The 144,179-nt window shown below is 40.1% G+C and overlaps 9 protein-coding genes across 16 annotated transcripts; 4 read left to right on the top strand and 5 right to left on the bottom strand.

Annotated features, from left to right (window-relative positions):
* Nucleotides 1-2,867: 2,867 nt before the first annotated feature.
* Nucleotides 2,868-6,177, bottom strand: LOC146390275 (tripartite motif-containing protein 16-like). The gene has a single exon (XM_084923335.1). It carries the CDS (start codon nt 5,956-5,958, stop codon nt 4,297-4,299), a length of 1,662 nt encoding a protein of 553 aa, XP_084779461.1. The 5' UTR covers nt 5,959-6,177; the 3' UTR covers nt 2,868-4,296.
* Nucleotides 6,178-27,536: 21,359 nt separating this feature from the next.
* Nucleotides 27,537-29,952, top strand: LOC146390274 (tripartite motif-containing protein 16-like). Its single transcript, XM_084923334.1, has one exon. It carries the CDS (start codon nt 27,779-27,781, stop codon nt 29,456-29,458), a length of 1,680 nt encoding a protein of 559 aa, XP_084779460.1. The 5' UTR covers nt 27,537-27,778; the 3' UTR covers nt 29,459-29,952.
* A 6,796-nt stretch (nt 29,953-36,748) lies between these two features.
* Nucleotides 36,749-70,942, bottom strand: LOC146390272 (uncharacterized). Of its 3 annotated transcripts, none has more exons than XM_084923328.1 (14): nt 70,758-70,942; nt 55,249-55,715; nt 54,888-55,058; nt 54,698-54,759; nt 49,632-49,734; nt 49,455-49,540; nt 48,548-48,648; nt 47,117-47,187; nt 43,167-43,274; nt 41,737-41,807; nt 41,372-41,489; nt 41,093-41,257; nt 40,487-40,579; nt 36,749-40,405 (listed from the first exon to the last, which is right to left on the bottom strand). In XM_084923328.1, the coding sequence occupies exons 2-14, from the start codon at nt 55,537-55,539 to the stop codon at nt 38,012-38,014; spliced, it is 3,834 nt and encodes a 1,277-aa protein (XP_084779454.1). In that variant the 5' UTR covers nt 55,540-55,715; nt 70,758-70,942; the 3' UTR covers nt 36,749-38,011. The 3 variants fall into 3 exon arrangements, with proteins under 3 accessions (XP_084779454.1, XP_084779452.1, XP_084779453.1); XM_084923326.1 differs by having other exon boundaries at nt 40,487-40,582; nt 70,758-70,941; XM_084923327.1 differs by lacking the exon at nt 70,758-70,942 and adding an exon at nt 63,254-67,539 and having other exon boundaries at nt 40,487-40,582.
* Nucleotides 43,868-47,543, top strand: LOC146390273 (tripartite motif-containing protein 16-like). Its single transcript, XM_084923329.1, has one exon. The coding sequence runs from the start codon at nt 43,911-43,913 to the stop codon at nt 45,582-45,584; it is 1,674 nt and encodes a 557-aa protein (XP_084779455.1). The 5' UTR covers nt 43,868-43,910; the 3' UTR covers nt 45,585-47,543.
* Nucleotides 70,943-73,693: 2,751 nt separating the features above from the next.
* On the bottom strand, nt 73,694-88,450 carry LOC146390271 (arfaptin-1-like). Its single transcript, XM_084923325.1, has 8 exons — nt 88,018-88,450; nt 85,996-86,096; nt 81,645-81,741; nt 80,699-80,811; nt 80,394-80,615; nt 79,030-79,187; nt 78,637-78,811; nt 73,694-78,150 (listed from the first exon to the last, which is right to left on the bottom strand). The coding sequence occupies exons 2-8, from the start codon at nt 86,065-86,067 to the stop codon at nt 77,995-77,997; spliced, it is 993 nt and encodes a 330-aa protein (XP_084779451.1). The 5' UTR covers nt 86,068-86,096; nt 88,018-88,450; the 3' UTR covers nt 73,694-77,994.
* A 28-nt stretch (nt 88,451-88,478) lies between these two features.
* LOC146390269 (type II inositol 3,4-bisphosphate 4-phosphatase-like) lies at nt 88,479-120,230 on the top strand. 6 transcript variants are annotated; one of them, XM_084923318.1, is made up of 26 exons: nt 88,479-88,584; nt 88,917-89,119; nt 89,733-89,791; nt 89,879-89,960; nt 90,049-90,246; nt 90,536-90,583; nt 90,703-90,809; nt 90,992-91,102; nt 96,075-96,154; nt 98,616-98,709; nt 98,954-99,023; nt 99,119-99,266; nt 100,323-100,453; nt 100,546-100,653; nt 102,593-102,701; nt 104,603-104,768; nt 104,859-105,047; nt 105,131-105,272; nt 106,094-106,305; nt 106,425-106,548; nt 107,856-107,982; nt 108,066-108,206; nt 108,866-108,963; nt 109,110-109,207; nt 109,543-109,697; nt 119,937-120,230. In XM_084923318.1, the coding sequence occupies exons 2-26, from the start codon at nt 88,999-89,001 to the stop codon at nt 120,055-120,057; spliced, it is 3,039 nt and encodes a 1,012-aa protein (XP_084779444.1). In that variant the 5' UTR covers nt 88,479-88,584; nt 88,917-88,998; the 3' UTR covers nt 120,058-120,230. The 6 variants fall into 6 exon arrangements, with proteins under 6 accessions (XP_084779444.1, XP_084779443.1, XP_084779442.1 ...); XM_084923317.1 differs by lacking the exon at nt 119,937-120,230 and adding an exon at nt 109,970-119,323 and having other exon boundaries at nt 105,131-105,266; XM_084923316.1 differs by lacking the exon at nt 119,937-120,230 and adding an exon at nt 109,970-119,323.
* On the bottom strand, nt 112,673-114,355 carry LOC146390270 (tripartite motif-containing protein 16-like). The gene has a single exon (XM_084923323.1). The coding sequence runs from the start codon at nt 114,344-114,346 to the stop codon at nt 112,673-112,675; it is 1,674 nt and encodes a 557-aa protein (XP_084779449.1). The 5' UTR covers nt 114,347-114,355.
* Nucleotides 120,231-120,332: 102 nt separating the features above from the next.
* Nucleotides 120,333-125,387, top strand: LOC146390268 (tripartite motif-containing protein 16-like). Its single transcript, XM_084923322.1, has one exon. It carries the CDS (start codon nt 122,803-122,805, stop codon nt 124,462-124,464), a length of 1,662 nt encoding a protein of 553 aa, XP_084779448.1. The 5' UTR covers nt 120,333-122,802; the 3' UTR covers nt 124,465-125,387.
* A 2,569-nt stretch (nt 125,388-127,956) lies between these two features.
* On the bottom strand, nt 127,957-129,319 carry LOC146390267 (E3 ubiquitin-protein ligase TRIM38-like). Its single transcript, XM_084921104.1, has one exon. The coding sequence runs from the start codon at nt 129,317-129,319 to the stop codon at nt 128,153-128,155; it is 1,167 nt and encodes a 388-aa protein (XP_084777230.1). The 3' UTR covers nt 127,957-128,152.
* Nucleotides 129,320-144,179: the final 14,860 nt, after the last annotated feature.

The following is a 144,179-nucleotide window of genomic DNA, read 5'->3' as shown; positions in this document are numbered from 1 at the left end:
GTACTTCCTGAGACAACTGAGGAAATACAGTCTTCCACAGAAGCTGCTGATCCAGTTCTACACTGCAGTCATTTACTGTCCTGTGCTCCTCCATCACAGTCTGGTATGGAGCAGCCACCAAACAGGACAGGCGCAGACTGCAGCAGACTGTACGGGCAGCAGAAAGGTCATCGGCACCCCCTAGCCCTCCATCCAGGACCTGTACCTCTCAAGAACCAGGAAACGGGCAGGGAAAATCATCACAGACCCCTCACACCCTGGACACAGACTGGGGGGCAGGGGGGTATTGTGTTGCTCTTACATTGTTGAGATTTATTTACACTGCTGTGCTTGACAGTCACCATCTACTGGAACCAAATTCCTTGTATGTGTGTGTGCATATACATAGCCAGTGAACGCGATTCTGATTCTGATCAAAAAGCCAACATTAATATAGATTGTTTACTGTGGTATTCAAATACAAGAAAAAACTTAAGTAGGGAGTCACCAATTGTGTAATTGTTTTTTTTTCTTTGTCATTGCTCGTGTTGGAACTGTTAATATTGTTCTGTTGAAAAATTAATTTTAAAAGGGAGAAAATGTACTCAGGATGCTGTAGTAATAAAATGTCATTTTAATGACAGGCTGCATGTAAAAGATGGACGTTACTTGGAGTTCTACGAAGTGAATGCCGTAGACCTGCTTTGTTTTTAATGGCCAACAGGGGGAGACTTGGGTGGACGTCCACGAGAAAATAAAACAAAGATTTATGAAAACTCATTATGAACACTCTATTATGAACACCTTTTTCTGTCTTGTTGGCCATATGAGTGTTTTACAATATTTTACAGTATTTTAGATTAAACAAAACACTTTCTTTAAACTACACTTCCCAAATGTTTCATTTGAGGACATAGAACATTGTTACTGCTAAATGAGTGAGAACTGTGCATGGTTAACATGTGTACAGAGGTTTGGTTTGCAAGCTAAACTTTGACCCTTTGTACAGGGTGGGCCATTTATATGGATACACTGTAATAACATGGGAATGGTTGGTGATATTAAAGTCCTGTTTGTGGCACATTAGTATATGTGAGGGGGCAAACTCCTCAAGATGGGTGGTGACCATGGTGGCCATTTAGAAGTCGGCCATCTTGGATACAACTTTTGTTTTCTCAATAGGAAGAGGGCCACGTGACACATCAAACTTATTGGTAATGTCACAAGAAAAACAATGGTGTGCTTGGTTTCAACGTAACTTTACACTTTTTTTGTAACAGTCACATACAAGAATATCAGCAGAGCAGGGAGCATCAATCAATTTTTATTTGGATCTAATGACAAATCTTGGGCATTATATTGGTACATAAATAATTTTGAATTTTTTCACAACAATATCCAAACTGTCCTCTCAGGTCCTCGGTCCTCCAGAGTAGGAGTGTACCTGGATCACAGAGCAGGTATTCTGTCTTTCTACAACGTCTCTGAAACCATGACTCTCCTCCACAGAGTCCAGACCACATTCACTATGCTGGACTTTTTCTTTATGGAGATGGAGTCACTGCAGAGTTGATTAAAGTCAAATAGAGAAGACAGGTTCATGTTGATCCCTGACCATTATATGTACTTGTGTAGTTTCTAAATGAGGCTTTACATTTTAGAAGCTGAGAAGTTCAGTGGTCCATTGATGTGTGAAAATAATATTGCACTGATTCAAACTGTACTTACATTTATATACCTTACATCAATATAAATCTGAGTTTGTTCTTATGGCTGATAATCATGTGAGTTTAAATGATACTACTCTTCATATTCAGCATGTTTGAAATCTGTCATCAGTCTGGTTAGTGGTTTTATTCTGTAGTTGCTGTAGTGGGTTGTCAAATGCAAAAATATATTGGAGCTGCAGTGATTCATCAGTTAGTCAATGATTAGAGAATTGATTGTTTCGTAATTATTTTAGTCATATTTAAAGCTGGTTCCAGTTTCTGAAATGTGAAGATTGTTGATTTTCTTCATCATATATGATCCTAAACTTAATGCCTTCGAATAATTGAGGTTTTTTGATATTATATTTGGTGGAAGGCGATTGTAGTTCCTATTAACAGAGTATTGCCAACTATCCCGCTAATTGCCGAGTTTACTTTTGTCTGTATGTAATATTTACAATTAAAAATAAAAAAAGAATTTAATAAAGTTAGAATTTATTAAATTCTTTAAATTAGAATTTAATAAAGTTTAATCAAATTAGATATTAATATTTTCCATATGAGAATTGAACCTGCAACATGAAACTCTGGCATTGGAAGTATCGATATTTCAGGATCGCTCTGCACATCAGTACCCCACGGTCAGAGAGTGTGATGGTAGACAGCGTTGAGGAGAGTGCGACTGTGTCACAAAAAACACATACAGTAAATAAGACTGACACCCATAAATGAAGCAGCATCTGACTGCAGTTTATAGAAGGAGAAGCTAACTAAGAGGAGAAACCTCATCGGCCCATCCAAGCTCAGGCATTTGATTTTTCTGAATGTCAACCTGCACTGAGGACATACTGTTTGGCTACTGAGTTTGGTTCTATTTCTCTTCTGTGGATTTGTTTGCAGTGTTTTGTTTTTGTGTTAAATTATAAAAGTATATATTAAACAAAAGTAAGAATGCCTGCTTTTGTAACAGAACAAACACACAAAATTAGGCAATTATAAGGCTTTTCATAAAAGCACTACATGCAAAAGGGTTTAACAACACACAAAGCATTTATATTTGCCAAGTAAAGCTAAAATATGAGGCTACAGATAATAATAAATTAAGAGCCATTTGGGAGTCAAAAGAGCCAGCTCTCTGAAAAGAGCCAAACATCCCATCACTAGAAGAAAGAAGGTAGAAGAAACAAGCTTTATTGGTCACATACACAATCATACAGAGTACAACATGCAGTGAAATGTGTCGTGTCTGAGCTGCGGACACTACTGTTTGTTTTAGTGGCTGCTCTTTGCGGGTTCTGCAGCATGTTCTGACTTGCTCACTATCAGCAACATAGCCAACACATGGACCCAGTGTACCAGTATTCCATTCACTTAAAGTTAACAGCGCTAAAAAACTGCAACCGAATAAGCTTTACACCCACTCCAAAGTCAAAATATTTCTCGTTATATAAGCAAACTTGACCATCAATACCGTATTGTAGTTGCAATTTCAAAACCAATTTAATATTTATGATGGTGACTAAAATAAACAAGCATTAGTAATCTGGATATTTGAATTGTTTGTGATAATTTGGTGGAGGAAAACCGTAACTAAATTCTGAATAAATGGAGTTATTTAACTGGAACCAGTGGGTGGTCAAAATATCACATCTTATAACCATGACTCAGTAATAAAATAAAATTTCAAAACCATGGAATTTTAAATTTAATATTGTAATAACATAAGAAATTAAATCCACAATGATGATGAGTGAGTTCAGCAAGCGATATTACAGCGTCTACATGGACAAATACAATCAAACATCACCATCTAGTGACCACACAGGTTAACAGCAGAGCAAACGTGGTTGCAATTTTTGCAGTCGTGGCTAATTTAACCTTAACTCTACATCAGTGATTCCCAAAGTGTAAGCCCACGTCATGCAAGTAATGCAATTTTATTTTCTACAATAATTACACATTTTTAAAATTTGTCATTTGTATTTTATAAACTTTTACAACATTTGATGAAGTAAAAACTTTCATAAAATTGAAATAAGCATCATTTTTCAAAATAAAAATCCCAGACAGTGTGTTTATTGAACTACTTTTACATGTAAAAAATGCTGACTGTCTAGGGCTGTCCACATTAATGTGTTATTGCGGACTAATCCGTCATCACAAGTAATACGATTAAAATTTTTAACACACCAAACACATTTGAAGTGCAAAATGACTCAAAATCCCTGAAATGTCACTGTTAATGATTTTCGGGCAGTTTGTCAAAAGTTTGTTGATTCTGTGCTCCAGATGGGTTAATTGTGTTAAAAAAAATTTTAATCAGGTTAATCGTGATGACGCGTTAATGCGTTAATGTTGACAGCCCTAGTTAAAACTTATCTATAGCCAAATAATTTTTCTCATGTGCAGTCAGAGCCTCAATGCCTAGAAAAAAAAGAAAGAAAGGAGCACGACCAATACAGATAAGACGTCAAAGTAGCGCCCATAGAGTGTGACTGACAGATGAGAATACACAGCACAACAGTGAGCTCTCAGTAACAATGATGAGACCAAAGAAACTGGAAACTAAGACACGCAGGTTTACCAACTGTCCCTCAATTAGTTTTTTCTACTTCAGTTTAATGAACTCTGCAGAGATTCCAGAATCAAACAGCAGAAGTCCAGCATAGAGCGGCTGAGTGAATGTGGTCTGGACTCTGTGGAGGAGAGTCATGGTTTCAGAGACGCTGTAGAAAGACAGAATACCTGCTCTATGATCCAGGTACACTCCTACTCTGGAGGAATGAGGACCTGAGACGTCTGTTTGGACTTTGTTATAGAAAAATCTATAACTATCTGTGTTGCAACGTAATGCCCAAGATTTGTCGTTGTATCCAAATGAGTTCCCTGCTCTGTTTATATTTTTATATGTGACTGCTACGTCAATGTCTCCCCCTCTCCACACCACCTCCCAGTAAGAACGTCCTGTCAGACTCTCTCTACTCAGGACCTGATACCATCCAGTGAATCTGTCTGGATGATCAGAATAGGACTGTTCTTTTTTCATTACTGTTGCTTTTCTGCTTCTCTTAGATAATGACATTTGTGTGTGTGCTGTATTTGGATCCAGTGTGATTTCACATGAATATTTTAAGAATCCAGCTCTGGTCTTTGGCTCTGTTGGTGACAGTAAAACATCCACTTCAGTGACTGTCAGTGAGATGTTTGTCCATTCCTCTCTCAGAATGTCCTGTAGTTTATCTCTGGTCTCTGACACAGCTGCTGTCACATCCTCAAAGTATCTCAGAGGATGAATATTGATGCTGGATGAGTGTGTAGACTCACTGAGTGCTGACAGTGAGGGGTAGTTGTGTAGAAACTGGCTGTGATCCTCTGTGTGTGAGAGCTGCTCCAGCTCGCCATCTTTCCTCTTCAGCTCAGCGATCTCCTGCTCCAGCTTCTCCTGAAGCTCTTTGACTCGACTCACTTCAGTTTCCTGCTGGGATCTGACCTGCTGCTTTACATCAGAGCTTCTTTTCTGGAGGAGACGGATCAGCTCACTGAACATCTTCTCACTGTCCTCCACTGCTTTATCAGCAGAGCCATTGATGGCCTCCACCTCCTGTTGAAGCAGCTTCACATCTTTCTCTCGCTCCTGGATTCTCTGCTGGATGTTTAGTCGTCTCACCTCGAGCTCCTTCTGCTTCTCAGTCCTTTCTGCTGCAGCTGGGACTGTTTCATGGCCTTTATGTTTATCCATTGTGCAGAGATAACAGATACTCTGCTGATCAGTACGACAGAAAATCTTCATCACCTCATCATGACGAGAGCAGATGTTCTCCTGGAGCTTCTTGGAGGGGGCCACCAGCTTGTGTTTCTTTAATGGAGCTGCATCATTGTGAGGTTGGAGGTGTTCCTCACAGTAAGAGGCCAGACAAAATAAACAGGACTTGATGGCTTTCAGCTTCCTCCCAGTGCAGACATCACAGGCCACATCTTCAGGTCCAGCATAGCAGTGATCAGCTGGAGCAGCTTGGAGTCCAGTCTTCTTCAGCTGCTCCAGTAAAGCTGCTAAAATGATGTTTTTCTCCAGGACAGGCCTCGGTGTGAACGTCTTCCTGCACTGAGGGCAGCTGTGGATTCCCTTCCTGTCCTCTTCATCCCAGAAACCTTTAATACAGTTCATGCAGTAGCTGTGTCCACAGGTTGTAGTCACCGGATCCTTCAGTAGATCCAAACAGATGGAACAAGAGAAGGTTTCTCGGTCCAGCTGAACTCCTTTCTGCGCCATTTCTCCTCTCAGTGTCAGTGACTGTTTGAGTTTCTCTTCCTTATAACTGAAACTAGTCTGAGCGCTGATCTCAACAGGATGTGTTTCTGCAGTGAATGGAGCCTGTCAGCTCTTACACGTCACCACATGTTGGTTACACCCATCTTCAAAGTGCAGATCTGAAGGGGAGGGAACGAGGAAACACGTGGACAGAGAGGAGGTGCTGTGTTTAAGAGCAGGAAGAAGGGGGAGGTGAAAGTGTTAAATCAACACGTTTTTTTTTTTTTTGTTTTTTTTTAAACTTTATTTAACAAACAATGAGTATACAACATACGAACAGATGAAGTATACAAAACAACAGAACATGAACACAAAAAGCCAAGGGTAAAAGAAAAAGGTAACAATTATAAAAATACACGCAAAAATTCACATACATATATTGTTTTGAGAGCCTTTTTGTTGGTGGAGTCTGATATTGATTGTATGTACATTTCCACATCCTTAAAATAATAACAGAAATATGGTGTTTTGTTAGTAAACTTACATTTATGGATAAAAAATTTAGCTAAAAGTATTAACAAATTTATCATAAAAAAACATTTATCATACTTCTCGGGGAACTTAAAAAAACAGAATAAAACATTTTCCCATCGTAAAGAAAACTCCCTTAAAATATGGACAATAACAAACCTGCTAAATTCCTTCCAAAATCTCTGTGTAAAAGAACAGTACCAAAAAAGATGTGTCACAGTTTCTGGATGATCCCCACAGAAAGTACAATTAGTATTTATGTCCCTTTTAAATTTTACCATGTGACTGGCTGGATAACATTTACGTAGAATTTTAAATGAGACTTCCTTCACCTTATTTACAATCAAATATTTATGGGGGACCATCCAGACTGTCTTCCACTTGATATCTGGAACAAATCGGTTCCAATAAGATATTATATATGGGAGAGAGACGATATCTTCTTGGAATAAACTACGTATTCTCTTATTGCTGTTACCAAGTTCCTGTGAAAAGCAGATTTTTCCTATTGGTGATTCAGCCGGATCAGGGAGAGTGACTGAGGTAGATATTGAGCTGTCAGTGTTTTTATATAACATTAAAGTCCCTGAGGGTATGGCACCAAGCACCATTGAGAATTCCTGAACACTGATTGGAAAATTATATAGTGCAATAAAGTCGTCGTAAGTAAGTAGTTGTCCCTCTTTACTAACCAGCTGAGCCACCAATAGGATCCCATTTTGGATCCAAGTTTCCAGGAAAAGTGATTTATTTTTATATAAAATATCTCTGTTGTTCCAGATAAGGTATTTGTGAGGTGAGAAGTTGTGTTTATAAATGAGGGTCCACGCTAAGAGGACCTGCTTATGGAAGGATGAAAGCTTTACAGGGAGTTTCTCAACATTGTAATTACAATTTAAAATAAAATTAAAGCCACCAAAACGAGAGAAAATATAATATGGTATAAAGTTCCAGATAGAGGTAGGGTTTTTAAGAAAATGTTTAGCCCAATTAATTTTGAAAGTGTTATTTAAAGTAGAAAAGTCTAGGACGTTAAGCCCACCTGATTCGTACTTATTCATCACAACAGTTTTTCTAATATAATGCGTACGATTTTTCCATATAAAATAATCAACACGTTCTCACTGTCACTACCCGATCTGTACCGGAAACCCGATCGGTACCCCACATGCGCAAATCTTACGTCACTTCCTCTCTTTGCCAACATTGCGACATTCAATATATTTGAATGATACGGTTAGCGCCCAGTTAGCTCCTAGCATTTCTCAACAGCTCTGCCTCCTTTTCGACTACCGGGACATTTAAACAATGGATAATCCATATCCGCAACAAATTTTTGCTTTTCTCCTCAACAGAGAGCGTTACCCGATTGAACAACAGCGCCGTAAAATAAGAAGAATGGTGCCTAATGACAGAGTTAATAATACAGACTTTATACTATGTCACGTGAAGATTCAGCAGCCAGATGAAGTGTTTACTGGCAATTGACAGTGATAGCGGACATTATCATCACTTTTCCAACAATCCTCTCCACACAGACAAGCATAAACACACTCGATTATCACTAAATCAAATTTAACACACGTTTGTAATGACGCTAATTCAGTTTACAATAGGGTTCATTCGCTCAGTCAGCAGGTGGCGGTATTCTCGTACACTGGGGGGGGGGGGGGGGGGGGGTACACTGCCATTAACGAACAGAAGAAGAAGAAAACCCCTGCACATGCGCGGTACAGATCGGGTAGACCTGATTTGTACGGTCCGACTTTGCACATGCGCAGTAAGGATCGGGAGTCCCGATCTGTCACTATCTTTTTATTTTTTTGTTTTTGTCTACATTACATTAAATGTTTCATTAACGGAAACATTTTAAGAGATACTTGTTATTCTTAACATCTTAATAGATACTCTGACCTGTAACTATCGTAAAATGCTTCGACCGGAAGTAGACCCCTTTCGCGCATGCGGGGTACCGATCGGGTTTCTGGTACGGATCGGGTAGTGACACTCCCAACTCGTCAAATGTTTTTTTTTTTGTTTGTTTTTTTAACCTTTATTTAAACATCAGTACAATACAAAATGGAATTAAACAGTACTACAATAATGGTGTCGTACTCACAAAAGAATTGTATGCATAGATAAACAAATACAAGAACAGTATTCAGAAACAACAATATAAATATGCTAGGGGGAAAGTAACTGATCAAGCCAAAGAATAAAGTGATTGAAAGATCTTGATTTTTTCATAAACACCAATAGTTTTTATAGCTTTTGGGTTAGTGGAGTTCTTAATTGAGTTAAGATACTGTACAAGTTCAAAGGAGAATACATAAAAAGAGGGATGTCTTCCTAAACATTTGGACTTGTGAATATGAAATTTAGCCATTAAAAGTAACTAGTTAATCATATATCTGTTATCAAAGTTGAATTGTTTTTGGTTTTTGTGCAGACCAAACAAAACATATTTCCAAAACAGTACAAATCCTTTAAATATATTTTCTGAAATAAAAACACATAAACTCTGCCAAAAATCTTGTACAAGGTTACAAAACCAAAAAAGATGTATAGTAGATTCCTTGGAAGTTTTACAAAAGCTACAGCTTGTATCAATGTCTAATTTGAATTTGCTTTGAAGATAATCTTTAGAAGGATAAATTCTGTGTATTAATTTATAAGAAATATCTTTAATTTTGTTGGTAATTAAAAACTGATTAGGGAGTTTCCAAACTTCGTTCCACATAATACCATCTGACAGCCGGTTCCATAAAAAAATGACATATGGTAGCGTGGTTATGGTACTCTGAAATAAAGCTCTAATCGATTTATTGTTGTTTTTAGATTGCTTAGAAAAGCAAATCTTGCCAACAAAGGTTTGTATGGGAGATGCCAACGGCCTGTGGAATGAAGCGATATTAGGTTGATTCTTAAACAGCATACAAACCCCTGATGGTATTGAGCCAAATACTTTGGTATAATCATGACGATTTATAGCTAAATTGAAGTGTAAACAAAATTCTTCATAGGACAAAAGCGTACCATTTGAATCAAATAATTGGTTGACTAAAACAATGTCATTCCTAAACCAACTATCTAAGAAGAGAGATTTTCTTTTAAATAAAACATCCTTGTTATTCCAGATATAATAATTGTGTGGACTAAAGTTATGCTTGTAAATAAGAGTCCATGCTAAAAAAGCTTGACGATGAAAAGCAGAGATTTTTAAAGGGATTTTATCAATATCAAAATTACAAGTAAGGAAAAATTCAGTGCCACCTAACTTAGAAAACATGAACACAGGTATAGTATTCCAAATGGAAGTAGGATTAGTAATTAGATTCTTCAACCAATTTATTTTGAATGTGTTATTTAAAGTGTTAAAATCTAACACATTAAGTCCTCCATTGACATAGGAGTTCATAAGAACTGTTTTTTTAATGTAGTGTGTCCTATTTTTCCAGATAAAGTTGAAAAGTAACTTATCAACCTCTTTTATAAGTTTTTTATCAAGGTGCAATGCCAATGCAGCATATGTAAGACCCAACTCGTCAAATGTGTGACGCATGGTCAGGCTCCCTCTGCTTCACTTATCGACGCGCAGGGTACCCCCCTCGCGTCGAGAATTGACGTGCAGGGTCCTCTCATTGAATACTATAGAGCTCCCTAAACGTCGCTTATTGACGACAAGAGATTGCCGCGGAAGAACCTGTTGTCCGTATATTTATTTATTTATTTTTATTTATTTATTTATTTTATTTTATTTTATTTATTTTTTTTTTTTTTTAAACTTTATTTATCACATTTTAGACATACAGTCAAGTAAAACAGGAATCACATAAAAGATAACATTGTGGTAGTACAATGAGGAACAGAGAGAGTGACAAGGACAGTGAGACAAAAGTGAGTACAAAAAATAAAATAAATTAAGGGGAACATAAATAAACAAAAGTTTGCAAGAGCCAAAATCAAGTTAGTAGTTTCAATCGGTTACAGATGTTAACAGTCTTGAGAGCCTTAGTGTTTTTTGATGAGGAGATTGTCCTTATATATTGTGCAAGTTCCATTTTTAATACAAGAAGTTCAGGCTTTCTGCCGAGGACTTTGCTTTTGTGTATATGAAATTTTGCCAAAAATAAAACCAAATTTATAAAGAAGAAAGCATCATTGTCCTTGTCTTTAAAATTATAATAGCCAAAGATAACATCCTTGTAGTATAGTTGAAGATTAGGGAGAACAGAGTCAGTAATAAACTTGTGGAAATCCTTCCAGAATTTACACGTAAATTTACATGACCAAAACAGATGAGAAACTGTTTCAGGTTGCTCTTGACAGAAGGTACAATTTACATTTATTTCAGCCATAAATTTGGACAAATATTGTTTGGTAGGGTAAAAATTATGAATCAACTTAAAGGAAATCTCTTTAATTTTGTTTGTTAAGAAAAACCTTTGTGGTAAAGTCCAAACTTTTTTCCATTCAATATCTGTTACAAAATTGGCCCAATAAAATATGGCTGATGGAACAGAGACCATAGCATCCCGAAAGAGAGATCTTATTTTGGTATTTATAGACTTATGAGAGGAAAAGCAAACATTGCCAAGAGAAGAATGTAACACATCCGGGGGAGTGACCCGTAGTGGAGCACTGTGGGAGCATCTGTGTAACATGGACAGACCAGATGGGATGGCATCGAACACTATTGAGAATTCTTTAGGCGTTATCGGTACATTGTATCTCCTGAGGAACTCAGAGTAGTTATATAAGAGTCCATCTTCTCTATATAACTGACTAACCCAGATTATTCCATTATTAAACCAGTTATTTAAGAAAAGAGTTTTATTTTTATAAATAATATTGCAGTTATTCCAAATAAAACAGTTTTGTGGAGAGAAATTGTGTTTGTAAATCAGCGCCCATGCCAAAAGAATTTGTTGATGAAAGTGAGAAAGTTTCAGTGGTATTTTTGGAATACTATAATTGCAGAGCAGTAGGAAGTTAAGGCCGCCTAAATTAGAGAACACATGATGTGAGATAAAGTTCCAGATAGAAGTGGGATTTTTTAAATACTTTTTAATCCAGTTTATTTTAAAGGTGTTGTTAAGAGCACCGAAATCAATAAAATTTATACCTCCTTTATCATATGAATTTAAAGCTACTGATTTACGCAAGTAGTGAGTTTTATTTTTCCATAAAAAATTGTATAATAATTTGTTAATTGACTTACAGGTTGTATTATCAACATGTAGTGACTGGGCAGCATAGGTTAGACGGGAGATACCCTCAGCCTTCGATAGCAGAACTCTACCCTTCAACGACAGGTCTCGCTGTAGCCAATGATTAAAGATTTTTTGGGATTTATCTATAATAGGAATGAAGTTTGTGGAGCATCTGGATTGCTCATTTTTTATTATTTGAATTCCAAGGTATCTTACAGAGTTTCTTACAGGTATTCCATGAATTGAAGTTGCTAAACAACTTTTAACTGGTAAAAGTTCACATTTATGCAGGTTGAGTGAAAGTCCGGAGGCTTTAGAGAATGGCTGTATATTGTTAATGGCCATTGAAACTTGCGAGGCGTCTCTGAGGAAGAGAGCTGTATCGTCTGCCAGCTGACTTATGAGTATTTCTCTGTTAGCAATGACCAGGCCTTTTAAAGAACTGAGTTTAATGTGTGAATTAAGGAGTTGCACAGAAAGAAGGAATAAATATACGGATAGGGGGCAACCCTGCCTCACTCCACGCTTTAGAGAGAATCTTGGGGAAATACCAGTGGCAAGCTTTATGGAGCTGTTACTATTGGAATACAGTGTCCGAACGGCATTACAGAAGGACTGACCAAACCCAAATTTATTTAAAGCAGTAAAAATAAACTCATGCTCTAAGGAGTCGAACACCTTGTAGAAATCTAAAAAAAGAATAAGACTATCATCCTGTACAAGTTCTGGGTAATCTATTATGTCTAAAATGAGTCTTATGTTGTTTGAGATATGACGATTCTGCATGAAACCAGACTGACTCTCATCAATAACTTTATCTAATACAGGTTTCATTCTATTAGCCAGAACTTGTGCCAATATCTTATAATCATTATTCAGTAAAGAGATTGGTCGCCAATTGTCTAAGAGCAAAGGATCCTTTCCTGGTTTTGGAATGAGGGTGATCAAACCTTGACATAAAGTGGGAGGGAGTGCACCTCTATCCATACTTTCCTTAAAAACTTCTAAAAGAAACGGGGCTAAACTGTCAGCGAACTGTTTGTAAAACTCGGCAGTAAGGCCGTCAGTTCCAGGTGATTTGTTAATCTTTAGATGTTTTATAGCATCTGCAACCTCGATCAAAGAAATTGATCTGTCGCAAAGCTGACTATCCTCCTCATTCAGCTGAGTAATTTTGTCTAAAGAATTAAAAAAAGTCAGACAAGCTTCAGGGCAATAACTAGAAGAATAAAGTTTGCAATAAAAGTTTGAACAATATTTTGCTATGGTATCCTTATCATTAGAAATCGTCCCATTAATATTTAGTTGTAGGATGGAGTTGGTGTTAGATTGATGCTTTTCAAGTCTGAAAAAATAGGCTGAATTCTGCTCTCCTTCTTCGAGCTTGTCCGTATATTTATATATTTCCGAAACAGACATTGTAGTGACGTATACTGAACACAATAAATTATATAATGTAAACAACTACCTGAGAAACAGCAGATACAGCAGATAAATTAATTATAGTTATTACTTTTGTATCGTTTATTGCATTTATGGAGGGAGTGATGTATGCTGGGTAATGGCACAGCTAGCGACTGGGTGACTTTATTCACCCGCTTCGGCTGTTATCAGTCCATACAATGGGCGTTATTAGCACAAATCAGTCCCATAGATATGGGCCATCTCCTGCTAGATTGTTCAGAAGGTTGTTCTCATCCATCCAGATGGAGGATCACTAACAGGAGCGTGGAAGACTCCAGAATCCACTCTGGCTGGAATCCGGTGAGTACAGCAGTGTGTACAGGTAAGACCATTTAAACGGACAGCATTTACAGAATGACTATTAAAAGTTCAGCGAGTGTCAATAATGTTAATGTGGTTATGTTAGTAATACACAGAGTGCAAATATAACAGCTTTAAGATGCATTTGTAGATATTATTACGTGTTTTACCGTCTTTATGGTGCTAGCTTAAAGTTACGTTGTAAACGTTAGCTTATATTGGAGGAAAGCTGTTACTGGTTAAACGATGTTAGCACAGAAATATTAGCTTCTGTCATGACTGATGAAGTTACTAGTTAATAAAGTTTCCAGTAAAGTGTTTAATCGCAGCCACAGATTAACAGCAAAGATCTCGATTAGCTTCAGTGCATCTGTAATAAATATGTGCAAGTTTCAGTGCTTCGTTTAAACTGTATGATACTTATACTGACCCAGGGTCAGTGTAAAATACAATCCTAGCTGTATGAACAAAGCCTGGCTCCTTTAATCCTGCATGAAAAACCTCAGGATGCAGGTTATTATTACTCTTTCCTGCTGGCACACCTGTCACACCTGAGAGTCAGCTAGAAACTTACAGTGACGTGGACATCATGCAAAGACTGCCAGACTCTGTAATACTGCAAATGATCAGTGACTCAGGTTAACACTAAACTTTAAACGGCACCTCTGTTTCTCTGTGTGTGTGCTGAACATTTAGGATTGAGTCAGGCTGCATCAGCTGAAGCTGTTATTTGTATATATCAGTGTTTTTTTAATTCAGGTGTGGGGAAAATACGTAAGACTGCAGTGAAGCGATGCACCAGATTAATCCCTGGCCAAAGGTATCGTACTTAAATCAGACTACTGATCCAGCCACATCAGCCTATTGTGAGTTTTTTTTAAAGTAGACTAAAAGTGAACTGCAGGTTCCTGAGAGGTGGACTGTGAGCACAGAAACACATGTTCATACATACAGCTGCAGCAAACTTACATTAATTTTAAATAGATTTGTTACTCTGATGTCTGTCTCTGTGTTAGTCCTCTGACAGACTGGTGACCTGTCCAGGTGTGCTCTACCTATGACTACTGGGACAGGCTCTAGCCTCTGTAATATAAATTTTCTGTTATTCTCATTTAAAGTATTTAAGTGCTTATGCATATGCTTAGTTGTGACAGTGTTATAGACTGTTCAGTGAAAGTTTCTAAAACTAGATGAACTTACTTCTCCAGAGAGTGATCCGTACAGCAGAACGCTGCTGCAGGATTGCTCTCTCCCCGCTTCAGGACACCTACACCAGGAGATGCCGGACTAGAGCAGCGCAGATACTGAAGGACCCGTCCCATCCTGGCAACAAACTGTTCCAACTTCTGCAATCTGGTAGAAGGTTCCGCATCATCCGGGCAAGGACAGAGAGACTCAAGAGGAGCTTCTATCCCCAAACCATCCGGGCCCTAAACACACACACACCCGCCCTCTCACATCATCTATAATTGACTGAGACAGGACTCTCTTCCAGACACTCTAAACCCAGGCACAATGTACATTCCAAATTCCTTTAATTTTAAATATGTTTATATTGTCTATCCTGTAAAATAGTCAGATGTCTATTCATATTAATGTACAGAATTCACCTGCTTGCTGCTACTACTGCACATTCACCCAATGTATATACTATATATATATATATATAATGTTCTTCCCCTATCCCCCCCCCCATTTTTGCACATGTCGAGGAGCGTGTCAGGCTACATTTCACTGTGTGTTATACTTGTATAACTATGCATGTGACAAATAAAGAACCTTGAACCTTGAACCTTCAGCAGTTTGAGAAAACAACTCCCTTTACAGGTGCTGATAAGGCCAAGGGCACAAAACAGCATAACCATTGATCCGTTAGGTTTCATAGCGAGACACGTGAAGTGTGGTAGGATCAGTTTGTAACTTCCTCCCTCTTCCTTGGAATGCATAAAGGAGTAGGAGCACAACTTCTGTGGCAGCGCTGACATGACAACTGTGATGTTTGATGTGTGCTGGCTCTCCTGTGCGCAGTAATAAATAGCTTGATCACAGCTCTTTCTGTGTTGCAGACTTTATTTAAAAAATTCCACGACACCCCCCACCCTCCCACTGTGAACCTGAATTGAATATTCAGAAGACATTTGTTTAAATAGTTCTACAAATCTGAGCTGCTGGTGTGTCCTTGGATTGTGTGGTAATAATATTAAAGCTGGCAATCTTTCTTACTGAATCTCTACTATGAGTCATGTTACCTGAGATTAATTCTATGTTTACCTGTCAGCTTGGACGAATGTGCTGTGTGAAGGAAATTAAATTAAATCAGATCTGAACTGCGTACATTTAAGGAACCTGTTCATATTTAATTGAAATATGAACCAGTGATTTTTTTGATTGCTGATTCCAAGAGAGTCTTTGTGGAAATCCTGTTTGGCTTTTTGTTATTTTAATTCTCTTCTCTGTTTTCCAGAACAGTTCTCCACAGTCACTGTCCACATGGGTCAGTGGGACCAAGAAGCACACTGCTAATGTGGGACTCTGACCAGAAACATCCAGCAAGACCCAGACAGCGTTTTCTATCTCCCAGCTGGAGTTTTTTGTTTGTCTGTGACTGGAGAGTCAGATTTTTGTTGAGCTTCACACTTGCAGAGGTAAGTCAGTTTGCAGAGCTCCCTCCCACCCTGGCTTTTATGTGCTAGATTTCATATCTGAAACAGTAATATTTCAGTGACTGCTGCTTATACCACAGGTTAATACACGCTACTGATCCCTGATGGGAGAATCATCAATTTTGCTAACAAAGAAGCCTGGTGGATGTTTGTTTACAGTCTGATGATGGGACATCATGCTCTGCATCTTCAAAGTTTACCTCCTCATTATTATTCATACCCAGTAATGTGAAGTATGCTTATATCTACTATAACTGAACCAACCTGGTGCTCTTCATTTATGGAGGCTGTTGAGTCTGAATGTTGGATGTTGTGTATCTCGTGTTCTCTGGGCTTTGTTGTCCTCGGTCTTTTTGCAGGATCAGAAAACAAAACCAGGAGGCGTGTAAATGTTTCTTCTCCATGATGTTTCTTCAAATGTTTCTTCTTGATGATGATAAGACTGTGACACAGGATGCCACCTTTAGTCTTGTGATGAAGCAAAGCTCAGGAAAAAGTGTGATTAAATGGTACCCACATGTGTGCTGCTGAGAAGGATGTACAGGGGCACCTGCAGCCAAATCCAAGCCTCAGGTTAGTTGTAGTTGCAGAACGCTATAGGACTGAGACAGCTGAGGCATCAAATGTTTGATTAAACGGATGAAAAATAAAATTATCACTTCTTAAAATCTGTAGCAACTTCAAGTCTGTCAGCGTGCTGAGCATGCTCAGAATGTGACAATATATTTTTGTTCAATATTTAATTTCTTTCAGTTACAATTGTTAAATGAAAAAAAAATATATATATATTCTTATAATTTAGCAAACTAATTTATCAAAAAAATATATATACATATATCTGTATTAGTTTTAATAAATTAATTTGACACCTGTATTGAAAATACCATATTGTATTCATACAGAATCAGTTTGGTATCATTGTTTGTCTGCTCACTGATTGTTGAAACTAAGAGCTAGTTTGATCTGTTTAGATCTAAAGTGTCCAAAGTTGAGCTCTAATGTTTCTTCACCCTTGTGTGTGTGATATGTGATTTCCTACATGCTGGCAGAGCAGAGCGGCAGTTTGTGCTCACAGATGGTGACGGTGTGGAGAGACGGTGGTGTTTCCTCAGAAGAACCAGCAGAGTCACAAAGGACACCAGTCCATCTCACCACCTTGAGTTGCTGACTGATGCTCGTCTGCACTGCACAGAGGAAATCAACTGACCGAGGTTTGTCCAGTGACGTGTTATGAAATGTATATTTGTTTTATGCTTACAGATGTGTTTTTCTTGACAGGGGCTCTGCAGAGGTTAGACAAAGAAAATATGTGCTTTACATTTTACTGTGATTTATTGAGATATTTGTTGCCTGATGTTCAGCAGGAATGGAGAAATAGAATCAAAGGGAGATGTTTTTGCTGTTTTTGTAATGATGTAAGTAAATCTTCAATATTATTTATTTGCTTGGTTATATTAGGAGTGTTTCTGAGTGAGGGAGAGAGGAGTCATCATCCAGGTAAAGTGACGTAGATCAGTGGATACACTTGTCTCCCCTTTAAAGGAGACGATCCAAGTCATCCTTAAATGTTAGTGCTTTCAAATACACAAACATTTTTAAAGGACAAAAATGAACATCCAACTTTGACTGTAATACAAAATAAATCTTTGCATGTGTGTTTTCAAACTCTCAGATGGGCAGGATATCAGTCTTGGACTGTCTAACCTGCAGCACTGAATGACCACCACACATGAGCATGTTCCTGCAACATTCAGCAGCTTTGTTCATCTGTGTGCTTCTGCTTTTGGTAAGTAGAGTTACCCAACTACAGTAACTCTAAACACATGCCATCCATTTCTAACGGCCTGGTTACTTCCTGTCAGTTACTTTAGAAACCGTGTGGTCACCTGACCTAACACTGTTTCTTCTTCTTCCCCTTAATGTTGAAGTGTCGAATGTCAAACAGCTGGAGAGGAAACTACACCAGTGTACTGGGATGTTTCAGCAACACGTGCCAGATGCTGTTCCTTCTTGGTGACATCACCAGAGACAGCCCCGCCCACCTCAGGATCTTGCCATTGATCATGATGATTATAATGATAATGATGACAGTCCAGGGCATTGTGGTCTGTTGAGCTAGGGTTAGGGTTAGCAATTCAGACATATGTAATCAATATTAAACGTCACTGACGTGGGCCACTGTCCGCAGTGTTGGGAAATCCATACCAGGCTGGAACGAGTCAAGGTAGGTGAGCATCCACGAGAAGACACAGCAGATGCATCCTACTAATACTGACAGGACCAGGAGACTCCAGAAACCGAGCATCTTCTCTTCAGTGCCATCCTCTCCTGTCACCCTCTCTGCCCGCAGCTCTTTGAGTATGGGGTAGATAAGGGCGCAGAGAAACCCTTATTACTAATTTGTATTATAATTCAATTTTCATGAAATATTCATATTCAGTATCGGTCCTTTTATATTATAACCACGTATCCACCCAGGCTCATGGTGGGGCAGGGCTCTGTCCTGGGATGCTTGAGTACAAGGTAATGTACACCCTGACCAGGTATCCAGTCTGTCAGAATTGTTTTCAATATTTGGTTCAAAAATATGAGTGAAAACAAAAATCCAACTAGGATTCTTGCATATGATGAATGAAGTCTGTCTTTGACTGTATTGTCCAGCTGATCCATAAAACCCCCAGCAGGTGAACCTTATTCATGACATAACACGGCAACAATGTAAAAAATTAAACAGCAACAGTCTAAATGTAAAGTGCATTCTAAACTCCTCTTCAATAAATTATATGCAAAGAGTCATTCAGGACTGTAAAACGTGAACTACAGAACCCAGAGTCTTCATCATTAAATCTCTGGTTGCTTCATTTTTCTATCCTATATCAGATACTTTAAAGGTTAGGTTAGGTAAAGTTGCACTGTCATTGTGAGGCAAAGTGCTTTATGTGTGTGCGTGCGTGTCATGAACGGCTATAAAAGGCCTATAATTAAAGAACAAAGCGGGGTTTGAGTTCGAGTTGCGGCAGACTGTCACTACTTGTAAATGGAACGCAGCCTTCCTACGGCGGACAGCTAATAACAGGAATCGGACGCGGTCCACCCAAGTCCACAGCAACCACCATAGCAACCGCCTAGCATGACCTTAAAAACATATTCTGTCTTCATAACTATCAAAAACGTGAAATGATTTGCAAAGTGTGAAAGTGTTACAGCTGCAGAGAGCTATGGCGGCATCTTTGGAAGCTGTTTACATAGCTAATAATATACGATGTAACTATTGAGACAGTCAGTCACGTGAGCTAGCGGTGCATGTTTACTACAGTGAATAAGGTGATTGCGTGCACAGCGTCCACACGCTGCAGAGGGTAAAGACATTACTTCAATATTGTTTTATATTGATATATATTTGCCTTCTGTTGACCATCACCTCAGGTTCACCATTACAGTTTCAGCATACAGATGCACACTGTCTAAATATGAACACATTCAAAAACTCATGTCTCAGAAATAAGCACAGCTGTTCATGTTTGTCATTATAGTTTTATTTGTAAGAAAATTATGAACTTCATATTGTGTATCAAATAAAAGAACATTTCACAACTCTGAGTCAACAGAAACAGGTAACAGAAATGTCTCTAATGTAGACATGTACAGTGTAGTGTAAGCATTAAAAGATCATAAAGGAAAAACTAACATTTATGTGAAACTAATTGTAATAAAAAATGAACAGGTGCTTTATAGATTTAAAAGAAAGAATCTGAAAACAACACTTTTTTGGTCTAAGTGGTTGTGATGAACCGAGTTGAAAAACAGGAGGAGTCCCAGGAATTATTAGAAAAATATAGTTTCCATTTATTTAACCCCCAAAAATTATATTTACAAGAGTAATAAATGTTGAGCTCATAAAAGAGGTCAAAGAAACAAAACTGAACTCAGGCAAAGACTGCAAACTTAACAAACCAAATGCCTGCTACAAACAAACATAACTGACCTAAACATGAAATGACATACAAGGGTATATATAATGGCTGATCAGACCATTGTGACACATGAGGGGTAACAAACAAAACAAAATCATAAATCACAAACGATGCAGTACAATCTAGTTTGTTAATAAACTAAACACCAAAGAAGAAAATCAAAAACCCCATTAAACCCTAAACTCAAATATTTAATTAAATACAAATACTTTGTTTTTAAAGTAAAGAAAACACACATTCCCCCCTTCAGCAGGAAGTGGTGGTGTGGTCCAATTATCTTCCTTTGCATTTAATGGTTTCAAACCCTGGCTACCATCTTTTGTCCAGCAACTCCCAGGGATGATGGCAGGTAAGAAATAAAAAGACAAAGGTTAGTCAGAAAGCAAAGAAATGAAGTAGTATGAATACATAAGTAAACTAAATGTGCGCGCTTACAAATAGAACAAATGTATCCAAACCAATCAATAAAGTTATTGGCAACTAAAATGTATTACTATGTTCAAATGAAGAATGAAAATACAAAAGTTACCGACTTTAGAGTGTGGCCACGGGTTTGGCCATCACAGTGGTCAAAGTAGAAAACAGAACTGATGGTCAACAACAAGCCGTAGCTGCACTAATATTACACATCTCGATTGTTGTGGTGAACAGACATGTTGCTTTTAAAACCACATGCAGTGTATGACCATGACTGTTCACTGAGACCATGAACGCCACTTCGCTGAAGCAGTCTTCTTCTTCTTCTTCTTGCCATTAAAATGGAAGCAGAAGGAGCATGAGCTGCTTTGATCTACTGAAAGGAAAAAGCAGAACATCTGAGCTGAAACCAGTCAGCTGAAATCTTTAAGACAGGAACAATCATTCAATGCAGTGTCTCAGGTGGCTTAGCCTGTTACAACTGTTGATATAAGCTAAATACGGTTAACACACAGTGTCAGGGAGCTCCAGTGTGGGAACTAGTGGCTTTAGGTTTGTAGTCATTTAACTTTCATCCATTCATTCATTTAATTCAGGAGGAAGAAATGTCAGGTTGATGCAGGCTGGTTACATGCATTTGGTCCCATGCTGTCTTTAACTAAATGACTTGGTTCATTTTATGGCTGGGCTGTATGTGGGGTTATATCATGTTATTTGGGCAGGATTACCTGTCCTCTGTTAGACTTAGAAAGTTTCTCCATAAGTAGAGTTTCTAACTCTTCTAGCACATCTGTTGCTGACAGCTTTTTGGTGGCTCTTTTTACCCCACACTGGTTGTGAGTGTGTAAATAGCCCCACTAGTTCTTTTGGGTTGCAGCTAACTTGGGAGGAAGGGGTGGGTCTGCCATGACTAGATGAATAACAATTATCTGGGATACATAAATTTCATAATGCATGCATATATCTCTATAAACCTGGCCTGAGGGCTGCCATTTTTACATTCAGTTATTTCTCTTAGAAATGTTGAATCTAAATAATGAATGTTTTACAGTTAAAGTGAAACACTGGTCAGTGTAAATGGCTCATTGGGACACAGAAACCTTTAAATTAAACCCTATCACCTGATATCGAGTGTCAAACAATATCAAAGCTGTAAAAGCTGTTTACAGTCAGAATTTATAAAACTATGATTGTAAATAAATTCAAACAAGTGAGCTTTTCTCTTTGTGCTGAATAGCAACACTGTGATTTCTTAGACTGTAAGCTTTACTTTAGCACAACCAGTTGTAGAAGCTGCCACTCCAAATGTCTTTTGATAACAAGAAAAAAATACCTTTTCAGTCCACGGCCTGAAGTTCTTCTCCGACATCTTCTGCCATCGGCTTTGTCTGCTGGTTTGAAGACAATAAACCACAAAAAGATGCTTTAGTCACTTTGTCTGCGTCATGCAGCTTGAATGTGTCGTGTAACGATGTTGAATAGCCGTCGTTATCCCTCTGCTGTGTCAGTAGGATTGTACTGTACAGCATCTCATTGATATGTGAGGAATGCTAATGTAACACGATAACAGACTTACATCATTAAAATATAAAGGGCAGGAGATATTTAGATATTTTTATATTTATATTACATTTTATAGCTGACGGATATTACTAAATAGATAGAATTTACTAAATAGCTGGATGAACATGAAATTATGTCCATAATCACAAATGACCATGAGAGCCAGTAGAATTAATTCAACTGGACACTCAAAAGACGTCCTTAAATGTCCTTTAAGTGGCAGAACAGATGAACAAACAGTTAATCGCTTACTTGAGAAGAAATCTGCTCAGCTACTTTGAAAACAGCTTCTAACTGGTTCCTCCTTTAACAGGATGACTGCTCAGGGGTAAGGCCATCATGCAGTCCAGCAACCTTTATGGTTCTGCTTTGATTCACCAGGAACTATTAGGGAAACCTTCCAGCGCCTCCTGTGAAAGACACAGGCATAAACACAAACATTTATTAACATGTTCCACAGTCTTCCAGCTTGATTTTCTCATCCTGTGGACAACAACGTACATGGATGCAGGTTTATTGTTGACTTTTGTAAGGTTTATTTAGTGAACATATCCAGCTGCAGCTCCACTGTGATCCTGAACTGGATAAGCACTTAAGAAAATGTGTCAATAAATGGACGTACATCAACTTACTATATTTATCCAAACAGACGGGACCAATAATGCTTCACTGAGTTAGAGACTTTAACGTCTCTTCTATGTAAGAATGTCTCGTGCTGATATACCTGCAAACTTGACAACAAATGTTTTTCAGACTACATGTAGCTGTCCTCTATGTCAGCTCACACATTTACATTCATGTCACACTTATTTCTGCTTTCCCATTTTATAATTATTACTTACATTTTGATTAGATACCTTGAGTTTGTAAATGATCAGATTACATAATTGGAATACAATGTATCCAATTCAGGGTTGCGGGAGGATGAAGCCTATCCCAGCTGATACAGGACAAAGACAGGCTGCCAGTTTATTGCAGGGCTAACACAATATGTGTAACAGAAAATCCACTTAAATGTTTGATATTTCTTATAATAATCATAATTATGACTATTATTTAAAGGTTTCTTTATAAATACATTTTGATTTTTTATAACACCTAAAATATAAACCTGAGCTTTTTCAGATTTTGACCTCTGACCTCAGTGACCTGGCTGTGTCCTCACTGCAGCTCCTTCTTGGAAGTACGTCTGCTTCTTGTCTTCCCCCAGTGTTGACCGCCTGCCCTTAATATCACGTACTGTACCTGAGGAACAAAAAAGGACAAACACTTGCCTTCATTTAAGAAGTACATTCATACAGAGGTAATCTATGGAAACACACTAGTTCACCCTTTGGGAGAAATCAGTTCCTGTGAAACATTTCTGTAAATGAACATCATGTGGAGAATGAATGAAATGAGTTCTTCAGGTGACTCAGCAGACCCACACTGACAAATGAAATCTAGTTAAACTATTAAGCATATTTGCTCTTCTGAAATCTGTGTTAAACAACAACAAACATAAATTAGTAACAAAAATACAGCTGAGTAGAGGCTTTACAAACCACCAGCAGCCATAATGCTAAATTTTAATCTTCAAATGTTTCTGAGCCGTCTTCAACCTTCTTTTAACACATTAAAGTCCCACAGTCAATGCAGCCTGACTCAATCCTAGATGTTCAGCACACAGAGGTACCGTTTAAAGTTTAGTGTTAACTTGAGTCACTGATCATTTGCAGCAACCTGATCATCAGTCTGACAGAGTTACATGTCAGCCCACCAGCAGTTTGCCAAAAGAAACCTTAAGGACTCTCAGATCGTAGAAAAAGAATTCTGGTCTGATGAAACAAAATTCAACTCTTTGGCTTGAATGTCAAGAGTCATGTAGAGAGGAAACGAGGCACAGCTCATCACTTGGCCAATACCATCTCTACAGTGAAGCAAGCAGTGGTAGAAGTGGTTCATCTTCCATAATGAAGATGACCTTAAGTATACAGCCAGGATGACAAAGGAGTGGCTTCGGGACCACTCTATGAACGCCCTTGAGTGGCCCTGCCAGACCCCAGACTTGAACTCAATGAAACATTTCTGGAGAGATCCAGGTTGTGTCTGATGCTTCCCATCCAACCTGACGGAGCTTGAGAGGCTCTGCAAAGAATGGGAGAAAATAGATGTGTCACACTTGTACTCATACTAGTTTTTCAGCTACAAATGTTGATACTTGTTTATGATGTAGATCAGGGGTGTCAAACTCAAAGCACACTTTAGGTTGTGGGACAACAGGATAAACATTTATTGAACACACTAAAAAAAATGTTTTTTTGAACATAAATATGAATAAAACAGGAATATTATTTCAGAATAAATAAACTTAGAATAAAGAATAACTTTAAATATTTTGCTGCCCAAAAAACCTATATCCTGTCAAAATTATACAAAAAAGTGATTTTAAGTAAATTCTAAAATAACATGAAATCAAAACAATTAGATTTGTTGCTATTATACCATTTTATAAAAAAAAAAAAAAAAAAAAAAAAAAAATACACTTAAAATATTTTGCTCTCCATAAAAATATAACCTGGTTCAACATTACTTGGCAAGAGGGGAAGTGAGGCAAGTCGCACTGGTGCATTTGTGTCTTCCATAAGAGCAGATTCCCTTGAAATGCCTTCACCCCATCATACATGTCAGTAAACATGTGGTCACGTCCCTGGAGCTGAAGGTTTAAGACGCTGAGATGACCTCTTGTCTCGGATAAAATTTACGGTTTGCGTTACGGTGATCATTACATGCTCGATTTTTAGGACTTTACCACACAGCCTTTCCTGGTGTATGATGCAGTGATATGCTGTTAACACACTGGTACAGTTCTCCTCCTGCATCTTTACTTGAATACTTTACTAGCCCACTTTTTCCAATGCACATTGCCGGTGCTTCATCTGTTGTAAGTTTGTCCCAGGACAATTTCATGTTGGTTACACTTTGTCATACGTTTTCAAAAATGTCTTTTCCTGTCGTTGTCCCGTGCATCAATTTAATGTCCAATAGTTCCTCTGTAATGGGCAAATTGGTGTCCACTTCATGAATGAAGATGGCCAGCTGTGCAATGTCCATCATGTTTGTACTTTTATCCACAGCAAGAGAGTATGCAATAAAGTTTTTGCTTCTTTCACTCAATTGTGTTCTTAAATCAGTGGCCATCTCACAAACCTGATCAACCAACAAACCGTATTTCTACTCAAGCTCACATTTGCCAATATCTGCATTTTGTCTGGACACAAGACGTCGCACACCTTCATTATGCAGCTCTTCAGAAACTCTCCCTCAGTAAATGGCCGGGCTGATTTGACTATCTCCTCTGCTTCCACAACAGCTTCACTTTGTGATTTTGCTCTGGTGAAAAAACATCTGCTGAAATGTCAGATTCTTCTGTAGCTCTTCTACTTTCTGTATGAGAACTGTGAATACATGGAAGGAGGTAACACAGACGATCGGGTAAAGACTGAAAGAAGGCACACAGACTAAATACACACAAAGGAGATTAGGGAAAGTGGAAACACATGAGGAAACAACTGACACAAATTAGCATAATGACACCGCAGGGGAAGTGAAACTAAAACACGCACACACACGGCAAGCTTGTCAACATATAGGAAACACGGACAAGATGATTCTACAAGAGTGACTTAAACAAATACTGAAAGTAAAAGACAGAACGTATAATACTGTGAACAAGAACAGACACAAGGGAGGAAAGAGAAAAATATATATTGATTACAGAAATAATACAGAATGGCCTCCTCATGATTTAAGGCAATTTTACATTTCTACAGCAGATGTTTTTTACATTGTCTTATTGTATAAAAGTTATTACATAATAAACAGAAATCACCATGTCTAACAAGTCTCGATCAAAGCAGTGAGAATAAGACGAGACTTTGTTAAGTGGGGTTTTTGTAAAGCAGGTTTAATGACAGAGAAGATTTTGAGCTTAAAGTTCAATCACTTTAAAAATAATGACGGGAACTTTGCTGCTTCACACTCAGTTTCTACTTGATATCTTTTGATTGTCTGAGCACTAAAGTTACTGAGATTCAAGTGAACATCTCATGATGTGTTTTCAGTGCTCTAGTCTGACAGTAAAAGTATATTTCAAACACATGAAGTCAATCACTTATGTAACAGATTGATCCACTAGTCCTAACAGCATCATTTAAAACATTTCAATAGAAAATGTTTTAAAAACTGTATTTTCAACACAGACCAGAATACAGGAGGGATATGCACTATAAGCCCAACCCAGTGTGAGGGTCCATGTTTCCACAGTGAGTAAATAAATACAGTACTATATGCTGCTCAGCTAATAGAAACTGAATTTAGTTTAAAATACACTTAATGACAAAAGATACTTGACTGTTGATTTGGTTTAGCATTAATAATCTTGGAGGTTAGACAACCTCTGGAAGATGGACTAGCTTTAGATGAAAACCGTTTTCGTGTCTCTCTTCTTCTGCTTCTTTTTAACAGCGGACGTCCTTCGGGATCTCTCTCCACCCAACCAACATGGAATCTACTGCCTTTAGCAGATGCTGCTCTGCACTTAGTTTCCTTTGACTTTCATGATAAAAAGTGACCACTGCATGAGAACCATGAAATACTCTTCAGACTATTACACGAATTTCACTCTGGAATTCACAATTTTTAGTTTCACAAGTATTATATGTCTAAACAGATATTCACTTTTTCTTGAGCCACAAGCATGTCTGCAAGAAAAATGTCATCTTCTGCTCTCCCTTTGTCTCACTGAGCAGCCATTTCAACTCTACTACATTAGGAAGATAAACAAAAAGACCAAACAATAGATGTGGGGCTGGCAAAGGCACTTCCATGCTCACAAACAATTAGAGTGTTTTTGACAGTGAGAGACAGTAAGGTGAAGATAATAATTACCTGAAATCAGCAAGACTTCCAGAAGAGCTTTGGAAAGAAAGACGAGAGAGAAAGTGTGTGTTTGTTAGTGTATAAGTGTTGGTGAAAGAGAAGTGCAGAGATAAGAATGGTTTGTGTTTGTATGAAGAAGGAACATGTGGTGGTAAAGGGGACAAAGTGCTGCTCGCAACAGGTGGAAAAAGAGGAAAAAACTTGTATTCTTATATAAAAAGCATGGTTATTTCTGTTGCGGCAGTGATTATAAATGCAAAAACAAAACAAAATGCAAGATTTTTTTTTGAGATATTTATTTTTTGCAGGAACACTGCTTTATATATGCTTTAATTAATGCAGCAGCCTCTGCTGTTCTGACAGTTACAAGTTTAGAATCTGGTCGTGTGACTACAACCATGAGACATTTATGTCCAGAGTTCACTAATGTTGGACTTTTCATTTATTTATATAGAAGAAAGGGTTAACAAGTTTAAATGTTGAGGTGAGCAGTAAATAAAATGGTTAAACACACATTATGGGTCTCAAACTGCTCCTCTTCCTGGAGTGAAGCACAGCCTGATAACCCTCCCTCTTCTTCCTGCTCTTAAACACAGCACCTCCTCTCTGTCCACGTGTTTCCTCGTTCCCTCCCCTTCAGATCTGCACTTTGAAGATGGATGTAACCAACATGTGGTGACGTGTAAGAGCTGACAGGCTCCATTCACTGCAGAAACATGTTGTTGAGATCAGAGCTCAGACTAGTTTCAGTTATAAGGAAGAGAAACTCACACAGTCACTGACACTGAGAGGAGAAATGGCGCAGAAAGGAGTTCAGCTGGACCGAGAAACCTTCTCTTGTTCGATCTGTTTGGATCTACTGAAGGATCCGGTGACTACAGCCTGTGGACACAGCTACTGCAGGAACTGTATTAAAAGTTTCTGGGATGAAGAGGACAGGAAGGGAATCCACAGCTGCCCTCAGTGCAGGAAGACTTTCACACCGAGGCCTGTCCTGGAGAAAAACACCATGTTAGCAGCTTTACTGGAGCAGCTGAAGAAGACTGGACTCCAAGCTGCTCCAGCTGATCACTGCTATGCTGGACCTGAAGATGTGGCCTGTGATGTCTGCACTGGGAGGAAGCTGAAAGCCATCAAGTCCTGTTTAGTCTGCCTGGCCTCTTACTGTGAGAAACACCTCCAACCTCACTATGAATCTCAAACTTTTAAAAAGCATACGCTGGTTAAAACTTCTGTGAAGCTCCAGGAGAACGTCTGCTCTCGTCATGATGAGGTGATGAAGATTTTCTGTCATACTGATCAGCAGAGTATCTGTTATCTCTGCACAATGGATGAACATAAAGGCCATGAAACAGTCCCAGCTGCAGCAGAAAGGACTGAGAAGCAGAAGGAGCTCGAGGTGAGACGACTAAACATCCAGCAGAGAATCCAGGAGCGAGAGAAAGATGTGAAGCTGCTTCAACAGGAGGTGGAGGCCATCAATGGCTCTGCTGATAAAGCAGTGGAGGACAGTGAGAAGATGTTCAGTGAGCTGATCCGTCTCATCCAGAAAAGAAGCTCTGATGTGAAGCAGCAGGTCAGATCCCAGCAGGAAACTGAAGTGAGTCGAGTCAAAGAGCTTCAGGAGAAGCTGGAGCAGGAGATCGCTGAGCTGAAGAGGAAAGACGGCGAGCTGGAGCAGCTCTCACACACAGAGGATCACAACCACTTTCTACACAACTACCCCTCACTGTCAGCACTCAGTGAGTCTACACACTCATCCAGCATCAATATTCGTCCTCTGAGCTACTTTGAGGATGTGACAGCAGCTGTGTCAGAGACCAGAGATAAACTACAGGACATTCTGAGAGAGGAATGGACAAACATCTCACTGACAGTCACTGAAGTGGATGTTTTACTGTCACCAGCAGAGCCAAAGACCAGAGCTGGATTCTTAAAATATTCACATGAAATCACACTGGATCCAAACACAGCACACACACATCTGTTATTATCTGAGGGGAACAGAAAAGCAACATTTATGGAACAACAACAGTCTTATTCTGATCATCCAGACAGATTCACTGGATGGTGTCAGGTCCTGAGTAGAGAGAGTCTGACTGGACGTTGTTACTGGGAGGTGGAGTGGAGAGGGGGAATAGTTTTATTAGCAGTCGCATACAAGAATATCAGCAGAGCAGGAAGCTCAGATAAATGTGGATTTGGATATAATGACAAATCTTGGGCATTATATTGTGACACAAGCAGTTTTCAATTTTGGCACAACAAAGTCCGAACTGTCCTCTCAGGTCCTCGGTCCTCCAGAGTAGGAGTGTACCTGGATCACAGAGCAGGTATTCTGTCTTTCTACAGCGTCTCTGAAACCATGACTCTCCTCCACAGAGTCCAGACCACATTCACTCAGCCGCTCTATGCTGGACTTTATCCTGTAATTTATGGACCTGGAGTCACTGCAGAGTTGATTAAAGTCAAATAGAGAAGACAGGTTCATGTTGATCCCTGACCATTATATGTACTTGTGTAGTTTCTAAATGAGGCTTTACATTTTAGAAGCTGAGAAGTTCAGTGGTCCATTGATGTGTGAAAATAATATTGTACTGATTCAAACTGTACTTACATTTATATACCTTACATCAATATAAATCTGAATTTGTTCTTATGGCTGATAATCATGTGAGTTTAAATGATACTACTCTTCATATTCAGCATGTTTGAAATCTGTCATCAGTCTGGTTAGTGCTTTTATTCTGTAGTTGCTGTAGTGGGTTGTCAAATGCAACAATATATTGGAACTGCAGTGATTCATCAGTTAGTCAATGATTAGAGAATTGATTGTTTTATCATTATTTTAGTCACATTTAAAGCTGGTTCCAGTTTCTGAAATGTGAAGATTGTTGATTTTTCTTTTCGATCATATATGACTGTAAACTTAATGTCTTTGAGGTCTGAACTTTTAAAATGCAACGAAAAATCCTTGAGGTTTTTGATATTATATTATCATTATTATTATTATTATTATTATTATTATTATTGTTGTTGTATCTACAGTGATGACATTTAATGTCTTTTTGAGATGAAAAGCTTGATCACACTCAGTTATTTATACATTTAAATATAAAAAACCAAATCAGTGTTCCCCAACCCCCGGGCCCCAGACAGACCAGGCAGCAAGAGAAGAAAACATTTTTTTGTACCGATACCGGTTTTATTTTGTTGTATTTATCCACAACACCTTAATAGCCGGTCGGTGACACACAAAAGGTTGGGGACTGTTGAACTAAATGATACAGGCCTGTATATTGTGGAGTATTGACATGTGTCTTTGCCCTGAGCTGTGTCTGGCAGGCAGAGCGTCTCCACAAATCTGATGCTTCTGATTTGGAGAAAATGAGCTGAGGGAGACACCTGGTGGACAAACACAGACATGACAGGAAGAAAGACTAAAGTGCAGAGTGGAGACAAACAGCTGGAAATACTTGTTGGAAAGGATTGTCATGCTTCAGAAAAACACACAGCACACACTCTAACAGTCCTTTATTTGCACTGAAGGAGATACGTGAAGAAACCAAATCACACAATAATGAAGTGAACACATTTATAGTCAGTGTTGGATAGAAAAGATGATGGATAGAAATTAAAATCATGGAGCATTTATGCATTTTTAGGTCTGTGTCTTACAGCAGAAGCAGCATTTACATGAACTCACTGGCCTTTTTCCACTGAACACTCTCTTCTTCATCACTTCATCTTCCTCTTCTGACTGCTGCTGAGCTCCAACCCTTTTTACCTCCTGGAGATGATTCATATTCACTGAAATTTTACTCATGACTCAGAAACTGTTCAGTTATTCTTCATTTATTAGTCTATTTATTAGGAACCTCTGTTGATTTTACATGTAAAGGATTTTCCTTCTATCATTGAACCTTTTAAGGGTTTTCTCATAGTAGTTTTGGGGAGTTTTTAATTAGATTTACAGCTTCAGAATAACTTTGTGATGTCAGATTAGAAAGTCTGTGTCCAACCCTGGTGTTTGATCAGATGTTTGATCCTTGCAGGATTGGAGTTTTTTATATGAATGTTGAATTTGTTGTTTTGGAACTGAGTTAGATTTTTATTGATGGATGATTCGTTGTAAAAAGTGGATCTACCAACAGTTTATTTCTTTGTTATTAACCAGCAAGAAGACTTTTTCCCAGAAATAGAGTTTTGATTAGTGGAATTGACAAACAGTTTCAGGCTGATTTGGCTGATATGGGTGAATATTGTGCAGATAATGATAATGTGAGACACTTACTGACATGTACAGATGCGAGGAGTTTAATAATAAACATTTCCATCAGCTGATGGTTCAGTTTAATATCACACATTGATTAAACCAAGTTTTGTGGAACGTTTTAACAGAAGCTTTAAGGACCGTATGTGAAAATACTTCACATCTGTTAACTTATGAAGACATGTAAACGTGGTCCAGGACCTTGCGCTGTCAAGGCCAAGCAGCTGGTTGGAGCCAAAAGCTGACTCAGTACACGTTTGTTTGATTTGAAGAAAACTTTATTTATAGCAGGGATCATGAAGGTCGAGGCGAGACATGGAGGGAATGACATGGGAGCAGGACTCACTGTCTTCTTTGTATTAAATGCTGAAGCAAAGCTACAGAGAGGGGCGTTTCTCCAGGATTGCGGTGGAGTGAGGAAAAGAACAATATGTCTGAGGTGAGTTTCTGGACTTACACTAGGAAAATAAAAAAATGGCTCTATTTTTTGTTGCCTACATTGTAGAAGGTGACTTTTCCTCTAAACAGGAAAATGGGCAGTCAGGGGTTAAAGTGGATTCAGCAGGTGGAGGAACCCTAAAATCAGTTGCAATGGCTCAGTGTGGGGAAAACATGCACGACTCAGTATAATTACTGCTGAGAGCTTCAGTAGATTTTCTGAATGTACAGGCTGTGATCAGCTGACCTGCTGCTCTTTGTGGATTTACACAAGTGAATTCAACCAGATGTCAGCAGATGTTTCATTAGTTGAACTGATTTCCATCCTCTACACTGACAGTAAACTGTTTATGCTCTTTTTATTAGACACTATTCAGCTGGTATGAAGGTAAAATTCAGTGAATCTAAGCATCATCAGCTTAACTTCAAATTCATCTCTGCTACACTTGATGTAACCAAACTCTGAGCATGAAACCACAGCCACTGTGCAGCAGTCACACACTGTTCTTTACTTTAAATCCATCACAGTGCAGCAAACTAACCTGTTTATCCTGCACTAACCTGCAACCTTTAAATAAACCAGTTAGTCTGCCTCAGTTTGTTTAGCTGCACGTTTCACAATATGAAAAAACACAATGTCACATGTACAGAACCAATATCTGATTTAAAAACACGAGGACTTACATGTGAGCTTTACAATCAGTCGTTGGGCCAAAAACAAGAAAAAGGAAACACTTTAAGCCCTGACTATGACACATAGTTTTGCCACTTTTATTTCTTTTTCTGTGATATTCCTGGTGATTAATACACCAACAGGAATGAATTTAATGTGTTACTGTTTAATCTCAAAGCAGTTTGATTTGAGGCTCGCAGTGACAAAATAATAACTCCCCTTAAAGGTGTTAAACCTAAAGAAATGAAGGTCTCCTAAAGGTATCTTAGTATTAGACTCTTGCTATTTCTGTGCCTTCATTCTAATGTGTACACTCTGTGTTTAGTTTCCCTGGACGTGGCCCTGTTTTCCCGGAGCAGCTCCTTAGTTGTGAATGATTGGAGAGTGGCTATAGCGAGCAGTGAGCGAGCGAAGAGAAGCTTTCCCTGTCCTCCCCACCTTGGATTTCCTGGAGCCTGGACCCCGTCACACTTGTATATAGCACAATTCCCTGCACTGTCTGTACATATACCTGGTGTAATAAACCCCACTATTTCTCCTCAAAGTGAAGAGTCCTGCGTGTGAGTCCTCAGTGAACGGTGACATCATTAGTACAGTAACAAAGTATTTGTACTTCATTACTTCCTTCCTCATGCTGTAACCCTTGATTTCATTTGGTGTGTTTTTCCATTTGATGAGATGCAGCTTTCCGCACCATCTTTTCAAGGCCCTATTGCTGATCACCACACTGTGTTTATGTGCTAAAAGAGAAATCATTTCCTGCATCGAGACTAAACGGATTCTGAAGCACAATTACATTAACTCAGAGGGTATAGCAACTGTTGCAGTTTGTCTTGAAACAACTGTAATCTCCACATTTGGACTTTTTTCTCAATTGAATTACGATTTTAATCTCAAAATTGAAACTTTATTTTCAATGTTATCTATAATAGTTTTTCTTAATGTGGCCGTAATACTCATTCGTACAGCAACATTGCCAGCAAACTGAAATTGGAAAAAAAGATGTGAGCAAAAAAAACACAAAGATGTAGGTTTCAAAACTTAGTTAATAATAGAAAAGAAAATATTCGCACATTTACGGTTTCATTTTTTCCCCTTTCGATACAACATTTTCGTGTTAATTATTTTCAGTTTCATTTTAAGGTGGCATAATTTTAACCCCATACACACACAGAGGGTCCATAACACTCACATTTCCAGAGTGTAACAACCAACCACCTGTGTGAAATCTGAAATGCCCATGGTGTTGATTCTATAATATATATTTAGCTAAAATCTACACATTTATTTGGGGAAAAAATTGTTATCTGGCTGTGGTTCTAAAGATCTGTGATCGTTAAGTGTTCACTGACACCCGATTTATGCATACACAGTTATTGTGGTTCATTTCATTATGTCTTGGATTTGTCTGAATGTTGTGCCTGCTCTTTTATCAGCCTTTGCTTCCTGCATGTACAGCTTATGTGATTATTGACCAGGAGGGTTTGCAATTTCATCAAAACATGAGTTGTTTGTTGCTTTGATTATGACTTGGCTGACTATGGCTGCTTATACATTGCAGAGTCAGACTATTACATTAATACACTATTATTGAGCCTGGATAGCTCAGTCACTAGAGCATCAGACTTTTAATCTAAGGGTCCAGGGTTCAAGTCCCTGTTTGGGCGTCAGTCTTTACAGAATTTTGCAGAGGAACCCACCGGAGGGATTAATAAAGTCTTATCTTATCTTGTGTAATGTAGGGGGGAAATTCTTATAGTGACAAATATTTGACATGATTGCCAAGTTGTCAAATGTCAGGTCTTTGGAAACTGTAATGCCCTTTCAGCTTCCTGCTGGACTAAACATGCCTTGTTGTTTCTTTCAAATCTGTCTAAACACATGCATGTTGTATTAGTTGATGAATTAAAATGGAAAATGGTGCTTTTGCCACTGAAGTCTGAATATGTGCCACTGGCAATGCAGTACTAGCTGACTTCTTTTTGCTTTCCCCCCAGTATGCTATGATTTGCAGTTGTTGATTTTCTGGTGGAGGTGTATCCAAAATTATTTGCAATTGGTTTACAGGACTGGTGAAGGACTCTTGTTTCTGGTCACCAGGGAGAGTCAGTATCACAAAGGCTGTGAAGGATGGAGCTGCTCTAGATCAGAGGTGTCAAACTTAATTGTACAGGGGGCCAAAACTCAAAGCACACTTTAGGTTGAGGGCCAAACAGGGTAAGCATTTATTGAAAACACTAAAACAATGTTTTTTGAACATAAATATGAATAAAAACAGACAGGAATATTGTTTCAGAATAAATACACTTAGAATAAAGAATAACTTCTAATAACTGTCATAAGTTTTCAAACATGTCTTTTCCTATTGTTGTACCGTGCATCGATTTAATGTCCAATATTTCCTCTGAAACGGGCATATTGGAGTTCACTTCACGGATGAAGATGGCCAGCTGTGTAATGTCCATCATGTCTGTACTTTTATCCACAGCAAGACAGTATGTTATGAATTATTTGCTTCTTTCACTCATCTCTGTTCTTAAATCAGTGGTCATCTCACAAACCCGATCAGCAACCGTATTTCTACTCAAGCTCACATTTGCCAATATCTGGGTTACCGTTAGAGTTAACCCTAACACTAGCTCTTCTACTTTCTGTATGAGAACTGTGACTACATGGAAGGAGGTAACACAGACGATCCGACAAAGAGTGAAAGAAGGCACACAGAGTAAATACAAAGGAGATTAGGGAAAGTGGAAACACATGAGGAAACAGCTGACACCACAGGGAAAGTGAAACTAAAACACGCGCATACACACAGCAAGCTTGTCAACATAGGAAACACGGACATGACGAACCAACAAGGGAGACTTAAACACAAGCATACTGAAAGTAAAAGACAGACCGCATAATACTGTGAACAAGAACAGACACAAGGGCATAGAAGAAAATCTAAACCATAATGAAACTCCGCTAAAACCTAAATGATGATCAACACCAGAACGTAACATATGTTCATTATCATGGGAGAGAAGAAAAAACTATAAAAACAAATTGAAAAGATGGGTCGCAGACCCAGACCCTGACACAGAACAGAAACTTGACTTGATTGACACTCTGAATTATTGAATCTGTAGATTTTATCTTATTAGCGCTTCATTTTGCCGGGCCATGAATAACAATAATAATGAATCTATATAAAAAGGATCTTGCAGGCATATGTATGCTGGGCTGGATGTGGCCCACGGGCCTCGAGTTTGACACATATGCTCTAGATACTGAACAACTACAGAAAACTACATTTCTCCTGTGGTCTGCAGTTTCTGCATCTCACTGTCTGAAATACACAACGTAAACATCACTTTAATACTTTTTGCTTGTTAGAATAATGAACTACAGAAAGACGTCATCTTACCTAATAACTGCTGAGCACTGTTTGACTGGGACACAATGGGCACCTCTGCAGTCGACTCTGAATGTATATAGAAATGATCTCGCGGGCCGGATATAAATATACGTTGGGCCAGATGTGGCCCGCAGGCCTCGAGTTTGACACATACGATGTAGATTGATGGGTTTGTAAACGAGATAATTAAAGATTATATTAGGTAAACCTGTACAACTGCTCACCAATGCAAATATTTAATTAGCCAATCACATAGCAGTAGCTCCACGCATTTATGGACGTAGATATGGAAAAGAAGTTTAACAGGTTTGGTTGTTGGTATTACACAGGCTGGTCTGAGTATTTCAGAAACTACTGGGATTTTTTACACACAGCCATCTGTAGGGGTTTACAGAGAAGGTTTTAGACTTGACAAATATTCAGAGAACAGCAGTAACGCCTGAAAGCACAATTCTTATTACAGTGTTTAAAGAAATCAAAGATACTTGTAAAAGTTTTTTTTTTTTTTAACTCTAATAAAACATTCAAGATGAACACGTTGGTAGTGATGTTACCACAGAGACGTTTTCCTCTACACAAATCACTACAGTTACTTTAGCTTCAGCGTTCTGTTACATCACTACAGAAAACCTAGAAGCAAAAACACATTTGTGCTTGTTTCTTGAACTCTAAGAACTATAAAAATGGATGATTTTGAGATTGATGATGGTCTCGATTGCTTTAGTTTCTCTGTTTTAAATATGATACAAGACCAGAATTAATGAGAGGTGCAGACACACAGACGTTCTGCTCAAGATTAGATACAAAATGCAGCTGTAAGAATAGGAAATGTGGATATAGTTTCAAATGTGCTTGGTTTTAAAGTGAATGTTTCCAGACATTCATCCACTTGAAGCAAGATATTTCAGTCTATTTTAATTAAAACATTGTCTTCTGGCAGGAAAAAGTGCAATACAGTCTTTGAATGAAGTGCGCAGAGTGACAGAGGAACAATGCTTTATTAATTAGTAGGGAAACATTACATACATACATAAATAAAGACAGATAAACATAAAAATGTCCTCATATGAAAACACAACTTGAATTTTCCAAGGAAGTCAGAAAGTGTCTGTTTTTAATCATAGTTATAAATATCTCCTTGTTTAAACTGATCGTGTTTTTCAAAAAGACACCACCGCTCTCAAAGATTAGTTATGTCAGGCTTTATAAAAACACAATTAGTATTGTAGTAATATTATTATTTCTATATAAGTCCAGCCTGGATTAAAGAGATTCTGCAGCACGGTTCGTGCAGTTAAAGGTGCTTGTGAATCGAAAAGGCATTCAGTCATATGACCTTTAAAAACTGCAGAATTTTCAGGATACTCCAAAGATGTACATCTTTATAGCTGCAGATATTTCTCTTTCAAAAAGGAAAAAAAGTACCACAGGAATAAATCAAAGGGAGTATAAATAAAATGAAAATAGATTTTATTCACTCTGTTTGCCTCTTTTAGCTCCCCTCTTTTCAATTCAGTGTTTAAATTTGCAGTTTGTATGTTGGTTGTAATAGTTTCTTTCATACAATACGGCGTACCCCTTACTCTCATAGTAGGAGCCTTTAGTCTGTGGATTAACGGACAGACTGACTCAAGTGTCTGTAGGCCTAATAGGAGAGATCAAGTCATGGCTACGGCCACCAAATTATTCAGAACTGCTAGTGTTAGTGTGGTTTTGACTGAAAGCTTGTTAGCAATCACGTCACAGGCTGTAGTCATTTCCCGACTCATCCAGAGATCTCAGAGCTTCACTCTGACCAAAACAAAAAGGTCTGTGATTTCTGATAAGACATCGCCTTTCCTGAGGTCGTGAGGAGAGGTCATTATTGTCATTAATCTTGGAATGTACTCTCAATTAATAGATTTAGAAAGAATACAAATATACCTTGAAAACGAGTTGTTTTTTCCCCTCTGTGGTTGTTTAAAGTATATTACAAGGACAATATAGTACAAAGAAAACGTAGTGAACTTTTCAGCTCCGATGCACTTAAACCTTATAATAACAAACAAACAAGGTAACAAACAAGATTTAAATCCATACGAGACAATCTCATTGTTTCACATTGGATTGTATCTTCCTTTGTTACTCAAATTAAACTTGAACATTTTAAAAGGTATCTACATTTCATAATGGAGTGTATCTCCTGACTTTCCTGAAGGAGGAATGATTAGGAAAAAATCCTCAAAACAAAACAACCAAGAGCTTATCTCCAGCGCGGCCTTGTGGGCAAGACCGAGTCCTGAGAATGAGCGGACTTGTCACTGTCACTGTCATTCCGTCTGTGGCCTTTAGGGGGAGCCAGCAAGTCGTGGCGCGATGCACGAGGAGATGATTTGACGCTCTGAGACTTCCTCTGTGAGGAGGGGGAGAGTTTTTGAACATCTGAGGATCTTGCTGACGCATGGACTCTTAGTGATCTTGATCGCGTAATAGGCAAGGAGGTGCTGGATGGGGTAACAGAGGAGGTGGTCTTGGAAGAAGGTTTGGGGGAGGGGTCTGACCCAATGTTGGGGGAGTGGGAAGCAGCAGGAACAGCAAGGTTGGTGTGAGTACGTCTGAAAGAAGAAGAGGCTGTGCTCCGTGCAAAACCCGGAAACACGGATGATGAAGAGCTAGTGGCTTTGCGCAAAGGAGTGGCAGGAGCACTGACGCTGCCTCCTCCTCCACTTCTTCCGCCCTGAGAGAGTGCCCGCAGTGTGGAGCGACAGATCTTCTCCTCCTGCTGGGCTTTAGGTTTCATTAAGGGCTTTTGGCTGGACATCTTTCCTTGAAAGTCCTTGTTCTGTTCTCGGGCAGATGGCTGAGTACCTGAAACATTCTGGTTCTTTGAGTCCTTTGGATCCAAGGTCTTGGGGATCCCAGATTGTCGGGATGAAGGAGCATTTGCAGGCCTCGCTACTCGTCGAGGGGAAGCACTGCTTCGTTTTGAGGGAGTCAGACTGGTGGGCACTGCGGTGCTGGAGGAGCCTCGATTCTTCTCTGTATGTTTGATTCTGGATGGACTTCTGTTGGTCCTGGATATTGGCACAACCCTCCTGATGTCCTTGTTCTCTGAGGTTGTGAGGGTCCGGATAGATTTGGATTTGCCAGATGCAGAGATAGTGTGTGGGGTAGGTTTCTTCCCATTAGTTTGGACTTTAGACGTAGGAAGGCTCTTGCTGGGTAGTTTAGATGGAGTTGCTGGTTCTGCTTTTACTTTGGTGGAAGAAGCTGCTTTTTCAGTTTTACTGGTTGAGTCTTTAGATGCCATGTTGTTTTTGCTTTTCTCTTCTGTTGATTGTTTTGAGACGGTCACTCCATCACTGTTCCTGTTGGTGGACACTTCTGCTTCTTCCTCCAGTTCTTTATCTTTCTCAGAAGCATCTGCTGTGAGAGCAGGCACTACATTAGGTGTTGGAGGTTCTTTCGGGCGCCACACAGAGGAAGAAACAAGCAGTGATGTGTCATCACAGCGGGAGACAGGCACTGGTTGGCTGCTGATGGGTACAGGCACTGGTTTTTCATTGGCCGGTTGAGGTTCTGAAGGCATGTCATTGGCTAAAGCAGAGGAAGTTTGTTTGTTTCCTCCTTGGTTATCACCCTTATGCTGATCTTTTTCAGTTTCTGCATAGGTGCTTTGTGTGTCACTTGTAGCCTCGCACACACCTGTCACACACCATACAACCACCTTATCCTCTTGCCCCTCATCGCCCTCTCTTGGTGTTGAAGAAGAGCTGAGCTCACCGACTTGCTCATCAGATTGTTTTGGATTTACAATCAGTTGGCCATTATTATGCACCTTATCAACTTGCAATTCATCCCCTTTCTCTTCTTCCAAATCTGTGATTGTCACATCATCTTGATGAAGACCAACATGTCTGTTTTCACTATGACTTGTGAGGGTGTCGCCACTGCCAAACAGTTTTAGTTCAGGAACCAACGTGCATTTCTCTAAAACCACCACCATGTTTCCTGTAGCAGTGGTGCTCTGTTGAAACCTCTTATCAGTGCAGTCAGTCTGCTGAGTTAAAACCAGTTCAACATCTTTTGGTTTGCTTGTTGTAAGTGTTGCATGGCTGCTTAAACCCATGCCAGGTTGATCACTGCTGCTTTTGTTGTTGTGTTCAGATTGCTGGTTTGAGTCAGAGGTAGGTTTGACTGCAAGTTCATTTGCAGGATTAGTGGCATTTGCACAAGTCTGGGTAGCATTTTGGCTGAGGTAAGTGGCAGTTGCATGGTTTTTGTTTTTTGGACTCCTTTTGGAAGGTGATGAGGAGTTTTGTGGTGCCATCTGGGTGGACACTGGGAATCCTGGACTTGAGGGAGATGGAAAACTGCTCCCTTTGCCTCTTTGCTGAATGTTTTTGCGATCAGTCGCCTTTTCCAGGAAAGTGCTTAGTTCCTGCTCAGCAGCAATAGATGGTGAGCAGGATGGAGACTTCCGGGAACGACGTAAGCTCACAGCACGTCCCAGAGGACTGTGGGAGTTGTTCACTGGTGAGCGAGGGTGGGACCTAGGGGTCAGGAGTTCCATCAACAGTCCGGCCTCGTCATGCCGCGACAAAGCAGTGGACATGTCAAGCTCACTGTGGCAGCGCAGCCCAAAGACTCCATCCACCTATAACGGGAACAGAGAGTGGATGATCATTAGACATCTTTGATTGACTTTGTTTTACAGTGTGTGCGTACGTCATCCTACCTTTTCTCCTCCTGCCCAGGAGTGCCTCTTCTTCTCCTCCAGCTCTTGTATCCGCTGACGACGAGCTGCCTCCTTCGCCTCCCTCTCCATGTTCTCCTTCAAAAAGAGAAAGAGAAGTTATTTTCCTGATGCGCGTGACTCTTCTGGTCCTCCATAGCCTACAGATATTATGCATGTTGAAAAAAAATTCCTGTGTGCATCAGATCCTGATGCACAAATCAAAGCAAACAAAACAAAACAAAAAATAAAACAAACTGTGAACCCTTGGGCCTTAAATACAACTTCTCCTCTTATGCCTGATTTATGGTCTGGTATTTGTGTCTCTGTCAACAGCTCATCGTGAGAGAGGGGTTTGGGAATTCAAACTACTCAGAGGCAATAGAGACACACTTGAGCCAAAAAGCCAACAATGGTGACATTGTTGGCAATCACACAAAACGGAAGGTTTAGAAAATAATATGTTAAACTGTAAATCAGAAGCGTTATGAAATATGGGATGAAGACTAATATATCAGTTGAAGTATACCAACAGTTTTAACCACATCTACTGGATCTTGTGTGGATTGTTGTACATCTCGTGTAATGGATTTGCATTTATAGTTGTACCTTGACAGCATTTGTGAACCTGGAGCAGAAGGTGTGGAAGATGCTGAAACAGTCGTCCAGCCTGAAAGTGTCTCTGTCCTCGCAGAAAAAGTCGATCAGCTCGCTGCCTTCCCTCTTTAGCTGTTGCCGACTGCCGCGGAGTGAGCAGAGAGATGATGTGGCATGCTGAGACAAACATAAAAAAAAAAAAAAACACACATGAATAGGCACAAAATTACTTTTTAAATTACACACTTATTTAAAGATTATATAAAACTAAAATACTGCTATGTGTGTTACCTGCAGAAAGCTGTCCAGTTGCTGCAGCAGCTCTGTGTCTCTCTGGATGCTCTCCTCCACTGAGTGTGTGCGAGATGTCAGCAAATGCAGCTCAGCATCCAATGTTTCCAATGAGATCCTACCAAAGGAAGGAAAACACAAATCCATGTAGCCTCATTTCTGCTTTGGTTTCATTCATTTTGTGTCTGGTGTAATTTAAGTATCAAATGAAGGACTGAAAAGAAACCAGCAGGGGGCGGTGTTCACTCAGATTCTGTAGAGATGTAATAAAATGATGGAAAGAAGGAGTATAATAAATAAATCCCCACCAAACAGGTTGATGGAGAAATGTATAAATATGTGAATAATATGAAGTGATGTCTGACCTGGCTGCAGCCTGGATGTGACTCAGCTTGAGAGGAAACTCCAAGAGCTTCTCATCTTTTTTATGGGCTTCCTATAGAAAAACAAAACAACAAAACATGAGAAGAAATCTAATGTTCATTTGTTTTTGAGCTCCCAAAGGTCTAACATTTAGGTTTTAGAGACATTAAACTCAACATTCATACAACTCTCACATATCACTCTGTTTAAAGAGCTAAACTAACTGATCCACACAGACAGTGAAACACCAAACGCACACAGATGGATGAGGAGCCAAGAGGGCAGAGGTCAGAATCACCCCATAACTTTAATGAAGAAATGGAAACAATCTGCAACATCAAAAAATAACCACAAAGACAGAAATGGTGCAAAGGGGCAAAAAATATCAAAGATGCTCCATCCATCCAATCATGAGACCCCCCAACTACCTCCTCTTGCTCATTTTGGTGGTACAGAGGTGCTCTCAATCCACATAAAGAGACCCACTCTCTGCCCCAGGGTCCCCTTCTGGTAGACATTGCATCCTTAAAGACATAATCTCACCAGCATGTTTAGGCCTTCTACCAGTAGGACTTGCCTGGAGCTCTATTCTGAGCCCCTCCTGAACTTCTGAGCATCTCACTCTCTGAAGCTGAACCAACAACCTGTCAGAATAAACTAATTTCCACCTGTTGTATCTGCAATTTTATTCTGAGGGTTCGAATTTATATCGACTAGTTACTCAACAGCTTCCCCTTCAGCTTCAGGTCTCTCTTCACCAGTCAAACCGTTTTCTGGTGTACCACGGCCCAAGACGTGGATCTGCTAATTTTCATTGTAACCACTTCACACTGTGCTTCAAACTCCTACTGTCTCAAGAGCTGATTTCATTAATAGATTAATCAAAAAAAGGATTGTATCATCTGCAAAAAGGAGAGACGTGTTTCTGAGACCACCAGATCTGAAATAGTTGGTACAAAACCAGCAGTGGCAGAGTCCACCACTCTCCAGGAATAAGTATGACTTATTGACTGTAATGTGAACCAAGCTCTGGTTGCAGTTGTCCAGGTACCAAGTAGCCTGTAACAATGGCAAACACCCAAAGCAACACCAGGATGACAACCACATCATAGCATAGGTCTTCCCTGGAAACTCTAAAGGTGTGATTCCCCATAAAAATAGGGTCTTTAGGGTCTTCCTCCCTACAAAAAAAAAAAAAAAAGAAAAAAAGAAAGAGACCACATCTCCAGCCTACCCATTTGGAAGTAGTGTCCCTGACCTCCTGCCAATGAGTGCCAACCAGCACAGCCGACTACATCCAGAACCTTGATCAAATTCAGATGAATCTCATTCACCAATGGTGCCTGACAACCAAAGAGCATTTTAACTGTTTGTGTGTCTTCAGCCACACTGGCGTATGTGCAAAAATGAATTGAACAATGATGTTACTCACCAGAGCGACAAAGTGAAGCAGGTTCATGCCAGGTTTGTTAGCTTTGGTGTCAGCCAGAGACAGGAGGGACGACAGCTTGAAGCCTACTGCGTTTCCTGCATAACCTCCCTGCAACGCACATAGAACAGAAATTAAACTCATAGTGGTGAACATTCAAACACTTGAACAACAGAATCTGAAGCTATAAAACTACATTTCCCACAAAGCAGTTGGTCTACATAGTCTACCTGATAAGAGAGAGTAGAGACGGCAAGTCTCCAGTTTGACTGTACACCTAACATGTATCGCCCAATTATCAGCTCATTCTGTTAAACATTTATCAATTAAATGAACATAAATACACTTTTTCTGCAATCATTGTGTCATGACAGTCAAATGAGCTCATGCATTCAGACCCTGAGATTTTAAATGACAGCTTATTTACACAATCTTAGTATCTAACACTAAAATACAACTTCTGCTCAAACTAGCAATCTAAACCGTCAGAAATAAAAGTAGTACCTCAAAAGCAGAGTTGTTGAGGTACTATCAACCTCCGAACAATTTAACACAGACAAACATTTTTAAATGTGCTCTGCTGTGTAAAAAATGACCACACGCCATCTGCTTGAAACCGCTTCTCCTCTTGGAATAAGTCAAGGCCTCATAACCACTCCCACTTCCTGTTTCTGAAAAACACCCAAATCTTTTCCTGTATTGCATCAGTATTAGAGAAACTCACAGTCACTGACACTGAGAGGAGAAATGGCGCAGAAAGGAGTTCAGCTGGACCAAGAAATCTTCTCTTGTTCCATCTGTTTGGATCTACTGAAGGATCCGGTGACTACAACCTGTGGACACAGCTACTGCAGGAACTGTATTAACACTTTGTGGGACAAAGAGGAAGAGAAGAAGAAAATCCACAGCTGTCCTCAGTGCAGGAAGACTTTCACACCGAGGCCTTTCCTGGTTAAAAACACCATGTTAGCAGCTTTAGTGGAGCAGCTGAAGAAGACTGGACTCCAAGCTGCTCCAGCTGATCACTGCTATGCTGGACCTGAAGATGTGGCCTGTGATGTCTGCACTGGGAGGAAGCTGAAAGCCATCAAGTCCTGTTTAGTCTGCCTGGCCTCCTACTGTGAGAAACACCTCCAACCTCACTATGACTCACAAACTTTTAGAAAGCATAAGCTTGTTAAAACTTCTGTGAAGCTCCAGGAGAACATCTGCTCTCGTCATGATGAGGTGATGAAGATTTTCTGTCGTACTGATCAGCAGAGTATCTGTTATCTCTGCACAATGGATAAACATAAAGGCCATGAAACAGTCCCAGCTGCAGCAGAAAGGACTGAGAAGCAGAAGGAGCTCGAGGTGAGACGACTAAACATCCAGCAGAGAATCCAGGAGCGAGAGAAAGATGTGAAGCTGCTTCAACAGGAGGTGGAGGCCATCAATGGCTCTGCTGATAAAGCAGTGGAGGACAGTGAGAAGATGTTCACTGAGCTGATCCGTCTCATGCAGAAAAGAAGCTCTGATGTGAAGCAGCAGGTCAGATCCCAGCAGGAAACTGAAGTGAGTCGAGTCAAAGAGCTTCAGGAGAAGCTGGAGCAGGAGATCGCTGAGCTGAAGAGGAAAGACGGCGAGCTGGAGCAGCTCTCACACACAGAGGATCACAACCAGTTTCTACACAACTACCCCTCACTGTCAGCACTCAGTGAGTCTACACACTCATCCAGCATCAATATTCGTCCTCTGAGCTACTTTGAGGATGTGACAGCAGCTGTGTCAGAGACCAGAGATAAACTACAGGACATTCTGAGAGAGGAATGGACAAACATCTCACTGACAGTCACTGAAGAGGATGTTTTACTGTCACCAGCAGAGCCAAAGACCAGAGCTGGATTCTTAAAATATTTACATGAAAACACACTGGATCCAAACACAGCATTTAGATATCTGTTATTATCTAAGGGGAACAGAAAAGCAACATTTATGAAACAACAACAGTCTTATTCTGATCATCCAGACAGATTCACTGTATGGCCTCAGGTCCTGAGTAGAGAGAGTCTGACTGGACGTTGTTACTGGGAGGTGGAGTGGAGAGGAGAAGCAGTTTTTATAGCAGTCACATACAAGAATATCAGCAGAGAGGGAGAGTCAACTGAATGTGCTATTGGAGCAAATAATAAATCTTGGGGATTACGTTGCGACAACAACAGTTATATATTTCTGCACAACAATGTCCAAACTGTCCTCTCAGGTCCTCGGTCCTCCAGAGTAGGAGTGTACCTGGATCACAGAGCAGGTATTCTGTCTTTCTACAGCATCTCTGAAACCATGACTCTCCTCCACAGAGTCCAGACCACATTCACTCAGCCGCTCTATGCTGGACTTTTATTTTTTGAGGGCGTCTCTGCAGAATTCATTAAACTGAAATAAATGTCACTGAGGGCCAGTTGATTAAAATGTGATTTAGTTTTGACTTTCCTTTGGTCTCCATCATTGTTGCTCAGACCACATTGTCACTAATGCCCACTTTGTTGCCTCTGACATGGGATCCATCTCTACACTAGTCCATTTACATGTACATACTTCCCTTAGGCAGTATTATTAGAGTGGATAGCATGTGGGCATATTCTCATTATTATGCAGTGAAATGTTGATTTACTTACAAAACAATGTTGGTTAAAATGTCTGTTTTAGTTTGCAGTTTCTTTGGTCTCCACATTTTTGCAGTGCACTCATCGTTGTGCAATTGCCTGTCAGTCACACTTTACAGATACTATTTTGATATCTTATCATTTAACGGCACAAATCCAATATTTTCAAATCCGATCTGGGTCACTTTCGTATGTGGTACTGAAACCGATACATATCTGATGTTTTAGAAAGCGACTGCTGTTTGAACGGTCATGTCGCATTAAATCCGTCTTTTACGTCACCAACACAAGACAGATGCCAATTATCAGCGCCGGACAAGATTTCGTGAACGCTTCCTGGCCATCCAGCGAAACTGTTGGGAAGACAGCGTTGGAGAAACGTGAACATTTTATTTGTACTGTATAATCTTCAGATTCTGAGAGAAATCTGCAACTATCCTTTGAAGCACCGCTCCTCCCTAAAACAGCAATAAGGATCATTATTATGCCATATGTAAATAACACAATAACTTTATAATTTAAAGCAAAATTGGGAAACGTAAAGTCTGAAGTCTTTATATTAAGGGCCATCAGTCAAACAATACTGTTTGCTCTGGGTCTAAACAGAGCGCGTTGTATGTGACGTCTTCTTTTGCGCATGCGGGCTGCTTTGAGGGTTCACACTAGAGCGCGTTTGCTGTCACATTTTATCTGTAGTGTGAACAAGCAGACAAAAAAGTCAGATTTGATCAAAAAAATCGGAATTGAGCATTAAGACCTGCAGTGTGAACGTAGCCAAAGTTACAGTTAATCTCATGGTTAAAACTGTACATATGAATCTAAATCTATTTGTAGCACACAGTAAACATGTTTAATTCTGATCTAAAGTTGAACATTTAAACATGAGTTTTTTTGGGACTGACTCAATTTTGGAGCCAGCCTCCAGTGACCACTTGACACTCATACTAATATATGTGAGTGTTTTTAAAAAGAGTATATTACGTCTGATAAGGAAGAGAAGTTCTATGAAAACATTGTTTTGTTTTAATGTCGTCTTAGCATTTCTTTTTTAATTTGCACCTCACCTTTTCATCTTGACTCACTCTAAAAAAAAAGTTTCCATGCAAAGTTTTAGGTTATGTACAGAAACAGGAAATAAACCAGAATTCTAATATTAAATTACTGTCACGGAAATAAAGGGTGGAAACTAAAAAGCCTTTTGTTGCCTCTTCTTCCTTCTTGTATTTCTTTTTCTTCTTCCACCATCTATCCACTTTTTTCTCCCTCATCTAATTATTCATTGATGCTGTACAATGTTTTTTTCCTACTCACAGCATTAAGGAGGTTTCCGGCCTGCAGCACCAGGTGGAGAACAGCATGGAGCTCCTCGCAGCACATTAATTCTGGAGGACGGAGACAAAGTAAAAGAAATGATGTCTTCATTTGTGTCAGTACATAAAGGATAAACCAATGCAAAAGCATCACCTGCTGGAAATAACTGTGTAAAAAGAGAGTAGAGAGGGGAAAAAAAAAAACACAGGGGAAAGGAGGTGAATGTAAAACACAAAACCTGTGCAGTAAAGATACAGATAACATAAGCTTATGATGCTAAAATCCCACTGGGTTTGCTGTATTATCACATGCAGTGTTAGCATGTGGAAGGTTAGTTAACAGTTCAGGCAGTTATCAAGTTCACACACACACTGCTAAAAATACTGAAGGTGTTAGTCTGTATTGGGTGGAGGGTGTAAACGAGGAGGAGAAGGCTTTACTGCAGGTATTTCTGCACCAACGACAGTGACTTTCAGTCCAGATTTATTGCGTTTTATTTCTTTTCATCTTTTTTTTTATTTTTATTTTATTTTTGTTAAAAAATATTCCAGAGTTTCATACACAGATCTCTTTTCTTTCTTTATTTTTTTTACAACTTCTGAATCAAACGGCTCACTCCTTCACATAAAGGTGAAAGTACTGATTCTGAGACATTGTAACACAATCTGTGTAACAGAATCTGCTAAATCTGTGAAAGTGTTTCTAGAAGCTTCTTGGTTATACCTCTGCGTGGTGATTCTGAAGCTAAATTAATCCTCTGAGATCGATGTCATCACTGATGACGACCCCAAACCGAACCTTATGTTTGGAGTCAAGAAAAATAACTTTTCTGGAGGTTTTTAATGTTTTTGATGGATGTGAGTCGGTGTGATTTCTTTGTTGTTTGTTCATTGCAGAGACACAGAGATAGGGTTCATCAGCAGTAATGAGCTGCATCTCAGAGTGTAACTATAAACATGCTCTATGCAACTTTTAACACGTATTATTTATTGTATATTTGACCAAACTCCACTTTACCTCAGTGCCCTGATCCCAGTGTCAGGAGTCAAACGTTACTTTTTTTTTTTTTTTTTTTTTTAAATGTAAAATGAATTTTAAAAAGTTGATGAGTTTGCTCTAAAAAATTTTTACAGCTCCACCACCATCGTTGGTGTTCATGCCATTCTCTCAGTAATTTCAGTTCATACAACAGAGATAGAAGCAGTCTGGCCACATAATCTCTACCTGCCTCCTGTAGCACATTTGCTTGTGGTAAGGAATAAAACATTGTAACACACTCAGTGTTGGTTCTGGTCCTTCTCTGCTCTGCGTTGACACTGAGACAATAAGTAAGAGAAGAGAAACCAGAGCTGTGGCCTGTGTGAGCTCCCAACAGCGGCTGCATGCAGAGAGCAGCTCATCCGTGTGCCGATGATGCTGCGAGCGTGTTACCTTTGATGGCGGCACGAAGGATCTTAATGTCCCGTTTCATGGCCTCGCACGCTGCCGGAAAATCCTCCTTTAAGAGCATGGATTCAATGCGGACTGTGTAACTGCAGACCGAGAGAGAGAGGTGAAAATGAATTGATTAATACATTTTTATTTTGCGTCCAAGCTGGTACACATCACTAAATACAGCTAATGCTACTACTTTACATACTCTCGTAGTAACTGTATACCAGCAGCTGGCAATTAGTTTGAACTGTGGGACTATTTTTAGCGTATCTCATTAAGGAGATGTTGTTATTGGTGTGTGGGGGAGCTGCAGGCATGTAATTGATTCAGCTTGATGTTTTTGAAATGATCTGAAGGCAGATGTCACATTACCAGCGCTCCAGCAGCAGCTACTTACTAACATTTGTTTGTTTTGTTGAGCACAAATTGATGCATTAACGGTTATGATTCCTGAGTCACTGTGAGTCAGCTCTGTTAACTGTCACAAGGTCCTGTTTAGTGATACAAAAACATTTTCCCCCACTTAGAGCTAGAGCTGGTACACAGACCACTTTTACCCAACACTGTTTCACACCAGTGCATCATGTTTTCAATGTAAAAATTCAAAGTAACCACTGTACAGCCAGTAAAAGTATTTATGTTTAATGTTGTAAGTATACAAGTAAAGTACTACAAAAATGTACTTTTTTGGTGCAGTATTTCAGTGAATGCAACGGTGAAACTGTACAGACAGTGGAAGTATTTTCAGTGTAAAACTGTTTCACCACATTGACATGGATCTTGCATGAATATCGGAAATGTTGAAAAAAAAGATCATAAAAGGTTTAATTCTAATTTCTGAAACTTGCAGTGAAAGTTGAACGCAGCATAAAACTGAATAACTAAGTAAAAGTTCAGCGCTCACCTGGGCACCTGAATCAGCCGGTACATGAAGGAATCGGCCAATGAGAGCTGAGAGACTTCACCACGGTGTGCCTTCAGTTTCTTCACCTTCATGAGTGCAAAAAGATGGATCAGATAAAAAAAACACATCAGTGTGTGCGTGCGCGTGTGTGTGTGTGTGTGTGTGTGTGTGTCTCACCTCTTCAGACTCTGGCAGCAGTTTCAGCATTTCTCTCAGACGCTCCACCCCAAAAGCCTCACTGTTGCCATGGCGGATTTCATCTACTATAGTCTCATTGGACCTGGAGGAAGAAGATGTTTAAATTTAGTGTGAGCAGCGATATAAAAAACAAACAAACACAACACTCATTGTGCTGAAATTAAGAATTAAAATGGCATCAAAATAACATTACACTAAGCTGATCTGGGTTTTCCCCCCCACAGAGATTTAATTACCATCTGCACACGTACAAGGTACACTCAGTTCACTCTGTCAGGTTAAAATTAAAACAAGAAAATAAATAATTTAAGACACAGTTTTATCACTTTGTGAACTCCAACCTTTTGCTTTTAAATGATAATTTCATTTTCAACATTGAAACAATGTTATATATTCATTCAGGAATTAGCCTGAGACGACATTTATAGTTATTTTTCTGTTGACTGGAAGCACCTTCCCTGTTACTTAAAGTAAAATAAAATGGACAAAATAACTTCTTTAAGTAATTAACTTCAGTGCCGATACACATCCAGTTTATTTTAACCTGCACAGTGGATGAAGAGAAACTCCATAAATAAATACTGTAATGCAAATTTTGTAACTTATTGTACTGTTGTTAGGAGATAGAAACTTTCTTGCACAGAGTTATTGTGCAAAGCTGCTTTCAAGGTCATGAGGAATTCCATAAACTTAAGATTTTCCTATTTGATATCCAGTTTTTGTATTTTTCGCTGAAACCTTCAATTTGTTCAATGAGTACAGAACACACTTTCACAGTTAGGCCAAGTACAAAAAGACTGAAATTCTGATGTCAGAGTTCATGAAAACCGTTTCTCGACTGAATGCCCTGAATAAACTGGACAGGCATGTTCTGTCAGATCATTCCACCAAGTAGAACATCCTTGTACATATTTTTACACTCTGTTATAAATGCAACATGATGTCACAGAGTTTGCAGATGTATTAACAACAGTTTTAGTAACATGCTCTGGACAAAATTTTAAAATGGGATTTTCTAAGCAACAAGCCCTAAAACGAGAAAAGCAAAAATCCCACATTTGAAATTTTGTTTCCTTAATTTTATGACAAAGAAAATTAGTGTTTTTGTAACAGTGTTTTCTGAATACTGTCTGTCAGTGCTGTTTACATCTGTCTAAATCTCAGCAAGGATATCTGACAGTGGATTTGTGGGTTTAGAAGTTATTGGCCTTCTGTGTGTGTGTGTGTGTGTGTGGGGGGGGGGGGGGGGGGTTGTTGGTCGGAGAGCTGTTTGTCACACATTAAGTGATCGTTCAATGGAATCCGCTGTGATGCTAATGATTGTCTCCGCTGCTCTCTTACCTGCCTGAGAAATGTTGGCTTTAAATTTACGGCAGTAATTTATCAAAGATGTGCAGAGCATGGAAGGAGAGCGTGAGAAATAGAGACAGGTGGTTAACAGTGAGTCTTTACAGTTGTCTGTACAACCTGGTGGAGTCTTTCATGTTTTAAGGCTGCATTTCAGTAAATGGTGTTGAAGATCTTGTTAAAATGGAAGAACTATGAACAAAGAAAAGTCAGATTTTGACACACTGCACAAGTCTGGAAGGCATTTGATTGGTAAAGACTTCATTTTTCAACATCAGAATAATCCCAAACACATTGTCAATTACAGTAAAAGAACACCTTGACAATACCTGGACCTGCACAATAAAATGGTATCAGTCATGGACTGGCCTCCCCTGAACCCAAATCTTAACATTACTGAAGCAGTGTGAGAACAGAACAAACAAAGCAAACCCCCCCCCCCAAAAAAAAAAAAAACACATCCAAAGAAGAGTTTTGAATGTCCTTCAAGAAGCCTGGAGAACTATTCCTGAAGACTGTTTAAAGAAAGTACAAGCATGCTGTTTAAGAAAGTTCAGGCTGTGCTGAAGAACAAAGGTGATCCTGCTAAATATAGATTTTCAAGCTCATCTGAACTGTACAAACTCTGATTTGTCTTATATACTGGTTTTCCATGTATGTTTTCTCACATTGTAATAAATCGCTGCACCTTTTTTTTTTTAACCATTTCCTTAGAAAAGTATAAAGAAGTGCAGGGCAACTCGAACATTTTGCACAGTTATCCCAAAGTATATTTCCTGGAGCAGATGGCTGTGTCTTTTACTTCCCACTTCTCGAAATTGTTACTTTGTTGTTGGAAAAGTTAAAAGTACTTATACCCAAGTCTTGATGCATGCTTAATCATCCAGGTAAGGAAATCCTGATGAGTGACGGAACTTTTCTCCACCTGGAAACGTTACGTCCGGATGAACAGAACTAACTTTTTGGGTACTTTTAGCTCGGTGTTAAAGCAGCTGCAAAACCTTCAGCTTAATTTGAAACTGAATGACAGAGTTTTTGTGGATATTGTACATCGTGAACATAAAATGATGCAATACAACTCAGATTCTTCTCTAATTGATTTCAGGTATAGTTGCTGTACATTCCTGCTCTCTGTCTCCCACATGCCTGTATGTCCCTCAGTGTGTTTGGTAAGCACTAAGTCTCAACATGGTGACCTGAATGATTCAGCACATTCATTCAATACATCCTCTAAGCTTAGCCAACTTACTCACCTTGTGGACACTTTTTACATGACTTCCTATCTCTATATTAAGCTGTGGTGAAGATGTAAAATCCTCAGTGAGGTATAAATGTAAAAAAGGTGAAGGAAGGTTTAGATAAAGCAAGTTTTTTCATTCTTTGAACTACATTAAAGCTTCATGAATACGTATCTATGAACAATATAAATGCAGTAATCCTGTCAAGCAACATTGCAGTGACCTTACCATGAATGGGTTACAAGACAGCAGGCCCCTGGGGAAAGAGATGCACAAGACCACCAACCCTCCTACAGAGGATTAAGACATCAGGCTCAAGGACACACAAACCACAACCCTCGGTGTAGCCGAGCTGTTTTGTGTCTCTTTGGAGCAGCGCTGTGCTTTGATTTGAATGTAGGATATCACTTTCTTGCTGTTTTGTCCCATTTTGTATGCTTTTTTTGTTCATTTTATGTCCCTTTGTAGCCACTTTATGCCTGTTTGTTACCATTTTGTATCTCTTTATTTCTATTTAATCGCTCTTGTAGAGATTTTCATCTTTTTGTCATCAAATTATGTATGCTTGTAACAATTTCGCATTTCCTCGTATTCTCATTTCATTTCACTGTGTTTTTTCTCTTCGTGATCAATTTTAGTTTCTCAGTCTTCATTTTGTATCCTTTCATGGCTAACATAAGTTGCCTTGTACCTATTTTGCATCTTTTTAACCATTTTACACCCCTTTATTGCCACTTTGCACCTCGTCATGCAAGTTAAGTTCACTTTCAGCCATTTGGCCTCCTTGTGACCATATTGTATCTCACAGCCATTTTATGCCCCTTTGTCACAAGGTTACACCTTTCTCATTTTTCTTCTTTTCTCCTCAAGTGGTTTAATTCTTCTTATTGCTATTTTGCATCTCTCAGACATTTCTGTCCAATTATTGCCATTTCGGAACTCTTTGTTGTCAGTTTAAATCTTTTTGTTAATAATAGTCAATAATCAATGACATTGTAGTTATTTTCTGTCACTTCTGTAGCTCTTCATTATGAATTTAAATCTTTGTTTAGACAGTTTGTCATTTGTCAATTTAAGATCATTTTATATCCATTAAGTTATTCTAAGAAGTTTGGAAAGCAAAGCATCTGGACTTCTTTAAGTTTCCTTGAAGACGTTTCACCTCTCATCCGAGAAGCTTCTTCAGTTCTAAGAGCAATTGGTGGAGGGTCCCGGATTTTAAGCCCTATGGGAGTATCCCCCCAAGAGGGATAATGGACCCCCTAATGATCCTCTACCTAATCACATGAGCCAAGGTGTGAAAATGGGTGTGGGTCACAATCAGCCAGGGTTTCAGGTGAGCTCATTGTGAAAACTAATCCCACCCTATCATGTGATTTCCTGAGGTCAGATGGCCCAGGATGTGAGTGGGCATTAAGGTGTCTGGGGAGGGAACTCAAAACTGGATTATAGATGGCAGACAGTTGGTGTCGTAAACCATCGCCTCTGTTCAAAGATGGTCGCTCACAGTGGACATAGATGAATTCTTTCACTCCTCTTTCAAACAGTCTTCTCTGTCCAAAATGTGAACATTGATATCCTCGAAAGAGTGTCCTTTGTCCTTTAGATACAGATGGACAGACAATAGAAGCTTCTCGGATGAAAGGTAAAAAAAAAAAGAAAAAAAAAGAAAAAAAAAAAAAAAAAAAGGTCTTCAACTAAGCTTAAGTCCAGACACTTTTTTTAAGCTCCTTAGACTACGATGACCCAGATGACTGAGAACCTTCACATTCCATTAAGTTATTGTTTTACATCTCTTTTTTTCGTCAACTTGAATTTGATTGTTGTCATTTTGCTCGCTTCATCTCTTGCGTCCCTTGTTGTATTATCTCCGTATACGTCAGTCTTTTCCTCTAATCTGACATATGGTCACATGTCTGTTGTGTATTCAATCAAGTATAACCTGCCCACATCATCACATTTGTTTATTCAACACTTCAGGATGATGGTGAGGAAACACACTACAATACAGCATTGCTTTGTGACACGCCATCAGCTAATAAAATTCCCATCTCCGTCTGACAGTCATTTTGTCATAGTCATGCTGTGTCATACCCACATTATTCTCAACATACACCGACATGACAACACTGTCTGGATTTAGCATTCCTGTTCATGACTTTCCTTTTCTTCGTTTCTCTGGGAATCAAATCCGTGACCTTTAAAGCGAAAGCTTGCCTATCATAATTTAATCCACTTGACATAACTTTCAGTCAGAAATTATCAGTTCGATGCTCTGATGCTTCTTATTATGGAATTCAAACAGAGGCAGCAATGAACAACCAAATACATAAAAACATATTTTGTCTTTGTCTCTATGTTTTCGTGTTGGGTTAAAGAACTCTGTGTGTGTGTGTGTGTGTGTGTGTGTGTGTGTGTGTGTGTGAGTGATCATGCTCAAGATCAAGTGAGATTATTTACCTCTTGAACTGTTTGAGAAAAATTGCAATGTTCATCCCTCGCTTAGCATCTAGGATGGAAACCTGAGTGTGAGAGAGAGAGAGGGTCAATCTGAGGTCAAAGCCCTGGTGGAAACTGTCACACACACTTCACTCCATCTCCCATGCCTTCAACAAACAGCAGCACACGCAGCCCTGCATCAAAAACACACCTCCTGTTTGGTCTCTCTAAATGAGCTGCTGGTTTTCCCTCCCCTAGCGGGCGTTGCCAGGGTTTTTGATTGACCGTCATGTTGGCCGAACAGCTCTTCGACAGTCTGAGCGTCAATCTCGTATTTCTGTTTCACTTGGCCTTGAGTCCATAGGTTGAGTCGTCCCTTTACCTGAGACACAGATTTTAGTAATGTAATAGCCGTTTTATGAAAGTGCCCGATTTCTCTTTGGACTCAAGCGTTTTCAGAGAGGTGCTTGAGTCATCATTTACGTTTGCCAGTAAGCAAAACAATGTAATATATATTAAAAATATATATGTTAAAACAATGTGCTAAGACAAATGTAAAGCAGGAACTCTACCTGCTCCTCTGGAATCGTTTTCCAGAAAAAACTCCTCACCCTCCTTTTCTTCTTCAGCCCACCAGCGGGGTGTCCAAGCTCTGGTGGCAGAGGCAGTAGGGGAGGAGGAGGTGGGGGAGGTGGTGGAGGAATGTCAGGTGATTTCATCTGGTTATCTTCTATGTCAGCATACCTCGATGGAGGACGAGGAGGAGAAGGGAGAGACATTGTCACGGTAACAGCTACATCCTCTTGTTGGACAGAGAAATCTTGGCTCCCATTGGCCTGCGAGACGCTGCCCATCACATGCATCCCTGCTGCTGATGGGGCAGTCGAGGACAGGGGAGATGGTGGGTTTGGAGGCAGACTGTAAGATCAGTGGGCCGATTAACTGACCATTGTGAAGGGTATAGTTACGAGGATGAAGATGGGTCATCGCATTTGCAACATCGGATGACACCAAGGTCAGGTTACGAGACCTAAAGATGCTGGTAAGCAAAAGAAAGGAGAAAATTAATGTTAGCTTTAAGTGAGAGAATTAGAATTTAATAAGCTTGTTATTAAATCTAAATATACAAAATCTTTTTGACCCATAGGGAGAACCAGAAACAAATTTTGAGTTTACAGTAGAAAACACATTTTACAGACGCAGCAGTTACAGTTCCAGGTTTGTTAGAGAAATGCAGTTCATTGCCCATCCACCAACGGCCATTTGAGGATGGTTCCAAGAGGGAGTCAAGCCACACAAACTCCCACATTACATTTTCAACCTTACAGTACCAATAGACATGTCCACTTCTGGCTCCAACTAAATCTCATGGTAGCAGCCGACGTGCTAACAACTGGTGAGACTTCAAAACTGAGAGTCCAAAGCCAGGTGGGGATATCAAATTATTATATTTATTCTATGGGAAAAACTTCAATAACTAATCAAGTTATTGCAAAAGAACAAAGTAAAGAGACCGGCCAATAACCCTCTGGCAAAAATATGTATTCCCCAGCTGTTTGGCTAATGGTTGCTGAAAGGTGCTTTCGACTCGACTCTCAGAGGATTGCTGCAGTGGCATTTTTTATGCATTGGAAGACAATGACTTGTCTGGAATTACTCACCAACTATTCACCAAACAGCAAAAAAAAATAAATAAAACAGAAACAGAGTGGTTTTCAAAGTAGAAGTTGGCAAGCATTTGCAGACAAGTTAGCAACTTGTATTGGCTTTTGACTAAAGCAATGACAGGTATGTTTTTGGTGCTTTACGACTGAATGAAACAAGTGACAACCAGCAAGCTCTAACAACCACTCGCTACCATTGAAGGAGACACTAGCCGTTCTCTGGGTCTGTGTTTCTGAAGCTACCGTTTTTTGATCCTTTTTTTTGCACTTCTTCCTTTTTACAATAATCTCAGCTGATGTTCTCTTTTCTGTTCATGATAACTTTTCAAATAAACCAGTGTTTGACCTCCACGTAATGCCAATGTGATAGAGCTATGCCTGTTATTTTATATTTTCAAGGTCTGCCTGTAGCTGAATTTCTATAATCTCTATAATTTCTATAATCTTTCTCTTTACATAGCCAAAGAGCTAAGCAAAAAGATACACACAGATTACCCACATTACGTGCATTACACAATCAACTCCAAGTCCAATATAAGGTTTTTTAACTCTCCACCAACTGTTGAAGGAAATATCTGGAATTTTAGGATGCATGTCGACTATAAGAAAATTACTTTTTTCTTTGTATTGGGTAATTAAGACAGAAAACCTCAAGTAAGCTGAGAGCATTTTTTATATTTGGTATGACAATAATCAACAAACAGTGTCACTGTGATAGGACTAATAGGAATCATAGGAGAAATCGTGTTCACTGGAATGCAAAATGTAAAAAGCTGCTGCAGAGAGAAAAATGACTTTGGCACGTAAGCATGTTGGTCTCGTGCTGACATTCATCTGTATTATTCATACTGTGGGTGTGTGAGTGTAATTACATGAAAAGCAATTAAACATTTCTAAAGTTAAACATTTGCTTTTGAGTCGTGTATGTGTTTCTACCGTTTTTGTGCAAGCCTTTTTCCTCCATTGAAACCTGTTGTGTTTGTTTTTCAAACAATTAAACACCTCCAGCAGTTCTCCGACCTCCTTCTCTTCTTAACCCTCTCAGGCTCAAATTAAACTTTTTGTTGCTAATGCACAACCAAGTCCTGCAGTGGTACTTCTGAGTAAAAAAAACCTCATAAAATATGTATGTGGGGTAATCAGGTTGTTAGTTTTTAACTGTTGCAAATCGGCAACGCCTGCCTTGAGAGGGTTAACACATATTTCATTCCCTCTTCAAACATCACCAGCCTCACCTGGATGTCAAAGCATCTGCTGTACAAAGGTACGCTTAGAAAATGAATATTGAATGTATTGTGACCTATCTAATAAATGGATTTTCGTAGAGTCTGGTTCAGACATTGAAGTCCCCCAGAGGATGAATCCTGCTGGCTTTTGGGGTTTGAGTGACATAACTAAGATTTGATGCTATATAAATAAAATTTAATTGAATGCGCTTTAGATATACACGCTCCTCAGAGGATGAATCTTCTTGACTTTTTTTCCCTCCCACTGCCTTTTATTCCTAGGACCACCATGAACAGCTTTATTGTTGTTTCAGCTGAACTAATGCTGTAGATGGATTGCTGTACAATCTGGCTTAGACATTCATGTTCCCCAGAGGGTGAATCCTAATGACTGAGTTGATCTCTGATCTTTCCTCCAGCAGTATCTCCCCCCTGGATTAACATATGTGGTTTTGAGTGGAATATCTCTACAACTGTTAAATGGATTGCACTGAATATGGATGAGACATTCACATTCTCCAGCATATCAATCCTACTGATTTTATTAATTCTCTTTGTTTTTCTGTAGCACCACCATAATGTTGTCATGTGCTGCTTAACTATTAAACTTTGGTCCTCAACATGTCTACCATCATCGTGGGATTTATTGCAATCAAAACCACCAAAGTATCTCAGGATATGTTACTGGAAACTGATTGCTGTAAAATCGAGTTCCTCTAAGGAGGATGAATCCTATGGTTTAGATGATTGTCTAACTTTCCTAGCAATAAAATAAGATTGAAATTTTTGATTTTGAGTAAAATATCACAATTACTGAGTGGACCTCTCTCCAAAGCAGGAATCCCGCTAACTGTTTTGTTCACCTGATTATCATCATGGCACTGGACCTTTGTTGTTCTATTACTGTAGAAGGATTGATGCAAAGCCTAGGTTTAGCATTCATTTAGACACTAAGGATCAAGCCCACTTTTTCTTTTTAAATCCTCTATTGACATTTGTGGTTTTGAGTGAAATAACAGTTATTGAATAAACTACGGTGAATTCTGGTTTAGATGTTTATTCCTCTCAGGACGGAGCAGAAAACTTCATGGTTAATGTAACTCTTACTCACCATGATGAAGAACATTGTTAATTGCATTTTCTAATAACAACTCCTTTGGCATTTTTGACAGCCACCGGCAGGAAGCCCACAAATGAATTATTTAATACATACAAGATTCCCCAGTGTGAAGTTCTGGATACATGTCGACAGAGATACACACTTCCTGCTGTTGAATTAGAGATGAGTGTGTTACGTAAGTTAATCTCACAACATTGTTTTTCAGCCAAATTTCTTCAGTCATTTATGTTGATTGTGTGCAAATGTTTACAATTAGTCAAAAATGAGAAAAATATTTTCTTTAATCTCTCGGGATATTAAGTTAGTTGTTTGTTTGTTTTATTTGTTTTCTTAGAGCATATCTTGTATTTTAAAACATTTATATTTCGATTATTATTTTATTAAAAATTTAACAAATGAAAATGTATTTATTAATTTCAATAAATTAAATCTAATAACATTTTATAAATGTAATAAAATCAAATAAATAAATAAATGAAACCCACAAATGAACAAAAATTATTAAGAAACTAACGTTTCTGTGAGCAGCAAACTTTCCAGTAAAAACGTGATGTGCTGGCTTTGCTTTACTTATTTGGTGTCGTTAGTGTTTTTCAGTTGAGGGTTTGGGTCGGCATGCACGGCTGTGGCAACTAGTCATAGTATTGCTGATTGTCATGGTAACACAAACAATGACAGTTTGTATACTTGGCAGAGAACACATTTAGGTCACAATGTGCACGTGTGTTAAAACTACACATACATTATCCTTTTCTCCTGAACACCCTGAGATCTGTTTTTTTTCTCTCGCATCTCTTCATCCTCAAAGGACCACAAACAAAACATTTTGATAACTTTCTCTCTTTAAACAGTTTCAGGCAGTTGATTTAAAATGTTAGTGATGATGATGTCCAATCACGTAACTCAAAATGCAAAAATGCCAAACTGTTGACCTGGTTCTCATGAAGGTTTCTAATTGGACAATGGGGTTGTGCGGTAGAGGAGGAGCCACAAAAGTACAAACAAGAATGGCCACACTCACACAAATCAACAAAAATAAGAGCAGAACAGCTCCGGAGATAAAGAAAGCGCGGAAAAAACGCAAAATGTAAATGGATGACAACGAAACAAAAACATGACTTTAACGTGGCATTAAAAAGCCATAAAGACCAACTACAGTAACAAGAACAGGAAACTACCAACAGGAAATGTAGCAACATGCAAAGAACTACAACAGTCCACAAAAAAAGCTACAAACAGATGCAAAATTACCAAAAAACCCAAAATGTTTAACAATGATACAGAAAACATTAACAAATAGACACAAAAACACAAACTACCCAAAAGGTTGCAGAAAATATTCACAAAAAAATAAAAATCACAGAAACAAAGTGACTTAAAGACCACAAAGCGTTAGCATAGCCCAACAAATAGTATAATACCTCAAAGACAGACACAAAAACAGCAATGCACAAAAACAAGAAGAAGAAGATTCAGACAAATGGATAAAAAACAGCCACAAGACGATTTAAAAAAAAAAAAAAATGAAAACAATTAAAACAAAAACAAATGCACATAAAGAAAAAGGACCCACAGCTGATCAAAACAACCACAAAGAGACACAAAATCACCCATAAAAAGTAAAATGTCACAAATAAACACAAACATAGGTCACCATGGCAGGTACCAATAGGTGACTGTGATAGTAAAACATGCAGAAAAACAGCAACAACAATCCTCAAACAGCTACAAGAAGAAAAACTAAATGTACAGAGACAAAGACATGGAAAAAGGCTGCTAAGAAACAAAAAAGACAAAACAGCCACAAAGAGACACAAATTATCCACAGATATATTTTAAAAAACAAATAAACAAAAGAGACATAAAATCAAGGTGACAATATAACTGAAAATAAACAAAAACAGCAACATAGTAATCAAATAAATCCCCCAAAAAGTAAAACAAAATATTATTAACAACAATAAAAGAGTCATAAATATAAAATGCAAACAGAGAAACAAATCACTCACAAAATGAAACAGAAACTGAAAAATGTAAATTTAAAAGAACACAAAACGAGCCAAAAATAAATCCAGGAACAAAAAAAATAAATAAACAAGAAGATTAAAAAGTTGTGCAGGAGGTGATCTGAGTGATGAAAGCATCCCCCGATTTACATTTAGTGTCTAAATGTTTTATACACAAATTTATTTGACTAAAAATCACAAGTGTGAACCCCATCGTGGCACTGGAGAAAGGTCAGTATGGGGCTCATCCTCTGGGGAACATGAACCTGAGTCAGCCTGTTTAATGGTTATTTAATAATGGCTATAAAAAGCCTTACTTTAAATCCACACCAATGGCCCCAGGTGCTATCGAAAGCTGGGAGATCCACTGCGTGAGTGAAGCGCACTCATTCAGAAAACCCTTCTAGTGGCTGCACGCTCCTTCTTAGTTTGCCATTCTCGGCTGACCCACTTATGATCTTTCCATACATCCAGCTCTAGCATTTGCTCCAGATTCCAGTAGAGTCGGCTTGACCTCAATACCGAAGCAGAGAGAGAGAGCTCGGCTCAGACAAAGTGTGAATGAGTAACTGACAGAGACTCTGATCCACCATGAAAAATCTCTCCTCCTCCTTTTTTTCTTCATCTAATGATTTCCCAACGAGTAACTCACTGCTTTGGTCACATCAGAGTACAGAGACGACGTCTGAGTGAATAATAAGCAGAGAGCTGGTGGAACAGAGCGGTCTGGATGTGGGTAACAATTAACCTCACTGGTCACCAGTGTTGGGACTAACGCGTTATTAAGTAACGCGTTACAGTAACTACGTTATTATTGTGGTAACGAGCACGGTAACTAGTTATTATGCCAAAACCGGGAACGCGTTACTCGTTACTGGGATTTAGATAGGCTCGTTATTCGTTACTTCGTGTGGTGGCTATCGCGGAGCTTCCACAGATTCAATAACATTAGCAAGTGGTGGAAGCCAGCAGGTGGACGAAGGAAAAGGGAGGCAAGAGGAGAGACCCGAAGCGGCCGCTGGTCCGAGAGTGTCAGGTGAACTGAACTTCAGGTAAGAAGTAATGGCCTGCAGTCCATCTGGGTCAGATATAAATCAAGTTTAGGTGGAATTTATTTTCGTTATGCTGACTTTTTCGTACTGCGTGCTAGCTAGCATGACGGAGTTTCTATACAGCTGGGTGGGTGCTATGTTACTGATGTTGAACTTTATTTTGTTCATAAGGTTAATTATTAGAGTTGCCAACCGTCCCGTAAAAAACAGAATCGTCTCGTATTCAGAGAAACTATTACGCGTTTCGTATTGAGGTGAAAAGGAACATTTTGTCCCGGACTTCAGCTACAATGAAAAAGACACAAAGCTGGATTTATTCTGTGTTTACGCTGCACAGCTGCCTCTTCTTCTCTCATTCTCTCCCCCCCCCTCTCCTGTTGCTACTTCAATCATGAAACTGATCAATGATCAGCTGATCGGCTTTTCTCTCTTGTTTGTTTATCGCCCACTTTGCGCCAGAAAGAGGAAACCAGCGGATGTCGCGGTAAACAACAGCAGCACTTTTAAGCTTGATCAGCTGTTGTTAGAATTTATTTAATATTAATTTCTAGTATCAGCTGATGTTTGCTGGAGCCACAGCTGTAAAGCTGCTGGTCATGATATCGGTTTGGATATGTGGTGAGAGGGAAACATGCAGATGAAACCAGGAGATGTCCTTACTGAATCATCAGAGCTGTGATGGAGAAACAGGTTTACCTTTTAGTTAACATGAATGAGTTGAAGGGAAGTGATGAACTGTTTCTGAGAAATAACACCAGGATCCTTTTCTAAGTAGCTGACAGCTGGTAACTGTGCAGGGGCGGGTCTAGTAAAGTGTTGCCAGGGGTCCATGTAGGGCATTAAAAGGGAAAGGGGGGCACAAGGAAATACTTTCTTATTCTCATTTAAAATGTCTCACTTTTAAAAAAATAATTATCTGAGTCTTACAACAAACAATTGATAGATTGATACATATATACCATCAGAACAGTGTACATCACTGTCACAACAGTGTTTGTTTTCATTCAAAGGCTTTATGATTTTTCCTATAATGGTGGGCTGGTCTCTAGTCAAAATGCCCGGGACGATTTTTTTGTCCCAGTCCAGCTGTGTATGCAGCTCATCTTCAGTCTGGTGTTACCTACATCTTCCTATTCAGAAGGCAGAATTTCCGAGTTCTGAGTACAATCGAAAGCACCACGACTGCAGTTTTTGTGTTGGATGTAAAAAGCAGGCTAGGATAGAATCAGGCGTGGGATTTCTCTCGTGGAAATGTGCACATTATTTTTTCCTTTCTATTGGTAGGTGGCACAGTGCACTTGTGGCAAGTAAGCAAGCTAGAAGACTGGCAATCTTGCTGGGTATCCAGTTACAGAAGCAACACATTAACAAGAGAATTCTGAGTAAAACCAAAGTTACTTTCCCTAGTAACTAGTTACTCTGAAAGTAACGAGTAACTTGAAGTAACTGAGTTACTTTTGATAGAAGTAACTAGTAATGTAACTAAGTTACTAATTTAAAGTAACTTACCCAACACTGCTGGTCACACACTGGAAACTTAAACTCATCATTTAAGCAGCAAAAGTCTTCCAGCTGGACTTTGTCTCAACTCGGAGTGTCAAATGTCTCCTGAAACAGCACAAGACTTCATTCACAATTTTGACAATTTTAGATTCAAGTACAATTTAAGAGTACTTGCGTCTGTATTTAAAGAGTCTAGTGTGGTCATGTTAGTGCCCGTGAGGCAAACATAGAGTACTGTGTTTGCAATCTTGTGTGTACTATGAAGCTCGACACGGCCGGGCACAGCTGAGCACCACAACAGAGCTTCTCGCTAACCCAGGCTTCCTGCACCAGGCTCTGAGCATGCTCACAAAAGACGGGCCTGCCTTTCATGTGATGCATTATTTCTTCTTCTGGTCTAAATGGACTGATGAGCCCCGCCTACTCCAGTCAAAGAAATCATCAGAGGGGAGGTGAAAGAGATCCACAAAGAACTACAGATAAAGTATATTGTATATGTTGTAGTACGTCTTTAAGCTCGTGAGTTTGTGTTTGTTCTTCCACTCTCAGAACTGCTGTTTAATTCTGGCGTGGCAGCTGCATGAGAGCAGTGAAACTTTAAAGGCTGCTCAGTGTCACAGTCAAACAAAGGAGACGCAGAAATCTCTCTGGGAGCAAACTCCCGGGAGTTTCATTGTTATGCTCTATGATCTGCTGAGGTATCCCTGCTGTCCCTTTCTGTGATCCAACAGACTTTGATTAAACAACACCAGACCTCATTCATAATTTGGGTGGTTTTAGAACATTTAAGGATTTGAGGATCTTTTCTCCAATCGTAGAACTGAGTTTGTGCTAAGCCCTTAGATAGATGCATCTATTTATTTATTTAATAAAGGCTGCTTAAAACGCAATAGTGCAAGTTGCCATGAAGAAAATATTCAACATGTGTAGAATCAGGAAGAAGAGCAGCATAAATGTGTTTGCGTTTACTCGTTAGACCACTAAACACTTGTTGAGTACAGTGGTGTTGGAGCTGACATTAAAGGCACCTCAACTTGTTCTTCTTGTTTTAAAGTCTGGGATCTGAAAGTGGATTTGCTGACAGCTGTTGGCCTGCCGCTGTGCCTACCCATGGGGCGTCTTTGAGAATATTAAAAGACTGCAGTTTATACTTGAAGGGAGGTAATAAAACACTAAATGACTTCTGTAATAACTCATCATCATAACAGTTCCCACTATGACTTCTGAATGAGAGTCACTGATTTACATTGGAAAAGATATGCAGCCAAGCTGGGAGGCCTAAACGGCAGTGCAAGTCTACGGTAAAACACGGATACACAAAGACACACAAAAGTTCCCACAAACCTGTCTGCAAAATAATCCAGTGACAAATATTTACACAAATTCATCTGACCTCCCCTCTGTCACAGAACAGATGAACAAAAGAAGGAGAGCATGCAAACATTTAACTGAACAAATAACATGAACTAAAATGCTCAGACACACACACGCACAGTGCTGGTGGTGACTAATTCACAGTGACTCACGCCATTTAACAAGTTATTAATAACCAGCAGATGATGACACCGAGATCATCAGGATGGACGCCAGAGCGTCACTGTCTCCAACATCCTTAGATTAAAATATCAAATTAAACTTTGTTGTCTGTCAGGTTCATGCAGCTGCGTTCAGATAACAGCCACACGCTGCACACTGAGCTGTTTAACTCACTGCAGCGACTGTAAACTTTATGAACATGTGAAACAAGCTCCACACCTTAAGTGTGTCTCTTATAAAGGTAGCTCTCAAAACCACTGCTAGCTGGATACAGTCAGCAGTCATGTTAATCCATCCATTCATTCGTTCTCTTCCACTTATTCAATCCTAGATTTTAGCTTTTCCACAGATACTAACTGGAAGTACAGTTGTACTGATATATTGTTTACTTTTTTTAAGGTTAGCCTAACTTTAATGAACATTTCGGTGTTGATACATATAATTGCATTTGTAGAAAATTCCTTTGTTTTCCATCCATGCATTCACCCGCTTATCCTTATCAGAGCCTATCCCAGCTACCATAGGGCAAGAGGCAGGGTACACTCTGGACAGGTGGCTATTCTGTTGCAGGGCTAACACAGAGAGACACAACCATCCACACTCACATTCACACCTATGGGTAAATTAGAATCACCAATTAACCTAACTTGACTAACGACATGTCTTTGGAGTGTGGGAGGAAGCCGGCGTACTCTGAGAGAACCCATGCTAACACGGTGAAAACCTGTAAACTCCACACAGAAAGAGCCCAGGACCTTCTTTCTGTGGGGTGCTGACCACAGAGCAAGCAGTGCTAACCACTGCTCCACCGTGCTGTCCCAGTCATACTAGCTTGGGGAACAGTGGTTAGCACTGTTGCTGTAACAGTGTTAGCTTAACACAGTCATGCTAAGCCCTTATGTTTCACCATGAAGTAGTGAAAACATCCTCTAGTTGTTCTAATAAACAGCAGAGAAGCAAACCAACTAAGTGTCCTGTGTGGTTATAGGGGGAGGAAGTCGATCTGGATCGATGGACACAAACAAACAAATTAATAACCTTAAACATGGCGAATGTGTGTGACTGATGAAGGACAGAACATTTCCAACTCTGTCAAACTGGATAAGAGTTTAAGGCCAGTAAATGTGCAGGGATGTAGTTCCAGTCTGACACAGATCTCAGAAAAAAGGCAGGCGAGACTTTAATATCAGGGCCGAGGCTTTCCTTCAGCTCAGTGCCGTCAGCGTTGTCATGTTGAGGGTTATTTTGTTCCAAAACGCAAAAGTTTTTTTTGTTTTTTCAGCTATTCTGTGGAAAAAAAATATCTCACTGACATCTTAATGTGAAGTGTTTGTGAGAATGGACAAAATAAGTGCTGGTTTGCTGAAGGAACCGTGACAAATGAGGCGCTCTAATCCCCCGGTGGTTTGACACCGAGGCTGAGCTCAGCGAGTTTCCAATAAAGCCGAATGTCTGCACATGAAAATCTGCACGTCTGCCTGAGTTTCTGCAGGTGATGCATTTATAGAGGCCATCTCTTCTGGTTTCACTCCATGTTTTGCTCGAAGAGTGGATCATAGCACCATCACGGATGACTTTCCCCCCACATTTTCACCTTCGTGCAATTGTTCAATAATGCAATTTACTGTACACCTGCCTGTTTATGTTATGCTAACCACGTTTGCTTGGTGCTAATTCTGAATCCAGCAAGATCGTCTGATTTAACGTGATTTTATTGATATTTTTAATTAGACTATTGCATTATTTGTTATTTGTGCACAAACTGACAGCTTATGTATGCGTTTATTTATTTTTATTTTATTAGTAATTGATGTTAAATTTTTTTAAATCACTAGCAAAAAATGTTTGATCATCTCTGCTGTTGTGTCATTTTCAGGTGATTTAAAGACATAATGTTACAGTTTTGTTTACCTACAAAACTCCTGATTTTACTGACAAATGATTAAAAAGCAGTTTTCACAATTATAGCCTTTCTAATTATAACATCTATAAAAAGTTAGCCTATATAATAGGCTGTCTTTAATTGTCTTTGTCCAGCTGCTGTTCACCATTTCAGATTTATACTGATTAACTAAATTCTTCCTCAGAGAAACTTTTATTGATGCCTCTGCAATTATTTTTATTTTTTTTTTTTAAACACACCTTTAATGTGCAAATCGAACAAATTGACTTGCTAAAAAACGCAATATAAATAGGTTTAATTTGTAGGCACAGACTTGTTTCTGATTATTAAAGGAAGCCAAATTCCTCTCGGCTCTGCGTGCCTGTGGACTGAAACAGCCGATGTAATGACAATCACAGAGATAAAAAAAGAAAAACATATTGAGATAATTACAGGCTGTTGGTACAGTGTGATGAGCAAGCTGACAGCATCATTGTGAAGCTGTTGCCACAGCTCTGAGGGCTAAATTAAACAGAAAATGGAGGGGAAACTGCTCCAGACTGCAACATGTGAGTCACAGCAGGCTTTAAATACATACGTATTTGTCCTCCCTCCTGTGATTTCTGTAGGTTTACAGGATGGCTGGTTGTTGCTCAGCAGTCTGACAGATTAGCTCCCACACTTTCTCCAGCACTGACAGATCTAACGCCTCAGTTTGAGGATTACAGCAGCAGGTCGGCGGACTGCGCTGTCACACTAAATATATGAGGTTCAGGGTGGAAGAAGAGAATTTGAAGCCCTCCCGAAACCACCGAGTCCAACAGTATCGAGGAAGTGTTTCAGAAGTAGGAGAACAAACTGTCCAAGAATGTACTCGTAAAAATGAGCCATCATTTTTCACTGAAACCACTTTTAAATACTTGGACACTCTAACCATAAATCTATAATGATGCATGTATATATACACTTATATGATAGGAAATTATAAATATAAATTCCCTTGATTTCCTTATATGTTGCGTTCCCGTCATCGTCGCCCTGCAAACACAATGCTACTCTCTCTTTAGAAATAAAGTCCTCAAACATCACAGACACATCGCTGCTAACATCCAATAAATAACCAAAAATTTAACTGAAAAAGCATCCATAAATATGTAAACCATTCAAGAATCTGCAAAAGAATTACCAGTACATAAAACACAGAAACCACCAACATATTTTTAGAAATGATCCCCCTTACTTGTCCAACATCCAATTAACAAGCTAATGGCATTACAACTGGAGAAGTGATCAGTTACTATAAAACAGGACACAAATGATTTCAGAGCACGCAGCAGACCCGCCACAAAGACTCACTCTTAGTCACCGTGGAAACCCCAGTAAAACCTGCTGATGAGCAGAAGGCCTCTGTCTCATTGAGCCGGGAAACAACAGTAAACACATGTGTTTGTCTGTATGGCTGTGAGGGGGGGTAAAGAAGGACCCCCCACACTGATGAGTCTCAGAAAGGAATCTGAGCTGCTTTTAAAGAGCATTAGCATGAAAAACGCTCCACTTCTGGCTGTGGGTTTGAGCTCCGTTGTGCCAAAAACAAAAACAAAGCAATAGGAAAAAAATGCTTTAACAAAAGAGAATCTCTTTCACGGCTCTGCTGATGGGCTGATGGTTGCTTTCTTTATCTGAGGAAGAGCTTTACCGCTGTGTTTTACAGTCGGGGAGGGTCAAGCAAAGCAAAGAGCTGGCTGAGCATCCCTCGTCTCTGGGGTTACCACGGCGACGGGGACATACGGTGACAAACAGAAACCCGTTTGTTAAATGTCACCCGGTGGTGTCGTCACCGGAGCTCCGGGCAGGTCAGGGGGTCAGGCGGAACGCATAACCCGCAGAGAGAGCAACGAGGCCTGGCCACAGTCTGTGGGGAGGCTCGGTCAGAGAACCAGCTGTTTGTCTGCTGGACACAAATTATCCAGATAAAAGGACAAGACAGGATGTAATGCACAGTGCTGTAAATTAAATCTATTGATTTGTTATGTTTGTGCATATTTTTTTACTTAAATATTTTAGATCATCACCTACCATCAGGTAGGTTTGGATCATTTTTCCCCCAATAAAGGAAATCATCATTTGTATTTACTACTCATTTTGTTTAATATTAAAAAATGTTCAAGGTGTATCAAATGTGCAAAAAGCCAAGAAATGAGAAGCTAACAAATCCTTTTTCACAGCCCTGCACCTTCACATTAATCATGTGTTTACAGTAATCACACAGAGGTTGGACAGGTTCTTAGAAATTCAAAGAAACTTTCTGACACATTTTAAAACTGCTTGGTGGTTTCAAGGGTGCACATCTGACCATGAGACTGTGCTGAATCCAAAATAAATCAAAGCTGTAATCTGTGTGCACCGCTAAGCAGCAAATTAAACGGAAGCATATTGAAACATATCTCCTAAAAAGACGAGGCTCGTTTATTAGAAGTGGTACCATTTAATTCAGACCACAATAAATACCAAAAGAAAAACAGACAATCTTACAAAATAAAAATAAAAATAAACCTTCTATTTTGAATATTATTAGAAGACTCCGTTTAGTGTAAAGCAAGGTCAAAAATCAGGTGGCACAAGTTGTTATATAACAAAAGATTAAATTCACAGATTTCTGAATGTAGTCTGGTTTACTGGAATCTTATAAAAAGTAGATAAACTAAAAGTAACATAGTCGTTTAAAAAAATTAAAGAAAACTAAAGATATCAACCAAAGACTTAAAAACTGATTTTTCTGTTTCATTTTTTGTATTAATATATAAATTGAAGAGGTTTTCTTTATATACCAGTGCTTGGTAGATGTATTGATGTGATAGGCAATGAAGCAGCTATAAAAATGAACATTTCTGATATTTATTTAAAACATGCGCTGCTGAGTTTGTCTATTTCCTCAGAGAAAACCATCGAATGAAGGACAAAAAAGGATCTGAAGGCATGTTCTAGACAATTAATCACACAAAAAACAGTTTAATGATTAATGAAAGCAGCCAGAGCCACAGCAGACTGCATTTCACTGTATTAAAGTGTGACAGCACTCATGGAAAAGCACCAACAAGCACCAATCTGTCACAGCAGCTATGACTGCAACAATGACTGTTTTGGATCTACTAGAAGTGCTGAAGTAGGGCTAAAGTATTCTTGTATCCGAGCATATTTATCCTAAGAAACAGCAGCACTTTAACCTCACTGTCACTAAAGTACCATTATAGAAATATTATGGGACATAAGCACCACAAGTACACTGCAGAAAACACTCTAAATACTGCACCAATACCACAGCAGAGGCAGTATCTCTGTACAGTAGACCAACAATCAACTTATCAAGGATACTAAAAGCACAAACATAATGAATATTCCAGAAATCTCACTGCACAGCAGAATACCGGGAAACCCCAATAAAAGCTCAGTCCAAAGAATCTCACCAGCCACCGGTATACCTCGAAACCGGGGGTCGTTTTAGTTTAAGGTCACAAGCAGCCCAGTTTAATGCTAAGGTGGGAGGATTACATTTAATGAACCCTGCATTTAAAACACAGGATGAACAGCCTGAGGGGGGAAAGATCCGTTTCAATAACAGGTCTGCATTTTTCCACATTTCATCAGCTGACTGAACAATGTCTCTGTGTCGGCACAGGACACCGTAACTGTGCAGGACTTTGACTTCCCTGTGAGGTAACATGCATTTTAATGGAAAGCTGCTATTCACACAGTTTTACACCTGCTCCAAATGACTGGTGTGAAGGTGTGAATATATCAGATTAAAAACATTAATGTCAGTGTGAGTATCACATGAACCATGCCGGAACACTGTCAAGTTTGAACACCACTTAATTAATCATTATAGGAATATTACGCCGCTGGCTGTTTGTGTTGATCCAAGAATTTACAGAAATTTGCATGTAGTCTGGTTAGCGCAAAGCGCCCCCCTATTAAACAGCCCGTTAGTCTGTCAGATAACTTATATTCAGCTCTGAAGTTACATTTCTGGCAAACTAAAATCAATTTAGTTAGTTATAAACCAGCGGTTAGTTTTCTGTTAATATAACTCACCCCACTGCGCGTACTCAGCGGCGCTGCGGCTCCTATGCAAAAGTCCCGTTTAAAAAAATGTCCAAATATACAGCAAAGCGATGTCAACTGATCCCGGTCGCATCCACATGAAGCGTGCTGCTTGCAGCCAAGTTCTGGACTGACAGAGGCAGGCAGAGAGGAAAAAGGAGGTAGGAATCCCGAACGCTGCGCATGCGTGTTTACTCAGGTGAAAGGAAAAGCGCTGTCTCTGGTGCGCGTGTGTGTGCAGCTCTGATAAGCTCAAACAGCCCCTCCCTTGGCAAACAGTCAGGCTTCCCTTCTCATGGTTATGTTTATTTATGAAAAATAAATAAAAACACATCATATCAGTGTTAAGCAGCACACTGGGTGACAGCTTTTTTCAGTGAGTTTACCTTTGGTAGTTCATTGAGGCTCATTTATAGTAACATATGACTGGATTTTCTGAATTTACCTGCTTTTACAGGGGGAGACTCTTTAGGTTACAAAACGTGTACAGAGGTCTGTGGATAAATTAGAGTACTTCAGACTGTCATTTATTTGAAGAGTTTATGGATTAAATCACTGCATTAAAGTCTCATTTAATAGGACATGACAATTATGAGAAAAATCCTCAGTTTCTTACAACCTTTGGATTTCTAGTTTCTTGGGGGCGTTTTGGGGGTAAGGGATTGTTTCCTGACAATTTTCATCATGTTTTTATATAGAAGGTGTTATGACAGTAACATTTCTTATAATTTCAAATGTGTAGAAATAAACTTCTGTGAGGGCTGATGAGGTCCTACCTCCACAAGCCACTCCGAACACAGCATCCACCCTTTTGCACCTCCTCGTAGCAGTCAGGAGCTATAATGATTATGCTTTATTGTGCCTTTTGACCCTAATAGTGACCATCATTTCCAAAGTAAACCCCATGTTAGATTCAACAACACTACAAATTAGTGACTGAGACCGTAAACTCCCTAAGAAAGTGTTTACTGAGGCGCCAAAGCAAAGAAGCCGAAGGCCCGCTCCCCCACAGACTTCTATACAATCAGACTTCTTTCTGCAACTGCCCCTAGTGGTCAGCAGAAAAAATACAGCTTTAAAGCTATAATGTATTTAATAACAGATTGGGTCTCGATCAGTGGTATCCTGCACTGTCATTGGCCATCGCTTAAAACGCTCACCTTACTGTTGAGAAAAGTTTATCTCGGGTTCCACAGAGAGCATCGCCTGTGTTCAGTTAGCCAATCAACTACATACACTACTAGCTTTCCACTTCTCACTTGGTACATTGTCTCCTTACTTTCCAGATGCTTTCTTTAGTACTTTGTGTTCTTTTTGTTTAATTTTTTCCTCATGTATGACCTTTCCCTGTTTTTGGATTTTTGCCCTTTGCCAGCCTCTTGTAGGAAGTGTTTCCTTGTGAGCACTTTGGATTTAGGGTTTTGCTCTCTCTGTTTCTGGCATACTGCATTTGTGTCTTCTGCTCCTCCTGTAAACACTTACAGTGATTTGTTAAGAGATTTCAACAGTGACCACCAGATGGACACCCTCCCTACAACAATGTGACAAATTCATCACTAAACGAATATTAAATTGATACAAACGCATGTTGAAAGACACACCTATGTTAGAAAGACACACCTTCAAACATATACGAGTAAAGCAAAGCTGAAGCTACTCAGTGCGTGCTTCAGTCTTGACAAGTTAATCATTGAGTTTGTGGACGAACCTCTTTAAAAAAAACAAAAAAACAAAACTGGAGCTGAGACAAGGGAGGTGGGAGTCTTTGTGAGAAACTCTATCCCGCTGGTGAAATGTTTGGGAAAATGAGCCTGGATGCAGGAACACACATTCACAGACTCGCTCAGACAAATAGCAGAATCAGTTTTGTGTGCTGGTGTTGCCAGGTGAGTAATTGCCTCTCTTTAAAGCAATCAGAGCAACAGAACCACAAACAGACCAGGGTCTTATTCTAAAATCGTTTCACTGATCCCCTCCATTTAAAGCAAGAATCACAACACTGCATACTAATACACCCTGCTTCAAGTCTAGTCCTTTTATTCTTGGAAAACAATTATAATAACACTGTGGACACTTAGATTTGATGTTTTAAGGTTTCTTGTTGCTGGTGTTAAGTTGAGCTTGAAGGAAAGTCAAGGTTAGGCCAGCATCTGTCATCATTAAAGAGTCTGCTGAGTGAAGGACATATTTTTCTTGCATAATATACACATTTTTTTCTGGAATTCAGTATATTAAATATTAAAATGATGGATGGTCAAAGTTTTAATGGTCAAAATTTTAAATACTTTGATACAAATACATAAATGTGAGTCTTTGTGAGTCTATAGCTGATGTTTTATCTGCACATCCAGAAAGTAGTTTAACACTTTACAAGTGCTGGATGCTGCCCCTCGGCAAGCTTCCAGATGCTGGTCAATGAGATGAAAGTGAGCTTTTAGTGCAGGGATTAAAAAAAAAAAGGGAACTAAATTGGAGTGTCTCAGACAGCGGTTGTATGAAGAGCCAAGCTAAATCATGTGAAGCTACTCAAGTAAAGCCACAGACTAAAAATGTAGCAGAGAATGAGCTGCTTGTATAGCTAAACATTTCTTAAACTCAAAGATTAAGAAAAAACACCCATGTCTATTTTTTATGCTTCAAATAATTATTTGAAGCATAAAAATCAGTAACTTTAAATAAATATAAAAATACATAACCATAAATAAAGATAAAAATAGATGACCTTATTTATGACTTTCTTCTATCCACAAAGGAGGCAGGCTTAGTCTCGATTCCACAACAGGTGCAGATCTTGGAAAGCATCTAAAAATCATTCAGTTAATTTAATAAACTGAATATTTTTATTGAGTCTCTCAGATATTAAACCTAAGTTCAATAACAATTTTCAATTTTTTAAAAGAGGTTTGCATACATAATTATACTTCGAGTTACAAGATAAAAATGCTCAAAACGACAAGTAACTTGCTGATGTTTACTATGGTCACCATCTCAGTCCCCATATAGGCCTGTGCATCTTGGATGATCTGATATCGTCGTGTTGGTGTCGTTCCTGGAACAACATAGTAAACGTTGTTCTAGGATCAACATTGCAAGTGACCAATCACATTGTTGTGACGTTATTCTTTGGCGCGCCAAGCCATTCGTGCATTTATGAAATTCCAATGTTGCAAGGACAATATCAATTCTGCTTAGCGTTTATTAAAGGGTTAGGGTCAGGGTCCGTCGCAGCTTAAGTACAGTTTTTTGTTTTACGGCAGTTTTTCCCGAAGTCGCAAAAGTATGACGTCACAACATTCTGATTGGTCACTTGCAATGTTGATCCTCGAACAACATTTACTATGTTGATCTGGGAACAGCACCAACACGACGATATCAGATCGTGCATTGATCTTTCAGCGACCCTCTGGCAACTTCTGGCTGTGAAGGAAAACAAATGTGTATTCTCCAACCGGTTGGTGAATGGTTGCTGGAGGTTGCTTGCAGTCAATAGGTGTTGGTTACTGCAACAAAAACCTGCTTGTGATTGCTTTAGGAGCTAGCAGGTTGCCAAAGTCAACAGCAGTTTGCATGGAAGCTGCTGACTTGTCTGCAAACACTTGCAAACTGCTTGCCAAAGCGTAGTAACAATGGTGAAGAGCATGATGTAAATTGTGCTACTTCAAAGTTAACTTTGAAACTTTTAATATGTGCTAGTCGTAGCAGTATTGCGTTGCACTTTTTCAAGTTTGACTACAGCTCAGAGAGTAAAGGGGCAGGGTTTGTACAGTAGTCTAGCTGGTATCTTCCATAAAACTACAGCTGGCTGCAGAAATTTACTAGAAATCAAGTCACTCTTTGTAACTGATTTCACCTGATGATAGCCAGCCACCGAAAATACTTGTCAGTCGGTGAGGATAAAATAAAATAAAAAAACAACAACAAAAAAACAAACAGACTTTGGCAAAGGAAAGAAAAACCAAAGCACCTGGCAGTGGAAAACACCCAAAATCTGACCGGGAATTTGTGAAACTGAAATTAAAAGATTTGATGAATCTGAGTAAAATCTGAAATGATAACAGAGTCAAACTGTCAAAATCAAGCCGTAATCAGAAATTCATGAACAAAATCTATCATATTTGTACACTCATCTATTTTATTTCAAAGGTTTATTAACATATACAGAGTAAAATAATTTAGCCTTGTGTCTACATACATTTTGGTCCTTTTTCTTCAAGTCTAATAAAAAGCAAAATTTATATTTTCACTTTCAGTTTTACTTTAGCCCTGTGGGTAAAATCCTGAGAAAAAGCTGACTGATAATCAAACTGCTGAAACAAAGCCAGTTGACAACAAACTGTGGTGGTGTTGGGGGAAAAATCCCCAAACTTTCATTTGCCTGGTGAAAACCCCAAACTCTTTCTGCTTCAATAAAAAACAAGCAGACAAAGTCAACTCAATTCAGTCAATTCAAGGCAATTCAAAGACTGTGGCTTATCTTTTCTAGACATATTAGATTTGGCAAGATGGGTGTAACCACCCTCAAATACAAACCCACAAAAACAAATTCAAGGTCATCTTATTAGATTTTCTCCTTAGCTTTCAACTTTGTCTTGCAGATTTCCTACAACTGATGACTGCGCAATCCCAGAAACCTCTCTTTAAGCTAATATTACCAGGTGTTCTCCCAAATGCAACTGAAAGCTCAAGAAAAATAATCTAGTAAATGGACCTTGAGATAAGATTACTTTTCAAACTACTCTTTTTTTAATTGTCAAAAAATAAATTAGCAGTCAATCAATATATTCACCGCACACAAACAAGAAGTAATGAGCTTGGATCAAAAGTGTGGATTCAAGCTCAAAATATAATTTAAAACAATCAGAATGTTGCAAGGTTTCCTCTAACAATCTAAAGTCAAACCAAACCATTTCTTAAAGATGTCGAGCCTGAAAGTAATTTTGGTCACCAAACACATTACAGGAGTATCAGTTTACACCCAGTGGAAATTCCCTTTAAAGTCACAGATACATTAGGAAAGGGGAACTCAAGTCACTGGCAGTTTACACATTTACATGCAAGAAGGTCGTTGGGACATTATTGCACTGCATCTTACAGTCATTGCATATTTGGTCTTGTTGAGGTATACAGACACAAACATAAGAGTATTCATTCATGCCAACATAACATAAGGGAGTCATTCAATGAAGATTACCTAAATATTATGAGTAATGCATATGGCAGACTATGGTTTGGATAGAGTGCAAAGTGTGCAAGAAAATATGGTAGATGGACAATATAACAGGAACAGGCACGAGCAAATCAAACCCCCCCAATATTATTTCAACACAATTTTAGCATTTCATCTGCTTTTTTGTCCATCAATGGAAGAGTCCCCAAATTTTTGGTTTCATTTGGGAAAATACAAAAACAACAAGGTAGCAAATGTGTTCATCATCCTCAAATAATGCATAGCTACGAATATAAAAGTAGTGCATTGGCTCTCGAGTCGCCCCCGAAAATGCTAACTTCAGCTGACCTTTCCTCACCAAAAAAAATTTCTTGAGCTCAGAAAGTAAAAAGCCTAAACCTGGAACTTAACTGGTTTCACTAGTCTTTATTTGGTTGTGTAGCTTACAGATGAAAATAATAAAACAGAAGTGTGCAGGAACCTGTGCATTAATAGGAGTGTTAGTTAAACTCTAATATTTGGCTGATAGTTAAATATTGCTGGAAAGTTGTTTTTAGCCAACATTTCTATACTTATAAGGCACCATCGTCGACATATAGTAAAACTTTTTTTTACAGCTTTACCCATTAAACACTTTGCTCAAATGTTCCCTAAAAGGCTGTCTTTCTCTAAAAAACAAACAATGTATTATTACACAGCAAGATAAATCCTACTGAAAAAAACAGTGCCTGTGTGGTTATTTATTTAAAAAATCTACAACTTTTATTAATGTGCAACTCTTAATGTGAACGTCCAAAATAAAAAGGAAAACCTTTTTACTGATGAAATATAGCCTGAAAGACTGGTATTAAACAACAAGCAGTGCTAACATACTAAATAAACACCAACATTTTTGGCTATTAGCAAACCATTGGATCAACAAGTTTTTGCACCGTGAACAAGCGAAGAACATGACCAACAGCCAATCAGACCAGGGGTTTAAAACAAAATCTCTGGCATACTGACAACCAACGCTCACTATCGACATCACGATCAGTGTTTTGTTGTGACTGACCTTTAGAGGTGACAGAGTTGCTTGTGATGTAAACCATAGAAGAAAGTGGCAACCAGCCAAGAACAGTGATACTGTGATAGATAGCTACATTTGGATGTGGCCATTCTTCAGCAGTCAAAAAAAATAAAATAAATAAAACACAAAATCTGAATCATACGTAACCAGTTGCTGGATTTGAGTTTGGCATTTTGGTTTTTATCAATATACAAATACGCACATCAAATCCAAAGGTTACTGAATTGTTTTAGGTTTAGGTTTCAGCATCAAGAGAAGTTTAAAATGACAAAAAACCCAAAACAATTAGCTGATATTTTCACACCAGTTAGATTCTGCTGATATCTTCAGATATTTGACACTCAGATTTAATTTGCTTAATGTTGCTGGTAGAGACGAGAACTGTAGCAGCCTTTTTTGACTATGAAACTGTTTTCCAGCAGTGGTGTTGAGGCACTTTCGGGAGCTGTGAGCTTGCGACTGCAGTGGCTGAGGATTTTGGAAGTTCAAAGAAAGGCTTACTGACTCCTGGAAGATTAGATGGATTTACTCCCCAACACATTGAAACAGAGGTAAGAAACCCAGGAGAGTGCAAATGTTTGTATGTCTATGAATAAATGCATTTTACTGAATGAATGAGAGATGATATTTCTCTTAAATCAGAATTATTTTTAAGACTTATTACAGACTCACATTTTGAGACCTTTTCAAGGCCTTTCCAGACCTCCATGAGTTACACCAGAACCCATGAAACCGTTTCTACGTCCCAAATAAATTATTTTTGCTAACTCCCTATTTTCTGTAGCGAACACTCAACTTTGTTTCCAGAGCTCTTTGTGAGGCTGGAAATTCATCCCAAATCTAACAAATTAAATTTCACTCTGGTATAAATGAATAAATGAATTAATCACATTAAACATTTCTAGCTGAGTACTCCCAAACTTGAATGCCAAATGTTCCTCTGACTCCCTCTGATTCTGCCTTACAGCACTATTGGCTGTTGCTTTGCTGTGTCAACTTTCTTCCAGGAAGGAGGGGACATCGGTGCTGACGTTGTTGAGATGTTCTCCGGCCTCTTGGATGTTTTTCTCCAGGAAATTCTGACACGACAAGCTGTGAGCTGCAAAGGCGCCGTGGAGCATCCACAACTGATTACGGAGGACTTTGACCTGCATAGGAAAGAAAAAATAACACTTTTTTATTAACTGTGTTAGATGACACTACAATAATTTTACTCAATTCATATGTGGTTATTTATGTTATTGTTATTCCAACTTAGAAACACTGCAGATTAGAAAGTTAGCTAAAACCCTAAACTATAACAGTGACACTGGATTGGGAATTTATTGTAAAAACTGATAAACTTTTTTTATTATATAAACATTATTATTATCATCATCATCATCATCATCATCATCATCATCATCATCTCCTAATAAAAAGTAGTCATATCAACAAAATATGGCTTAATGTGACAGAATATTTTATAGTCGAATAATTTGGGGAAAAAAATGCATGGAAACGATGAGAAACCTTAAAAGATGCTAAAAACTATTTCACTTGTCACATGGTTTCACTCATACGTCGTCACCTCCATCTTTATTCCCTAACTTCAGATGCACAAGGTAAAGAAAGATCAATCCAATACTTGTCACCTTGTTCCCCTCCAGCAGCTTGACTTTGACTGACAGGTCGTCTCGGATCTTCTCGTACTTCTCCCTCTGAGTCTGGAAGTCTTTCTGGGCCTGCTCCAGTTTGGGCACGGTGACAGCATCACGGGGGCCCATGTTCAGCTCCTCCAGATCGACTCGGAACGCATCATACTCGATCCTGGAAGACAGGAAATTGACACGGATGTGTACACTGAAGCTCCCTGTTGTATTGTAGTGGTTAGGTATCTCTCATTTGATCTCAATTTCCTGCTGCGTGGGTGCAGAGATTAACCTCCCTGCTTCTTTCTGGTTGGATGTTAGTTTGATTGCAGAGTCACTGTCACAGCACATGAATTTATTGAGAAAGGGAAAAAAGAAGTGTGTTTTTTAACCCACCTGACAGTCTCATACTGCTTAGCATTGATCATTGTGTCTTCAATGGTTTTGTTCACCAGTGTGGTCATGTCAGATGTGAAGGCGTTGATGGCTTCCGTCAGCGTTTCGCCGCTCTTGGAGAGAAACCTCTGAGCGTCTGCATTTATGCCAAACTCCAGCTGGTATTTATATTACAAAGAAAATGCAAGGTAAGCATGACGCATAGAGACATAATAGCCACATCAATGGGAACTATAGCTGGTTAAATAAACCTGAATCATCTGTTAGGTTAGTTTACAACCAGAAAAATGGCAAATCATTTGAACCCGAGATCTTTAATGGCGATATCGTCCTCTGGATTCCAGTTTATGACTGGACAAGATATCAAAACATTTCTTAAAGATTTCTTAAGTTTTACATGGACTCTGTGTAGCTTTTTCCATATATTAAAGCCTTTTTATCGCCAATTTCTTAAAATGCTGTAAGCTTGTCTGACTCTCCCTGTAACAGCTTGAGGGATTTCAGTGTGAAGGACTCTGAAAATCTAATTTATGTGACGTTTGTGCTTCTTCCAAGTGCCCACAGTGAACACTAGCTCACGCTAGTTATGTAGCCAGTGAATATTTGGAAGTCACAGCTCTCTCATTACATTTGGTTTCAAGATACCAAGATATTTAATGACGAAAGCTCTCAGATCTGGGCTTCACAGGATTTCACTATTTAATTATTATTATCATTAATATTATTTAACCTATCCCTTGTGGGGATAGGTTAATTGGATAATCCAAATTGTCACTAGGTGTGAATGTGCGAGTGAATGTGAGTGCGAATGGTTGTCTGTCCCTGTGTGTTGGCCCTGCGACAAACTGGCGACCTGTCCAGGGTGTACCCCGCCTCTCGCCCTATGACAGCTGGGATAGGCTCCAGCGCCCCCCGCGACCCTGAAAAGGATAAGCGGAAGTGAATGGATGGATGGATGGATTATTTAATTAGTGAGGTCTTCCATACTGTCTATGGTGGGGAACCAAACAATCTGTCTGCACTAGCAGGTAAACTCTGACGTCTTTACTTGTGATTTCGACTTTTACTCCTTTATTGGCACTAATGTGGAAGTTATACCTGAGTGTTGACATCTATCATTCGGGAAAATATTTCAGCAAGTCACAATCAATATGATGACCAAAAACAGTAAACAATCAGGAGATTGTGTTTTTACAGCATAACTTGGGGATTTTTATATATAATTTTTGGACAAAGAAACTTAGAGTTCAGCATGTCATCAGCACTGGATCTAGTAATTCTAAATACATCAAAGGTTACTGTATGTAATCCTGTTAGCATTAGCAGGTAGACTTAAAGTAGCAGCTTGTGTCCCCAATACTTACATGCAGAGTTGGGGTTTTGACGCTGAGTTCTGTGAAGGCATCCCCGAGGTTCTTCTGGGTAACTGTGAGCTGAGAGAGCTGACTGGCAAGCGTCTGAGCCAGACTGGTCACATTTTCATAGCGCTGTCGGTCGTCTTTGAGCAGCTCGAGGCGGGGCTCCAGGTCCAGATCCACGGTACGAGACCCACGGCCAAGTTTCTCCGAAAGAGCCTGCCTGGTATACTGTGGGGAGACCAGATCGATAGTAAATGATTATATCTGGCACCAAAGTACAGTAACAGGAAGTCTAGTCAAAATCCTCCAACCTTATATTTGGTGATGCTCCAGTTGCGAACTCTTCTGAACTTCTCGCTGGCAGGGTTGCTGTTGTTACCTTGAATCACCACACCTTTGGGTATCTCAGGTGTGAGTGAGAAACCTGGAGTTGGGGTCAAAAATTTATATAATCATTATAAAGTGATATTCACTTGCAATGAAAATACAATGGAGTTCATCTGATGTTTTTAATGTTAATTATATTTAATGAACCTACCATTTACACAACACATGACAAAGAAAAAGAAGTAATCATAATATTTCAATAATCTCTTTCAACTATTAAAATTTATGGATCAGACTGGATCTACAAAAGCTGTTAAAGTTATTAAAATGTTAACTTTTTGGAAAGACACATAAATAATATTGCACTTCTCTATGAAAACACTTCAAATGTGCATACAGTTACACTTCAGTATAGTGATGCTTGTATCAGCAGCAATAACAGTGCATTTGATTGGATACAACAGGAGTCTAATGACTTTGCTGCAGTTTTCACACTCTGGAGCGCCCTCTAGTGGACAAGGCTGAGCATCAAAATATCCTTAAAATACCTCAAGTAAAAATATTCTGTACGTGGAATCATATACATTACATTACTGGATGATTATTATTATTGACTAGGCATGTGTATATCACTTGAATATTGCAGCTAGAGAGGATTTGAATTACCTGTACTGTGCTGGGTACATTTATGTCCAATAATATTTCTTCCCAATTTATTGGGAGAGTTGTATTTAAAAAACACTAAATAATAGTAACTAAAGATTTAAAATACGTGAGATGGAGTACAAAGCACAATAAAAGTACATTAAAACTTTATGCAAGGTACTTGAATAAACGGGCCAAATTATAGTCTACCAATGGACTGGAATATCCCACACCACTGGCATTAGAGGTGGGTGGTGTTCAGCTGTAAGTCCTTCACTTCTTTACCTTTGCTCTGCTTCTGTTCCTCTGGAACATCTGGAGTGGTCTCAGCTGTGGGGGCAGTAACATCGTTGCTGGCGTGGCTGCCATTACTGTTTGCTTCCTGTAAAAAACATCACTGTTTAATTAATGGCTTCTATCATTATACGGTCTACTGAGGACATGATGTGCCCAAGCAGCTTGTTGTATCTAAAAGTTACTTGCAGATCTCTTTGACCTTCTCAAAATTCAAATTTTGACTGGTCTGTGGGGTTAGACTGGTCTCAGTTATACTCGCAAATGAATCAAATGCAAATCAAGCAGTTTCAAACAATTGTTTTTGCTAGCAATCGATCACCTCCTTGATGCAAGGTTTTGGCATGTCTATGAATAACATGCACCTTACCCCATAGACTAGCTTAAGCCAAAGGCCCAGTGTTGTCACTTCTAACAATCTCCATTAACCAGTAGCACCCAACAGCAACGAAAAGAAATGACACAGCTCATAATTAGCTACGAAAAATCAATTAATTGAAACTTTTCAGTAGGTTTGCTATAAACTGCACGATTAAATAATTATCCAGTGAGCTACAGACATGCCACCCCTGGAAAGTAAAGCATTTCTTTTGACTAATTTCACACTGGTCACCCTTATCTGCCAAAACAGAGGCAACTGATTAACATACAAGGGGCAGTTCGTTTAGTGTGGTCTCCTAATTTTGACAAAGTGCCAGGGTGTAGATTCTAAGTGTCCAACAGCAGTAAGCTGTTACTGTACCCAGTAAGCATATCTTACATATGTTTTCTAATGGAATAATGACTCACTTTCCCAAAACTCCGCACACACACACACACACACACACCTGGAAGGCTCACTGTGCTGCAGGAAATTAGCTCAAAGGTTTCGTGCCACATTGAAGTGACAGCGAGGCACACAGTGACGCAAATCAAGCCTCTCAGTGCCCACCTTGGATTTTTCCAAAGGTTAGAGGAGCTTATATGTGACTGTAAGGGTCCGGATTTCTGTGGCGAGTTATTAAAGGTCCAATAACAGAGGTTTATCGAGAAATTGTTTCTCCACTTATCAGTCCACTATAGATATCCTCTCTATCTATTAACTATAGGCCAGACATGCTGTTATTTTTTGTGATTTAAGCTGTGAAGAGATCTGGGTTCAATGGTTCATACCTTTTCTTCAATACTTTCCTTCTTTTACTAATGGAGTCTTTAGTAGTTTCTACCAATGTTTGGTAAATAAAGTTAACACATGACACTGAATTGGATAAGTGAAGATGGATGGATGGATGGATGGGGGCATTTCATTTATTCTTTTCACCATGTTTAATGTTTATTCCTGAAGAACTCTAGTGCTACCAATGGTCTCCATTTATGTGAATAACTTTTGAATCAAACAGCAGATTTTCAAATCTGAGGTTTCACAGGTGGCTTGAATCAAGCCATCAAAGTTTCCATGACTGGTGACCCACCAGATTCTATGTTGTTTTTAGACAACAACTCAAACCATCAATCTAGTTAATACATTTTACAGTGTTGTCATCAAATTAATCTAACTCATTTATACATGAAAAGAAAAATGAGAGATTAAAGAGACAGTTTAATGTGGAATGAATAGGATTAACCAGCACAACAACACAAAATGTTCACTTGAGGTTGGCTCCCCTGTGCTCCCCAAGTTTATATCCAAAATAAACATGTTTGCAAATAAAAAGCTGTTTTGGCCTCTATGGATGGTTCCCTCCATCATAACTGCACAAAGACTCATGTTTTTATAAATCATCCATTTGGAAACCTCTAAGGCATAAAGTTAGGAGTGTAGTCACTTTGACAAGTTTCCAGATACAGAGCTGTGGTAATCCATCATCTCTTAGGCCTCCAGTAACTCAGGTCACTGAACTGGACCTCCTGACCATGTTAATGGTGGGTTTTTTGTGGAGAATGGATTTATGTGATGCATGGATTGTTGTATGGTACAGACAATCCAACAAGTTTGTATTCCAGGTTTGAGTGAAATGGAGGATCCACCATTTTTGGGACTTCTGTGTTCTTTTCATTTATTTAGCTCTGGCGGTGGCAATAGAAGAAACGTTTGTGTTTGGCCCTCATAACATCTCAAATGAGGTAACATCACATCAGCCCCCCTCACCAACAACATCAGATCATCTGCTAAGAACCTCACTGTTTTCTTTAAATCAGCATTCCAATTTAAAATCCAACATAAAAATAAATAAAATCAAACCTTTACTGTCATCCAATAATATGCAACTTTCAGTAAACGCTTTAATTTTCTTCCACCTTGATTATTCTAACTAATTCACGTGCATCTCTCAGCCCTCTGGCTCACATATCACACCTATTCTTGCTTTCCTTCACCGGCTTCCAGTGAAATTCAGAATTCATTTAAAACTTTGTTAAAAAGATATAAAGCCCCACATGTCGGGTTCTTACCGATATAGCAGATGTACGGATACCTTATAACATCAGTCACTTTCTCTGATAATCTGACCACAGTCTGCGAGGTGATCACGCTTCATAGATGAATCTTTCTCCCATTATTCTTGTGTTTGTGTGTATGCAGGAGAGAATGTAAGACCGTATGTTTGAACACTTATGTGTAATGTAAGCTTTTATTCAGACGCTTTGCAAAATTGTATTTTTTAATTGTGCTATACAAATGAAGTTGTAGAGAAGAAGAAATTATATCCAATTGAATCTTCTAAAAGTTAGATAAAATTAGGGTCATCAGCACATGTTGTTAGAAGACTTCGTTATTACTGTCATTTCTTCCTGTGAAGAAGCCTACATTTTCTCCACACATGCATAAACCCTGAGGTCTGTCTAGCAAAGGTTCATTTTTAGTGGAATGTAAAGAGTGTATGAAAAGAAAAGGTTTCACAAATTTACTCGTATTAAAGTGTAACGTGTGTGGCGTCAACCTTCTCATGTGACCACTGAAAGCATGAAAAAAAGAACCATTGTTTTATTTCAGTCAAGTGTCACCGGTTGTGAAAACAAAAAAGCAAAACAACAACCTGCTGGATATTCACGAGCAGCACCTGACACGTTTCAGTTTACAAAAAGCAACTACATGTAGATGCAAGGAGCACCACTCCTGCCTCCCGCTGTCACACACTTAATATTAACCACAACAACGGTCTTCGAATCAGACACTGATTCATCTGCTCACTGTGAATGTTCATCGCGCCAGTTTGCCTTTGTTGTCATGGCAGCAGCTAATAAGATTACAGAATCTGCCCCCTTTTGTTTTTACCTGCCAGGTTGCATAGCCACATGCATTACATGTAAAAACAAGTGCACTAACCACAGGTCTGTTTTAAATCTACACATCGCTCTGATGCTTTGCTGCTGAGCGGCGGCAGGAGTAATGGCATGTAGTTTGTTGCCCTTCACATGAAACTTTTACTGGTTGTTTAAGATTTTCCAGTATTTTAATTGAGGGCTTTAAAGTAGAACGTGCTAGTTTGTACACTGGACATTTTTTAGTTCCAATGAAAAGCGTCCACAGTGCTGTTTGTGGATTATACAAATGAGCTGATGTTTACTCTACTGGAAACCAGCAGCATTGGGGTGTGGTCTTTAAACCACAGCCTGCCCTGTTAAAGACGAGTACAATCAGTTATTCAGGATGGCTACAGCTTACATGAGTTGATGGGTTGGTTGATAAACTGAACACTTTTTTCCAATGATTATGAAACACTTATAATTTTCTACTTTTTTCCTTTCATTTTCAGCACAAAGCTCTTGTTTGTTATGGGTTATAAATCAAGCACAGACCTTCTGTTAACAGCAGCGTATTTTCTGTACTTTTTAAAAGCCCTGACTCACTCACTATTTAGTTCAGCTCAATACAAAAAGGAAAAATTGGTCAACAAGATCCAGCTAGTACAAGTAAGAGTCTGAAAATGCCTCTTTGGGGGAACCTGAAGAAGGCTTGTAAACATCAATCTTCTTAACACTTTTTTTGATAGTGATGTGATATGTTAGTGCCACTTCAAATTGCCATCGCTCTCCCGTGGGCTACATTACAGGTCCAGGGCCTCTCCCTGCCTCTGTCTGCCACAACAGATGTCACACAGAGGCTGCAGGCTGACAGGGACCAACCAGACCTCACAATACACCCTTTACACTCACTCATCCAGCCCAATGTACTGAATGGATAAGCCATTGTCCTACACCATCTTAACCAATTTTGTCTCTAAACTTGTCTTTTTTTCTATTTTAATTATATTACAGCCAGTCAGCCAGACAGATACTATCTAACGCCGATATTCCCCCCCTTCTTCACAAAAAGCAGGTCCTACTAAACTCTGTTATTGCTCATGCCATCGAACAAGCTCACCTTTGGAGGAATTTCTTCCTCTGTGACAGCGGACGCCACGGTGACACTTCCTCTCTGCTCCACCACGGCCATCCTCCTCTTCCTCCCTCGCTCCTCTTTTACTAGACAAACAGAAAACAATCATCTGTGCTGTAAAAAAAACTTGTTCATGTGATTGTTATGAAAAGTTTTTCAGAGTGGTGTTTCTACCTAATCATTTCACCACCTGTTTTTATTAGAATGAGCTCTTTAATAGAAGCTAAGCTACACCTGACTATTACTTGATTATTGATTAATTATTATTATCAGTAATAATACTGTTATTCATCTTGTGTTCCATAAAATAAACAAAAAAAAAGTAAGTGAACTCTTTTAAAGTCAAACTATCTTTGGATGTTTAACCAGGACAACACTGACGTGATGCAACTGTACACCTTTTGTTTAAGCCAGTGTGAATATGAATATGACTGGTGATCCCATAGATGTGGTTTTTATGCCTGGGTGGCCTCTTAAACAAAATTTGTGTATGTATTGCTTATATATTCAATATTGCTTTAAAATAACGGTCAAAATAAATGCCATGCAGTGTGAGACTTGCTTCTAAGATTACTTTAGTTAAAGGAAAACATGGTAGAATAAAAGCACAAACAGGATCAGCATCTCTTTCAGTCTGGAATCTAATGCCACCTATTGGTCACAGAAGTGCACAGCTCTAAAAAAATGAAAGTCCACAAATGAAGGCTTATCTGACTTCCAAATGCTTTAAACACACCCTGCATCCTGCAAAACAAACCTCGTGCCATCTTAAAACAGACTGACAACATTAAAGAGGGAGTTTAAACACACGCTGACTGAACAACTTTACCCAAAAGCTGCATGAATCACTCACGAGCTGGGACGTGTTTGCCATTTACGGGGCCTGTGAGTCAGTGAAGCACTCTTATGACATGGACAAGTAATAGCCACTGTAACACGGGTAATAAAGTTTAATCTTCTAAAACTTAACTTAACTTTACTGAAAGTACAAACCTCTTATTATAAGTGTGCGATAAGACAGATCAGCAGGTAAACGGTGAACTTTGACCTCACGTGTAACATCACAAGGCAGAAATGATCCAGACAAAGTTATTATGCAAACGTGATATAAAAGGCTGTATTTAAAAAATAAACAATGCAACAGGAAAAATTAAGCTAATCTAAACTTCTGCTTATTAAAAGGGAAATATGCTTTACTTCCACCAACAAGTCGGTGAACACAAAATTATCATTTTTGTTGCTCAGAGTAGAGCCAAATAAAAGCCAGAAATTTAAAACCTTTTTGTTTAAACTACTGTTACGCATATACATTATTTTTAAATTCATTTTAAGTTTTACAAAACCCTGAAAAAGAAATTCATGAAACAATTAGAGTTAATTAAAAATTAGAATGAATAAAATGTAGTCAAATTTACCCATTTACCGCACAACTTCATATGCTTTATTTAAAAATGTTTACATTTTTAATAATGAAATGAAAACACACACACACACACACACCAAATGCCTAGGTGCTTTGTTTACATCTTTTTTAGTTCTTCGTAATTTTTATTATTTAATTCTAAAGATTTTCTGCAGCTGGATTAGTGAGAAGTTTGCAGGTTAAAAATGGAGAGGAAACCTAAACTAACAATGATTAGGTAAAAAGCAAACAAACAAAAAAACAGAACAAGATAATGAATTTCTGCATCATTTTACGACATTAATCTTAGTAATAGCCTGTATGTATAGTAATAGTTTCCTGTTGTATTCTTATTCACTCAGTTTCCAGTTTATTGCTACATCGAGCTGGAAGTTAAAAGCCTCATACAAGTAGAGGTTTTTTTTAAGTTTTGCAAGAAACTTCTTAAGTATTTTCACACATGACAAAGTAACTAAATCCAGTTTTTACATCAGTTTATACGCGTTAAAGGCGGATTAAAGAGTGTTTAAGTCCCTCTTGGTGACATCAAATAAGTTAAACAGAAACAGACAGCGCCCATTCGAGACACTGCAGACAGTTTTTACCTTCACAGCTTTAAAAGAAACTCTGCTTTTTCTTCTTCCGGGCTTCTGCTTTTTTCCTGCCGTCAGCTCCGCATATTTAAACGTTACAAGCTGAAAACTGGACTAATTAAAAAGTTGTGAAGCAAAATCAAGAAGGAGGAAAAAAAGTCACACACACCCGGAAGTTTTTTCGTTTTTCTGTAGGGGATGCTTGCGTTAACCTCCTGTCCTCACCTGGAGGGGCGGTGATAGCAATATGAGGTATTAGAGAATTTCTAAATGGTCCTCAACATCCTAGAGCACATCGTCTACAGCCATATTAGCACAGCCAGTGTTAACGCTCTAACGTTTAGAAGCACAAGCTTTCACATTTTTAACAGTAAATCGATGGGAAATAATTCAACTAATGATGTTTTTCTCGCGACATATTTCAGTTCCACGTTAGTAGCGCATCTGGGAAGACAGACAACTCTCGCGATACTCGATTAGATCAAACGTTATTTCGCTGTGGTGTTGCCTAAGTCTATCCAAACACACCGCGGCTGGTAAAGTTGGCCATTACCCCTCCAAAACCCACTTTTTGTGCCGGTAAGAGACACGGAAAAAGCGGAAAACACTTGTGAATCACTTTATTTCACGTGCGGATATTTAGTCGAGTTTTCGGTTGTTTTTATAAACATTTTCCCGTCATGTCAACAACTGATGTTAAGCATTAACTTGGTGTGGCACCGTGCAGGTGCACTTGTTCCGCTTTATGTTCATGTATTTGTTTTGACAAGCCTTAGCTTAAGGATGTAAGTATGTAAACCGTGTGCAGTACTATTACTACTTAAATAATATAGCCACAGTACTCAGAATATTCCAGGTTTTTTTTCGTAGTGCAAACTTTAAACATTCGTTCGTTCTGTGTTTCTGTTTAGAAAGCAGTGACGCTCACGGAACCCTGATGATGCTGAGGATAGTGATGAAGAAGAAGATCATAATGGCGGGGTCAGCAGGCAGATGATGAGGAGGAGGATGAAGCTGAGGGTGAACCGCAGCCAGCTGCTGTCTCTGTCCAAAGAAGAAACATCTGGGAGCTTCCAGAAAGAAGGGACGCTGCAGGTCGGACGGCAGGAGGCAGGTAAGAGATTCTGATCAGTTCTATTCTCCTTTATCATAACCTCTATTAGACTAATGGAGATAATCTTTTTTTTTTTTTCATTTGTTCTCTTTTTTATTTATTTAACTTCACTTTCACTGCAGTGTTTTGCTCTCCTTTGTCGTCTTCTTTGCTATTTTTTTCTCGCCTATTTGTCCTAATTTTTTATGCTTCTTGTTATCTTCTGTTCTATTTTGTTCTCTTTTATCTTTTGCCTCTCATCTTCATTTTCTTATTTTTTCTCTTTAATTATCGTCTTTATTTTTTTACTAGTTCTCTTTTTTGATCTTTAGTTCTGTTTTTTGTATGTTCGCTCCTGCTCTCTCATGTTTCTGTTGTTTTCTTCTCCTTTGTTTTGTATCTCTTTTCTCTTCTGCTCTGCAGTCATCTTCGTCTGTTTCCATCTCCTGCCTGAGTCACTCTAACTTTACTTCCTGGAACCTCTGAGTCTCCACCGGTAGAACAGTTTCCTGACTCACAATCTAAAGGTCATGAAAGAAAACGCTGTTATTTAACACGCTCTGCAGAGCTCCCTTTAGACAGATTTTTCCATCTTAGTGTTCAGAAATCTGTGAGCCGTTCTGTGCTTTCACAGGTCTCACAGAGCGGTTCTGCCGTCTGAGAGGAAACCTGCTGTTCATCCTGAAGAAGCAGGTGAGAGTCAACATAAAGACACCAAAAAAAACAGGAAACGTGTCTTTTTGTTCTTTATTAAAGAGAAAACGTGAAACTTTAACACAGGCTGGTGAGCTGGAGGAGGTGTTGCTGCTGGAGAGATGTAATGTCATGAAGCTTCCACACAATAGCAGACGGCTTGCTGTCAGTACGTAACACGCACACAAACACACATTAACGAACCTTTTCGCATACTATGTGAGCACAGTAAAATGTGTTAGTGTGTGTGTGTTGAGGCTTTGAGAGCGGCGACCCTCCCGTGTTCCTGCAGTCGAGCAGCTCTGCAGAGTGCACGTCATGGCTCATCAGCCTGAGAGACGCCAACATCGAGGAGCTGAGGAGACGCATCACACACCTGCGCACGCTCATTAACACACACACACAGGAACACACACAAACCACCACGGATAGCCCTGACAATGATGGAGGTGCAGGTGAGAATGTCGGTCAAAGAAGTTTTTGTTGTTTTAATTCAGTGTCAAAGAGACATTATACTTTTTTATTTTATTTATTTTATTTACTGCTGCCCAGATGACCTGAACCCAGATAAGCAGTGGACAAATCCATCCATCCATTCTCTTCCACTAATCCTTATCAGGGTTGCGGTTGGGCTGGAGCCTATCCCAGCTGCCACTGGGTTTATAAAAATAGCACATGGATGTGTGTTAAACTAACAGGTTTGAATAGTTCACAGCTGATGTAATGCTGTTCTGTGGCCACCAGGTGGAGCAGAAACTGCTACTACAGTATCTCCGCTGCACCTGACAGTGGGTATGTCCACACACACACACACACACCGTTAAAGCTTTCATTTATAACACTGCTGATTTTCTGTGTCATACCGTGTGTTTTTGTTCCTTACGTCTTTCCCACGGCCCTTCTTCTCTCAGAGTGTCACGGTTTGGATATCATCAGAGACAAAATCCAGATTCACATCTCTGTCATCGACACACACACTCACACAGTCAGGAAGCACTGCAGCGCAGAGATAGCAGAGGTACACACAGACACACACACAGGCTGCCAAGTCCTGTTCTTCGCTTTTATTACTATTTTTGTGAGAACATCTTTCACACACCATTTATGGCACATGAGCTGCGTTATATTAAGGCTAGGTTCAAGTTAGGCTTATTATTTCCCTCTGAATTGATCAAACTGCATTCTGTGTGTGTGGTTCAGGGATCAGATGATGGTGTGTTTCTGACATCAGTGTGCTTTTGTGATGACTTCCCGCTATACCGACACTGCAGGATCAAAGTCACCATTTACCATGGCGACGACTCCACAACAGTGAGTGTGTGTATATATGTGAGTGTGTGTTTCCAGGTGTGTGTTTTTTCTGTGTGTCTGAAAAATTGTGTGTTTAAGAGGATTAGTGGTGTGGTTATGTGCATGTGCAATACCAGCAGTGGTAGCTTTTCAGCACACGCACACTCATTTTCTCTTTTGGGTCACTTAATCTGTCTCACACACACACACACACACACACACACACACACACAGAGCTGGATGAAAGAGTAACACTCGAACAGCCACAGATGCTGAGAGAGAAAGTGAGATTACAGAAAAGCAAATATTTCCGTTTTCAGCTCTTTTCCCTCCGTCCTCTTTGCCAAGCTCCAAGCTGCCAGCCAGTTCAATTGTTTCCCATGATGCTCAGGGGCGTGTGTTTTTAATCCAGTCGGCCATGACGAAATAGGAGCGGGAGGATACTCGGCCGGTGTGTGTTGGTCTTTTCAGCTGGAGACGGATCAGAAGGGACAACCAAAGGCGACACTGAGTTTATTTTTTGTGTTCGATGTTTTCTGAGACGCTTAGTTCCTGGACCAATGGATGAACCCGCTCTCCTTCTGCTTCACGTTTCTCTTGTTTTATCCACAGTTTTGTTGAACGGCTGCTTGGAAATGCATCACGAGCAGGAGAAATCTGCTCGTACAGCTGCTGCCAAAGTCAGCGTTAAAATATCAAATAGGCTTTAACATCGAGGATGCGTTCAGGTGCAGATGAGTGTTGCAGGTGCTGTAGCTGGGCTGTATTTCTGATTGTCCAGCAGTGTCTGTGCAGCAGCTTCAGTTTAGATTTGTAAAACTTATCTGCTTTTGTTTTGGGTTCAAATTCATTTCAAATATATTTGTTAATAATGAGCGTACAGTTTTGAGATTGCAACCAAATCGCAGCATTGTACTGGCAGTAGGACCTGGGTATATCTAAATGCATGAAACTGCAGTAAAAGCTGCCTGCATGAAGTGAGCACCTGGCAATATGGAATCATTACATTAGAAAAGTGACATTAAACTATTAATAAATGTCCTTAAAGACTGATGAGCAGACACAGGTGAGGTGGCAGCAGCTTACAGAAGCTTATTTAAAAAGTCAGTTGGATATTAAGAATAAAGAAAAGTTTGATTGTTTTAAAAGTTCGCATGCTTAATGTATTGGGATGTGTACCTGTGACTCACTTCCTTTGTGTGTCATTGTATAGATTCAGCTGGTTAATCAAATCTTCAGCTGATGTTAGAAAGCAGGAAATCCTAGAAAGAAATATAGACTGAAATAGTGAGAGTCAGAGCAGAAACAGGAAGTCACTTTTTAAAAAAACAACTTTCTGAGGATGCAGAGGGCCATGAAGGCATGCACCGACTGTCTCCGACCGCCAGGAGACGGCCACAGCATCTCTGCTGGACAGGTAGGGAAAGTCCACATGTATCAAACCCCGTAGATTCCCATGTTAAAAACTCCTTACTAGCAGCAGAAATAAGCCTGCTTACAGCCCTACAAAAATCTGTTTCAGTCTCTGTGGATAGTTTCAACTATAAGGGATTAAATATAACTTTATTTATTTTGGTATTTGTTAAGGTTTAAGTTTAGAGATGTGTCTGCTTTGATAGATAGCCGTCCATCCCTAAGCTACAGTCAGCTACTTTAGCCACAGACCTGACCGGCCAGGCATCAAATACTGGACGATTCTTATTGTTTTGAACCACAAACAAAATAGAAGCAAATATACAGTTTATCGCAGGTTTCCGACGATGGTCTTTGAGGCAGAGATCAAAGCCTTCTACGAGCCTTCAGCTGAGTTTAGAGACCGGAAATTTTCAAAAGTAGCCCTCAGCACTCTTACATAGTGACTAAGACCACGCTAAGTGAATGGAAACATGCTCTGTATGTGTAGAGGAAGGTTGACAGTCTTGAGTGGCTTTTTAACTTTAAGGGATATTCCAGAGGAAATTAGTTTTAGACAGGGGACTTTTTTTGATAAAACACTGATACATGTTTGGTCTCGCAGCTGATGCTTATTCAGGTTTAAATGTGAACCTTAACTTCCTCGTCTTTCACACTCTGCAATATAGGGTTTTGCTTCGGCCCTGTTTGTGATCGCTGCATAACCCTGATGCTGTTTCCTGATAAGCTGGTGGTGCAGATGATGCATCAGTTCAATGTCATTATTGTGGAAATAACACAACAGATTGTTTTATTGTCGTGTGTGTGTCAAGGTTTGATGGTGATTTGCATTTAATCTTAAAAGCCTCTTGCTTTTCCCAAGAACTGAGTGAGACAGATTAGCTCGGTGTGTGTTTGCATGTTTGCGTGTTGTAACCCTAACCTTGAGCTGCAAACGAGGAAATGAGGCAACCGTTTGCATGACTGAAGTTAACCCATCAATATCCGGTTTCCTTCTGTCTGTCTTCTAGTGGTTTTCTCTTTTCAGCGTCCTACAAGGGTCTCTGACAAAGATGAATTTCTACTTATTTGAAGAACGTTTTAAGGCTTTCGGAAAAGTTTGTTTGCAGGCTGGCTCTGCTCTTGGGAAGCAATGAGAACACGTCATAGCGTGTCTGCTGTAATATGTCCTGCATTGTGATAATCTAAATATAGTAATCACACAAATAAGTGTTGTTGTTTTTTTTCTAAAAAATTAACATTCAGAACTTGTAAAAAATGACTGCCTTATTCTGACCGACCAGTTTTCACTGCACAAACTCACAGACTAATTCATTTGATCCAGAACTAACCAGCAAATAAAAGGAAGGCAAGAACTGAGTAAGAAACTTAAAAAGCAATTCAGCATGTTTAAAAAATGAAAAGGTTAAACCTCCTTTTCGGTTTCTCAAAGAAAGCCGTTATGTCTCTCGGCTAGGCGGCCAAAATTGCTGCAAGTTGATGCATCAGTACGCCTACACTGCTGCTTGCAGTGGACCAGATGCAGGATGAATCTGAAACTATCGGCCTTATATTACACACAGAAATTAAAACCTGTCACAAAATGTTTGGCCAGATATCCAAATTCATTAGATGTTTGTACAAACATTACTCAGATGAATGAATCCTCACATGGGAGCTACTTTCTGTGTGGGTTGGTCTCTTTTTATGTCTGCTGTTTTTATTTATTTGTGTATTTTTTTTATTTTTATTTTTTTGATGGTTGCCTCTGTTGAATATCAGCCTAAAAAAGTCTCAGACTCAGTGAAATGAATGCATGTTTGATGTGATAAAAGATATCAGACAACTGAAGTAAATGCAGCTTACTTCATTCACTTTGTCTTCAGTGTGGTGTGTGTGTTTGTGTGTGTTTGTGTGTGTTTTGGGTGATTTGAGTGCTTTTCACTCGTCAAGGTAATCCTCTGAGTTTCCGATTATCGTCATGGCAGCCGAATGATTTCAGTGTCGTTGCCGTGGGGATTTTTGATAACAGGGCCGTGACCTTGTGGAGATGATGAGTTTGGATGTGTATTTGGTCCTTTATTAATTGGTATTCCAGTGTGTGACAGCTCTGTACATACCTTGGAGTGGAATACGTCTTCCCTGTGAGGGCTGTTTGCCTAAGAGTTATATAGTTTTCACCGTCACTGTGGTTTGTGCTCACAGCAGAGCCTTTACTCTGTGGCTCTGTTACGTCGGGTTCAGACTGCATGATATCAGCCTGATTATAGCCTGGCTCTGACATCGTAGGGCACGTGTTGTACAGCTTTAATCTGGCCTGAACATCGCTTTAAGTTCTTAATAAACTTTGGCCTGTGCAGTTGCAGCTGTGGTTTGTGTAGTGACGGGCACAAGCTGCCTAACACAGAATTCAATTAAAAGGAAAGATGCTGTACGCACATAGTCTCAGCTGAGAAGACTGAGTACCTCACATCTTTATCGAGTGTAGAGGAAGGCCTGTTTATCCATTCACCGTTAGACAGCTTTTGTTTTCCAAAATCATTACGATCTTGATTTTGGTGTTTGAATCCACCCAGCAGTAAGAGTATGGAGTCGCAGAGGAAAGAGAGGCTTTCAATAAGTACTTTGGAAAGTTCAAGAGCTAAAATAGGCCAAATATGATGGTGCTGTACAGGTCTTTCATTTTTAGGTGCAGAAGAAATGCACAATGAAACCATAGCACTGGTGTTACTCTCTGGCTCTGTCAGTGTGTGGCTCCATAGTGTAGTGGTTTACAACCCAGATCCCTTTGGGGCCATTCTGTGTAAAAATCTGCCCAGTCAAACACAAGGAGATGCATGCTGCAGTAGGTGACCCCTCGTGAAAGACGGGGCAGCTGAAACCAGTTTGTGAAATTCCCCGTGTGCTCTGGCTTCTTCCCATGGTTACGTGCTGATTCCAAACTGACCTGTGAAGGCTTTCTAGGGCGTAAGAGTTCTGAAACTGAGATCGTGACCGCACTACAAAGGTCCTCTTTGTGGTATTACTGTAGCTTTTAATGCCTAGTAAAGGCCTGCTGGTCTGTTAGAAGCTGTGAAGTCAGCGTGTCAAACCAAAACTGTGCCTAAAAGTCGAGTTTTGAACCAAACTGTGGGTATTTTTACTCCTCTGGTTCACGCTGGCTTTCACCCAGTGTTTGCCAGGATAAGCTTCAATCTCCAGTGACTTGAGATATATTAGTAGTGCTGCTTCTTATTTGTTATTAAGGAAAACCATCAGGCCTCTAAAAGAAGAAGGTTTTGTCCTTGAGTCTCTCAGTCTGCAGCCACATTGTCAGATGAGGCTATTAGAGTTCACGTTATGGTTAAGTGTTAATGTTATACATGGTTTGAAATGTGAAACTGTGTAGTCGATGTTTTTGACCTGATTCTAAAAAACACAAGTTGAAACACGTCTTATCATCATAATCTGCTTTAAAGCTGATGTTTTCACATAGAGCTTGTTGTCAGCGGAAATTGGATATATTTATATAGCTATGATGTGAGTCACAAAGAGAATTTAAACAATGAAAAAGCAGTTTGATGTGAGATGAAACAACTGTCTTGCTCTGTTTCTGTCTCAGAGGAGCTTCCTGGGTTTTACCTCGTTCTCTATCAGAGATCTGCTCAGGGTCAAGGAGCCTCACGTCTCTCTTAGCCTCAGGTAAACACACTTAAATCTTCCCCTTTTAACCATATTCATCAAATCTTCTCTCAAAATAAAGTTTATAATTACTCTGTGTCCCCCTTATCCAGTTTTACTAACCTTTCATCACTATTCTGCATGGTTTAACTCATCAACAACTTTCCCTAACCTAAGCTCCTCCCCCGCCCACCAGAGAAATCACCAGAAATCCACCCTGCAGGCATCCACAGTTCATTTTAAGTTTACCTGCTCTGCACACACTCTTTTCCTCACCATGCATGCTCTCTCCCAGTTTTACCCCATTTCCTATCATAGAAATGTTTTGAAGTCAACGAATTGCACGTCATAAAAAGCTTCCAGGATTGTCCGTTGCTTAGATACTGTAGACCGCAAGAGGAAGTGAGGAGAGAGCGTGGGGCTCCACCTCTGTAGAAAGTAGAAAAAGGCAGCTCCTTCCTGTTTTGTCACCACAGCATCTTTAGAGAGACAGACGAGCAGCCGTAAAGACTAGATTAGATGAAAAAGCAAATTCCGAGAGATCGAAGGAGGACAGGAAGAATGAAGACGAGGAGAGAGAGGCATAGATCCAGAGCGCGGTCCAGGCATGAGCAGGCGGAGTGCAGTAGGTGTGTCTGTGCTGGCATGTTGTATCCAGGTGTGCCTCACTACTAACACATACCTCATGCAGGCTGGCAGAACTGCAAATTTTTGTGACTTCATAAAGAAGCATTTCAAATAAACTTACAAAAGCAAGGCATCTTTATCCAGAAATATTTGTTACCACCTTAATGGAATTTCTTAGCTAGTCTTTCAGATGTGTGTTTTGTTGGTTCTTCTATCATTTAGAGGTGCTATTTTGTCTTTAGTTAACTTTTCCTGGTGCTTATTGTGTAATTGGCAGCCTTTACTTCATATTTATGTTGGTTCCTGATTACCTTAATGGTGATTTGTTTCTTAGTACCTTTTTTTTTCTCTTTCTAGGTATGTTGTTAATATTTAGCTTTATTGTTAGGGTTATCAGGGGGTCAGGAGGTCCCTGACTGGTCCCTAGTCCTGTGTAGCTGAAGCTTAAGGAAGAATGTATATTGGCAAGCGGTTGCTGGTGAATACGGGTTATCTAGAAAAGAATAGTCCGTTATTGTCTTTGCACATGTACCACGAAATTGTCTAATTGAAACTGGTCGCAAAGAGCTTGCAATGACCTACTTGTCATTGCTTTGGTTGTTCTAGTTTGCATTGAAGATGGCAACTTGTTTGCAAACACTCTCAAACACTCAGCTTGAAAAACTGTGATGCAACCCTGCAAAAAGCTAATCCTGGTGCAGCACCGTGCGCCTTACTGTGACAAGTGTCATGTGAATGACCTCAACCAGTAAGGGAATACACATTTTTCCCCCTCATGTTGCTTGTTGCCAGATGTTATCCAATCAGTCTCTGGGTTCATTCAATGCTTAAAACTCTTTAAATAAGAATTTTCTGAAACATCAGTGGGAAAAAACAACAGGAAAATTAACGCCTGGAGGCCATAAAAGTGTGCAGTATCTATTTCTACTCCAGTTCTCTTGCTCTTTAGCATTGCCTCGTTGTTCTGTTTAGCCGTGTATTGCTTGTAATTGTTTCTAGTGAGCTTCAGTTCTCTAGTTAATAATTAGTTTTTACCTCCATCTGTATTTTCATTTATTGTTTCTGTTTTTACCATCTAGTTAGTTATTTTGTTTAAGTAACTTTTCATTTCCAGCTAATTGTTACTTTATCGTCTTAAACATGTTCCCTCCTGAACTTTTCTTATGTTTCTAGTATGTTTGTTTTTTTCACTAGCTTCTTTTTGTTAGTTACAGTTTGTTTATGGTTAGTGTTGGATTGTTGGTTCTCTGGTTTCTGACCACCTTAAGTTGTCTAGTAATCTTGTTTTGAGTAACTTTTGTCTTCTCTGTAGTTGCTTCATCTTTCTCGTTAGCTGATTGTGGCTCAGGTTAGCTTTGTATACCTAACTTTCTATTTTTTTCTTCCCGTTTGTTTCATTGGTGAATCAGGTAGCAGGTGATTGAAGCTTTGTCTTGCTAGTCGTTGTATTTTTTTTAGTTAGCTTTTCATTCAGTCTCTCTAGCTTTTCCCACTAGTCGCTCTGCTGTCTTCTTTCTCAGAAGGCTTGGTTTGAAATATTTTAATATGTCCCCCTGTGTTCACTGGTCCGTTCCAAATTATGAATTTGAACTATGAAGAGGAACTGAAAAGTGAATCAGGTTTTCTTGGCTCACAGTGGGCCTCTCAGGAGTGACTGTCCATGTGAGCAAATCCACATACGAGGCAGAGTCTGTGTTCCCACAGCGCTGTACTTCCCATATTTCTGATATGTTCATGAATTCTGTTGAATTAATTAGCATCAAATGCCCTACTCATGGTACCCTTACCGCTCAGTCTTTACATTTTTGTGATTTTTTTTTCTTTGAATATGAAGTGTCCACTCTTTCTTCATCAGGACGATGGATGGCGTGAACGAGGTGGGGGAGGTGCGGGTGTCCCGCGTGCAGATGGAGGGAGACAGCGAGAGTCAAACTCCTTCTGAACATAAGGTAGCACAAAGTTGTCTTTCTCTTTCAGTGGTGCTTGTTTGATGCACCGTGGACTCGTCTCAAGTCGACAATTGGCTCTGTGGTTTTCTTTCTGGCACATTTGAGGTCTAGGTTGGTAGATGAGTCACAGTGAAGCTGCTTTATCACTGTCCAGTCTAGCTTTCATTTTAAAGTGCAAGAAAAGAGATAAATAATAACAAATTATGTTTGACCTACTTTCCCTCTTTCCGTTTTCCTGCCCCAGTGTTCCACGCTGTGCGACAGTATTCACGGCTCTGTCCACGACAAAGACAACAGTCCAATGATGAGAGCATGTGAGGCACACAGTTTACAGGATATGTTTTTCTGCTTTTATATCAGTTTTCCTTCCTTAACCTGTGTGTGTGTGTGTGTGTGTGTGTGTGTGCAGTGCTGTGTGCTCAGGTCTCTAAGGTGAACAGGTTTAAGACAGAAGATCAGAGGTGGCTGCTGGTCAGGGAACAGATGTCAGAGACGCCGCTTTCTTTCTCTTTACCCAAACAGTTACTGAGCTTGCTCATACAGGAACATACAAACAGGTATGCAGGGCTTGTTCTTTGCTCAGACTGGGCCTTCAGGGGGTGATTACTAACATTTGAGTCTTGTTTTATTTGACAGTATATGCATTTCTGATGATTACATAAGCAGACATGTTTACTATACTTGTGTAAATAAAATGTACATTTAAACAACTTGAAAAAGTTCTTAGTTCAGGATCACCTAAACGTTTGGCCACCGTGCAGATTGAAGAGACAGAGAGATCAGCCGTGCAGCCCCTTCACCATTTTGTCTTTGATGTTAACTTCCTCCAAGCTATGTTAGCTCTCTGCTAGCTACATGCTGAAGTAAACACAAGACAACATAGAACTGAAACAGACGTGTCCATAAGTCGGCATGCTGACACAGATCCAGCACGTTGAGTCAGGACTGGATGGATATCCGATTCTAACGTTAGATTAGTGCATCCCTGCAGAGATGAGATAATGTGGTCGTGCATGTTTTCACACTGTGCTTCCTGGAAGTTGTTCATGATGTTATTTTTGGCTGGGTTTACATATATATGTAAATAGAAATTAAAAAAACCACAACCTATGCAAAAATAAAAGTCTGTAAGAAAACGACCCTTCAGAACTAATCTATTATCTCAATAACCTGAACTCAGGTACCGGATCAAAATCAACTTGAAACTTGAAAAAGTTTATTCTTTAGTAGTTCAAACTCTTCCTTGTCTATCTTATTCTGGGCGTTGGTGCAACACCCCAGGTCATCCTCTGTAAGGAACAAGATGTTTTAGCTCCTCCCTCTGTGGACCTCCCTCATTTTATCCAGAGGGCGCAGAGCAACTGCACATATGAGATGAACAAGCAGGGAAAACGTATGGAGGGACATACGTGTGGGTGTAATGTTATTACACGCAACAAAAGTTAGACAACCACTGTTTTCAGCTGCCCCTGACAACAGCAGGTGGGCGGGGCTTCTGTGAGATCATCATGTCAAGGATATCACCTGCCTATGACATCATAAAAATCCAAGAGTAGAAAAAAAAGACTGAAACTCTTTGTTTCTTTCAGCCTGAAGTTTTTTTTTCCTGTTAGAATTCAGGAAGTGAAGGAACTCAGTGACCTTTCACCCCACTGGGATGGCCTTCGCCATGATGTCCTCAGCCACTGTAACCACGTGACCGGCTGCTATCAGGAACTGCTCGCTGAGCTCGAAAAAGTCTCAGGTGAGGTCACGTGATCTTCATGCGGATTTTAGCTTTTTCCACAGATACTATCTGGAAGTACACAGAACTGATATATCCTGATATATCCGCAGCTTCATCCTGTTTTAAGTCGAGCACCAGTAAGTCAGACAGACACCTTCAGTTTGTTCCGACCAACCTACACACGCAGAGGATGGAGGTCACCAGTCCCGACAGCACAGGTACATCCGTGAGCCTCCTGCTTCTTAGAGATGAGCATTTCAAAGCTAACGTATGATTTGGTGTCTGAAACCACCGCTGGCCTCACAGAGACTGTTTAATGCAGGGAAGTCAAACTCATTTTAAATCATGGGCTCATACAGCTCAGTGAAACTACATGAGAAATATTTAAAGTTACAGAAAATGTTCTGATAGTGGATCATCCAGAATGTCCTTTAATTAAAGAATTTAAATTAATTCACAGAAAAGGTTGTTTTTTGGGGGGGTTTGTTTTCCCCCTGTTGACTCAATATAAAGAATAAAAAAAACATTTCTGTGGTAAATAATAAAAAAACAGGAACTTTACTGACATTTCCTTGTTTATCGATTACTTAATTACTCTGCTGTAGTGTGTGGTATGAATTCATACTACCCCGGGGGTGGGGGGTGGGGTCCCTTATCAATAGAAAAAGCTGTAAAACCAATGAAAATACAGTAAAAAAGCTAACTTATTTTCAAAGTCATTCAGTGGGCCAGCTTTAAGTCTTTTCAAGGCCTATTCTGGCTCCCGGGCCTCGTGTTTGACACCCCTGGTTTAAAGGTTGGAACTACATAGTTGGATTGTGATTTAAATTCTCTGCAGATGAGGTCACAGGTTACAAAAACATGTGGACATCTGCACAGACTTGGACCAAAGTGCACCCCATGAATGTATCTAATCATAGCTTAAGCTATACATGTTACCTGTAAAATTGAACATCTAGAGGTTTCAATAAGACTGTTGTTGGTTTAAAAGCTGTAGCATCAGTCTCTAATTGTAGTTGTGGCTTACGAGTCAAGTCGTAACCGCTCCACACTGACTGTGGTTAATTGTGGCAGAACTGTATCATTCTAGCGTTACGTAGCAGATTTGCCCTGCAGAGTACCGTACAGGGCTTTCTGACAGCGGTAGCCATCTTTGATGCTGTGTCCTGTTTGCACGGTATGAAGCGTCTCACAGTGCACCACGCTTTCCTGCTCCCGTTTGCAGCAGTTACAAGTGTGTCCCTCTAATTTCAGTGGTGTTTTGTGAACAGCTTGCAGGTAAATTACTGCAGTTTTCGTTGCATCCCAGTCGATGCTGATAAATAAGAATAAAAAGATGTATTTGTTATGTTGACATAAATTAAAAATGCTCAAATTTTGAAATATTATTTAAGTGTTTCTAAATCATAACCGAACTTTCTTTAACTGCTTCTTATTTCTGTTGTGTATTTTTTATTGACTTTTGACGACACTTTACAATAACCATCAGACATACATGTAAACAAACAATCGTGATTTAAACTTCTATCAAGTAGTTATTTTACTGTTAATAATAAAAAATGTTTGCCATCATTAGTAGTGTTGTAATTCCCCTTTATGTTGGTTGTGTGAATAAAAGCAGAAAATAACATTTTATGTCAACGCGGCTGTTGTCTCAGTCTGCGGCTTCCTTCTTCTTCAGGCCTGTGGTGCATGTGTGGTATGAACAGCGAGACAGCGCTCAGTCGGAGGCTGTTTTATAGTAACTCACACCACAGGTTTTCCTAAAGTAAACAGCCGCTGAAAGCAAAAGTAAAAATGAAACGGGTGAGAGAAATGGGGTACAAAGGTTCACAGACTGGTACTACTGCCACTCCACCGGCTTACTTAAACATTCCTAAACATCATCTATGAACTTTATGTGGCTGGTTAAACTGGTTTAATTGGAATTGTTTACCAGTTTGTAGGCATTATCATGTATCATGTAGCAGCTGTAAACACCACATTATGATTTACTGATGATGGTTATTATAAAGTGTTTTGTTTCCCATCTTCACCCCTCTCTCTCTCTCTCTCTCTCTCTCTCTCTCTCTCTCTCTCTCTCTCTCTCTCTCTCTCTCTCTCTCTCTGTGCCTTAGATGCTACAAAGCTCTCTCACTCACTCATCTCTGTCCTCAGGTGTTTGGTATGACGTTATAACTTTTGGTGCTCCGGCTGATCATCACCAGGCCTTTAAACACGGAGGGCTGAAGAAACTACTCAGGAAACATACCAACCTCAGGGAAAGGTAACGTCTCCCCCTCCACCCTTTATTTTCTCCTCCTTCCTCCAACAGCGTCACACTCAAACATAATATTGTTGGCTGCTGTCGGTTAATCTCTATAATCTCGACTCTGTCAGGATTAGCGTTGCTGCATTGTGGAGTCGGCGCACTGATGCTTTAATTTTTATGGAATTATCTCAGTGTGCACACAGCAGAGGGATGAATGGCAGTGATGTACGTTTAGAGTTAAAGAGATTGTAAATGCTTGCTGTAAATTAAATTGAGCTGAACACAAGTTAAATATCTATAAACATGAACTCATGAATAAAAAGTTTTCTCATTGCCACAAATTGGTGACAATTTATCGCAAATAATTGGTGACGATCGTTCCTGCATTAAGTAAATCACACTGTGTGACACTAAAAACTTCTACGAGCGATCCAGGAGGAAGTTGGGGACGGTCTGTGCATTTTCCAGCACAATGTAAGATTGTAACGAGGCAGAAGGTCCAACCAAGTGACACAGAGATCATCGAATTAACATTTTGGATTCATCCCCAGATCTTAATGTGATTTTGTGTGTCAAACACCAAATTTGTGCCACTAACAAAACTTTTGTCCATTGCTGTAGAGAGATCAAATATAAGAACGTGTTAGTCAGTGTTATACAGCGGTCCCTCGTTTATCATGGGAGTTGCGTTCCAAAAATAACCAGCGGTAGGTGAAATCTGCGAAGTAGCCACCTTTATTTTTTACAGTTATTATAGATGTTTTAAGGCTGTAAAACCCTTCACTACACACGTTATACACTTTTCTCAGACAGGCTCGAACATTTTCACACTTTTATCTCTTGTTTAAACACTCTCAAAGTTCAAACCTTTGGAGGAAAATAAGTCCAGTATTATGAACTTAAGGAACCTGCAGGTGTCTTTGACGCTGCAAAATGTTTCGTGGACATTATTGTGTTTGTTGGGGAGAAAACTTACAAACATACAGTACAGCACTTCAGAGTCACACTGCTAGCGAGCAAAGATTTAGATAAATTTGACAAAGTGAACACTTTCTGTACTGTGCAGGAGACACGACATGAGATTGATTGACAATGGTCTAGAGCCAATCAGGACGCAGAACACAATGTGCTAACAAAAAGACACACAAAAAAAGCATGCAAAATTGCACACACACACACACACACACACACACACACACACAAAAATCACCGAAAAGTGATCCGCGTTATAGTGAGGCATCACTGTATTGCATAAAGAGGCATCTCAGAGATAAAAACAGATTTGTGTGTCCACATGTGAAAACTGGAGACTGTGCAAACCAATCAAATCAAATTTGCTGTGTTTTTTCTGCATTGAGGTTTAATATCAGTCACTGTAGTGTCTAACAAGCTTGTCATGAAGGATAAATACTTAAAGGTGAACTTTAACTCTAAATGCTCAGCTTGAGGTTTAAGTACAGAAATGTCCTGACCGTAGGGGGACATCACGGTGCTCGTAGGCTGAGCACGTTTTCAGGCACAGCTTTGGGGAAATCGATTTTATAGAATGCAAAAATAATCCTACTTCTCACTTTGACCCCAGTAAACTCTGTGATGAGTTTATAGCATCAATCATCTTTTTGATTACAACATGTTTAGTTTGGAAATAATGGCCCCACCTAGAGTTAAATCGACCGCCTAGGCTAAATCTGCTAGATTACGAGAGTGCAGTAGTCTTGGATGTAACCCATGTCCTTCACATCTGGTTTTAAAAAGCCAAAATGTTGCAGTCAAGGATTCAATACAAATTCATGTTGTTATCTGTTGTAAACATCCCGAGTGTGTATTCTACACAGGTGGACTTGTTGGACTCTTCAGTCTCTTTCAGTTTAGCTTGTTGTTAAAGTTTTCCTCGTCCTCCTTTCTTTCCTCTCCAGCTGTGTCTCTTACTCCCAGGAGGAGAGCTCTAGAGCCAAGGAGCTGCTGACAAGGATGGCCCAGCTGCAGCCATTGGTCTTCGGGCTCGCAGAGGAGCTGCTCTCCGTCGCGCAGGAGCTGAACGCCACCCGGCTGCGGCAGGTCCTGGGCAGCCTGATGGAACAGGTGAGGAAGGAATAAGAAGAATACAGCTTAACCGGCAGTCGTTTGGACACCAAGAAATCTGATGTTTCCCCATACTTTGTTGTCCACCAGACCGAGCAGTTTGTGCACGCGCTCAAAGAGGAGTTGGTAAAATGCGCCCTGCTGGAGATCCATAACCAGTGCATCGCAAACGCCAACAGCAGCCACGTCCACAGCAACGGGCTGCTGTGTGAGAACTGTCCCGCCGATCAGGAGCAGGATGGTGGCCGACATGACACGGAGTACGACGAGGAGGAGTGGGCAAGTTGGAGTGTGTGTGATGTCTGCGTGTTTCCGACAGCGTTGTATGATTCCAGTTTTTATATGTGCTTGTTTTTGTGTAGGACAGGGTGTGGGTGAATGTCGGAAAGAGCATCAACTGCATTGTTGCCATGGTCGACCGACTGCAGCAGCAAGAGCAGCTTCAGACGGTGATGTCACCAGAGCCGCAGGAAGGGGACACAAACTCTCAGAACACAGGTGACGGTAAATCACATTTCAGAGTTCTTATTCAGACAAGTGCATGTTTCTGCTACTGTTTGTGTATAAAATCATTTTTATATGTTTTAATATATTTGAAAAAATTCTACATTTAGCACTAAATTAGGGATAAAAAAACCCAAATTTGTCAATTGATTATTTTGCAAAAGGTTTTAGATAAGGTTTTATCCAAGTCACCTCAAGCGCTGTGACTGGTGTTCATCATTAGTAGATTCAGCTGTTCAGTCCATAGTTACCTTGGCTGTCAGTATGCTGTGTGTCCACGTGTTTTTACTCTGGAGGAGGAAGTCTTGAAGTATTACTTGACATTGTGCACGTGTTAATATCATGGATTATGCTAGCTGATAATTTGGCAGGCCAACCAGCATTCTCACTGAGATTATGCTTGCAATAACATTAATAAGCTAGATACAGTTTTTCAGCGATGTGCATCTTGGCTGTGTATGAATCTTGTGATGGTTAATTTAACCTCGGGATTATTTCATCTCGAGTCCTTTAAATCAAAATCAGTCCATGTGCTGAGACAGTCGGAGAATACCTCCGTTTTTAAGTTCCGATCAGACTTTGACAAGGAACAGGGTTTAATACATGCACAGAGCACGTTTGAATAACAATTTTTAATGCTTCACTGTTTTCTTTCTGTTTGAAAGATCACTTCATCTCACTCATCAGTGCTGCATTTCCTGTTAACTTAGTTTTGCTAGTTCTTCTTCTTCTTAGATATCTCATTTTCAGATATCTGTTTTTTGTTTTCTTTTTGTAAATTTCTGATTAAAACACCAAACTTTCTCACGCTCTCCCTCCAGCCTCTCGTTCCTCCTTCTCCTCCTTCTCTGGGTGCACCTGGCAAGAGCACCTTCTCCCTCTGGTGGTCACTCTTAGGGACTGCGTGCGTGAGGCAGTGGGGAAGGCCCAGGTAGCAATGACCTTTGTGGTCCTGCAGGAGGCAGTGGATGTGACGGTCGCTCAGGGCCCTGTACACATAGCCCAGAGACGTCACGCCGTCTTCAGCCAGGCGGTGAGGATGACGGAGATTTACAAGGGAACATGTTCTGGTTTTTATTTTTTTTATTGGGGGGGTAATTTTAGTGGGAGTTTGTAGTTTTCTGTATTAAAGAAACTGTGTTTGTCTTCCAGCTCTCAGCAGTAGTTTGTGGTGTCATGCTGAAGCTTTACAGAGGCCTGGAGGATCCTGACTTTCTACGGCAACTTCACACTGTAGGAGTATTGGCTCAATTTGAAAGCCTGTTGAGCACCCACGGTAAATACACACTAGTCACACACAGTCACACTATGGAAAACAGTCATTGGTGAGACCAAATTGTTGTTACCATGTTTGAAGAACCTGTGATCTTATTGCCTTTGACATGGTTGCTTTAAAGATGGGGACCAGGTCTCATGATTGAGTGATTGATGTGTTAAAATGGCAATTGTGGAGTTATTCGGCTATCAGTCTGCAATTGAAAGGGGTCAAGTTGACAATTAATGTATTTTTCGGTCCATAAGGTGAATTAAGCAAAACAAGCTGCTCTATTCCCGTGTTGTTGCAGTATATTAATGACTAACCTCGTATTGTGGATGGATTATCTCAGTTGTTCTCCTGACTGAAGTTTGATCCATTTACAGCATCCTGCCATGCAATTGTATTTGTCCCTGACCATCAGGAACCCTCACGTTAACTTTTATCGAGTGGAAAAAGTTGGCGTTCATCCTCCAGCTTCACTGTGTTTATATTATGCTAACATAGCTGTGTCGCTAGCGATCATGTAGCACATCATTATATACCAGGTAGCCAAACTTCAGTAACCCGACAAACCTCACTGCTGTTTAGTTTTCTGTCTTCATGTCTTCTGAATGTTAAACTTAATTGTTACACCTGTTAAAGCAGCAACGCTGATCATTTGATTAAAGATGAAAGAATTTAGATAATTTTTAACTCTCAGTGATGCTGCAGTGTTCGTTTGACTTTGGGACCTGAAGCAGACGGAGTTTTGGACCCAGATTTCTCCGCGAGGCTCCTGTCTATGGTAGCCATAATGCTCCGATAAAGCCACGTACCACATAAAATCGGTTCGAGGTCAGTAAGCACAACCAAAATTCATACATAAGGCGCACTGTCGATCTTTGAGGAAATTAAAGGATTTTAAGTGTGCCTTATAGTCTGAAAAATGTGGTACGTACAATCTGTTTGTGATGATACAGTGATTAACTGTGATTAATCTGGGAAAATTCCATAGATTTATTTGGGAAAGTACCCAAAAAACAAAGAGTTGTCAACCAGTTCATTCGAGTCTCTTATTGCAAGATGTGTTGCAAATAAGTTATTGGTGCAGACTGACTGAGACTGATGGCAGTGTGTTGGCCGTCTGTCTGTGATTTGGAAATCTTCGCCACTCTGTCTGAGAGTGATTGCAGTAAGGTGTGTGTCAGGCCTTGCGATGGAAAGTGGTCACTGAAAGTGAACATTTTAGTGCAATCACGGGGCAGCCACTCTCAAGGAAGCTGCTGTCCTTTATTTTAGTGTGACACATGCAGTGCTTACACATTTAAGGTGTGTTTGTGTGTCAGGTGATGAGATTAGGATGCTGGAAGACATGGAAGTGGGTGTGGCTGACCTAAAGAGAGTAGCGTTCACCATCACCGAGGCCAAAACGGAACAACCAGACGACCTGCTGCCGACACTCAGTGGAACATGGTGGGAATACACACACAGACACACACATCTATACACGCAGTGAGTGTGCAGCTTCCTCACTTTGTGCGTTCATCTCCAACTAGGGGCAGTTTTATTGTTGAAGTCCCGTTGCCCCCGGAGACCTTCAGCTCACTTCCACAGGAACTAAAAGATGGACTGTTGATTCGAGTCGATCCTGTTCTGTTTAACATTGGAATCAACCAGCATCAGAGTTATGCTGAGAGGTAAACAAACCGCTTTTCACTCTTTAATGAGCAAAATAAAAACTCCTGTGAACATCAATATATTTTTCTACCTCTGAATAAAATTGCTGGAAGTAGAGGTCTTATAGGAAAAAAATTATTAATGTGTCTGCTGTTGGTGCACATCTTCATCAACAGTTTAATCTTCATTAGAGATTATTAAGCAGATGACTTTAAGCTATCTCAAGCTGCACATTCGTCTTTTAGGATTCGACTAGCTTTGGTTACTTTGTCCTTCTCTGTAGGCGCTTAGCTCATCCTCCATTTGAAACAAGTAGCCCTTTTAAGGCACACCTTTTTAAAAGTCCACTCTTTTCTGATTGGCCAGCGTCTGGAATGCTTCAAATTAAAAGCCCAAATAAGAACCCAGAGGAGTTTCAAGATGTAGTGGTTGTATTTTGTGAGAAAATCTGTAAGTAGAGATCAGGTTTAGGTAGAGAAAAGGCTTTGAAAACAACATTTACTGTTCATACCTGGCTTTTGACATTTCCCTTATTATTTGAAACTTTAGCCAACTTTTATTATGAACATTAAACATTATAATATCACAACAACAAAAAATTAGAAGGTTGCTTCCTGTAAGCTGCAAAATTTCTCTCCATTTTTGGTAAAATTACTCAGAAGCTGATGTTTGTTTTCAGGTTTGGTGACTGTTCGTTGCAGGAGAGAATAAACCAGCAGAGCTGTGAGCGTCTCAAAGCTTATTGTAACACACTGAGGGACAGACTGCCTGACATGGGTAAGGCTTTTTTATCACTACTACAGTTTCTTCCTGTTAAAAGGGTGCTTTCCTTCCTTCTCTTGCTAATTGCTTGCTCACAGAGGGTTGTCTGATCGCTAACAGTGAAACAATGACTGAACTGAACTTCCTTCTTCTTCTGTCAGCTGGTATCCAGTCGCTGGCAGACTTGTTGTCTTCTCTGGAACGCAGCATTGAGGCCAAGAAGAGGAAGAACGTGGAGGTTCTGTGGATCGCTGCTAAGGTAAGCACCTGAAACAGACTTACTCATGTAAGATTTTTAAGACCTGACTCTGTGGGGATCACCTGGTGGGAACCACCGGCAAATACCCCAGTGCTCCTGATGGGGACTCCTTTACTCCATGTAACCAGTTTAGAACCACTAATTAACCTCACAAGCAATAATATGCTTGTACAGGGGAAGAACGTCCAAGCCCCACAGAAAGGGCTCAGCTGACTGTCAATGTTGAACTTACTCAAGGGGCATTTACACTAGGACCTCTGCTACAACACTTCACATAATATTAATGTGTTTTCTCTGCTTTGGGCCTTTTAACAAAGTGTTTTTGTCACGTGCAGGTGTGTCGTAAGGTGAACGGTGTGCGGCTGACGAGCTGTAAGAGTGCGAAGGACCGCACTGCGATGTCGGTGACGCTGGAGCAGTGCGCCTTACTGCGGGAGCGACACACACTCAGCCAGCAGCACTTCAGCATCGCACTGGACTGGATGAGAAGGTGTGTTTTTGTTTCTCCTGAAAAACACAACAATCGTCTTCCTCTTGCCTTCCTTTATTTCTGTTTGTTCACGTCGTTTGTTTTTCCTTTTTCCCCGTTTTGTTCTCCACTTATTATAAATGTTGCAAAACTTTTTCAGTTTAATCTTTTTCTCTCTTTGTTCTTTTACTTCATGCCATCAATTCTCTCTCTTTCTCTTCACATCTCTTCCTTCTCTGCCCCCCTTGGCTTTCATTCACACTTGCACACAAACACCCCTGCTCATCCTCCAGATCTCGTCTGTCCTGGGGGCAGATGCTTGGCTGTTACACCCAGTCACGGTTCCCTGTCTCTGGGTTAGATCCAGGGGAGACTCCCTCAGAACTCCCACAGTGTTTGGCCCCCAAAGCCCCCAGACGGCACCTTTACCCAGTGGCCTTTCTCCTGGTGACCTCTCACCTCCTGGTTCTTTGGCTCATCCTCAGCCTCGTTATACTGCTGGCAAAATACCAGTAGAGCAGCACAGACTGGGAACACTGGGAAGTGGACTGCATCACTGTCACTCTTACTATTTTCTGTCAGGTTTGTTCAGACGAAGCGTGTTCATGAGATTTAATTCAGTTTAAGGAGAGCGGCTTTCTTTATTTTTCGCTTTCATTTGTTGGAAAGTTTTATTCACAAGAATGATACCAAAGACTAAAACAAACAATATGTCGGTCAGTAAGTATCCTCTAATGTAAATCCCACATTGGGCGTGTTTTAGAGTTTGGGGGGGGTATTTACATTTTTAGGGAAATGTTCTTGTTTATTTATAGCTGTATATGTATATATACAGTCATAGGAACCATATGTCTACAAAAAAAGAGTAAATTTGATTCACTTTAATAAAATATAAAGTTACAAATCTTAATAAAGTAAAATTTTTAGATTGTGCTCAAGTGTTCACTCAATAATGTGCACCCCTCCTCAAAGTCCACCCCACTCTTCTTCCCTGTCGCACATCATTTCTCTGCTATGCTACTCATTCTGTTTAGAGACCAACAGAGGAACAAGTTTGAATGAAAATCAGACCTGTTATTTGTTATGGCTTTGAAATTTGAAATCTGTCCTTTGACTTTATTATTACCAGACCACAGTTTGTGACTGAGACAAGGTTGATGATGCTTTTTTTTTACCTTTCAATTTAGCGAGGATTAGGATACAATTAATTTGTAGCAGAAACGTTTACTCTAGTACTTTACTGTAGTACAAAGAAATGAACAGTCTGTAATTTTAATGGAGAGAGGCAGCATAACAACCACAACATAAAAGTTATAAATAAATTTTCATGTCACTGAGTGAAACAAGTATTTGAGAACATGCAAAACATGACTTGCTACTTGGTGGCGAAACCCTTTTTGGCAAGTTCAGCAGTAAGATGTTTGTAGTTGGTCACCAGGTTTGCACAAATCTCAGCAGGGATTTTTGCCCACTCCTCTTTACAGAAATGCTCTAAATACTTTAGGTTTCTTGGCTGCCACTTGGCAATTCAGAGATTTAACATGCTAACTGAGGCCTGTAGAGTCAGAGATGTAGCTCTCTGTTTTTTGGATGGTCTGACATTGCTGTGAATTTACTGAAACATTCACTGCTGGGAAGATTGTGGCATTGTGTTTTCATTCAGCACAAACATGAATGTTTCTGAGCAGCACACTGCCAAAGCTTCTGCTTTTATAGAGGTGATCATACTTGCTGATGATCAGTTACTGTAATCTAATGAGTACTTTATATTTTGATCCTAAAACCTTAGTATACATACTTGAGTAAGATGACCAGTAACTAGTTAAGTAAAGGATCTATGTGTGAACTTATTTTGCAAAACAATAATTTAATAGAAAATAAATTTCTGTTGTGCAACAATGTAACACATTGTAATACGTCTGTCTTTACTTATCAAATATTGTGATGTCCTGCGGGTCCCCCTCACTCTATTTAAAAAGTCCTGTAAACCCCCTGCGGGTAGTAAGTGTTAGTAAAAAACTAATGCATAAAAATACACAGAATGCAATGAATAAAGTGCCTGACACATATCATCTCCATATTTCAGCCTCATACACCTCATTTTAAACCCTTTTATTTGTGTGTGTGGTCATAATAAATTCATTAAAATGATTCATATTAAAAATGATTATTATTTCTTGGCCTTTCATTGTTTTTATGTAACCGCACAGCACAGGTGGAGGGTGAAGTTCATGACTCATTAAATCACAACAGACACATAATGGGAAATACAGCAGGCTAAAATAAAGCAGAATCATCATGAAGTCGTCTGTATCCTATAGTTCACTCTGACATCATGTGATGTTTACATGGAGTAAACTTTTAGATTCACGTCATTCAATTTGGTTTAAAGTCAAAACAGTTTTTATTTATATAACACCAAATCAGAACAGTCACTTCAAGACTTCAACATTCACACAATCAGTGTGTATGACTCTGTGAACAATCAAGTAATGACGAGAGACGATCACAGTGAACAACAAAATCTAAAAATAAATGTGAACGTAATTCTAAATGTTTTTTTGTTTGTTTTACAAAGTGAGAACAAATTCTTTGCAATGAATTAATGAATCTGACGGTTTTTCTATTACGGTCCATGAATAAATTGAATTGAATTTAAAAAATATACATTAGCCAAAATATTCCTGAAACATTTCGAGAAGAGAGAAGTTCACATATGTATGCGGTTTCATTCAGTGTAGCTGAAAAGAACTCACCATGAGCTTTGAGAGTCTTAATGGTTAGAGACACCGGAAGTAGAGCCATCCAGACAAAGTCAATCATTATCTAAATGAAACATGATACGACATCAAAATAGCGCACATGAAGTGTGACTGACAGATGATCTCTGTGCAGAGAAGTAGCACGACACAGAGTTCACAGCAACAACAATGGAGACCAAAGAAACTGGAAACTAAATCACACATTTTAACCAATTGTCCCTCAATGACTTTTGTTTATTTCAGTTTAATAAAGTCTGCAGTGACTTTGTAGTCTAAAAGGCAAAGTCCAGCATAGAGCGGCTGAGTGAATGTGGTCTGGACTCTGTGGAGGAGAGTCATGGTTTCAGAGACGCTGTAGAAAGACAGAATACCTGCTCTGTGATCCAGGTACACTCCTACTCTGGAGGACCGAGGACCTGAGACAGGAGTTGAGAGATTCTTGAAGTGAAAATCATAGCTATGTGTGTCACAACGTAATGCCCAAGATTTGTCATTTCCTCCATAAACACATTCATCTGAGTACCATGCTCTCCCGATATCTTTGTATGCCACTGCTAGACAAACTCCTCTCCCTGTCCACTCCACCTCCCAGTAACAACGCCCAGTCAAACTCTCTTTACTCATTACCTGATAATAGAAAGTGAATCTGTCTGGGTGATTAGAATAGGACTGCTTTTGTCTTTTTACTGTTGCTTTTCTGTTTCCCTCAGATAATAACAGATGCATATTTGCTGTGTTTGGATCCAGTGTGATTTCATGTGAATATTTTAAGAATCCAGCTCTGGTCTTTGGCTCTGGTGGTGACAGTAAAACATCCACTTCAGTGACTGTCAGTGAGATGTTTGTCCATTCCTCTCTCAGAATGTCCTGTAGTTTATCTCTGGTCTCTGACACAGCTGCTGTCACATCCTCAAAGTAGCTCAGAGGACGAATATTGATGCTGGATGAGTGTGTAGACTCACTGAGTGCTGACAGTGAGGGGTAGTTGTGTAGAAACTGGTTGTGATCCTCTGTGTGTGAGAGCTGCTCCAGCTCGCCGTCTTTCCTCTTCAGCTCAGCGATCTCCTGCTCCAGCTTCTCCTGAAGCTCTTTGACTCGACTCACTTCAGTTTCCTGCTGGGATCTGACCTGCTGCTTCACATCAGAGCTTCTTTTCTGGATGAGACGGATCAGCTCAGTGAACATCTTCTCACTGTCCTCCACTGCTTTATCAGCAGAGCCATTGATGGCCTCCACCTCCTGTTGAAGCAGCTTCACATCTTTCTCTCGCTCCTGGATTCTCTGCTGGATGTTTAGTCGTCTCACCTCGAGCTCCTTCTGCTTCTCAGTCCTTTCTGCTGCAGCTGGGACTGTTTCATGGCCTTTATGTTCATCCATCAAGCAGAGATAACAGATACTCTGCTGATCAGTACGACAGAAAATCTTCATCACCTCATCATGACGAGAGCAGATGTTCTCCTGGGTCTTTCTGTAAGGGTCAACAAGTTTGTGGTTCTTTAATGGAGCTGCATCATAGTGAGGTTGGAGGTGTTTCTCACAGTAAGAGGCTGGACAAGATAAACAGGACTTGATGGCTTTCAGCTTCCTCCCAGTGCAGACATCACAGGCCACATCTTCAGGTCCAGCATAGCAGTGATCAGCTGGAGCAGCTTGGAGTCCAGTCTTCTTCAGCTCCTCCAGTAAGTCTGCTAACATGGTACTCTTGACCAGTACAGGCCTCGTTGTGAATTGCTCCATGCACTGAGGGCAGCTGTGGATTCCTTTCCTGTCCTGTTCATCAAAGTGTGTTTTAATACAGTTCATGCAGTAGCTGTGTCCACAGGGAATAGTCACCGGATCCTTCAGTAGATCCAAACAGATGGAACAAGAGAATTTCTCTGAATCCAGCTGAAATCCTTTCTGCTCCATTTCTCCTCTCAGCAACACTTGATATTTTAATAAGAAAGAAGCTGTCAGACAGGTTGTTTCATTTAGACTACAGAACAGGGTGCAGTTTGAACTTTAGCAGCATTTATGACTTTACATTTTTATTATCATCAGTTTGAACTTTGCTGGAATGTTTTACCACTCCTTCAAATTGTAAAAGACTGATGCTTGGTCATATGATCATGCTCCTATGGACCTATTTGTGATTGCCAACCAGTCACATTGCAGTTCATAGCCCTGACTATTATAAGATATTCTGTATTGCTAAAAGTATTCTTTTCATCCTTCCAAATCAATGAATTTGGGTGTTCCAATCACTTCCAGGCGTTTAAAATTGAGCACTTAGCCAGGCAAACTGCTTCTGGAAACATTCATGAGAGAATGAGTCCCCCTCTGGAGCTCAGTTAATTCCAGCTGAGTCCATGTGTTTGGCCAGTTCATCCCATGCTGTCACATATCCTGTACTACTGAAAAATTCTTGAACTATACATTTTTTTTCCTTTTTTTTTTTGATTGGTGTGAACACCACGGACCCACAGCATTCAGTCACTGTTCAGTCATTTATTCACAGCCCTACACCACACACACCCACTGCCAGACTGAGGTCAGGGCCATATCCGGCTGCACCTACGGCAGTCAACCCCCCTTACCTGCTGGGACAAATTGGCTCCAGCTCTCCGTTTGAGGCGTCCATCTGCAAGACGCCACCTGGCACCGCTTCGTCCACTAGACAAGATCTGACCAGCCCCCATGAGATGGGGGGCTGGTCAGGTCCGCAAACCCAGGCACAAACCGGCGACAATACCCAACCAGCCCCAGGAACCTCCTCACCTCCTTTTTGGTCTTGGGGCACAGGCCAGATGCAATGGCGGCTGTCTTCTCCGCCTGTGGATGCACCTCCCCACCCCCCAAGTGGTACCCCAGATACTGTTGGCTGTGAGCCCTGCCTGGATCAGAGACTCTAGAACCACGCCCACCTTCTGCACATGCTCCACCCAGGTGTTACTGTGAATGATAACATCATCCAGGAAGGTGGCAGCCTGTGCACTGTGTGCCCCCTACCTGGTCCATGTGATGCTAGAAAGTGTCAGGGGCTCCAAACAAGCCGAACAGAAGGCCATCTTTTCCCTGGACTGGTGCCCCAGTGCATGGTAGGCATCAGACCGCTGTTTCCCTGGCAGACCATCCACAAACTGCTCCAAGACCACCTTTGCCAGTATGCATGCCTCCCCCTCCAATGGTCCGGGCTGCAGCCACATAGTCCCTGCATCGTGGAGCTAATAGGCCCACACAAACGACCGATCCTCCCCCACCAGCTGACAAACCCAGAAGCGCCGGCGGTGATCCTCCGGGGAGAGGTCCAAGTAATCGAGGCCCCGCATGGCTGATGTCCTCAAAACTGCCCCGTAAAGCAGATGACAGGCTCAAAGGCGCCGTCTGAGCCTCTCACGACAGCATTGGCAGCAACCATGGTGTCCATTCCGTGGCAGGCCACTGGCATGCCTCTGCTGTGGCCCGGAAGGTTTCCAGAAATGACTGCAGGTCGTCGCCCTCCCCAATGCATCAACACCGCCAGTGCCTTTCCAGCACCTCGGTCTGTCGCTTCTGCAGCCTGCCCAGCTGTACTTTGTACATACTTGGTGCATGACCACGATATTCACCAATATTCAGACTAACAGCTGGAGCAGCTGTACTGGTTGTGCAGGCTCGGAGTCCAACATGGCGGCTGGGTTTCGGCACCATTCTGAACACCATGGAAAATGGGAAACAAATGCAGCTATTTACAGTAGAGATGGGGAAAACAGAGTTTATACAAGTGTAATGAGCTTAAAAGTGAATAAAAGGTACAACCATATTTTTGACCAGCGCAATCTGAACTCTCTTAGGCAACTTTCTTGTAATTTCTGTAAAGTCTTCGGGAATAGTTCTCCAGGCTACTTGAAGGACATTCAAAGCTCTTCTTTGGATGTTGGCTTTTGTTCTATTCTCTGTCTGGGTGATCCCAAATTGGATTTGAGTTCCATGTGTGATAAGTGTGTTAATTTATCCAGATATGCTTTTACTGCGCTGGTAGTGTGTTTGGGATCAATGTCATTCTGAAAAATGAAGGAATTGCCAATCAGATGCTTTGCTGATGGTATGGCAGAGTGCAGTGAATCGAAATCTGATGGTATTTGTATTTCCAGCAATTTTGCTGTGGACACTCATTGTTGTACTTACACACTCTCACTAGATCACTAAGGTCTGCTGAGAAAATGCTCCTGGCTGTCTCCCAAGATCCAGATTAAAAGAGGAGATGGGTTTGTAGAAGTGGCTGCTTCTGAATTAGGGCACAAAATGCCTCTTCACATCAGGAGGTCATCAACATTAGATATCTGTAAAACAGTTTGAAAAACAATTTTTTGTATTTTAAACCAGTGGTGTTCTAATTTTTTTTAATGTATTTTGTTTTCTCCTCTTTTCTCAATGTATGTTATCTTTATCTTTTGGGGGGTAAACAATTTTATTTTTAAGCGATTTTATTATTTTATGTATTTATTTTTCTTAACTCAGACATGATCAGTATACACCCTTCACACTCCCTCTTCAGCCTTCGGAGAGGATGTACAGGAGTGTTCGGGCTCGCTCCACTAGACTGTTGAACAGCTTCATTCACCAGGTTGTCAGAAGGCTGAACTCTGTTCATTGCCATTCCCCATCAGCCCCTACCCCTACATTGTAAGATTGTACCCCTAGATTGTCTCTCACACAAGTTGGATTCAAATCTTTAATGCTGCTGACTGTCTTTGGCACAGTTATCTCCACCTCTGTCATACCTGCTGCTCTTGGCTTCTTACACTTCTATCCTTGTACATTTTACAAGCTGCTCTATTTATTTATTTCTTATTTCTTACCCATCCTATAATTACAAATGTGAAGACATTGTTGTGTAAATTACATAGGGCGGGTCGCTGGGACTTTATTAAATCTCCTTCGGCAACCCTATGGGGGAATAAAAGAATTTTAATTGGAGGGACATCGGTTGACTGGTTACAGTGGCGTAAGGCAGGCATCCTTTATGTATCAGATTTGTTTGACTGGGGGACCAAATGTTTTTTAAGCTTTGATAAAGTTGTGGAGTTATACAAGTTGCAGCGTAATCAATTCTGGAGATATGTCCAAATACATAGTTCATTATCAAAGTGGCTGGGAACCCCTTTGAGTTTTCCTGTGGGCAGCCCTGTGGAAGTCCTGCTCTCAAGATCACCCTTGGGTAAAGGTATCACTTCTAAAATTTATCATTTATTGCAAGAACGGTCAGCTGACCCTCTCCTTAAAGTTAAGGGCTATTGGGCCCAGGACATGGCATTGGACATATCTTCAGTTGAATGGGATTCATGTATTCATAATGTTAACACTGTGTATAAAGAAACAGGCAGTAGGTTTATCCAACTTAAGATAATCAATAGGTGGCATTGAACAGTGCAACAACTGTATAAATGGAACTTGGCCCCCACGGACGATTGTTGGAGATGTGATGGTCAAAACGCTTCAATTTTACATATCTTATGGAGCTGTTCGGCACTTCGGGATTGGTGGGAAAACATAATGGAGGTAATTTTCAGTGTTTTCAAAAGGAGATTTGGTATCTCACCAAAACTGTCCATACTTGGTATAACCACAGAACTTTCTGATGGAGACTTTTCCAGTTATACAAAAAGATGGATTATCCTGGCTCTTACTACGGCCAAATGGGTCTGGCTAAGACATTAGCGGAAAAAGAACCCCCCTCCCTATGAAGAGTGGCTAATGGCCAGATTCATACTCTGGATGGCATTACCTTGGCCTCCAGTAACGCTGTGAGGAACCTTGGAGTCATTTTTGACCAGGACATGTCCTTCAACGCACATATTAAACAAATATGTAAGACTGCTTTCTTCCATTTGCGCAACATCTCTAAAATTAGAAATATCCTGTCTCAGAGTGACGCTGAAAAACTAGTTCATGCATTTATTACTTCCAGGCTGGACTACTGTAATTCATTATTATCAGGATGTCCAAAAAACTCACTGAAAAGCCTTCAGCTAATCCAAAATGCTGCAGCAAGAGTACTGACAGGGACTAGAAGGAGAGAGCATATTTCTCCTGTTTTGGCTTCCCTTCATTGGCTTCCTGTTAAATCCAGAATTGAATTCAAAATCCTGCTCCTCACATACAAGGTCTTAAATAATCAGGCCCCATCTTATCTTAATGACCTTGTAGTACCATATCACCCTATTAGAGCACTTCGCTCTCGCTCTGCAGGCCTACTTGTTGTTCCTAGAGTATTTAAAAGTAGAATGGGAGGCAGAGCCTTCAGTTTTCAGGCCCCTCTTCTGTGGAACCAGCTTCCAGTTTGGATTCGGGAGACAGAAACTATCTCTACTTTTAAGATTAGGCTTAAAACTTTCCTTTTTGCTAAAGCATATAGTTAGGGCTGGACCAGGTGACCCTGAATCCTCCCTTAGTTATGCTGCAATAGACGTAGGCTGCCAGGGATTCCCATGATGCATTGAGTTTTTCCTTTCCAGTCACCTTTCTCACTCACTATGTATTAATAGACCTCTCTGCATTGAATCATATCTGTTATTAACCTCTGTCTCTCTTCCACAGCATGTCTTTATCCTGTCTTCCTTCTCTCACCCCAACCGGTCGCAGCAGATGGCCGCCCCTCCCTGAGCCTGGTTCTGCCGGAGGTTTCTTCCTGTTAAAAGGGAGTTTTTCCTTCCCACTGTCGCCAAAGTGCTTGCTCGTAGGGGGTCATATGATTGTTGGGTTTTTCTCTATCTATGAAGCGCCTTGAGGCGACTTTTGTTGTGATTTGGCGCTATATAAATAAAATTGAATTGAATTGAATTAATGACAATGGCTAAGTTGGTGTTTTACGAAAAAGTGACTTATGGTTTATTAGATAAATTGCATCAATATGATTGTATTTGGTCCCCCTTTACAAGCTGGCTTTCTGTAACTTGAAGAACAGAAGAGTAATGACAGAGTGGTGGTGCGGGGATTGGTGTGCGAAGAAAGAATAGGATAACCTCCCTTTGTCTTTGTGTGTGTGTGTGTGTGTGTTTGTAATTATTTATTTATGTATTTATTTTTCAGTTCTGTTATCAAAGTTTAAAATGAAATAAAAATTGTTGATGAAAAATAGTTTAATAATCCCTGAGTAAATAATGAGGTTACAGTTGCTCCAAGATGGATGAGAAAAGTGGTGAAAGTCTCCTAAATCTCTTGTATGTCCTACAAAACATAAATAGAAGTGGTTCTTCATGTGGTCCAGTGTCCTTAACTATTCTCTCCTGAAAATGTATTCATGGTTGAGTGATTATTTACTTTTCTAATTTCATTTATTCTTCCTATCTGTCAGCAATTTATATTTTATTTTATTTTTCCTCTTGATTTTGAATCTTTTAAACAAGCAGCGCTGAACAAAACTGCAACTGGTTTTAGATATTTATGAAAAATGCTAATCTTAAACCATTGTATGTCCATGCCTCAATGTTAATTTGTGTATTTGTGTCTCTTTCTGCCCTGCTCTGTATGTATGCAGGGATGGCTGCAGGATGGAGAACGTGGAGAAAAACATTGGCAGCAGGAAGTTTGCCTTCAGCAGCGTCCAGCTTCTCACCTTCCCCAAACTCTACAGACCTCCAGATGGCAGCTATGGATAAGAATGCATAAAATTTATCTGTGTACATATGTGTATATAATTTCTTTTATCATTAATTTGTTTTATAATGTGATGACAGTGTTATTTTTATTTCTGTGTTCATAAAAATGTTGATTGTGGGTGTGGAAATTTGAATGACAAACATTTTTCTACAATAAACACTTAAACACTCAACTTATTTCTGTCTAATATTAAATTAAACCAAATGGGTAATGATATATGCAGCAGCACAAGTCATTGTGGTCTGGGGCTCCAAAAACACATGAATCTGCTAAATTGTCTCCACTTTTTCATTTACCCCAGAAACAAATCTGTAAACTGAAAACTTTAAATACTGAACTTTGATATTTATCAATATCTGATCAAATGTGAAAAAATTACTAAAATCATCCCTGCTTTTAATAACTTATATCATTGATCATAAACTCTTCCTGCATTGACCAGAATACAACACTGGTGTTAAAGTAAATCCCTGAATTATACGCATCTTATAAATTCCAATTTGGCCATGTAGGTCAGGAGTGTTTGTTGTATGCAAGTTTAGCCATGGAGACATGCTGGGGCCGATATTTTTGTAGTTTTATTTCTATGCACACAAAGACTTCCGTGTAATCATTGCTTTCACTTCCACTAATATGCAGTTAATTCCCTGTCACAATGTTGAATCCATCCATGGACTGTTTAAGGATTGGTTAAGCTTTTTTATGAGCTTTTGTTGTGAAGAAGAAACATTTTTTTCTCGAGTAAACAAAATGGAGTGAAACATTTTGGAAATGGGAAGTAAGTCACACCTGCTGTTTTTGTTTTCCCACATTTGTTTAACCTCCTAGGACCTGGCGTCCACATATGTGGACATCACATTTTGGGTTGTCTAGACCACAATACTAAATTTTGCTCTACAAGGGCCTGATATCCACGTAGGAGGACATTATTCTGCCACTGTTCTATCGGAATCTAAAATGAATGTCCTCATATGTGGATATCAGGCCATTGTGGAGCAAAATCAGGTAAGAAGATAATTCTTTGGGACCTGATGAATGTAAAAACAATGAGCCCAAATAGCAAGGACAAATTAAAACTGCATGCCATGAAATGAGTGAATGAGCTGGGGTCTCAGGAGGTTAACCTCACTAGAGGACTAAAATGTAGAAAGTGGCAAAGTCTTGGTGTCTATTATTATGGGTGGTTTTGAATCAATTTATAAATAGCATAAACTGAGACTGGTAACTTATGACATGAACCTCCAGGGTCTAGACACTGGTGGTGCTGATGATGGAGGTTTGGATGGAGGTCTGAGTAACTCAGTTGAGGTAGAGATAGGGAGAAGGTGGGTTGCACAAATGACATCAGGGCCACGCAGAGATGTTTGAAGGGACGGGTGCTCAAAGTTAAAAAGGGGCACACTGAACCAGGCTGAATAACAACAACCTACATACATTCAGATTCTTGATGAATGGGGGTTGCTGTTCTATGTGCCCCTTTTTAACTTTTAGTACCTGCCTCTTCAAACAGCTCTGCACGGCCCTGCAGTTCTTTATATAAGCAAACTTGACCATCAGTACTATATTTTAGTTTCAATTGCAAAACTGTGCCAATTTAATGTTTATGATGTTGACTAAAATAAACAAGTATTAGTAATCTGGATATTTGAATTGTTTGTAATAATTTAGTGGCGGAAAACCATAATAACTAAATTCTGAATAGATGGAGTCATTTATCTGGAACCAGTGGGTAGTCAAAATAGCACACCTTCAACCATGAATCAATAATAAGGTAAAATTTTAACACTACAAAGTTTTCAATTTAATATTTCAATAACAAAATTAATTAAATCGACAATGATGATGAGTGAGTTCAGGAAGTGATATTACAGCATTTACATGGACAAATACAATCAAACATCACCATCTAGTGACCACACAGGTCAGAGTAAACATGTAGTTGCAATTTTCACTGTCATGACCATCAAATTTCAAACTCTACATCAGTGATTCTCAGTGGGCTTACACTCACTCTGTAGGACTGAGGACCTAAGAGGACAGTTTGGACTTTGTTACACATTTTTCCAAAACAGTCTGTGTAGCAATGTAGTGCCCATGATTTGTCATTGTATCCAAATTAGTTCCCTAATATTCCTTGATGTAGCTGCTACTTCAACCTCTCCTCCTCTCCACTCCACCTCCCAGTAACAACATCCAGTCAGACTCTCTCTACTCAGGACCTGATATTAAACAATGAATCTGTCTGGATGATCAGAATAAGACTGTTGTTGTTTCATTAATGTTATTTTTCTGCTCCTTTCAGATAATAACATTTTTGTTTCCATTTTTTGCTGATTGTTAAAGATAATAATGATGTTCAAAAATATTTGGTCAAATTGTCTTTTGTATTACAGAAGATAATTTTCATAACTGTGGCACCAATTATTATATTTTTACCATCTTCAAACTGAACTTTAATTTGTTTTTCAGGTTAAAGACACACAGTCCACTTCCAATCATTCTTCTTCCTGGAATAAGTGAAAGGCTGATAACTCCTCCCTGTTATTCTTAAAACACAGCAGCTCCAGACTAAATGTATTTCCTTGTTCCCTCCCCTTTAGATCTACAGTTTGAAGATGGGTGTAACCAACGTATGACGTGTAAGAGCTGACAGGCTCCATTCACTTGTTGTTGAGATCAGAGCTCAGACTAGTTTCAGTTATAAGGTAGAGAAACTCACTCAGTCACTGATACAGAGAAGAGAAATGGCAGACAAAAAAGTTCAGCTGGATGGAGAAAATATATGTTGTTCCATCTGTTTGGATTTCCTGAAGGATCCGGTGACTATTCCCTGTGGACACAGCTACTGCATGAACTGTATTCAAACCCACTTTGATGAAGAGGACAGGAAGGGAATCCACAGCTGCCCTCAGTGCAGGAAGACTTTCACACCGAGGCCTGTCCTGGAGAAAAACACCATGTTAGCAGATTTAGTGGAGCAGCTGAAGAAGACTGGACTCCAAGCTGCTCCAGCTGATCACTGCTATGCTGGACCTGAAGATGTGGCCTGTGATGTCTGCACTGGGAGGAAGCTGAAAGCCATCAAGTCCTGTTTATCTTGTCCAGCCTCTTACTGTGAGAAACACCTCCAACCTCACTATGATGCAGCTCCATTAAAGAAACACAAGCTGGTGGCCCCCTCCAAGAAGCTCCAGGAGAACATCTGCTCTCGTCATGATGAGGTGATGAAGATTTTCTGTCGCACTGATCAGCAGAGTATCTGTTATCTCTGCACAATGGATGAACATAAAGGCCATGAAACAGTCCCAGCTGCAGCAGAAAGGACTGAGAAGCAGAAGGAGCTCGAGGTGAGACGACTAAACATCCAGCAGAGAATCCAGGAGCGAGAGAAAGATGTGAAGCTGCTTCAACAGGAGGTGGAGGCCATCAATGGCTCTGCTGATAAAGCAGTGGAGGACAGTGAGAAGATGTTCAGTGAGCTGATCCGTCTCATCCAGAAAAGAAGCTCTGATGTGAAGCAGCAGGTCAGATCCCAGCAGGAAACTGAAGTGAGTCGAGTCAAAGAGCTTCAGGAGAAGCTGGAGCAGGAGATCGCTGAGCTGAAGAGGAAAGATGGTGAGCTGGAGCAGCTCTCACACACAGAGGATCACAGCCAGTTTCTACACAACTACCCCTCACTGTCAGCACTCAGTGAGTCTACACACTCATCCAGCATCAATATTCGTCCTCTCAGGTACTTTGAGGATGTCACAACAGCTGTGTCAGAGACCAGAGATAAACTACAGGACATTCTGAGAGAGGAATGGACAAACATCTCACTGACAGTGACTGAAGTGGATGTTTTACTGTCACCAACACAAACAGAGCCAAAGACCAGAGCTGGATTCTTAAGATCTTCACGTGAAATAACACTGGATCCAAAAACAGTGCACCGAAATGTGGTATTATGGGAAGGTAATAGAAAAGCAAAATCAACTGAACAACAACAGTCTTATTCTGATCATCCAGACAGATTCACTGTATGGTGTCAGGTCCTGAGTAGAGAGACTCTGACTGGACGTTGTTACTGGGAGGTAGATTGGAGAGGGGGAGACATTGATATAGCAGTCTCATACAAAGATGTCACCAGATTAAGGACATCATTTGGATATAATAATAAATCTTGGGCACTACGCTGTGACATAGATGGCTATGAATTTTGGCACAATAAAGTTCAAACTCTTGTCTTTGGTTCTGTGTCCTCCAGAGTAGGAGTGTACCTGGATCACAGAGCAGGTATTCTGTCTTTCTACAGCGTCTCTGAAACCATGACTCTCCTCCACAGAGTCCAGACCACATTCACTCAGCCGCTCTATGCTGGAGTTTTACTTTCTGAAGGAACCACTGCAGAATTTATTAAACTGTAAATGATAGTAGAGACAGTTAGTCTAAATGTTTCCTTTTAGTTTCCTGTTTCATTGTTATGGTATTTCATCTTCACATAGATAGATAAATAAGAGTTATCTAAAAGTATTGTTAGAAAAAAATGAAAACAATAGCGAAGATTTTCAAATAAAAACTTCTCACAAACTATTCATTTTGCATGTGCCCAACGTTGACAAACATATCCATTATGCATTAGCTCGTACAACTTACACATTCGTTTGTTGTAATGTTGATTTTTCCAGTTTGAGACAAACATTTTCAGAATTATTAGGCCCATAACTACATTTTTAATAACTTAACTTCTAAATAGTTTAATCAGACTTGGTTTTGAGAATACAGAAGACATAATCAGGAAACCATAACCCTAATTGTCATGGTTCCGGGTCCTTTTAATCCAGCATTTTGAGTTTCTTGTATTCTAGTAATATTTTGTATTATGGTTTATTTTCAGGTTCATTTATAGTCTTAGCTATTCTATTGTGAGTTTCTCTTATTCCCTGTTTAGCTTTCGATTATTAAACTCCCGCTTGTGCCTTTGCCCTCTGTGTCTCGCTCTTTGTGCTCTATTTATATATGTTGAGTTCTTGTGTCTTGTTTCCCTCCTTGTGTTTCATTCTTTGTTCTCCAATGCTTGCCATGTGTATCCATGTTTCCCCAGCCAAGAAAGCCTGTCTTTCTTGTCTCCTCTTTCACTCCCTCATGCTCCCTCGCTCCCTCTCGTCTGCCTTTCCTCCACTCCTGTGTTATGTCCCTCTGTTTCCTATTTTATTGTGAAGATGTCGTGTTTCCATGTTCGGTGTGTCTGGTTTTGCTTCCCGTGTGGCGTAGTATATTTTGTATTCTCAGTTTTGTTATTGTTGGTTTTCCTTGTGTTCAGCAATAAAGCTCTTTTTGAGTTACTTTTTGCCTGCCTGGGTCTGCAATTGGGTCCAATCCTGCCTGCTCAACACAAGTTCATGACACTAAACTCAAAAATGGTCCCTAAAGCAATTTTTCCACCTACTGATCTGCTGACTGATCTTTTATAAATGTGCTCTGCTGTATAAAAAGGGTTAAACTCAGTGTCTGCTTCAAAATACCTGTTAAGTCCTCTCTAATCTACCAGAAATACAGGAGCTCCAGTCTGTCCACATATTTTCTAAAAATAGTTTCATTCATATATAAGAAAAACTCCATCATTGCTCCTGGGAGGAAACACTTTGCTCCATGTGAACAACTACAGTAGTTCATAGCAGATGTAAATTTAGTTTGTTAACCTTCGAACTTTAGATTATTGTTATAACAGACTGATCTTAAAAATTAAAATTTAGAGTCTTCCCAAATTATAAACATTAAAATCTCAACCCTGAGATGAGATGTTCCCCGAGATGAAATGTAGAAAAAACGTATGTGTATCAACAATGGACACGTGTGGAACACAGTTTGTAAAAGTTTGTGTCTGAAGACCTTTGCATTCGTTTTCATAGTTTTTAACAATATTTTTGTTAAAACGTTTAAATCAACCATTAATAGGTACTTAAAAAAGCATATACCACTTCCCTGTTTGCAATTTTCAAGACGATTTAAGAAAGCGCAAATGTAGTAAAGACAATGCTGGAATCCACATTAAAAAAATCTGATTGATTCAAATGTTGAAAGGACTCAACAACTATCATTTTATTTCACTTTCTTTTATTTCACAGAGTTGTCTTTAAATTTTCAAACAGGGATTCAATCTGTTTAAATATAATTGTTTGTACTTTAGATTACATGTTTTTCTTCTTGTGTAAGTTTGATATTGTATTTCTAATCCAGTGCATAACATTTGGTCTGAGTGGGGGTTTTTTTTGGCTGTAGAATAAAGTTATGTTGAAACCAAGCACACCATTGTTTTTCTTGTGACATTACCAATAAGTTTGATGTGTCACATGGCCCTCTTCCTATTGAAAAAACAAAAGTTGTATCCAAGATGGCCGACTTCTAAATGGCTACCATGGTCACCACCCATCTTGAGGAGTTTGCCCCCTCACATATACTAATGTGCCACAAACAGGACTTTAATATCACCAACCATTCCCATGTTATTACGGTGTATCCATATAAATGGCCCACCCTGTACTTTCTGCCCAGTTTGACCCATTTAGCAGAAGTCAGCCTGTTTAAGGCTCTGATATCTATTCTGTATGACTTAAAGCAGTTATGACATGGTCTGATTTTCTCACCCAATAAAGGAATATTTAATATTTCTGTCTACTCTTCATTTTATCAGCAACAGTTATCACAGCTCGTACATTTTGTTTTTACACATATATGTAAGCATTGAGCCAAATTTAGTAACGCCAACATATTAAACGAACAATATCTGTCTCTTATATATAATACATCTGTATATACACTGTCAAATTTACTTGTCTTTGAGTGAAGATTTAAGGTGATAGGACATATAGATAAGTGCAACTTGAATCTATACTGAAGCTCAGTATTTGACACAGAGTTCAAGCTCGCTGCTGTAATATATCCTAATAATCGAATAATAAATATAATATTAGCCATATTATATTTACATTACCAAATTGAGATGACTTTGGTCTCATGAACAACATTAGCTATTTGTTATTTACTAACTAATCTTATAATGACTGTTCAGTACAGAAATGAAGTCCAACAATCATGTTTTACAGTCCCGTGGTCTCAGCCTCAGATACTCAACTAATCAAAGTGATCTCATAAAAAAAAAAAAACAAATGAACACAAAAACATTTTTTCTCCTTTATTTCTGTCACACAAAGCTGTATGAAACGTTTCTCTCGGTTAGTATCATGGTTGCTAGGCAACCTGAGCAGCGCGACAAAGGCCAGACCGTCCCATTTCACAAGCCTCTCACTTCCGCACTTCGTAGTACCCGCCTTATGTAGTCCGCGAACTGCGCGTAAGACGAAGCGTGCGGTCGCTGGATTGGGACACAGCCTAGGTACCCTGAACCCACTGCTCCACCCCTCTGTTGCAGCTGAGCCACAAACCACACCCTGCCACAGAGTCATTACAGGAAGATGAGGGATTTGAAAAAGACAATCTGTTTTACCTTTTTAAACAAATAAATTTTCAAATGTTGGTCAGTTTTTATGTGGTTAATTTTTTGTTGGAATCGTTTTGTTTATATGTAACATCATAGTTTTTTAAAAAATTGCTGACCTGTTCTTCCAAAACATAGTTTGTGTAAATGATAACAGAAATAAAGAACAAGTGACTACCTACTATGCATAAATTAATTAATTAATGAGTAATAATTACAAAAACAAAAATATTCTAGAACAAAATAAACAAAGCTTTAGCAAATCTGAGGTGAACAAGTTATTAGATTAAAACAAAAACCACAATATTCCTCATACAGTACATGTCAGCTTGCTAAATACAGTTTGCTATTAATATAGCTTGTTTCAAGTCCAGACAGTCATTATAATAAAATTAATAAATGATAAATGAAAGTTCGTCAATAGAGAAGGAAGGAGTGAATAGGACTTGGACCAATTGGTTAGGCAGAGGGATCGGGTTGGAAAGAATGTGCAGCGGGTTAGAGGAGGGTGCCAAGAGAAGAAACGGCACAACAATGAGCTCTCAGCAACAAAGATGGAGACCAAAGAAACTGGAATCTAAAATAGATTTCAACTAACATCCATCCATGACTTCTGTCTATTTTAGTGTAGTGAACTCTGCAGTGACTCCATGATATAAAAGAGAAAGTCCAGCACAGAGCGGCTGAGTGAATGTGGTCTGGACTCTGTGGAGGAGAGTCATGGTTTCAGAGACGCTGTAGAAAGACAGAATACCTGCTCTGTGATCCAGGTACACTCCTACTCTGGAGGACAGAGGACCTGAAAGGTCAGTTTGGAAGCTGTTGTAGAAAAATTTATAACAGGTTTTGTAGCAACGCAATGCCCAAGATTTGGCATTGAATCCAAGTCTACATTCATTTAATTTCCCATCTCTGCTGATATTCTTGTATGAAACTGCAACACAAATTCCTTCTCCGCTCCACTCCACCTCCCAGTAACATCGTCCACTCAGACTCTCTCTACTCAGAACCTGATAAAAATAAGTAAATCTATGTGGATTATCGGTATAAGACTCTTCTTTCCTCATTATTGCCGCTTTTCTGTTCCCCTCTGACAACAACAGTTGTCTATATGCTGTGTTTGGATCCAGTGTGATTTCACATGAATATTTTAAAAATCCTTCTCTGATCTCTGGTTGTGACAGTAAAACATTTACTGCAGGGTCTCTTACTGCTGCAGCTGGGACTGTTTCATGGTCTTTATGTCCATCCACTGTGCAGAGATAACAGATACTCTGCTGATCAGTACGACAGAAAATCTTCATCACCTCATCATGACGAGAGCAGATGTTCTCCTGGAGCTTCTTGGAGGGGGCAACCAGCTTGTGTTTTTCAAAGGCAGGAGACTCAAAATGAAGCTGTATGTGTTTCTCACAGTAAGAGGCTGGACAAGATAAACAGGACTTGGTGGCTTTCAGTTTCCTCCCAGTGCAGACATCACAGGCCACATCTTCAGGTCCAGCATAGCAGTGATCAGCTGGAGCAGCTTGGAGTCCAGTCTTCTTCAGCTGCTCCACTAAAGCTGCTAACATGATGTTTTTCTCCAGGACAGGCCTCGGTGTGAAAGTCTTCCTGCACTGAGGGCAGCTGTGGATTCCCTTCCTGTCCTCTCCATCAAAGTAGGTTTGAATACAGTTCATGCAGTAGCTGTGTCCACAGGGAATAGCCACTGGAATTTTGAGTAGATCCAAACAGATTGAACAAGAGAAGGTTTCTCGGTCCAGCTGAAGTCCTTTCTGTGCCATTTCTTCTCTTGGTGTCAGTGACTGTGTGAGTTTTTGAAATATGCAGATAGAGTAAAGCGGCTGTGTTTCATGCAAAGGACAAATGCCAGATTTTATCTCATTCACAGAAAAGGAGTGGTTTGAAGCATACAAGAATGTTTAACCTTTTTCAAAAAACAGAGCACATTAAAAAGTGTCATATTTAACTCAGTATTTAGGTGGTAAATTCTTCTTGTGATATCTTTGTTTCAAAATACCTAACCAGTTTTCAGAATGAGCTCTTCTGTCCTCCTAAAACAAAGTTTCATTCAACATTTTTTGAACACTTTTATTATCTCTAACCATCTAAAACAATAGACACGACATTGGCAGCAGATCTTCCTCCCCCACACAACAGCAAATAAGGTTCACCCAGAGCACATGTCGCAGATGTGAAAGGGTCTGGAGACGGTGTAGAAAATGTTGTCCTGCCTGTTACATCATTCAGTATGATCTGTTTGGTGGAGGGTCAGTGATAGTCTGGGAAGATATATCAATGGAGCGATGCACAGACTTCTACAAGCTAGGCAATGGCACCCTCACTGGCATTAAGTATTGGGATGAAATCCTTGGGCCCATTGTCCGACCCTACGGTAATGCTGTGGGTTTCGGGTTCTTTCTGCTGCACAATAAGGCCCGGCCTTGTGTGGAAAGAGTATGCAGGCAGTTCATGGAGGACAAAAGAATTGATATCACTGAGTGGACCATGTGCTGTCCTGAATTAAATACAGTGTAGCATCTCTGGGACATTATATTTCGTTCCGTCCAATGCCACCAGGTTGTACCTCAGACTGTCCAGGAGCTCAGTGGTGCTTTGATAATGCTCAGCTCCTTTAGTAATACTGCTGACTCTGGTAAAAATGTTTTGTATCAATATTTCCATATTTATTTAACCACTAAATAACTACAAACTTTAAAAACGTGATTATTGTGTCTGAACCTGATTGTTAATAAAATGTGCAGAACTGATAGTAATGCTGTAAAGAAGAGAGGGCCAACAATCCTTCACAGTGATGTGAAAGACTCATTGTCAGTTATTGCAAAGGCACAACCAGTTATTAGATTTAAGGAAAAATGACACTTTTTTAGAAAGGGCCACTCAGGTTTGGGTAGCTTTTATAGCTTCTATCTTTGTCTAATATTACAGTTTTCTTGATGATCTGTAAGTATGACAAACATATTAACAACATAATGTGGAGGAATTAAATAATATGTGTGTAAAATAACCTTTCTCCTCTCAGCAACAATGACTGAGTTTCTCTTACATAAAAAATGTGAAAATATGTAGCCAGACAGGAGCTGTTGCATTCCAGATAGATATCGCTTTGTTTGTTTCCAGCAAACACACTCACACTGTACCTTTAATCATTAATTAAATCTCTAGCTCTCTTCCACAACTTGTTTTTTGTTCTGCATTCCTCCCCTCACCCCCAACTGATCGCAGCATATGGCCGCCCCTCCTTGAGCCTGGTTCTGATGGAGGTTGCATCCTGTTAAAAGGGAGTTTTTCCTTCTCACTGTCAAGTGCTTGCTCACAGGGGTTGTTTGATTGTTGTGGCTTTCTCTGTATTATTTGAGGGTCTTTACCTTACAATATAGACCACTCAAGGCAACAGTGCTACATAAACAAAACTGAATTGAATGGAACTGTTCAGATATGTCTTAGGTGGTAAAATTCTTCCTGTGATCTCTGTTTTGGACATGACTAAGTTAAACTGACAGCAATGTTGCAGCTGCATTTTGTCAGAACACTTTCCTTCACACCTGTTAGATCAAGTGTGTTAAAGGAGTCCTACACGTGGGACTCATGGGGAGAGTGTAACTCGGGTTTTTTGTTGACGTACAAAATATTTTCACAGTCACTTACATGCCACAATGCATGCGTGATAGCTGCTTAGTGCACTTATGGAATTCCCTCCTAGTTTCTCACCGATGAGCAGCAGCATAAGTTCTCTGCATGTTGCAAACTTGGGTAAATGGACTGATGTTACTATGCTTTACCAGTCATGCTCCGATGGATGCATCAGAGATCAATATCTTGCCTAAGGATATTTGGCATGCAGACTAGGGGGTAACCAGGGATCGAACCACCAACCTTCCAATGACCTGCTCTACCTCCTGAGCTGCAGCCACTTGTGGGCTTTCAAGGTTGATCTGTTTATACCACAAGGTATTTGCCAAAAAGTTGATTCTGTTCATCTGGACGTAGCGTTTTCAGTGGGAGAAACATTTCATCACTCATCCAAGTGACTTCTTCAATCTCAGCTGACTGCAGGTTTCCCCAATCTTACAAACAGTACATTTGCATAATGACTGACACTAGCACCACTGAAGGAGCAACTGGCTGGGAGGTCAGTTCCTTCATTATAGTTATGCAAATTCTCATGACCATTGATCAACAACCACTGATCAAAGACCATTGATGAAAGACCACAGATGAAATATCACTGATCAATGGCCATGAGTACCATTCACAGAGAGGTGGGGAATGGCTGCAATCACAGCATTGTAAGATGGTGACAGATGTACCCTTAGGCCCCCTCCTCGATTCAGAGATGGTCTTTCCCTTTTCACTTAAATGGCCTCCTTGACTCCGCACTCAAACCAGCGTTCCTCCCTGTCCAGGATGTGTACATCCTCATCATTGAAAGAGTGTCCACTGGCCTGTAGGTGTAAATAGACTGCAGAGTCCTGGCCTGACGAGGTTGCTCTTCTGTGTTGTGCCATCCACTTCGCAGGTTGTTTGGAGGTTGTTTGGTTTCCCCAATGTATAAATCCTGGAAATCCTCCTGGCACTTAACGGTGTACACTATATTATTCAGTTTGTGTTGGGGGACCCGATCCTTCGGTGGAACAATTTTTGGTGCAGTGTGTTTTAGGGTTTAAAAGCCACTGAGACCCGGTGTTTAGAAAAATGTTCTGAAACTCCTGACACCGACGGGATCACTACAGGTTTTTGCTTACGCAGCGGTTGTCCTTCTCTCCTGGAGCTTTCTTTAGGCGCCTTCCCAGCTTTGACAAATGTCCAGGTGGGATACCCACATTTACTCAGGGCCTTCTTGATGTGATGTTCTTCTGCTTCCCTGGCTGCTGTGTCGGTGGGGATTGTGTTCACTCTGTGTTGTAGCATCCTGATGACATGAGAGAAGCCAATGAGCGAAGACAAGCTTTAACTAACACAGTGGGAAGAGGGTCAAGCTGACAAGTGATGATTTAGATTTTTGAATAAGATTTGATACATCAGCTACGGGGGGAAGAGTAAAACCTGAAAATGACTGAGAGGAATACAGTGAGGAAAACAGAAAGTCTACTTCACAGTTAGAAGCTCCTACAGAGTTAAGTTGTTGGTGCACATCAGCGATTTTATGAGTGAAAAAACATATAAGAAAGTTGCAAAAGTCAGCAGAGTCCATATGAGAGGGGAATGAGTCCGGAGTTTTTGTAATTTTAACAATGAAAAACAAAACAATGAAAATATTGCCCCTTTTTACATTAGTACCTAGTAAGATCGACTTGCCACAGTTCACCACGGTTTTCAGGGTTTTCCATTAAGTCATAGTATGTATCAGTGTATCATGGCCCCGGGCCTTCTGTGAGACTATCCTTGTGTGCAAGTGGTAGGCTTACTGTCTTTGCTCCAGCTTCAGTTGGACTTATATCAGTGGCCTCTCTGTCCATCATCTGCCAGTGAATATAAGGACCGGTTCATCCACTTTACCTTCACCAGCTTGTACAGCTACACTTGTGGTATTGCCAAGCTCTACTTAGCTCCATGTTTGTTTATACCTTGTGTAAATACTAGCTCTTCTCCTCTATTAGAAATCCCTGAGAGTATCAGCTGGTATTTGACTGGCCACAAACAATACTTTTCTTAAAAGTAATGCAGTAATTTACAAGGTTACTATAGTTAACTACGTATAAAACAAATCTAAAAACTAAAACAAGATGTTTAAAAAAGGAAATATATTTAGTTTTAGTCTATATTTAGTTTTAATAAGTTCTGCAGAATTCATTATCACAACTGATGCTTTGGACATCTACAAGACCGTGAATCAATTCCTTTGAAAAAGGGTGTTTGTGTTTTTTAAATTAAATATCTGCACTGATTTTCATAAATCTTGGCTCTGATGTAGGGTCTTCATACAATAACTAAAATGACTAAAAGTTACACTGAAAAATCCTGCTCCTCACATACAAGATTTTAAATAATCAGGCCCCATCTTATCTTAATGACCTTGTAGTACCATATCACCCTATTAGAGCACTTCGTTCTCGCACTGCAGGCTTACTTGTTGTTCTTAGAGTATTTAAAAGTAGAATGGGAGGCAGAGCCTTAAATTTTCAGGCCCCTCTTCTATGGAACCAGCTTCTAGTTTGGATTTGGGAGACAGACACTATCTCTATTTTCCTTTTTGCTAAAGCATATAGTTAGGGCTGGACCAGGTGACCCTGAATCAGAATCAGAATACTTTATTGATCCCTAGGGATCAATAATCCTCCCTTAGTTATGCTGCAATAGGTGTAGGCTGCTGGGGGACTCCCATGATGCATTGAGTCTTTCCTTTTCAGTCACCTTTCTCACTCACTATGTGTTAATAGACCTCTCTGCATTGAATCATACTTGTTATTAATCTCTGTGTCTCTTCCACAGCATGTCTTCTATCCTGTCTTCCTTCTCTCACCCCAACCGGTCACAGCAGATGGCCGTCCCTCCCTGAGCCTGGTTCTGCTGGAGGTTTCTTCCTGTTAAAAGGGAGTTTTCCTTCCTGCTGTCGCCAAAGTGCTTTCTCGTAAGGGGTCATTTGCTTGTTGGGTTTTCTCTGTACGTATTATTGTAGGGTCTACCTTACAATATAAAACGCCTTGAGGCGACTGTTGTTGTGATTTGGTGCTAAATAAATAAATTGAATTGAAAAAAATTAAATAAAAACTAAACTAAAACTGTGCATTTCAGTCAGTATATATCCAAATTTGTCAAAGTTCACTGTGCTGCAAGTTGGAGTAAGACCAAAATGCAGGACAAGGGATTAACTACAAGGCAGCTTTATTGTTGAACTTTAACAAGGTAAAAAATAATGCAGGTCAAAACACAGAAACCAAAAACTACACATTCACAAGGGAAACATGGAAATATAAGGAAATATAAGGTAGACAGCATGGGGAAGAACACAACAAATGGCAAAAGAAATGGATAATAAATGAACAAGCAACACGTGGGAGGACAGTCAAAACTAATTACAGGCATCTGACCTTTTCTTTAGTTCTGGAGAGCTGAGGAGGATTGGACATCAGGAGTTCTTGTTCCATAGCAGAGTGGCCTGAAGGTTGAAGGCTCTGTTTTTCATTCTACTTTTTAATATCCTAGGAACAAACAGAAAGCCTGACGTCCAAGAGCAAAATGCTCTATTGGAGTGATACGGTAGTATGTCAAACAATCAAATCATCTGAACTATACTTATCTAATCAACCCACTCTGAGCCAATGCTGACTTTGTTCTGATCTTTGAGAGGAGAGAGATTGGAGAGCAGAAATGGGCACACCTTTGTTATGGTAAGGACTAATTCAATGGTTCATGCAGCACCCTCTGGTGGTTGTGCCGTGTGTGTTTGTTGCAGCTTGGCAATAAACAGAGTCGCCATGTTAAGACAGAGCTGTCCCAGTCTCGTTAATGGTGCTGCTATTATAAACCCGAGATCTACCAAAACATGGTGTCAGAAGTACTCTGGAGGGAAGAAGAACGTCACGAAAACGGAAGCTTTCTCACCGGAGAGAACTCGCCCTGCAAGTTTGCATTAACAGCCACAGTAAGAGCTAAGCTAACAAATTAGCAAACACTAACTAGCATCTCGCGACTAGCAGCATGACAGCCTTCCAAGTATCACCGCTGCCGAAGTTTGACTTTTCAAAGCCAGAAGAGTGGCCAAAATGGATCCGACGCTTTGAGAGGTTCAGGATAGCATCCGGACTCGAGCTACAATCGGACGAAAACCAGGTTAACACTCTGATATATACAATGGGCGATGAAGCTGAAGACGTGATCACTTCGTTGAACCTGACCGAAGAGGAGGCGAGTGAGTACCACACTCTCAAAGACAAACTTGAGGCACACTTTGTAGTCAGAAGAAATGTTATCTTTGAACGTGCAAAGTTCAACCAAAGGCAGCAAGAAGCAGGAGAGACTGCAGACGGGTTTATTACATCCCTATATGCCTTGGCTGAGCATTGTGGCTACGGGGCGCTGCACAGTGAAATGATAAGAGACAGACTCGTTGTCGGAATATGAGACAAGAGGCTCTCGGAGCAACTACAAATGGACGCGGAGCTCACGTTAGAAAAAGCAGTGATACGGATTCGCCAAAATGAGCTTGTTAAGAAGCAGCAGGATCTTCTTAAAAACAACTTCAAGCAGGAAAATCCTTGTAACGTGGACATCATTAAAGCAAAAATAAAACACTTTAAACCAAGAAAGACTGTGCCACAAACCACAGAGTGGAATGTGAAAAGCCAATGCAACTGATGTGGAAAGACACCCTTTCACAGCAAGAACCTGTGCCCAGCCAAAGAGGTACTCTGCAATCAGTGTAAAAAGAAAGGTCACTATGCAAGAGTGTGCAGGTCTGGGGCAGTGGGAGAAATACGTGCAGCATGTGGTGACAGTGAAGAAAGGGAGGTAGCATTTTTGGGAACAGTAGCCTCCGAGAGAACTGAGGATGCGTGGTTGACTAAAATAAAAGTTAACAATGTAGACTGCTGGCTCAAAATTGACACAGGAGCGGACGTAACCGTCTTGCCTGAAAAAGAGTACAATGCTCTAGCACAAAAACCACAGCTGCAACCCACAGATCTGAAACGGTATGGGGCGGGAATGTCTCCATTAGCAGTTAGAGGGAAATTTACTGCTAACCTGAGCACTCCAAGCAAAACTACAGTACAGCCTGTGTATGTAGTAGCAGACCTGACGCAAGGGTTACTTAGCCGCTCAGCAAGTGTAGCACTTGGGTTAGTGGCCAGAGTAGAAGCAGTGTCACTCACTTTGGTAGAGGCAGTAAAGCAGCAGTTTCCAAAACTATTCAGTGGGTTAGGCCGAATGGAGGGGGAATACAAAATTGAGCTTAAAGCAGACGCTAAGCCATTTGCTCTGTCAACCCCAAGAAGGGTCCCGCTTCCCCTGTTGCCCAAAGTCAAAAGAGAGCTTGCTTGTATGGAAGAGTTAGGGGTAATCTCCAGAGTAGAGCAGCCTACTGACTGGTGCGCAGGAATGGTTCCAGTACCCAAACCAAACAGAGATGAAGTGCATGTGTGCGTGGACTTGACCAAACTGAACAATTCTGTGAAAAGAGAAAGACACATGTTGCCATCAGTTGAGCACACCCTAGGACAGCAAGAGGGCGCAAAGTTGTTCTCAAAACTCGATGCTAACTCAGGATTTTGGCAAATACCTTTGTCCAAGCAGTCAGCTCTTCTCACAACCTTCATCACACCATTTGGAAGGTACTGTTTCAATAGACTCTGTTTCGGCATATCCTCAGCCCCTGAGCATTTTCAAAACAGAATGTCTCAGCTTTTGGAGGGGCTGGACGGAGTTGTCTGCCAAATGGATGACATTCTGGTTTATGCTGACACACAGGCCCAGCACGACAAGAGACTGGTCGCAGTCCTTGAACAGCTTACAAAAGCAGGGGTGACATTGAAAAGTGAGAAATGTGAGTTTGCAAAGACCTCAATCAAGTTCCTCGGACAGATCATTGACACTACAGGCGTCAAAGCAGACCCAGAAAAAGTGAAAGCGGTCAGCAACATGGAGGCACCCACCAATGTGGGTGGAGTGAGACGATTCCTGGGAATGGTTAATCATCTAGGCAAGTACCTTCCCCACTTAGCAAAGAAAACACAGCCATTGAGAGAACTACTCAGTACCAAAAACATGTGGTGTTGGAGTGAGGTTCAACAAACAGCATTTAACAACATTAAGTCAGAACTGAGTAAACCACCAAACTTGGCACTCTACAACCCCAAAGCACAAACAACAGTATCAGCTGATGCATCCTGGGACTTCAAGAGCATTAACCCCCACAGAACAAAGGTATGCTCAAATAGAGAAGGAAGCATTAGCCATAACCTGGGCATGCAAGCGATTCTCTGATTTTCTTATAGGCATTGAGTTCCATGTTGAGACAGATCACAAGCCGCTAGTACCACTTTTGGGCTCCAAGAACTTAGACGAACTGCCACCACGAGTACAAAGACTGAGAATGAGATTAATGAGATACTCTTTCACCATCTCACATGTCCCGGGCAAACACATAGCAACTGTAGACGTGCTGTCCAGAGCACCAGAAAGAACTGTTTGTGACAAGACATTTAGAGACGAAATGGACCTGTATGCACATCAGGTGATTTCAGGCCTTCCTGCAACAGAGGAGAGACTACAACAAATAAGAGAGCATCAAGACAAAGACGAAACACTAAAACAAATCAAACTCTACTGCAAGAACGGCTAGCTGGACAAACTCAAAATACCAGGTCCATGTTTCCCATACCACCAGCATGCAGGGGACCTGACTGTTGAAAATGAACTTCTCCTAAAAGGTATGCGTATAGTTATTCCAAAGATATTACAAAAAGATGTTTTGACACGACTGCATACAGGTCACCAGGGCATTGCAAAGTCCAGGGAACGAGCCAAGCAGTCGGTATGGTGGCCAGGACTGAGCTCTCAACTACAACAGCTGGTAGCAGAATGTGAGACATGTGCAAAGGTGAGACAGCAACCCAGAGAAACAGAAACAGAAAAAAAGGAGACCCATATCTCACTCTCATGGCATATCGCGCCACATCACTTGCCAATGGACATAGCCCTGCAGAGCTTCTGATGGGGAGGGAACTTCGTACCACAGTTCCATCCTGCCTCAACCCAGCCTGGACAAACATCACTAAACTGAGAGAGAGAGAAGGGAAGGAGAGAGAAAAACAGTGGAAATGGTTCAACAACAGACACAGAGCACAAGACCTCACTGGACTACACCCAGGAGATCAAGTTTGGATCACAGACATGAAAACAAATGGGAATATATCAGGCAGAGCAGATACGCCACGGTCTTACCTTGTTGAGACCCCGAGGGGGCTTCTACGTCGAAACAGGAGCCATCTCATCACAGTAAAAGGGACCAAGACTGAACCAACTGAACAACAAATCCCTGTCCTGCCAGAGAACAGCAGCAGCCCTGTTTCAAACCAGGTTCAGCAGTCTCTTATACCACCAAGTAACCAGACTACTGAAAGAAGATATCCTACAAGAGACAGAAACCCACTGAGGTACCTTAAGGACTTTGATTTAGGTAGAAGGTACTCTCGAGCACCTGAGTGACCAGCCCGGGGCAGAATAATCCCCTCACTCAGTTGAAGGACTGGGTTGTCTACCCCACCTTCATAGTTAGAATAAATTCACACAGTTAAATAAAATAACAGTTATAAATAAAGGCAATAAATGTTTGTTACAGATTTGAGTTAATGTAACAGCCTTGGAGTATCCAGCTACAAGTTAAGTTGCAGTGATTTCAGTATTGACATAAAAGTGGATTACTACAGAAAACATTATAGTTTATAATGTACTCAGAAGGGGGGATGTTATTGTAAGGACTAATTCAATGGTTCATGCAGCACCCTCTGGTGGTTGTGCCGTGTGTGTTTGTTGTTGCAGCTTGGCAATAAACATTCCAGGATCTCGTAATGAAGAAGCCTCAGAGTGCATCTTCCCCGGCCAAATCTGAGACGTCATCGTCAAAAAGATGTCGCCCGGCAGATTTCCCCGGCACGACATCGCCAGCCGGCAAAGATATTGCCGATATACTGGAGTCAATCGACAAACGATTGTCCAGTTTCGATGCAAGGCTGTCCTTGGTGGAGATTCTTCACCGTGAATTTAAATTCTTGTGAGAATCCCTGGAATTCAGCCAGCAGCAGGTGGAAACGCTCGCTGCTGAAAATGCCACGCTAAGGGAGTCGGTGAAATGTCTCACAGACAGCCGATATGGCAGCCTCGCTTCTGTCAGTCTGCCCCAGGGCAGCTGTGGCTACAACTGTAGCTTGCCTCCACCAGTGTGTGAATGTGTGTGTGAATGGGTGGATGACTGGGTGTGTAAAGCGCTTTGGGGTCCCTAGCGGGGACTAGTAAAAGCGCTATACAAATACAGGCCATTTACCATTTTACCATTTACCATTTTCAGGGATTTCTATAAAACGCTGTATTCACCACAAATAAACCCATCTAAAAGGGAAATTGATCAGTTTTTGGACAACATAACTTCCAAAATTATTAGACACTCAAGCAATGGCACTGGATTCACAACTGACGCCAGGTGAACTCCAGGAACCCCTGATAAGTATGCCCAATAATAAGGCTCCAGGTCCAGAGGGATATCCTGCAGAATTCTACAAAGAATTCTGGACGATTCTAGCACCAGTTTTTTACAGAACGTTGTTGGAAATCAAAGAAAAGGGCAGACTTCCATCAAACATGAATTCTGCAAACATTAATCTCCTGCTAAAACCAGGCAAAGACCCTGTATATCCCTCAAGCTATCGTCCTATATCCCTTATAAATGTAGACCTTAAAATAATCTGCAAAGCTCTCTCAAAGAGATTAGAGAAAATAACCCCCCTCTTAATTCGTCCTGACCAAACTGGTTTCATAAAAGGTAGGCACTCATCAACAAATACACATAGATTACTTAATTTGATAGACTACTCATACAGTAAAAACATCGAAACTACAATATTTTCTTTAGATGCAGAAAAGGCATTTGACAGAGTTAACTGGAAATTTCTATTTGCAACTTTACACAAATTTGGTTTTGGAACTTCTTTCATTAACTGGTTAAAAATATTATACAATTCCCCAACAGCTTGTGTCAAAACAAATGACCAGACATCCTCCAGCTTCTGTCTCCTGAGGGGCACCAGGCAGGGATGCCCACTCTCCCCTTCACTGTTTGCAATTTTTATTGAACCACTAGCAGCAGCAATTAGACAGAATTCGGTAATTAAGGGCATAAAATGCAAGAACATGGAACATAAAATCAGCCTTTATGTGGATGATGTGTTACTTTTTCTCTGAAACTCGCAAACCAATATCTCTGGGGTGATTGAATTGATAAACTCTTTTGCAAGAATATCAGATTACTCAATTAACTGGTCATAATCTACAGTCCTTCCGATTAACTGCTCCTTCCATAATTCTTCTTCTACACCACTGCAATCGGGAAATATAAAATATTGGGGTATTAATGTTTCTCCCAAGCTTGCAGATCTAACTAAATTAAACCATATCCCACTTTTAAAGAAAGTAGAAGGCGATCTGGCTAGATGGAAATGTTTACCCATATCACTCATGGGGAGGGTTGCCGCTATAAAAATGATAGTCTTAACAAAAATAAATTATTTATTCTCAATGATCCCAACTAAACCGCTACAAGATTGGTTCAGATCTCTAGATTCATATATGTCCAAATTCCTTTGGAAACATAAACCCCCACATATAAGTTTAAAAACACTACAAAAGACCAAGGATAAAGGAGGATTAGAACTACCTAACTTTCAGCACTACTTCTTAGCCAACAGGCTTCAATTTATCTCAGGATGGCTAAAACATACCCTCTTAGATGAACCTTGGCTAGATGTAGAACAAGCACTTTGCAATAATCTAGAGATTTAAGACCTACCATTTATCAGCTCAAACATCCAACGACATGAATGCTTCCAAAGCGTCAGCATCAGTTCTTCTCTGACAGCATGGTGGGAGTTTCTAAAATTGATGGAGTCTTCATTAATCCCATGCAAACGTACACCTATCTGGAACAACCCTGACATATCACAAAACAATAATATGATAAACTTTCCAGATTGGAGTGGTAAAGGAATCAAATATTTAGAACATATATTAGAAGGTAGAGAATTTATTCCATTTGACAGACTAGTTACACAATATGCGATCAACAAAAAAAGATTTTTAGAATATCAACAAATTAAATCCATAATGAAAAAGAAATTTAAACCGGGTCAAGTTGAACTACAAACATCACCAAATGTGGTACAATTTCTTACTCTTAAAACCCCAAAATTACTTTCCAAAATATACAGAATGCTTTCTAAAACAGATGAATCAATATCACTTCCTATTGCAAAATGGGAAGCCAATTTATCAGTTAACTTAGACCAAAACTTCTGGTCTCAGATATGCTTAAAAACCTTTCATTTAATTAGAAATCCCAGTCTTCAATTAATTCAATACAAAATACTACATAGAGTACACTATACAGGTCATCGGATGTTCAAGATGGGCTTTACGTCTACCAACAACTGCTCACACTGCCAAACCAATTCACCGGACAATTATATCCACGCTCTTTGGTTCTGTCCACCAGTTCAGAAGTTTTGGCACGAGATATGTGAAGACTTATTGAAGTGTCTGAAATGTAACATTCCAACTTCCCCTTTAGTGTGTTTGTTGGGCAGCTTAGATAATGTCACTACAGAAAAGAATATAGCCCATATGGTTTTCACTGCCCTATGCATAGCCAAGAAAACAGTCCTCATGAACTGGAAAAATAAAAATAATCTTAATTCTAACCAATATAGAAATTATCTATTAGATTACATTAGTCTTGATACAGCCTCTGCCACCACATCAGATCAATTGCTCTGGGCTCCTTTGATCAGCTCCATCACCTAGTGGGGGTGGGGGGGTGGGGGGTCATAGTTTGGTCCCATCCTTCACTGTTGTGATTGGTGTGGGGGTAGGAACAGGCTTGGGGCGTCGGGGGGTTCCCCAGGAGCATCTTCCTTGGAGGGCTCAACCCGGGGTAGCGGTCATGGTCTATTAAGGGCTCTGTTGGTTCTTAGGTGACGGTTTCCTTGTGGCTGTGTGCAGTGGGGCTAGGGGAGGGTCTGTGCTGACAGACGTGGGTTACTAACCTGGTAGCCTGGCTGCCCCTGGGTGGGTCCGGGACGGGCCCATTGTTTGTGTTTTTTGTTTTGGGTCGTCGGGAGCCGACCCTTAGAGGGGGGGTACTGTCAGGGTCCTGGGTCTGAGCGACCCAGGATCCCTGGGCAGTCATGGACTGGTGATATTATAGGTATTTTTGGTGTTGCTGCTGCTCTTCTCCGTGTGTGTGTGTGTGTGTGTGCGCAGGTGTGTATGTACACTGGTTTACAGGCGCCTTCAGGCCTGGTGGGTGTGGCCCGGCTAGGGGACTGGCCACACCCGAAGCTACACACCTGCCGCTGATCAGGGCTCGTCGGGGGAGCTACTTAGGAGAGGCTTGGAGCTCCCACTGACGCGGGATCATTCCATGAGATTCCACGTTAGTCATCCAGTTGAACTGAGTTAGTGTGTGTATGCCCGCGGTTATATGTGTGGAGCGCCAGACAGCAGCCAGCACGAGGAGTGCTGAGACACGGGAGCGGAGAGCACTGAGACACGGACTATTCACGGAGAGACACGACACGGGAGTCAGGGAAAGCACGGGGATTTATTGTTGTTTTGTACCATACACTGTAAATAAACGCACTGTTTGTACATAGAGCACCGCGCCTGGGTCCTCCTTCCCCACACTTCCCACGGTTTGCCATGCCAAACCGTGACAGCCGGTGCCTCGATTTTATCCCACAACTTAGACATTCACATTACTCACACTCTCATAACACATACATATAGGACCTTGGGGGTGGGCACGCTACACGGAATCCAAAAGACCATCAGGGAGTACAACCTCACCCCTAGCGTCGTTGCCCACCTCTCAATTTTAAATACATGTAGACATCGAGGGCTAGCAGGAGGGGCTATGCACCTACCTGCTGCTCTCTAGCAGGTAGCTCCATGCCCTCCTGGGTTTTAAATGCACCTTAGAACACACACGCATCAACACTACATATGAGCGGGCGGAGGGAGGTTTGGAGTCTTCACACAACCCCGTTCTCTGCAGCCTGTTGGAGCGGGGGGGGCTAGGAGGAGGAGTTGGCCGCCCGATTGGGGTCTGGAATGTGGGGCCTCCCTGCTGCTGCCGAGTAGGGGCGGTCTGCTTCTCTCCACCCCAGGGAAAAAGGTAACACTACCTGAGTCTGGGTGCAGTTTCCCCCTCCGGGGGCAAGGGTACCTAGACCCGGGGCTTAGAGTACACTTGGGGAGTGTGATTGTGTGTACAGTGTCTCTTTATGTCTGTCTCCACGTTGGGTGAGTGTTGAGTAATTGCATATGAGAGCATGAGGGTGGGAATGGATGTTTGTATCTGTGTGTGCCTGTATGTCTGTGACTATATGTCAGGTTGGGTATTAGATGCCACCTCTCTGGGGACATCTCAGGCCCTCCAAGGTATGGAGGCCTATCTCCTCCCACCACTTCCCCTGCCAGTGGCAGACGCCCTCAGACATCGGTGCGTTGGTGGTTCTTGGTGTCCGGGGATGGGCGTCCGGGTACCCACCGGCTCACTCCTTGGTGGCTGCTTGTAGGGGCCTGGAGCCTGGAGCTCGCTCGGCCTCTCTGCCTGGGGCTCGGTCACTCTGGCTGCCGGTGGAGCTCACGGGCACGTGACTGCAACCCCTGCTCCGCAGCTGCTGAGTGACCCCTCATCTGGGGCTCTCCTCAGCTTTTTCTGGGATAATGGCGCGGCTGCCCCTCTGTTAGCCTCCCTCGGTCTCTTGTGTTCTGAGGGCCTCTGGATGTCTGGAGTTTTGATCTCCTCCATACCTGCTTCATGCCCTGGAGGACAGGGCTGTGGCTCCCCACACCCTCTAGCAGATCATTACATGAAGAAACCTTTTAAAAACAAGCGTGTCCATGCTCACA

The sequence above is a fragment of the Perissodus microlepis genome, chromosome 3, assembly GCF_051167445.1.
Source record: "Perissodus microlepis isolate ML-2025 ecotype Zambia chromosome 3, ASM5116744v1, whole genome shotgun sequence".
NCBI classification, from domain to species: Eukaryota; Metazoa; Chordata; class Actinopteri; order Cichliformes; family Cichlidae; genus Perissodus; species Perissodus microlepis.
This window is presented reverse-complemented; position numbering and strand designations above follow the sequence as displayed.

Coding starts and splice junctions, on each gene's coding strand:
- LOC146390275 (XM_084923335.1), bottom strand. CDS start 5,958: ATGGCGCAGAAAGGAGTTCAGCTGGACCGAGAAACCTTCTCTTGTTCC.
- LOC146390274 (XM_084923334.1), top strand. CDS start 27,779: ATGGCGCAGAAAGGAGTTCAGCTGGACCGAGAAACCTTCTCTTGTTCG.
- LOC146390273 (XM_084923329.1), top strand. CDS start 43,911: ATGGCGCAGAAAGGAGTTCAGCTGGACCAAGAAATCTTCTCTTGTTCC.
- LOC146390272 (XM_084923326.1), bottom strand. CDS start 55,539: ATGCATGTGATGGGCAGCGTCTCGCAGGCCAATGGGAGCCAAGATTTC. Junction 49,541..49,631: donor TGCTGCCAGAGTCTGAAGAG/GTGAGACACACA, acceptor GCACTCATGAAG/GTGAAGAAACTGAAGGCACA. Junction 48,649..49,454: donor CGGCTGATTCAGGTGCCCAG/GTGAGCGCTGAA, acceptor CTCGGTCTGCAG/TTACACAGTCCGCATTGAAT.
- LOC146390271 (XM_084923325.1), bottom strand. CDS start 86,067: ATGGCCGTGGTGGAGCAGAGAGGAAGTGTCACCGTGGCGTCCGCTGTC. Junction 79,188..80,393: donor TCAAAACCCCAACTCTGCAT/GTAAGTATTGGG, acceptor TATAAATACCAG/CTGGAGTTTGGCATAAATGC. Junction 78,812..79,029: donor AAGCAGTATGAGACTGTCAG/GTGGGTTAAAAA, acceptor CCTGTCTTCCAG/GATCGAGTATGATGCGTTCC.
- LOC146390269 (XM_084923316.1), top strand. CDS start 88,999: ATGATGAGGAGGAGGATGAAGCTGAGGGTGAACCGCAGCCAGCTGCTG. Junction 102,702..104,602: donor CATACCAACCTCAGGGAAAG/GTAACGTCTCCC, acceptor TTTCCTCTCCAG/CTGTGTCTCTTACTCCCAGG. Junction 106,306..106,424: donor ACGCCGTCTTCAGCCAGGCG/GTGAGGATGACG, acceptor TTTGTCTTCCAG/CTCTCAGCAGTAGTTTGTGG.
- LOC146390270 (XM_084923323.1), bottom strand. CDS start 114,346: ATGGAGCAGAAAGGATTTCAGCTGGATTCAGAGAAATTCTCTTGTTCC.
- LOC146390268 (XM_084923322.1), top strand. CDS start 122,803: ATGGCAGACAAAAAAGTTCAGCTGGATGGAGAAAATATATGTTGTTCC.
- LOC146390267 (XM_084921104.1), bottom strand. CDS start 129,319: ATGGCACAGAAAGGACTTCAGCTGGACCGAGAAACCTTCTCTTGTTCA.